General features: G+C 41.1%; 1 protein-coding gene across 7 annotated transcripts; it reads left to right on the top strand.

Moving 5' to 3' along the window:
• Window positions 1–55360: 55360 nt before the first annotated feature.
• On the top strand, window positions 55361–136694 carry IGF1 (insulin like growth factor 1). 7 transcript variants are annotated; one of them, XM_055394523.2, is made up of 5 exons: window positions 55361–55613; window positions 56084–56165; window positions 60613–60769; window positions 114948–115129; window positions 116702–119631. In XM_055394523.2, exons 2-5 carry the CDS (start codon window positions 56103–56105, stop codon window positions 116861–116863), a joined length of 564 nt encoding a protein of 187 aa, XP_055250498.1. In that variant the 5' UTR covers window positions 55361–55613; window positions 56084–56102; the 3' UTR covers window positions 116864–119631. The 7 variants fall into 7 exon arrangements, with proteins under 7 accessions (XP_055250498.1, XP_055250497.1, XP_088693280.1 ...); XM_055394522.2 differs by having other exon boundaries at window positions 55363–55613; window positions 60610–60769; XM_088837154.1 differs by lacking the exon at window positions 55361–55613 and having other exon boundaries at window positions 55831–56165.
• Window positions 136695–144179: the final 7485 nt, after the last annotated feature.

The raw sequence follows: 144179 nt of genomic DNA, 5'->3' as shown, positions 1-144179 counted from the left end.
ATGGGGTTAATAACCACACTGAGTCCACAAAGTCACTTTGAAGATTGAATGAGAGGATGGGAAACATTTAGCCTGGCACCTGGCAGATAGACTGATGACCAGGAAGAGGACAAATAGGAGAATACCAGTGTGTTTGGGGCGCTAAAGGAGCACAGAACACAAGTTCCACAGGGCTGAGGTATGTATGTGTGTTGGGGCAGAGGGGTTGGTGGTGCTGTAGTAAACTGTGTTAGCTGCCTCTCCCTAAGGAGGATTATATCTTTGCCTGCTCCATGAAGTCAGTCTTGGATATGTGACTTTTTTTTGGCCAATAGCATGTAACATGTGAACAAGTAATGTGGTACCTCTGGGCAGCAGCTTTAAAACTCTGGACTCACGGTTTGCTGGTCTCTTTTTCACTGCCTTGGCCACCATGAAGCATGTTTTGAGATGGAACCTTGATCGTTCTGGAGGACTGAACCACTGATCAGAGTCTTTTTGCTGGCTTGCAACCGACGCATGACACGCACTAGAAGTGAATTTTGCTTTAATCCACTAAAACGTGGAATTATGAGTCACATCAACCTGAAAGCATCCTGGTGTTATTGGGGTCTGAAATCAAGAAAGAGGATGTCAAGGGATGTGTCTGGTAGGTAGGCGGGAGTCAGGTCAGAGCCCTGGAGTACTCAGGTGCTGGAGCTCTGGACTGAAAATTGTTGGGAAGATGCCTCTGCCAAGTCCTCTTGTGCTTAATGGGCCCAGAGTCCTGTGACATATTCTTTGTGTGGAGCCTGATCAAGAGTCACATAACAATAACCAGCTCCAAAATCCTACGTGGCTCCATCTTTGCCAAAAGAAAGACTCACAGTCCTTCCATCTAGTATTTAAAAACCCATATACATGGCCCTGCTTTTCCCACTCCTTTAGCAAAATGAATCGCCCACTGTAACCACAACCATCTACTTAACTGTCTGTGGAACATGTTTTGGCAATCCTATATTTTAGCCTTTGTTCCCATCTTTCTGGCCCACCTGGGTTGACCCTTTTCTCTTCCCAATGTATCAAAGTCCCAGTAGGAAGTTGCAGACCTTGGAGGGACTAGAGCTCTGGTCCTGGTTCATTTCATGGCATTCTGCTCGTTCCGTTCCGTTCAGTCGCTCAGTCGTGTCCGACTCTTTGCGACCCCGTGGACTGTAGCCTACCTGGCTTCTCCGTCCATGGGATTCTCCAGGCAAGAATACTGGAGTGGGTTACCATTTCCTTCTCCAGGGGATCTTCCCAACCCAGGGATCGAACCCGGGTCTCCCGCATTGGGGGCAGACGCTTTAACCTCTGAGCCACCAGGGAAGCCCTACAAATTTATAAAAAATTCTCCTCTAACAAAAAATTTGAAAAAAAATGTTTCCCACAAAATAAATAAATAAAATGGTAATAAATAAAGCAAAAAAGTTTCTCTTAACCACTCTGGTCCTCGTCAGTAAAATGAAGATTATTGGACCAGAGGCTGTCTTGAAGGTGTTTTTCATAACACTTAGGATTTTACATCCCATTTAGCCAAAGTAACTGTTTCCCCCTTCAAACTCCTTTTCTCCTTAATTTTCACACATAAGATGTTGTCTTATGTTATCTAGTATAAATGCTTTTCCCACCTCCACCCTCTTCCTGAACCTCTCCCCGTTGACCTGCAGAATTTGCAATCTAAAATGTATTTCTCTTTCCCAGATTCAGGAGAGCCTATCTTCACTCAGTCTCATATTTCTATGTAGAGGAGCTTCCTCAGTTAACATTCTTGGTCTCTCTGGGTGCCTCTGGACATTTCTTCCCTGGGATAGACGACCAACCTGATTAGTGTTTGGAAGAAGGAACAGGATATCGGTGGCTCAGCCCCCTTGGAGCGTTCTCTTTTGGGATGTGTCTGCAGAGGATGCCTCTGTCCTTATCTCTGAGGGAGAGACCTGTCAGTTAAGTTTGAGTTTGGCTGAAAATGACAGAAAACTCCAAATGACTACAGTTTAAGTTAACTAGAAGTTGATTCTTTAAGTCAATGAAATCCAGAGGTAAACAGTTTGGGACTAGCATGGCACTTTTTGCTGTCTTTGTCAGCTCAAGCTGTTTATAACAAAATATCATAGGCTGGGTGGTTTAAACAACAGAAGTGCATTTCTCACAGTTTTGGACGCTGGAAAGTTCAAGATCAAGATACAGTTCAATTTCTGAGGAAGGCTCTCTTCCTGATTTACAGATGCTTGCCTTCCATCTATGTTCTCCCATGTCAGAGAGAGAGAGCACCTCTCTCGTGTCTCTTCTTATAAGGGTACTAATCTCATTCATGAGAGATTCCACCCTCATCACCTAATTACCTCCCCAAAACCCCATCTCCAAATACCATCGAGGTGAGAGATTAGGGCTTCAGCATGTGAATATGGAGAGGACTCAAACACTCAGTCCTTTGCCCCTTGAAATTCATGCCTTTCTCACATGCAAAATAAATTCATTCCATCCTTTCAGTTCAGTTCAGTTCAGTTGCTCAGTCATGTCTGACTGTTTGCGACCCCATAAATCGCAGCACGCCAGGCCTCCCTGTCCATCACCAACTCCCGGAGTTTGCTCAAACTCATGTCCATCGAGTCGGTGATGCCATCCAGCCATCTCATTCTCTGTCATCCCCTTCTCCTCCTGCCCCCAATCCCTCCCAGCATCAGAGTCTTTTCCAGTGAGTCAACTCTTTGTGTGAGGTGGCCAAAGTATTGGTGTTTCAGCTTCAACATCAGTCCTTCCAATGAACACCCAGGACTGATCTCCTTTAGGATGGACTGGTTGGATCTCCTTGCAGTCCAAGGGACTCTCAAGAGTTCCTTCTCCAACACCACAGTTCAAAAGCATCAATTTTTTGGTGATCAGCTTTCTTCACGGTCCAACTCTCACATCCATACATGACCCAAGAGCCCCCAAAGTCTTTACTTATTCCAGCCTCAACTCCAAAGTCTAATATCCAAAGCCTCAACTAAATATCACTCAAATCAGACATGGATGAGACTTGGGGCACATTTCATCCTCAGGCAGAATTCCTCTCTAACTGTGAACACGTGAAACCAAACAAATTATGTGCTTCCAAAATCCAGTGGCGGGACAGGCATCAGGTACACATTTCCATTCCAAGAGAAATGAGAAAGGAGGGAGGGATGATGGGTCTCAAGCAAGACCAAAGCTTAGGGGAAAATCCATGAGATCTTCAATGCTCAAGAATAATCATCTTCAACTTGATGCTCTGCCTTACAGACCCACTGGGGTAGCAGTCTTGACTTCTAGATCATTCTCGGTATCAAAATCTGTATTAGTTCAGGTTCTCCAGAGAAAAAGAGCCATAGAAGGAGAGAGAGAAAGAAAGAACCCTGGCTGAGAAGTTATCTGCGATCTGGAGATACAGGGAAGTCAACGATGTAGTCCCAGATTGAGTTCCAAGGCCTGAGAACCAAGGAAACCAATGGTGTAAATCCCAGCTGGAGTCTGAAGACAGATGTTCCAGCTCTATCAATCAGGCAGGGATATAAAATTCTCCTTTCTTCTGCCTTTTTGTTCTATTCAGGCCCTCAACAGATTCAATAATGCCCACCTATATTTGGGAGGGCAAGCTGCTTTACTAAGTCCATCAATTCAAGTGTTAATCTCATCTGGAAACACCCTCACAAACACATCCAGACATAATATTTAGCCAAATATGTGGGCACTTCATGGAATAGTAAAACTGACACATAAAACTAGCAATCAAAATAGCAGACTCTTTTTCTTGTTTCATTATTTTTCATTGTCAGCATGTAGTTAGAACCTAAGGAGGCAATATGGCTTTTTGAATTCCAGCTAGCACCTCCACTTTTCAGTCATCAGGAAGAACAAAAAGATTAAAGAAAGACTTTCCTTTAAGGACACTTCCTAACACATATCACTTAAAGGCAAACACTGTTTAAATTGCATTGAACTACACTTAGTCATATGGCCATTCTGAGCTGAAACGGAGGCTGGGAAATATGGTTTTTATTCTGGGTGACTATGTGCCCCACTAAAGTAAGGGCTTCCCTCATGGCTCAGTTGGTAGACTCATCACCTGCAATACAAGAGACTGCCTGAAATGCATGAGATGTTGGTTCAATCCCTGGGTCAGGAAGATTCCCTGGAGAAGGAAATGGCAACCCACTCCAGTATTCTTGCCTCGGAAATCCCATAGACAAAGGAGGCTGGCGGGCTACAGTCCATGTGGTCCCAAAGAGTCAGCCACAACCTAGTGACTAAACCACAGGGCTCCTAAGAGTACAAAAGTGGAAGCATCCAAGCCTTCTGAAGGTTAGTCTTAGACCTGTCAGAGCATCATTTCTAAAGTATGGGAATTCTTTTACTAAAGAAAGATGAATTTACATTAGAGCACTAGCAGTCTAGGCTACCTCATTAGTAAGATAAATTGTGACAAGCCCACGTGGACATGGTTTAGAGCTATGTTCTCGGTTTATCAGTCATGGGGGAAACATCTGGACCTTCTTGACCTGTGTCTTATGAGGTGCTCCCAGTTGTTTCAAAATTAGATGTGGAAGAAGAGATTTATTTATTGAAACCCAATACCTTCAATATACCTTAGCATATTGGTAGAGATGGCAACCTAAGTATATCTACCTCAGTGTTGTTCCAGAAGCAGGGTGCCAATACACCAAAGAAACACTTTCCATTCCCCCTCCCAATAAAAATATTAGAAACAATTACAGATAATATGAGTATTAAAATATAAACATTTTGCTGTATAACACAAGCAGCTATATATGAAACTAGCATATCACCATACTGAGAGGCTGCTTTAGAAGACAAGTGGGAAAATATGGTCTTCTTATTCCCATTCATCCAATTCTAAAGTCAAAGAAAGATGTTAACCACATATTCCCAAAGAGAAAGGGGCTGATCAATACATGCAAACTTACTTAAGAGTCTTGTAGCTTTTTTTTTCATTATTAATGTGGTGCTAGAGCCAGCTTAATACTGAATTATCATGATATTTTTACAGAAAGAATTCTATTTTATATTAGATATGTTATTTTACATTTATGACATATACTAGGTAAAGATGTATTAGATACTTATTTTATGTTGGATACAGGCAAATCCATTACTTCTGACAAAACACATAAAATAAGTTAAAATTGCTTCTCTTATTCACGATTCATTCCATGATTCACTTCATGTCACAAACACTTCATTTTTGACTCATAAAGTACGTCGCAACAGGGTTTGCAAGACTTGTAATTATTGAGGCTATTTCTGTGCTGCTATTCACTGCCTTTTCCCAGCTTCTCTGCATTAATAACCAGTTTTTTCCTCTTCATTATTCAGTATTCGACCAAAGAGAACTGGTGTCAGCCAATCAGCATGTTGGGTGATGACTCATTTGCATTCAAAAGCTTAAAAATATTGGGTCCTTATCAACAAAAACGAAGCCTGCTGTTACACACTGGGCTCTGAGCTAGGTCAGAGGATATGGTGGCAAATAAGACATGTTTCTGCCCCAGCGGCCTTCCACTGAAAACTGAAACGTTCGATTACCAGAGAGATTTGTGTGTTGATGCAAAATAATTACTGCCACTGACGTCACAGCTAACAAACTGCCTTGTTTTGCACTGAGCTCATTTGAGCTGCAAGGCAACCTCAAGAGAGAATTGTCTCTATGATTAACTTTATTTACAGACCAGGATACTGAGCCCATGGTAAAAAAAAAAAAAAAAAAAAAACTAGTCCCCACATCAGAATTGTTTTTAGAAGTCCCACACCGTATGCTCCTCAATTCTGAGAATTCTTTCAAAAAGTCTGAATAAAATAGCATGGAGCATTTTTCAAGCTATGCCTGAACTTTCAACATCTGGATTATTTAGGGCGCTTGTCTCCAGGCAGGCTCCTGGGTCCTATCCCAGGCTGATTGAGTCAGAATCCTGGGAGGGACCAGAGAAGTGGCAGCTTAACAAACACCTCCAGGTGATTCTCCAGCCCTCAGTAATTTGAGATCCACCGGAGGAGACCCTTCACAGACAGAAAAGGGACAGTAGAACATTCCAGGCAGGGAGAAGTGTGCAAGCCAAGGTGTGGGGTTATGGACATTCATGGCTAACTCAGAACCCGCAACACACCAAAATTACCCATCAATTTCTAGATGATGTCATGCACTAACCACTGAGTTGAAAATCTTAAACAAGGGGCTGAAATAATTTCTAAGTCCTTGATACCCTGAGTTTCTGTGACATCTTTAATTCCTTCAATCACACACAGGCTGAAGCAGCTGGAAGGTCAAAGTCTGCCTCTTTTGAAACCAGCAACATTTAATTTGCTCTCAGACACAATCCGCTGCTGGTTGCAAGGGTCTGCTTTCATCCTCTGGGAGACTTTTCTCGCTGAGTTACACCCAGGTTTTAAACAAACTGCATATGAGAATAATCAGAGTACAGGACTAGAAACCAGAAGACTAAGGTTCAAATCCTGCCTCAGCCACTGTACTCATTCTGTCTCTTAGTTTGTAAGTCACTGAGCTAGTTTAAGTTAATAGGGGAATTTATCAGAGAGATACGGGTGTCTCATGGGTCCCAAAGACAGATTCGGGCCTGTGGAAAGATTATTCTTTCTCTATTTTTCTCCTCTACCTTGCTAGACACATCTATTCATCTTTCTTCGCTTTGCCAGAGTAGTTTTATCTGCTGCCCTGTTTATGGGAGGGAACATAGCTACCCCTCCCAGCAACAGCCAATAGTTGCTCCAGTATTCCTGCCTGGAAAACCCCATGGACAGAGGAGCCTGGCAGGCTACAGTCCATAGGGTCACAAAAAGCTGGACATGATGGAATTGACTTAGCATGCATGCCTGCATGTGCTATTCACTTACTCGGGTCAGACACTATTCTAAGCACTTTACAAGTATTATTTTATTTAACCATTACCACGATACTTTATAGAAAGGATGCCGTAACTTCTCCCTTTATACAAATGAAGAACTGAGACATAAAGTCAAGTTAACTTTCTCCAGAACACGTAGCTAGTTCTGTTATGGACTCCAGGCAGGTTGACCTCAGAGTCAATAGATTCAAACCCTGCCTTGTAACCTTGCATTTCACTTATCAAAGTTTAATGGCCATCTCTCTATCTCATATTTCCAAGTAGAACCAGAGTGTCCCAGTGTGGCAGGGGGTCCAGGTCTCACAGTACCATCATGAATGAGAAGGCTGTGCTCACAGAAGTGAAGGCCTAAGGAATTCCCTGTGCACGCATCCCACATGCCTACTCCTCCAACCAAGAGATTTTTTACAAGTCCGTTTCCAGCTTTGGGTTTTAAGCTCTTCTATCATAAAATGAAGTTACTGGTTCTGGTCAGTGTTTTCTAGAACACTTCATGATGTACTGTGCACATAAAAATCTCTGTGGTCCAATGGAAAATGCTGTTTATTCTTCTCTTGGACACTCACAGTGAAAATGGCCCTGAAAAGTCCATTGGTGAAGATAATTGCCTGACCTTTAGATAGCATTTCCCCAACGTAGTTAACTGCAGAAAATCTCCCCCATCCTTTGTCCAGACCCTGGATTTCCCACTTTATAGTAGCTATGTGGTATACAATGTGCTCAGTCACTCAGTTGTGTCCAACTCTGCGACGCCTTGGACCATAGCCCGCCAGGTTCCTCTGTCCATGAGATTCTCCAAGAATACTAGAGTGGGTTGCCATTTCCTCCTCCAGGGGATCTTCCCACCCCAGGGACTGAACCCTTGTCTCTTGCATCTTGTGCATTGGCAGGCAGATTCTTTATCGCTAGTATCACCTGGGAAGCCCTCACAGTAACTATAAAGGATTCAAACAGGAATTCTATCAACTTCCTGCCACAGCCCCTCAAGTCCACCTACACGCATGTCGCTCCTGCTCTCCTCTGGTTACAATAGCAGAGGCGCCCCTCCTCCTTTCTGAGGCTCATGGGCCTGGCTTCTGTGCCCTCCTACTTTTTCAGGAACCTTACACTATCCATTTCTAATTTCTTTCTCTCTTTACCTCCATCTTCATCTCTCCTGTGTTTCTAAACCTCTGCTCCCTTCCTCCCATAAACCATTTAAACACACCAAAGTGTCTTTCAATCCAAACAAGAACACTCCTCGGTCCTCATTTCCCTCTTCAGTCATCTTCTCCTCCCTCCACAGCCAGAGGTCTCCAGGAGGAACAACTCTGTACCAAGTCTTCCCCCATGTTTTCCAGGCCTTTCCAATCTGTCTTCTGACCCCAAAACAAACCACGTCTAGAACAGTTCTTGCTGGGGTCCCCAGTGGCCTCCATGTTACTAAATACAAAGGGCAATCTTTAGGTCCATCTTCTCTCAATGGCATATCTCACTGCTTATCCAGCCCTCAGCCCTCTCTCTCAAAAAGTCCTGCTGGGAGCTAAGGAACAGAGCCCTCTCTTGGAATCCTTCCTACCCTGACTCAAGGATCTCTATCCTACCTGTAAGTGTCAGAGTCCCTCAAGGTGAGCCTATCATACCCATGGCCCCAGTTATTATCTCCAGCCCAGTCTTCTCCCTTAAACACCATACTTAGACCTCTTTCTGTCCACTTGACATTTCAACTTGGATAACTGACATGGGCCTCAAACATATTGGAACCTGATCTTCCCTCTACAATCTGATCCTTTTCCAGTGTTCCCCAATTCCTGAGAGGTAATGTCATCCACTGAAGCAAACAAATCAGAAACCTGAATCATCCTTGTATCTTCCTTTCCTCACCCCCATATCTACTCCAGGACTAGGTTCTATCTAGTTTAACTCCTTAAGTAATGCTCACACACATCCATTTCTATTTGCTTCTACCTCCACCACCCCAGCTGAAATGCCATAATTTATCACCTGCTCTACTGCAATAACTGGTGCCCATGTTTTTCCTCCTAGGCGTCTCCTTTTCTTTCTGCAGATTAAAGCTAAGATTAACCTCTACTTAATGCCCTTTGGTCAGAGAAGGCACTGGCGACCCACTCTAGTACTCTTGCCTGGAAACTCCCATGGACGGAAGAGCCTGGTAGGCTGCAATCCATGGGATCTCTAAGAGTCGGACACGACTGAGTGACTTCACTTTTCATTTTCATGCATTGGAGAAGAAAATGGCAACCCACTCCAGTGTTCTTGCCTGGAGAATCCCAGGGACGGAGAAGCCTGGTGGGCTGCCATCTATGGGGTCGCACAGAGTCGGACATGACTGATGTGACTTAGCAGCAGTAGCAGCAGCAATGCCCTTTGGTAGCTTCCTGGCACTTTCAGGATGTAGATTGAAATCCTTAATATGCCCTGAAAGATCCTGCCTCATCTAGTCCCTGCCCTCCTCCCAGCCTCACCTCTATCCACTCTACCCACTTGTTCCTGGCACTGTGTGGATAGAGATGAGGAATGCTGAAAACATTCTATAGTGCACAGGATAGCTACTGCAATGAAGAATTATCCTCAAATGTCAATAGAGCCAGTGTTGAAAACCCCGGTCTAACTCATCATTTCATCCCCCTTCCTTATGATTGGTTTAAAATTCCTGCAGCACACAACGTTCTCCTGGCCACTATGATAGCTCCAAGACTGTGCATGTGTATCCTGAATTGACTCAATCTGATTGCACAGGTGGACTTTTCTTTCCATGGCTGGAGGGAAGTGTCTCTCTATCCCACTTTTTTCCTTACCCCCTCCCTCGTTTCCACCATTGGCTGGAAACAAGAAAGCATGGTGCTCTACCTACCACCAACAACACCTTATGACCACATGAAGAAAACAGTCCAAAACACAACTCACACTGCAATGGTGGTATAGCAGAGAGAGAGAGAATGAACCTGAACCTGATGATTGAGCTATTGGATCAACCAAACCTGAAGCCCATCTTTACTGTTAACTTCTTACTGTGTGTGTGCTCAGTCATGTCCAACTCTTCTTATTACATGAGATAAATAAATGTCTTAGTTCTAGAAGTTCCTTTGAAATGTGTTTTCTGTTGCCTGATACTTGAGGCTTCCAGTTCATCTGCATGGTCCTTTCAGTCCTCAAGGATTCAATGACTTTATGATTCTAAAATCATAAGGTATAGCTAAGTGGAAAAGTTGGCTTGAAGCTCAACATTCAGAAAACTAAGACCATGGCATCTGTTCCCATCACTTCATGGGAAATAGATGGGAAAACAGTGGAAACAGTGTCAGACTTTATTTTTGGGGGCTCCAAAATCACTGCAGATGCTGATTGCAGCCATGAAATTAAAAGACGCTTACTCCTTGGAAGGAAAGTTATGACCAACCTTGATAGCATATTAAAAAGCAGAGACATCACTTTGCCAAACAAGGTCCATCTAATCAAGGCTATGGTTTTTCCCGTGGTCATGTATGGATGTGAGAGTTGGACTGTGAATAAAGCTGATCGCCAAAGAATTGAGGCTTTTGAACTGTGATGCTGGAGAAGACTCCTGAGAGTCCCTTGGACTGCAAGGAGATCCAACCAGTCCATTCTAAAGGAGATCAGTCCTGGGTGTTCATTGGAAGGACTGGTGCTAAAGCTGAAACTCTAATACTTTGGCCACCTCATGCGATGAGTTGACTCACTGGAAAAGACTCTGATGCTGAGAAGGATTGGGGGCGGGAGGAGAAGGGGACGACAAAGAATGAGATGGCTGGATGGCATCACCGACTTGATGGACATGAGTTTGAGTGAACTCCGGGAGTTGGTGATGGACAGGGAGGCCTGGCGTGCTGTGATTCATGGGGTCACAAAGTGTCAGACACAACTGAGTGATTGAACTGAACTGAACTGAAGATCCTTCTAGCCCTGGACATATTAAGAGGAAAGGTAAATAATTTTAAGGAGTGCTGGCATAAGATCGTGGGGAAGAGTACCTTTTCACCACGTTAAAGAATACTGTTTTTCTTGTTTACCACTTGGGCCTCTCCATAATTTCTATTCCTGTCAGATTTATCTCAGATATATTCAGGACATGGTGAAAGGCAGACAATTTATTTTACTAAGATGCTGACAGGTGTGTTTGTGATCCCTTCAACCTTGCCTTCTGCTTGTTCTTACGGCTCCAGCTGCAAACAGCTGCTTCTTCCCCCACTTCTGATGTGCTAGACATTCAGAAAACATCTATCACCCACCACCACCACTACCACCACCATCATTATCATCACTATCATCACTCATCACAGCCACAGCTGTCTTAGTCACTTGTCATGACCATTGGGTACTTTCTTTAGGACAAACTAACCCAGATTGCTGACAGAATTTAAACAATACTAATGATAGCCAAGATGACTGAGAGCTTGTGATACCCAGGGGTTAGCATTTTATACACCTTCTAGCACTGAACTCTCACAGCCACTCTGTGATGCAGACACTATTATTAAGCCTATTTTCCAGATAGGTAATGGACCACAGAAAGGCTAAATAAATTGCCAGGCTACACACCTGACTTCTCTGTTGGCTCAGATGGTAAAGAATCCACCTGCAATGCAGGAGACCTGAGTTCAATCCTTGGGTTGAGAAGATCCCCTGGAGAAGGGAATGGCAACCCACTCCAGTATTCTTGCCTGGAAAATTATTCCAGGGATAGAGGAGCCTGGAGGGCTACAGTTCATGGATTTGAACAGAGTCGGACACAACTAACACACACACGCACATCTGGTAAATGAGGCCCTTTTCCCCTGGGTCATAGTAAATAAAGGTAGGATAGACAAAGCCCCTATGGTTTAGTTTGTTTGGATTAAATAATTCTTTTCTAAAGACTTGGATTAATAAACAGTAGATACATAAGATAACCTAACCAGACAATGTAGAATGATAAAATGAAAGTCAGAAGTCTTTTCTCCCTCACCTGCTTGTCCCTTTCTAGATGTCCTGTCCAGCTCTGTAAGGTTAACAACTGCTAAAAATTTCTGGAAATTTTTTGCTTTAATTCCCTTTGCATATGAAAAAAGTAGTTTTTCCCTTAAATCATATTTTCTGACTCCTTCCCCACTTTCAGGGCAACACTCTCTTGACACAAACCATCCTTTGCCCTTTTCTGAGTCTTTCCCACCTCCCCTTCACCCCCAGGCTTTTTTGCCCCTTCCTTGAAGGCAGTAACCACTTGTTGCCAGCTTCAATACAGTCAAGTCATCTCAGGCACAATCATGAATGAGAAGATGAGAGCTTGGAGATGAGCACCTTGTGACGAGAGAAAGAAAAGAAGAAAGATCAAAAAAGAAAACATCCTAAAAAGCAGAAATGTCCTGAAGAATCTCCCTGCAGCCCTGTTGAGCAGTTTTCACTTTCTCCTCTCTGAACGGTCACCCCAAATCCACAGACTCTGCCTCACTGCCGAAATGTCAGAGTGAAACTTTAGCTGGACAGTTAAATAAACACAAGGTCACTGGCAAAGAAAGACCCTGACAAGGATCTAAGCTCTCCAAAAGATCCCTGGTGAATGCAGCCCCAGTTTGGGAGACTATCCTTTCTGCTTTCACCCTGAACTTGTTTATATTTTTGTTGGTGTTGAAGTTCAAGTGATGCTCTCCCAGAAAAACTTTAGGAAGTAACCTTTCTGACAGGGCCCTCCAAATACACTTGCTTCCAAATGCTTGCTCTGGCTAGAGATGGCACATAACCTCACCCACTGCTAATCTTAGCTCACTTTCCCTCTCTCTACAATGTTTTTCAATAGCATCAGTCTAAGTATTCATCCTTAGAAAGCCAAATGGAACTTGGGCAGTGGACAGTGGATCTCTCCAGAGCTCAATTGGTGATGTCATGTTTGAGAAAAATGCACAGCAATGGCTCAGATAGGTGGGAGAATACCTCTGAGCCCACACCTGGAACACTCCATGACTTTGTGTTGACTGGACAGTGACTTTGAGAAGTTTCTTTGGCCCACAAGTAAGAGACTCAACAAGCTGGTGCAAAACAAGCACAAATAAAGCTGCCTCATAATTACATACATAGTATGAGCCCAGAGTTTGACATGAGTTTGAGCAAGCTACAGGAGATGGCAGAGGACAGGGAAGCCTGGCCTGCTGCAGTCCATAGGGAAGCAAAGAGTCAGACACAACTGAGCAACTGAACAACAAAAATGAGCCCAGAAGCCACCCTTTGGTTTTGATTCAGGTAACTAAGGCAACTCCTTCCTTTATTCCATAGGGTGGAAAACGTTAAGGTCCAATCTTGTTTTGGACACAGCAGCTCTGTGTCTCTTTCAATGTCCATCACCTCCACTTTGGTGCCATCTACTTCCTCAGTCATACTCAACCCCCCAGCTGCCGCCAGCATCACCAGACAAGGTACCTGGTCCTGCATTTGCATCACACCTGGACTGACATCCCAACTTCCATCTTGTGTTTCTCTAGTCTCCAGACACCCTTCACTGATTGCTAGTGCCTGATTGGTGAGTCTTGTTCATATTCAAGACAAAACACTGATGTTTCTGACACAGGTACATAACCGGGGAGTTGGGGAGTTGGGTTCTATGTACCTGCAACCCTAGCAAATCTTTCTTCTGTCAAGTTAATGTGATATTAGCTCCTCTCGGGAACTGTACTAGGTTCACTTATTCGTTCATTCACTCATTCCACGCATATTTGTTGAGCCCATATTATGCACTTGACACTATTGTTGGCTTTGAGATAATTTAGTGAATGATACAAAGACCTTGGCCCTTACACAGCTGACATTCTACTGGGCTATAGCAAGGGGAAGAGTGAAGATAGATACAGAGAATAAGCAATAAACATGAAAAATAAGCTAAATCACACAGTATGAGAAGTACTGTGAAAAAATGAAAAAAGAAGAAATTGGAATAAAAGAAATCAGAAGTGATGGAGGAGGGGTCAGATTGCTATCAAAATAAAGTGTCTAGTATAGGTCTCAGTGAGAGACCAAACCGGTGGCACAAGAGTCCGTAAGACAGGTGACTCTTGAATGCTTCTGCAAGAGTGAGTGCAGCTGAAGCAGAACGAAATGGAGGCCAGCAGTGGGAGATGAGGTAATGAGATATGGGGAGGGCAGATGGTATAGGATCTTCTACTCTAAGGACAAGGAACCATTGGACAGAGATAATTATTGCTTTGTTACCTGCCCAGCATATTGTCCATCTGTCATCACACTTCAATTTTCCCACTTCTCCCCCACTCTCAGTCCACATGACTTAGGTGGTGTTGATCAAACCTAATGATCCAGGTTAGACACTCACGTCTGGCAAATCACTATCCTGGTCACAGTGATTGGCTCAGAGGTGAGCATTGCATCCATGTTAAACCTGAAATTCAATTCCAGGATTTCACTGAACTAAGGGAAAAGAGGTATGGTTTTTCTATCTGGGTTGCCAAGCTGATAGAGTAAATTCAGAGCTTTCAACAACCATTGTAGCATCATGAAGCAGCAGCTTGCCTCAGAATGATGCCAGCACAGAGCTTAGGAATGGAGAAACACAGATTCCTTTTGACATCATATGAGCACCTGGATCCAAACCTGCCTGAATCTAGTCTTTCCAGCTTTTTTAGTTATTTTAGTAATCTCCCTTTTCAGCCTGAGCTAGTTCAAGTGGGGTTTCTCTTACTTGAATGGAAAAAATAGTGACCACAAACTAGTACTGACAGAAGCAAATTAAAATTGTCATTTTATAATGGCCTCAACGTCTTGCCTCTTCAACCAAAGAAGTAATTAATGGTGGGCATGCTGGCAAGGAATACACGTGAGTCATGGATAAAATTTAAGAGAACTTCCTCTAACTTTAACTGTCCTCTAACTTTCACAGCTGAGATCATTAAATCTCCACTTTAGTGCATGAAAACTTTTGGTGGCAAACATGGAAATGTTGGAATCATGGGGTCAAATTAAAAATCAAATAATCCTTGAATCTGGATCCCTGTGACTTTTGTAGCCCAGCTCCCCAGGTTTTCGACTTTGGCTCCTCCTCCCCTTATGTCTGAGTCCTTTCTGGGTTTGAAGGTGACAGGGGCTTCATCTCTTTCTTTCAAACCTCAGTTTATCTGTGCTTGTCTATAGTAAACAGAATTGTTCACCCTGATTCTTCACACTTCCTTCACTCACAACCTTGCTATGCTTTCTTCATAGGTGTGATGTACTTCGCTATATTTTTACCTTTATTTTAGCTCTATGACTTGCTTTGCCAATAGCATGTAGGCAGAAATAGCAGTGTGCGAGTTCCAAGCTTGGGCCTTAAGAGGACTCTCAGGTTTCCATTTACTCTCTTATGGCTTTGTTATCATCAGAAGTTATCCTACTGGTCCCCTGAGATGGGTGAGACGTTTGTGTCAGTCCCCTCTCCTGTACCTGCAATAGCCTGAGGCTGAGCTAACACAATCTAACTACAGACCTTCAATTAGAGATGGAGTTGCTCACCCAAGTCCAGTCTAGGAGGATAAATCACAGCTAACCTGCAAAAACATTAGCAATTATAAATGATTATTTTAAGCCACATAATTTTGGAGTGACTTGTTATGAAGCAGTTGCTAACTAATACACTGACTTCCTGACTTCTTTAGACTGGCTTCCAATAACACCCTCCTGGCCCATATTCTTGGACATTCCTTGACTACCTGTACCTCTAAAACATCCTGGGCATCCTTAAATAAAACATTTAGATTCAGTATATCTAAGAAGACCTCTCTTTTCTTCTCTGTCAAAGTATAAGATCAAATATAGGATGCTTAGTTTAACTTGCATTTCAAATAAAAAAAACATTTAAGCATAAGCACATTCCAAGCAATAGTTGCAAACTTTTGTCTGAATTCAAATTTAATCGACATTGTGCATTTTTATTTGCTTAATCTAACAATCCTATTCCTCTGTTTACCCTGGTGGGCTTTGACAAAAGCAAAAGATGAGCCCCCCGCTCCCAAACACACACACTACATACATGCACACGAAGACGTAGGATCATTTATTCTATCATTTCGTGAATGTTACCAGCAATGAAAGTTTAGAGCAAATTTTTTGGTAAGTCTGTTTGAACAGTTTGCCCTGTAAATATTCTCTCCAAATCCCAAGATGCAGAAGTAAGGGAAGGCAAGAGCTGTTTCCACCACATTCAGTTAACTGAATCAGTGGAAGATCTCCATTTGTTTCTGCATAACTCTTTCTAGTGAAAATCTGTCCATTCTCAACCCATCAGAAGTGAAACACAGAGTTAATACCAGCAGCCATGCACTGGAATCACAAACGCTGCTTATCAGTCCTCGGTTCAATTGTTCACCCTGACCCTATCTTTAATGTCAACTTGATTAAAGGCTTCAGCTTCAAAATAAAATTTGTGTCCAAGGGGCTTTCATTTTCCCTTTGATAAATGGGCAGAATTCACTTTTCTTTAATGTTATTCCAAAGAGCATTGTGTTACAAAGAGGGTTTTGTGATGCCCCAAAAAACATTTTTGAAACTGTTCTTATCTTTCCAGGCTCTTACTAACAGCCACCACAATACTGTCTTGGGTATCAGTGCTCTTACTCTAGTAAGACAATCAAGAAATAAGTATCTAGCCTCTGGAAGCTGGATCTCCTGGGTGGGAGGGAGAAAAGTTTGTATATAAATTCTTTTCCATAAAAGGCTTTTTCAAATAACTGAAACATGTAATACCAGGTAACTAGCTCCATATTCATTTTCCATCAGCATTTTTGTGAGCACCAACTAGGTACCAGGTGGTTTATAGAGCAGGGATTCTTCACCTTGACTGCACATTAGAATCACCTAGGGAGCATTTTAAAAAACACTGCTCCCTGGAGCCCACCCTTGGAGAGTCTACCTCAATTAGTTTGGGATGGAGGCTGAGTATTAGTATTTTTAAAAGCTCCCTAATAACTCTAAGGTGGAGGCAGCAGTAAGCAACACTGATATATCTCATTGTGCTTATTCTTCCTGGCAATCTGACCAGAGTGGCAGGAATATCATGCATAACACAAGAGGGTCACTCACTTAAAAGCAGCCTCCATCACCACCTCCTCAAGCTTGGGTCTATTTCATGATCAATTTCATACCACAACAGCTTAGGATAATGGGGGTTTTTCTCTGAGTTCTTAAAATATGTATAATGCTCAGAACATCTCAGAAAATTAAACTCACCATTCCAAAACATGATAGATATATTTTAAACTTTGTATTAAATATCTAACATACAAAAAAGGAAAAGAACAGTATAATGAACCCCCATTATCCATCACCCAACTTAACAATTACACACATTTTCTCAGTCCTGTTTCCTGTTTTCCAGGGTTTCTATTAATTTTGTTTTACTCAGTTGTTTCAAAGCATATCCCAGTCATTATATTATTTATGTGTAACTACTCTAGCTTTTATCTCTAACACCTGAGGAATTACTTTGTTCTGGTAAATTAATATAACATAACATTTACTATTTTAACCATTTAAGTGTACAGTTTAGTGGCATTAAGTATATTCACTTTGTTATGCAACCATTACTACCATCCGTGTCTAGAAATTTTTTCATCTTCCCCTGTTGAAACTCTGTACCACTTAAATAACAACTTCTCAACCCCTCCTCTTCAAGTCTGTGGCAACTTCTATTCTACTTTCTGTCTCTGGGAATTTCACTTCACTAGGTACCCAGAATAAGTGGAATCATACAACGTTTGTCCTTTTGCATGCCTGGCTTCTTTCACTTAACAGAAAGTCTTCCGACTTCATCCATGTTATAGCATAAAATGCCTGAGGACTTTTGCCTGTTACTATTTTCATCCTTTACAAAATTAATATGATATTAACAGGATAAGTTTCCCTTAAAAGAGCAGTGCCCTCTCACCCAAAACCTAGCACTTTTTTGTGCCATTCATTTGTTAAAGAAAGAAACCAGGTCATTTGTCCTGTAGAATTGTCTGCATTTAATTTGTCTGGCTGTATACTTGCTTCCTGGGGAGCACCAGGGACTTCCTGGTGGCTCAGATGGTGAAGAATCTGCTTGCAATGTGGGAGACCTGGGTTCGATACTTGGGTAGGGAAGATCCACTCCAGTATTATCGCTTGGAGAATTCTATGGACAGAGGAGCCTGGAGGGTTACAGTCCATGGGGTCACAAAGAGTCAGACATGACTGAGCAATTAACAGTTTCACTTTCATACTTGTTTCCTGGGGAGCACTAAACATGTTCCTCCATTGCATTATTTCTGGAAAGCTAGTAAGTAGATGGAGAAGCTTAACTAGACTAGTGTCCAGCTTGTTGGCAAGATGACTTCATGGGGAGTATAACACAGATCTCATTGTGCCCATTCAGGAGGCCAGTAATGTCTGTTCTGCTCTTAGCGATGTTACGATTGCTCAGGTGATGTCACCCAATCCTTCTATCCAGGTTCTACGTGACAGGAATTCAACACTGAATGAAGCCACTCAGTGTATCACACCCTACCCAGCTTTTCTACTCTGTTCAAAGGAAGAAACAGAATCAAGGAAGTTTAATGATTTCTTCAACGTCATCTGTTTGTCAACAAATATTCATCAAGCTCCCACTCCTGGAATAACTCGAGTCTCTTTCCATGTGAAATTCCATCAGTCCTCCCCACATGACTCAGTTCTTTAAGAACTTGGAAACTTTGAAAGTTGCCTAGAGCAGACCACATGCCTCAGGAAGGTAGGTATCTTCTCTATTAATTCTCCACTGAACTCCCTGGATAGAGCATAGCTCCTGGCACAGAACAGACAGCTGACAAAGACTTGTTGTATGAAAGGAAGAGTGAGTGAATAAAATGAATGCTTAATTAACCTAATCAAAAGATGCATGGATTTTGGGCACTTTTCCAAACATATGTTTCTCCATCTCCTTTACATATATACATCTTCATAAAAGAGTGTCCAAATAGTTCTTATTTGATTCTGTCCATGATTCCATCCCAATATGAATCTTAGATATTTGTGAAGAGCAGTGTGATCTTTTGCCAAGTGCATTTTCTGGGATATCTCACAAGGAGTTGAGGAATGGCTTTGATTTCCCCAAAAAGCTTTGAAGTCTCTTACCTGGATGCTCTGTTGCCCCTCTACAATTTCCAGACAGCAGCCAGGCTTAAATTCGTCAAGTGAAATTCTGATCATGCCGTTCTATCACGGAAAACTTTTAAATGTTCTTCCATTGTTCTTAAAATACAGCCCAAACTCTGAACTGGGATCCTCAAATTCCTGCCCATCCCACCTCATGGACATCTCTCCAGCCTCATCTCTTAGCCTCCCTCTTCCCACAAAGGCCTCCTTTCATGCCCCTGACTCCAGAACCTGCAGCCCAGTCCCATCCGAGGCCCTTACACCTGCTAGTTCCTCTGCCTGGCCTGCTCCTTTGCAGCTCTTCCTAAGGTTTATGTATCTTCACCCTTCAGCTCTCTGATCAACTGCTCTGGGACAACCTTGTTTAAAATGGCCCTCCCCTGGTTACACTCCATTCCATCAACCTAGGTATTTGCTTTATAACACTGTCACCTTCTATCACCACTGCCCAGGGTTTAACTCCCAAGGATGTGGCTTGTTCTTGGACCTAAATATTCATATTATTTCTCAGGTCATACATGGACTCTGCTTTGTTCTCCTGCCTCTCCATCTGCTTTATTCTTATCCACTCTCCTCCCACCCTAGGAGTTAGAGTCCTGTGCCTTATCCCAGGCCCTGTGCTAGGACCATGCTGCTGCTGCAACCTGGTGAGCCTCTTCTGGATCTATCCCATGTCTCCCATTAAAGTCTTGCCCATCCCTCTCCCCTGATCCTTTGTGCAAAGCAACCAACGCGTGGATGACAGGTCGTGTAACAGGTCTTGTTACACCAAGAACAAGCAAATTTGTTCTGCTCCTCCTCCATGGAAACAGGGTAGGGTGTCCCCAAGATCTTAAAAAGGAAGAGGAAGTGGGTCTGTTGCTCACATAAACACTTCAAATGAAAAGAAATGTCAGCATTTTAGCTTTGAACTATTAAGTTAGCCACATGAAACTGCTGGTTTGCTGCTGCTGCTGCTGCTAAGTCACTTCAGTAGTGTCTGAATCTGTGTGACCCCATAGACGGAAGCCCACCAGGCTCCCCCGTCCCTGGGATTCTCCAGGCAAGAACACCGGAGTGGGTTGCCATTTCCTTCTCCAATGTGTGAAAGTGAAAAGTGAAAGTGAAGTCGCTCAGTCGTGTCCGACCGTTAGCAACCCCACGGACTGCAACCTACCAGGCTCCTCCATCCATGGGATTTTCTAGGCAAGAGTACTGGAGTGGTTTATGTCACTCAGCCCCACCTCTCTTGGCTCGCTTCTCCCACCCAGACATGGCACACGAAACTATTGTCAGCCGTCCTTAACTAATTTGGACTGAAGAAAATATGGACCATAATTAAAGGGTGAAGGCCGGGACAAAACTCAATGGAAGAGGAAGCCTTCCCAATCAATTTGCTATTGCTTAGGACACTTGAAACCAAGGATCAGAAAGAAATATTGGTCATTCATTCGCTCCCTCAGCACAAATGCATTAAAGTCCTACTGCACACCAAGTGCTGTGCTTTTAACCCCACGTTCTCTTTACACTTTCTTGTAAATCTCAGTCTTAGTCTTCCTCTCAAGGAAGGCTTTTGTGTTGTAAGAGGGACAGCAGTTGTTTAGAGTAAAAAAAAAGCAAACCATGGCTCAGCGTCCAGGGGAGTTCTTAATTAGCTGGATGACTGTGGGGAAGTTTCAGGCTTTCTCTGAGTTCTCCAGTCCCTCACTGATATGTGTGCTCAATCGCTCAGTCATGTCTGACTCTTTGCGTCCCCAAGGATGGTAGCCCGCAAGACTCCTCTGCCCGTGAAATTTTCCAGGCAAGAAGACTGGAGTGGGATGACATTTCCTACTCCAGGGGATCTTCCCAACCCAGGGATATAACCCGGGTCTTTTCCATCTCCTGCATTGACAGGCAGATTCTTTACCACTGCACCACCTGGGCGGAGAAGGCAATGGCACCCCACTCCAGTACTGTTGCCTGGAAAATCCCATGGACGGAGGAGCCTGGTAGGCTGCAGTCCATGGGGTCGCTAAGAGTCGGACACGGCTGATAGACTTCACTTTCACTTTTCACTTTCATGCATCGGAGAAGGAAATGGCAACCCACTCCAGTGTTCTTACCTGGAGAATCCCAGGGACAGGGGAGCCTGGTGGGCTGCCGTCTATGGCGTTGCACAGAGTTGGACACGACTGAATCGACTTAGCAACAGCAGCACCACCACCACCTGGGAAGCCCCTGCTCATTGATACAATGATGTCTGTTCCAACTTGAACAAACTGATGGCTTTTAAATCAGAGGCCATAGCTGCTCTGAGGAGACTTGAAAATAAATAAAGGGTTTATGAGAAAAGGAGTGAGGGGAACTTGCCCACAGTGAGTGCACTTGTCCCATGGATCAACTTATTTCATCCTGAAAGTATGATGTGGGTATTATTTTAGACCCATTTAGTCAATGAGGTCAAAAAAAAATTGATAAAATGGGTCTAAAAATATATCCACATCATACTTTCAGGATGAAATAAGTTGATCCACAGGGCAAGTGCACTCACTGTGGGCAAGTTCCCCTCACTCCTTTTCTCATAAATCCTTTATTTGTTTTCAAGTCTCCTCAGAGCAGCTATGCCCTCTGGTTTAAAGGCTATTGGTTTGTTCAAGTTGAAACCGACATTTTAAGTTGGATAAATATCTGGGGTAAGGTTCATCAACTCAGGTTAAGAGCTCCTGATGTATGTTTAGATGCTTCAATACTAGGTGGATGACTCTGACCCCAAATGATCAATGTCTCTGTTTGTTTTCTTGTTCTATTTTTGGGTGTTGTATAAACACACCAATATCAAAGAGCAGTGTCAGAGTTTTGCTGTAACACTGGACTTTGCCACTGCCCAAAGCCCTTGGCTGGTGTTATCACTGATCATGACTAATTGTTGGCAGAGCTGCAAGGAAGAGTCCCTCTCATAACCAGCCTGAGGAAGAGTAACTTGAGAACACTTTTTGGAAGACAATTTAAAAGTCCTATTAAAAACTCAGAAATGTATATAACTTGTATATTAGAAATTCACCATTGAGAATATCTGGTGAGATGGACTTAGAGAACAAACTTATGGTTGCCAGGGAGCTGGAGGGGGGAAGGGATAGTTAGGGAGTTTGGGATCGATGTGTACTCACTGCTATGTTTAAAATGGATAGCCAACAAGGACCTGCTTTACAGCACAGGGAACTCTGTTCCATGTTATGTGGCAGCCTGGATGAGAGGGGAGTTTGGGGGAGAACTGATACATAGGTTTGTCTGAGTCCATGTGCTGTCCACCTGAAACTATCACAGCATTGTTGGGCTTCATAAGCTATATTTCAATATAAAATTAAAAGTTTATATAAAGGAATATCTGGTGAGAAAGTAATTCATTAGATGTTTGTTTATAAAAACTTGGAAAGTGAAGTCGCTCAGTCGTATTCAACTCTTTGCGACCCCATAGACTATAGCCTACCAGGCTCCTCCCTTCTCCAGGAGATCTTCCCAACCCAGGGATCAAACCTGGGTCTCCCACATTGCAGGCAGACGCTTTACCTTCTGAGCCACCAGGTAAGCTCCAGTCAGAGGTTTAATTAAATCAGGTGTGATTACCTATAAAATGTAATACAATTAGGCCCTCAGAAATTTCACAATAAAATGAGAAACTGCAATCCATTGCTAAGTGAAGAAAGCTGATTATAAAATAGCATAGCACAGTGGTTTGTTTTTTGTAATACCAAATACACCAAAAGTTTACCAATCCTTATGTCCATCAGTTCAGTTCAGTTCAGTCGCTCAGTCGTGTCCTACTCTTTGCAACCCCATGAATTGCAGCACGCCAGGCCTCCCTGTCCATCACAAACTCCCGGATTTACTCAAACTCATGACCATCGAGTCGGTGATGCCATCCAACCATCTCATCCTCTGTTGTCCCCTTCTCCTCCCACCCCCAATACCTCCCAGCATCAGTCTTTTCCAATGAGTCAACTCCTCACATGAGGTGACCAAAGTATTGGAATTTCAGCTTTAGCATCAGTCCTTCCAATGAACACCCAGGATTGATCTCCTTGAGAATGGACTGGTTGGATCTCCTTGCAGTCCAAGGGACTCTCAAGAGTCTTCTCTAACACCACAGTTCAAAAGCATCAATTCTTCTGTGCTCAGCTTTCCTCACAGTCCAACTCTCACATCCATGCATGACCATGGGAAAAACCATAGCCTTGACTAGATGGACCTTTGTTGGCAAAGTATGTCTCTGCTTTTTAATATGCAATGGCAACCCACTCCAGTGTTCTTGCCTGGAGAATCCCAGGGACGGTGGAACCTGGTGGGCTTCTGTCTATGGGGTCACACAGAGTCAGACACGACTGAGGTGACTTAGCAGCAGCAGCAGCAGGTTGGTCATAACTTTCCTTCCAAGGAGTCAGCGTCTTTTAATTTCATGGCTGCAATCACCATGCCCAGTGATTTTGGAGCCCAAAAAAATAAAGTCTGACACTGTTTCCACTATTTCCCCATCTATTTCCCATGAAGTGATGGGACCAGATGCCGTGATCTTAGTTTTCTGAATGTTGAGCTTTAAGCCAACTTTTTCATTCTCCTCTTTCACTTTCATCAAGAGGCTTTTGAGTTCCTCTTCACTTTCTGCCATAAGGGTGGTGTCATCTGCATATCTGAGGTTATTGATATTTCTCCCAGAAATCTTGATTCCAGCTTGTGCTTCCTCCAGCCCAGCGTTTCTCATGATGTACTCTGCATATAAGTTAAATAAGCAGGGTGACAATATACAGCCTTGACGTACTCCTTTTCCTATTTGGAACCAGTCTGTTCTATGTCTAGTTCTAACTGTTGCTTCCTGACCTGCATATAGGTTTCTCAAGAGGCTCGAGTGGACTGGTAAAAACATCTCTTTCAGAATGTTCCACATAGGGGAGGATTATTGGTGATTTTGTCATACTTCGTGCTTTTCTCTATTTTCCAAATTTCTTGCAATCTATATAAAGTCCTTACAATACTTTTGAAGCTAGAGGGTTGGGGGAAGGATGTATCTTTTTGTTTCTAAGTTAATTCAAAAACAACTCTTTAAATAGTACTTTAGGGGGTCCACCAGCTTCCCTGGTGGCTCAGATGGTAAAGCATCTGCCTGCAATGCAGGAGACCCGGGTTCAATCCCTGAGTCAGGAAGATACTCTGGAGAAGGAAATAGCAACCCATTCCAGTATTCTTGCCTGGAAAATCCCATGGTCGGAGGAGCCTGATAGATTACAGTCCATGGGGTTGCAAAGAGTTGGACACGACTAAGCGACTTCACTTTAGGGGGTCCAGTGGTCCCGTGGTAGTACAGTTGCTAAGATTTCACCTTCCAATACAGGGCATGTACGTTCTATCCCTGGTTGAGGAGCTAAGCTCCCACATGTCTAACAGCCATAAAAATGAAAAACAGCACTTTACTATGGGGGAACAGGGCAGGGAGCAGGAACTTCTGAACTGATGGAGACAAAATGGCCAATGTTACATCATCGTTATGAAAGATTTAAGAAACAGCCTTGCTGGTATTTCCATGTTCTATATTAGTACATGTTGAAAGGATGTTGTAGTGAGATTTCCAGGCTACATGTAAAAAGGATCATAACCAGTTGTATTCAACTCAGTGAAGTGGCTCAGATGGTTAAGAATCTGCCTTCAAAGCAGGAGACCTGGGTTTGAGTCCTCGGTTGGGAAGATCCCCTGGAGAAGAAAATGGCAACCCACTCCAATATTCTTAACTGGAGACTCCCACGGACAGAGGAGCCTGGCGGACTACCATCAGACACAACTGAGTCAGACATAACTGAGTGACTAACACACACACACACACCACACACACACACACAATGAAGAGTACACTGGAATGTAAGGGCAGGAGGAATCTTAGAAATCAGTTTGTTTTACTTCATTTTCTAGGTGAGGCATCCAAGCTTACTTGACTAGGAGTCAAGTAACTTGTCTTAGGCTGAAGAGCTAGTCATGCTCTTATACATGGCACTATGTAGCAAGCACACTGCTGTTCATATGATGAAGGGAAAAGATTATCACAAATTAGAAAGACCCTTCACAAATCTATCCATTTGGAATAAGGTGAGATATAAAAAAAGAGTAACAACAGGACAAGATGAAACTGTTCACAGCATTCCACTCACACAGTGTTTGTTTCAAGGAAAGTTATGATAAGCTTACTTGGACTGGAAGCTGAAGCCTTGGGGCCATGAAATGGTTGGTGCTAAGGCTTCAAGAAAGTGGGTACAATTCTTCTCTGTGAAAAAGAGAATTGTATTTGTTCTTTATAAAGGGAAGGATGGGGAAAGAGGAAATGGATGAGAAAAGCTGGTCACAAAATGGTGAGTAGACAGCTTTCTGTGAAGTTCCTGGAACAGCTGAGTTCTGTATCCAAGTTGGGGCGACCAGTAGGCTGACTTGTCCCAGTTCAACCTAGTTTGCTTGAGACTTTCCCATTCTCTGCCAGGAACCCCTCAGTCCTGGGCAAACCAAGGTAATTAATCACCTGAGGGCAACACATGCAGTTATGGGAGCTGGAGACCTCATCTGACTTCAGGTTACAAAATACGTTTTTACAAATCCAAGAGACTGTCGAATTTTGGAAAACATTGTTGAGTTTTGTAACAGAGTAAATGAGCAAAATGAGAAAAAAAACAAAACAAAACATTTCTTCCCACATTTGAAGAATCTATAATTTCTCAAAAGCCACTTCCTAGGCTGTAACAAAGTTTTATTATTTGTGAATGTGAGAACCTTCATTAGAAAGCTTCTCTCTTCCCCAAAGAACAAGGATTAAATCCCTGCCCTGCCAATTATGTAACTCACCAGACCTATAATATATATGTGGAAATCATATCTCCTGTAAATAAAACCCAACTTCCATGTGTAAAAATGAAGATACACTTGTTATACTACTTCAAAGTAAGACGCTTAAATGAGCACTCCTTTCCCATTTTTAGATCCCTTGCAAATGCGCTAATATTAAAGTAGAAGAAAGATGCAGGTAAAAGCTCAACATCATAGTTTTTGGCTGGAAGCAGACCTTGGCTCCACGGAAGCTGCCAAGTTTTCCTCCCCCAAGTTTCCTATTTACCTGAACAGACTAAGACAAGCTTTGCATTTTTAGCAGGCACTTGTGTTCTGAACTACCCACTCAGGTAATTCTGATGTATAGCCAGAGTCAAGAATCTTCAGTTTAGAACATGTATGGTGCAATGAGTCACAGACTGGCTGATTCTGATGCAAGAAGGATGCAGTCTGCCCTTTGGGAAAGATTGCTGTCATGGTTAACAAGTCTAAAGCCCAGAAGACCTGGGTTAGAATTTCAGCTCTGCCACTATGTAATCAAACAACTTCCTTAACCTGAGTTCTCCCATTCCTTAGGCATAAATTGGGAATGAAAATAGACCCTTCCTGACAGATGAGAGGAGAGAATGTTTGTAAAAATGCTTAGAAACACAGTGAATAGTAAAAAATGATCATGACTACTGATTAGTCACTTAACGCTGTCTGAGTTTCAGCATCCTCATCCATAGAATGGAATTCACTCAAGCTCATCTCTAAGGTGCCTCTCAGTTCCAGCTCTCTATGATTGAGTAGGGTGGAAAGCAGATATTGGCAAACTTTTTCTCTAAAAGAGCAAAGAGTGAATATTTTAGTCTTTTCAGGCCATATGGTCTCTGCTGCATAAGACACTGCCTTTATAACGTGCAAGCAGCCAGAGTTAATACCTAAACAGATGAGTGTGGCTGTGGTCCAAGAAAACTTAATCAACAAAAATAGGTTGGAGGGTGGTGGGGGGTGGGGTGTGGCTAGATGGACCTTGGGCTGTAGTTTGCAAAATACTGGTATAAATGATAAAAGGAGGAACTTAGCCGGTGGTCCAGTGATTAAGATGTTGCCTTCCCCCATGCAGGGGGTGTGGGTTCAATCTCTGGTCAGGGAGCTAAGATCCCACATGCCTCGGGGCCAAAAAGCCAAAATATAAAACAGAAGCAATATGCTAACAAATTCAATTAGGACTTTAGAAATGGTACAAATCCAAAAAAAAAAATCTTTAAAAGACAAAAAAAGATAAAAGGAGCAGGTAATTCCTTCTACTCTATGCTAGTCAGAACTGTAGTAATGTGTCTTCTCCCAGGTACTAAACTTTAGAAAATACCAAGGCACAGAACAGTTATATAACATGCCTTAGTAGGTTATATTTTTCTAATTGGCCAAAACAATGTCTCTCATTATCCTCACTCTTCATACAGTGCGACTTTGACACTCTTCTCTTTAAGAGGTGGGGCCCACGCTTTCTAACTCCAGCTTTAGGTAAAATTATGACTATGGTACAGTGAGTGACATTAGATCCCCTGGAGAAGGAAATGGCAACTCACTGCAGTATTCATGCCTGGGAAATCCCATGGACAGAGGAGTCTACAGTCCTTGGGGTCACAAAGAGTCAGACACAGCTTAGCAACTGAGCATGCATGCACAGTGATATTGGATGATTTTTGAGAAACAATAAACATAAAAATAATAATAATAAAGCTTCCACCCAGTTCTCTTGGGATACTTGCCTTTGTAACCTAGACACTGTGCTCTGAGGAAGCCCAGGTCATCCCTGTGGAGAGTCCCATATGGAGAGAAACTGGAAGACTGCACCCAACTGCAAGTCATGTGAGTAAGCCATCTTGGAAGTGGGTCATCCAGAACAGTTGAGCAACCCCAACGAGGAGGAGAGATGAAATGGTCCTGCTGAGCACTGACCAGGTTGAAGATTCATGAATGAAATAAATAATTGGTTTTACTGTAAGTCATAAGTTTGTGATGGTATGTTATGGAGCAGTAGCTAAAGTTTGGTACTGAGAATCGAAAAAAATGTGTGTATACGTATGTGTATATATATGGCATTGACTTTAGGATTGGACAGTGGGCAGAAACCTAAAGGGTTTAGTGAAAGCCTAATGAGTCTCAGGTGGTATCAGAAAGAAAAATGAAGAAAATGTTTTGAAACTGGAGGAAAGAATTTCCATATTAGGTAGTGGCAGAAAATTTGACAAGTCAGTCATCTTGCTTCTTCTTAATGCCAATAATAAAATGTGAGAGGAGAGAGATAAGCTGAAGAATATATGTACAAATGAGCCAGGTTTGCCAGGTTTGAAAAATAAAATCATTTTTCATTGCTGGCCTTTCTGAGATTTTCAAATCTATAAATAGTTTTGAGGCAAAGATAGTTAAAGAAAGGGTGTGATAATTGTTTAACTTGTGACCTTTCATTAAGACTTCGGGAACAGTTAAGGTGGCGTCTCAGAGATCCTTTCAGATAAAAATCTATGAAGGATATGAAGAGGCTTCCCTGTTGGCTCAGATGGTAAGGAATCTGCCTGAAATGCAAGAGACCCAGGTTTGATCCCTGGGTTGGGAAGATCCCCTGGAAAAGGAAATGGCAACCTACTCCAGTATTCAATGCCATGAACAGAGGAGTCTGGCAGGCTATAGTCCATGGGGTCACAAAGAGTTGGACATGACTGAGTGACTAATACACACATACAAGGATAAGAGGGTCATGTATCTCAGACCCTCTCATTAAATGACAGGCCTTCCAATAATGGTAAGGGCAGTGTCCTTCAGAAGACTTAGGGGGAGCCAAAGATTAAGCACCTGTCTAAAATGGGTTTGTAGTGTAGCTTTTGTCCAGTGGGTAAACATGAATAGGGTTCATGGAAAATCCACAGTGTATTTATGATAATTTTTCTGGTGGAAGCACTGCTAAAAAGGACAATAACTATATAAAATTAAAATACATTTTTGGACTGGGATGTGGACTAAGAAAATGACTCAGCTATAAACATGGGCTACAGTTTATGGAAGATAAAGGGTAATTCAGAAGATGGAACCAAGAGTCAGAGGGTAGAACCAAGTGCTGTGGAAAATCATTCCAGGGAGAAGGATGAACCTTAATCAAGGATCTAAGAATGTGACTCTGACTGGATTCCAGAATTATTATGACCCCAAACAGTTTTATGTCTCTTATTTTTCTCTCTCTCTGAATGGAAATGTCTATGAGGTTGTTCAATGCCTGTCCCAAATTATACTTGCTTTAGTCGCAGGTCTTCAGAATGGTACTCAGATGGTTGTACCCAATGTCATAATGGGATAAGACTTGGATTCTGAGTAAGGGGTATAAGTATATTCTGCATAAAGGATGAATATGAATCATTGTGCCTAAAAGGTAGATTATGGAAGATTGTATTTTCCAAAAATAGCCATAAGAATAGCTCCAATTTCACTTTTTCTTTTACAGTGTAGCATTGCCACCCTCTATCAAAATGTGGTAATCTGTGGCTTCTGAAGATAATAAGATAAAGCTGATAGATCTTATGCTTAGTTATCTTGAAATGTTCCTCCTGGGTATCCAAGCACCATTCTATAAAGAAGCCCAAACTTTCCAGTGGAGAGTTCCATGCTGAAATTGTTAGCCATGTAAGTGAGCCATTTTGGAAATGGCACTTTCAACTTTAGATGGGCCACCCCAGCTAACACCATGTACCGCAGAAGCATGCTGTCCCCACTGACCCCTACCAACCTGGCAGATATGTGCTATAAATAAATGATGGTTGCTTTTGAAGCCATTAAGTTTGGGAATAGTTTCAGGGAACTCAAAACCGGTGCTCTGTGACAACCTGGGGAGGGGAATGGGTAGGGAAGTGGGAGGTAGGTTTAAGAGGGAGGGGACAACGTATATCTATGGCTGATTCATGTTTATTTATGGCAGAAACCATCACAATATAGTAAAGTAATTATCTTCCAATTAAAAATAAAATTAAAGAAAATTTAGAGGTGGTCTGTCATATAGCAACAGATCATTGGAACACTTAGCAAATGATGGAGCTCACATATGAACCCAGGCTCAGATGGCTAACTAATACAGGAAAAGATGTTCAACACTACTCATTATTAGAGAAATACAAATCAAAACTACAATGAGATATCACCTCACACCAGTCAGAATGGCCATCATCAAAAAGTCTACAAACAATAAATGCTGGAGAGGGTGTGGAGAAAAGGGACGCCTCTTGCACTGTTGGTGGGAATGTAAATTGATACAGTTATACCCTGCCCAGATCACCTGACAGGACTGAAAGGTATATTCACTCCAATGCTGGGAGTGTTTCGCACCAACAGCTCTCAGCTCTTAGGCCTCTAAGGGAATTGCCTTTGGCTAAAAACAGTCACCTTCCCCAAGGTCATGACTCCCTCCATGGGCAGTCTGCATGCAACATCTGGCTTATGCAGGGATATAATTCCTCCGCCTCCTTCCCCCAACTTGGGCCAACTCTAAAGGGCCACCCCAGCTTCAGGACTCCCTGTGGGGTCATCTAAGGCCCTGTTGCTGCTGCACCACAGCCCAACTTCTCTTTTTTCCCCTTCCGTTCCTTAACACTATTCTTAACAGTCATTAAAATAGTAAGAGTAGAATTCAACATCTACAGAGTTGGTAAGCTTGAAGTATTCAAGTAGAGGCTCTTGAAGGGAATAGGACAGAGAGCAGTTAGTCTATGTAAACAACTTTTATTGAATGATTACTGCATGGAGATATAAAGATAAGGGACTGTCTATATCTAGAAAAGTTTTACCATCTAATAAAGCCTATAGATAAGGAAATATGAAACTACAACATAGCACAATAAATACTCTAATAGAGTAGGATCCTAACTGGGCCACAGGAACCCAAAGGGCTGGGAAAGGTGTCTCTGGGCTTGGAAATATAGAAGAACAAGAGCAGCATGTAAAGATCCATAGGCACTGCTGAAAATACAGACACAGGTGAGAAATGGTAGGTGACGTAGGTGTGAAAGTTGGCGGGGCTGGACCATGAAAGACTGAGCATCCTGGTTGGCAGAATGTGTTTTACTTTATAGGAGTCATGAAAAGGTTTCAAGGAATGAAATGTGGGTTATATCCTCGTTCTAAAAAGATCACTATGACCACATCTTGGTAGATGATTTTAAAAGTAGCAAGACTGGAGACAGGGAGAGCATTTAGGATTTGTTGTTGCTCTGATCTTGATGAGAAATTATGATCTTTTCTATTATTATTCAATGGCTCCAACTAAGAGAAATGGGAATTCTGTACCTCTTCCCCAACTCCCTGCCAAAGACTAAGCCATTTCATCTGGGCAGTCTATTCTGAACGTGGCTGCCTGTCACTGATTAAATTGAGCAGTTAGCTGATTAATCCTCTTCTCCACCAAGAGGCTGAGAAAACAGAAGAAACACCAATGGTTCAGCAGTTTCATGAGGGAAAATTAGTTCCTTTATCCCACCCCACCCTAGTTCCTCTATCCCTCCAACACCCCACCGAAAAAGCACCAATTCCTCAAAATGAAGACCTACGTTAATTAGACATTTCTGTGACATGGCACAGCCCAGCCAAATATTGAGACATTCGAGTGCCACTAAGGACAGACTTCCATGCCCAAGATTATCATGACCACTCAAAAGATTTTCCCAAAGATGATAACATTTCTGCTGGCAGTGTATTATCAAGAATATCTAGTCTGGTTTGTGCCAGAACTTATTTGTTGTTTGTGTTTGTCTTAAAAACATTCATCAACCACCATTTCTTGGTTCCCAGGAATGCAGAGACCTGTGAAAAATGAAATAGAAAAATAACGCCTGGTTAAGTCACTTTTATGACTGTCTTGAAATGGAGTCATATCAACATAAGGACATCTAAGAACCCCAGGAAATTACTGGAATCTTTTGAGATTCAATTCCCTTGAGATTAGAAGGTGGGACTGGAGGTAGGCGAAGATGTTTCTATTTTATTAACTACTATCTACACACACATACACACACAAGTACAAGTTGCTTGAAAATTTAATTTCTTAAAATACGTTCTAGATGAACGTATTTAAAAATTAGACTGTGCATGGTACGTGTTAAGTCGCTTTAGTCATGTTTGACACTTTGCAACCCTATGGACTGTAGCCTTCCAGGTTCCTCTGTCCATGGGATTCTCCATGCAAGAATACTAGAGTGGATTGCCATGCCCTCCTCCAAGAGATCTTCCCAACCTAAGGATCAAACCCGAGTCTCTTATGTCTTCTGCATTGGCAGGTAGGTTCTTTACCACTAGTGCCACCTGGGAAGCCCAGACAATACAAAAGATTATAGTAAAAAGAAAAAAAATATATATATATAGATATATATATATACACATTTCCCTTTCACCTTGTCTGCCTTTTCTTTCATCCCAAATTTCCATGCCAGAGGAATCACTGTTCCAATTTCTTCTTCACCCTCCCAGTGGTATTTTCTGTACACCTAAGTATATATATTTCTTAGCCCCACATCTCAAATCACTTACCCTCAAATCTTTGTCTCAGGGTTGACAGCTGAGGAAATTCCATTAAAAGGTACCCTCTACAAAGGTTGTGATAGTTTTCACTTCCACCAACAATTTGGTTTCCCGTCCTCACCTCAATTCCACCCCCACTCCAACTCACCACTAGTTTTGTTGTTTACTTAATCACCTGTTCATTCATTTAGTAGACACTTGTTGATCATTTTCTGTGCCAGGCCCACCCATGGATGCAGACATACCATCTCCATCACCTGCATCCCTCCTCTTTTAAAGTGACACCTAAACATCTTTTTTAAAAGGTAAGTCCAATATTCTTCCACAACTGGAGCAAAAGCATTGAATATGCATAATCTTGACTAAAGCAATACACAAAGTGAAGGCTTCCAACAATCTGTAAAGGGCAACAAGCAGAGTGATGATCACATCCTTTCCAGGTTTGCTAGGGGATGGAGTTGAAGAGAATAGGAGATGTCAGACCCTTGAATTAGGTCAAGGGGACCTAGGACAGAAGATATTTTTCAGAGATTTCACATGTTGATCTAGACAAGGGTCTAGTCCAGGACAAAAAGAAGCTGTGTACTGAGCAATTTTGTCATAAGGCTACAAATGTTCTGCCTTTGTGATTTATGGACATGTTTTTGTTTTTCAGACTGCCTGTTTTCATAGTAAAGAGCTTTATTCCCGGAGCACAAATTAATGGAGGTATTATTGTTTTTAAAAGAACAAGAAGGAAAGTCACCCCTATCCTGGATGAATGCCACAGTCTGCCTCGTCTGCTCCTAAACCAGGGCTGCCAAGCTCTGCTGGGAAGTCCCTCTATTCTCTAATCATGGACTCCAACCACAGCTGGGCCCCTGATGCTCTGAATAAAACTTCTACTTGTCCGCAGTCAACTTTTTCTCATTTTTCTCAACTGTTCTTTTAAATCTTCTCCTTCCTCTTTAAGCCTCCCGTTCTACTTTTCTGCTTGCTCTAAGCACATTAACCTCTTTTCTATTTTAGAAGGAAAACGAGGCAATCCAAACAGGGATCCTACATCCACAAACCTCTCCACATCTGCTTCCATCCCCTTTCCTCAGTTACGAGCCTTTCCACCTGAGGCCCCCAGCTGTTTCCTCTGGTCCTCTCCAATTCATTACTCCAGGGTTCACTCCTGTATCTTCAGCTTGTCCAGGCTTCATTACAACCCTTTGTCCTCCGCAAATAAACACGCCTAAATATCTCCCGTCTTTAAATAAAGAGGCTTCCCCAGTCACTCTCTCCAGCTGCTCCCTTCTCTCATTGCTTTAATAATTTAATGCCTTGAAAAAACCGTCTACTTCACTGCCTCCATGCCTTGCAATCCTCTCTAATTCCCCGCACCTTCTAGGGCCTGCCACAACGCAGACACAGACGGTGTTCTCCCTCTCCATTATCAAACCTTGCCTTATTCAAAATCTCTATAGCACTGTTCTTCAAAGGTGGTCCCTCCACCAACAAAAAGAATTACCTGAGAACTTGTTAAAGACTTGAACTCTTGGGCCCCACACAGACTTTACTGAATTAGAAACTCGGGGGTGGTGTTCAGCAATCTGTGCTTTAACAAGCCCTCTATGTGACTCTTGTGTATATGCTGAGTTTGAGCTCAATACCGCTAACCTCTTGTCTTCCTTAAAATTCTTTATTTGGTTTCTGTGAACTGAATACTGCTCTGACATTTCTTTTTAGCCTCCTTCTTCTGTTCATCCATAAATAAGGTGTTTTCAGTGTTCTGTTCTCACCCTATCTATTCTGTCCATGTGATGTCATCTATTTACAACACTTCAGTTACAACCTGTATGCATCAGGACTCTTGGTTTTAAGTGGCAGAAAATGCAATTCAACTTAAGCAAATCTGAACAAATTAAACAAAAGATAGAATGTCTAGTCTCAGTGTAATGTGCTTGTCTTGATCCAGAATCTTCAGTAACGTCATCAGGATTTGGTCTCATTCTTTTTGTCGCTCAGCACTGCTTCCTTCTGAGTTGACTTTGTAGTCCAGGTTCTTCTGTGAAGCCCCTTGAAGCTCCAAAAGCATATGTTTACAGTTCTGGGGCCCTGGTGGTTTCTGGGTCCATTCTAAACTAATCGTTATCACCAATGAAGTAGAATATGACAATTTTTCTTAAGCTTTAATTACATCACCAGCCCTGAAGGTAGAGGTCAGGTCAACCTTGACCAAATTGGCACTGATTTATTTAACATACATGAAGCACCTACTACTTGCCAAGTGCTGCTCTTGGTTCTGGGAACGCAACAGTGGACAACAAAGTCCATAGGCTCATGGAGTTTATGTTCCATCAGAAGACAGAAGCAATAAACAAATAAAGCAAACAAACAGAGATAAGCATGGGGCGATGAGAGACACGGAGAATGATGAGGCTCTTGGGGTGGGAAAGGGGTAACTTTTCAGAGAAAATCAGGATGCTCTTAACATGTGGGTTAATGAATTCTAGGGGAGCAAAAACAATAGATACAAGACCTAAGTCTACATCTTTAATTATTATATCCAGTTGCCTATTAACTCTGTCACTTAATAGGGAAATTGAAATGTTCCAAACTGGAAGCAGCATATTCTCTAACTCCCTACTTAGTTTTATTTGAAGTGATTTTCTTTCTAAATAAATAATTTTTTAACTAATAGAGGTTAATATCTTCTCTCCACCCCTCACACCGAAGACAGTAAATAGTAAAGTGTAGAATGAACACGACAAAAATAGGAGTGGAGAGAAGCTACAAAGACCATTTTTGAGAAGTCTGAAGTAGGACGCTTATAGCAAGATGGTTAGGGAAGAAAGAAGTGAATGGCCATCTTAAGAAGTTCCCTTCAATCCCCCAGTGAAGCACTCTGAATAAAGTTCTTAAATTTAAAATGACTTCATTTGTGCATTGTTTCTAGTTTCTACCCAATGACTCATGATGTGAACACAGCTGATTACCTAATTGCCCAAGTTCAGTTTCACTCACCAAATCATGCCAGTTCTACCTCCAAAATATTTCTGGAGAGTATGCTCTGACCTCTGTGCCTGTGGCCCCCTCCTTAGCCCACAGCCCATCGTCTCTTCTGAATCTTTCATGCAAATTCTACCCAGACTTTTGCTTGTAGTCTTGTCCCTTCCCCCAGTATTCTCCACATCATTTCTGGAAATGTCATGGATTTCCAGGCAGTTCAGCTCTGAAGGTTGATTTGATGTTTGAGGTCAAAAAATCTAAGTGAGTCTATTCACCTGATTATGTGCTTTCTTTCGCCACATTCAGCAGCCCTGGGGCAGGTATGGTGCAGTTGACAGAGATTTGGAGCTAGTATTTTGCCAGGCAAGTACAATGGGAGGAGAGATGGACAAGGTATATGAACACAAGAGAATGGATTCAAGTGAGGTGTCGTGGAATTTAAGTTGCGTAAAGAGGGAAGCAAGGGCATGAGGAGACAATAGACAGGAAAACATGGTAGAATGAAAGGATTAGAGATCCCAATGGGAGAAACAGTGGTTAGAGTAAGAGTACTAAAATAAGTGAGCTGGAAAGATAGAAGATGTCTCGTAGGAAGTGAGGTACTTGGAACGAAGATTTTGGAGACAAACCTTTTTCTTCCCTGAGACCATGTTTATCCAGTGTATTCCAAAAATCAATGTAAAATTGAAGTGAACTTTGGTTTAAGGTAGAAGCAAGCACACTTCAGCATCGAGATTTTCGTGAGATAATATTTGGTAACCTAAGTAAGGGGCAAAACCACAAGTGACACCTGCCAAACCAGGACTTGAACCCTGGGCCCTCAGCTTGAAAGTCTGACATTCTATAGACTGAGTTATCCAGGCTAGAAGAAATTCAGTTAACAATGACTAAGGTATGAACGTGGAGGAACAGATGATTAGATACAAGGAAGTCAAGGACTTCAGAGGCCAAATTGTCAAACAGTCTGTGCATATGAATTATAAAGTCCTCAAGAATGGCGTCAGAACAATGGTGGAAAGGAACTCAACAATATAGAGAATAAATCTTCAGCAAATGAAAGGGAATGATCAGGAAGACAATGGATAATAGCAACAAGGTGGGAGAGAAGGTGGCATATGCTGATCGCTTGTGGTCCAGAGGAACTGCAAGTGGAATAGCTTAGGGAAGAGAGAGCAAAGATGAAGTAGCCATGTTGTGCTGTGCTAAGTCACTTCAGTCATGTCTGACTCTTTGAGATCCTATGGACTTAGCTCTTCAGTATCCTCTGTCCCTGGGATTCTCCAAGCAATAATACTGGAGTGGGTTGCCATGCCCTCCTCCAGGGGATCTTCCCAACCCTGGGATTGAACCTGAATCTAATGTCTGCTGCATTGGCAGGCAGGTTCTTCACCTCTAGTGTCACCTAGGAAGCCCAAGGGACACCCAGTCCATCGTGTCTTGTCCCTGTTGTAAATGAAAAACATGAAAAAAAGAAAATTGTCCCAAGAGAAGGCTAGGGAAAAATAAACACAAACCACTGTCCTGGAGAGGCAGGTTGGAGTCTGTTAGAACAAAAAGGGGAAGCAGAAGATGATGAAGAAATGGGGGATTTTCCTGATGACATGTCATGAGTTCCAGAGGAAACAGCAGAAGAGACATAGAAGAGTAAGTCACATTAAGAGATGTACAGAGAAGTAAAGAGACTCCCCATGGTGACACGAGACCTGGTATCAAAAGCATAAGGAAGTCAGTCCATGTGGTCTTTTAGAAAAAAGTTAGTAGCCTTCTTTCTGAAACTGGTCTCTGAAGCAGGTTTCAGTGATGACTTGGGAAGTGTTGAAAAGCAACACTTGTTCTTGCCAAAAAGTATGAGGACCTCCATTAGTCTTATTTGGAACACCAAAGCAATTCCTATTAAGCTCTGGGTAAACGGTAATATTTCCAGGGTTGTTTGTATTTTCAAGGGAAGTTGTTTTCCTCTAGCAGATGGAAAAGAGGTTTTGAGCCTCTGCACCTTGACTCCTCTGACCAACCTTTATGCAGGCTCCCCACTTCACCTTAGCTAATTGACTAGAGAGGTACTATGGCAGAGCAAAGATTATAGCTGCAACTCTCCCATCATTAAATCACTAAAATCAGATAAATACTCATATTTGATGTCATGTCTCTTGAAATCACAGCTGGTAGATATGACAGAAAGATCAATGTAATTACTTGTAGTTTGAATACAATTTCAGAATCAGAAGTTCTTCTGGGTAGCTATTTAGGTTGAGTTTTTAGATTTGGTTTCCACTATGGCTTGATGAAAGAGGTGGTAAATTTCATAGTAGGTGATACTTCCTAAGAACTTTGCATTATTCATGTTAGCTGGATTATCCCTCAAGTCTTAAATAAATTTGGGACGACCCAAAGCAGTTTGAAACAGGTCACCTTGACCTTGACCCAATTTTTCTTCCAAGGAGAAGTCATTAGACAAATTCTGTATGCAGATAGCACAAAATATTTTCCAAGCTGGACAATTTTACAAGACAATTGTTAATACTAAATATGTACAAACATCCTCGCACTGATAACATCTAGTCTATTGGCACTTTTTGTGTACTCAATCTGGGAAGTAGGTATTCATATCCCAATTTTATAAGTAAGTAGTATGCCAGAGAATGAATAATTTGCCCAAGGTCACACACACAGTCAGTGATGCTTCTAGGATTCGCATCCCAATCTGTCTCATCCTAGAAAGGGATGCTCGGGGAGAATGAATAACTTGCCAAGGCCATAGAATTATTCAGTGATATTCCTATGATTTAAACCCAGGTCTTGTCTTAACTTTGGGAGACATTTATTTACTCTTTCTCACATGATGCTTCTACTCCCCATCTAGACCATCTTTAAGCTTGGCCTATCCATCCAAAAATATGTTTCTAAACTTCCCTTTCTTTTAGTGTTGCCTTTCTTTTCTGAGGCACACAAATCCAGAAGAAATGCTTTTTCCAAGCAGGTGCCCATCAATCTGTCCCAGAAGCCTTTCTGTTTATCCTTTGACTTTTCTACAAAGTGCCATATTAGTGAACATGTTTGCTGTTGTTCAGTCACTCAGTCACGTCTGACTCTGTGACCCCACGGACTGCAGCACACCAGGCTTCCGTGTCCGTCTCCAACTTCTGGAGCTTGCTCAAACTCAGGTCCATTGAGTGGGTGATGCCATCCAACCACCTTGTCCTCTGTCATCCCCTTCTCCTCCTGCCTTCAACCTTTAGAAAAGACTGATGCCAGCACAAGGGTCTTTTCTAATGAGTCAGCTGTTCACATCAGGTGGCCAACATATTGGAGCTTCAGCTTCAGCATCAGTTCTTCAATGAATTATTCAGGGTTGATCTCCTTTAGGATGGACTAGTTTGATCTTCTTGCAGTCCAGGGGATTCCCAACAGTCTTCTCCAACACCACTGTTCAAAAGCATCACTTCTTCAGTGGTCACCTTCTTTACTGTCCAACTCTCACACCCATACATGGTTTCCTCACATGTATGGGTGTGAGAGTTGGACATACTATTGAACATATGTAGAAAAATACTTATTTTTTTCATTCTTGTTCTTTTGCCCAGTTGGGATCACTGTACCTCATCATTCTGTACACTATCCATCCTCAGATCTTCCTTTCATTTCAATGAGATATTAAATGAATAAGCAGTTGGACCTGAGACGGTCTCTAAGGTCCCTCCCAATTCTAAAGTTCCATGAGTCTATCAATACCATACTCCTGATTCTTGTCTTGAAACATGGAACATAAAACTCTAATGTTCTTGTTGCTCCTCTCCTATCCCTCCCAGCAAAAATATGCATAGTGATTATTTTAAATGTTGGATTTTCATTTCTGTAGTTTCTTCTGTTATGTCAAGTAACAAAGTTTGATCTTGAAGGGAGAAGATAGTCATGGTTTTCTATCGCTGGCCCTTCAAAGTTCCAAATACTCACTAGTAAGATGAAAAGATGACATTGGTTGCCTTTGTCTTTGAGGCCAATGATAGATATATATTTATCAAATAGTTCATGTTCATTTAGATGTTTACAGATCAACTGTTTTAAAAATCGTCTTGACAGTTACCGGCTGACCTTTGTCTATTACAGCTCCTGACTTTCCATGAGTTTGCTCGAATAGCTATCTACCTACATCTACCATAATTTTGGTTCAGTTCTACAGTATAAATTATTCCTTACCAATAGACTAAAATTATTGTTATAAATCAGTTTTACAAGCACAGTACCTAATTCACCAATAATTTGTGTTCTCAATGTTCATCCACTCCATGAAATCAGAGCTGAATTAAGAAATTGAGGCTTAGGGACACCAATCTATTTGCTAGACTATTGGCTGTGATGTCTCATTGTGGTACACAAGGCATTGATTTTATCTCAATTTTCCTTTTACCATACCTAACTTTAAGAGCTGTCTTCTTTTTCCTTAAATGTTTTCTTTCTATCCAGTTGGAACCAGACCTTTAGGAATCCTGAGTGCTAATAAACTGTGATTTCCCCTGCTCTCCATGACAAAAATTTTTAAAAAATTAAGTGGGAAAATGTTCAACAAAATAATGCTTGTGGTAAAAAGAAGGAGAGAAATGAGGTGGCAACTAGATGGGGAAGTAGAATCAAGATGGGAGAATGGCCAGAATATTTATGTGCTGATGAGAAGGATGCAGGAGAGAGAGAGAGCAGAAATACAGGAGGGGGCAGGGATTTCTAGAGTGAGGGCCTTGCATAGGCAAGAGGGGATGTATGGGGTGGTTGGCCTCAACTAAAAGCATGGAACTTTATGTCTACTAACAGGAAAGAAAAGAGTATATGGCAAAAAAAAAAAAAAAAAGAATAGGTATTATGGGATGAGCTTGCCAAAAGTCTCTTATAATTGCTACCATGTCTTTAATAAAACATGAAGTAAGGTCTTCAACTAAGAGTGAGGAGGTTGTAGAGAATTAGGATAAGAAGAGAAGATCTGAAACAGTTATCTACAAAAGGAGGTGGGTGAACAGACAAGAGAAATGGAGTAAGCTCACCAGGGGAGGTCAAGGGTCCATTTTCCGCTCTCTGCCCACCACAGTAATACACATGTAACAATAATCACATAATTTAGAAATTGTTCATGTGTTTAACACTTCGTGGCTATATCATCTTTGATTCATGTGTGTGTGTGTGTTTACTGTCTCTAAAGTAAGATAGCAAGTTCCTCAAAGTCATTGATCATGTCAGGTATTTGTGTCTTTATAGTGACTCCCAAGGGAGCTGGCACATAGCAGAGGTTTCATGAATACTCACCACATTCAATTAGAACCACATCTGCTACCTATATAGGATCAGAAACTGACATGGTACTGTAAAGCTTACAATCCTGATGCCAACACAGAAAGGGAATGTGTTTTAGGATGCTTGATTTTGAGCTCCTTGACCTTTATAACATAAGAAATTTTGACTTGGGGTGGTCATTAACTAGGAAGGCATCAACTGGGACACAAATATCCACACTGGAGAGTCGTCTGCTCCACGTGGACTTCAGACCACAGAGGTCGCTTTGGAAGACTTAGTTGTGTTTATTATAATGTTGCTAGGCAGGCATGATGAAACCTTATCTGGCTAAAGGGAAATATAGTAAAATCTTTATCTGTAGCATTTAGATGAGTTAACTGAGGTTTCGGAGAAGGCAATGGCAAGCCACTCCAGTACTATTGCCTAGAAAATCCCATGGATGGAGGAGCCTGGTAGGCTGCAGTCCATGGGGTCGCTAAGGGTCGGACACGACTGAGCGACTTCACTTTCACTTTTCACTTTCCACTTTCACACATTGGAGAAGGAAATGGCAACCCACTCCAGTGTTCTTGCCTGGAGTATCCCAGGGACAGGGGAGCCTGGTGGGCTTCCGTCTATGGGGTCACACAGAGTCGGACACGACTGAAGTGACTTAGCAGCAGCAGCAGCAGCAACTGAGGTTTATTCTTAATCCATTTGCTTGCTCATTTTTCAAGAACATTTGGATATTTGTTTCCTACCTCTGTGCTTTCAATTTACAGAAACTACAGTTTCAGATGAGGAGAACATTTGATTCGGCTTATAACACTAAGCTTATTCTGCCAGCTAAGAGATTTGAAGCAACTTGAGATGCTAGTTTTTATTATTGCTGCTTTAAACCATGATTGCTGTAACAGGTAATTTTTGCATGCTCTTTTTTTTTTTTAAGAACAGCTTCTAGATTCTTATATTTCTAGTCTTATTTCAACATTAAATTAACTATCATCTCTCAAGTCACCCTTCATTAAAAAAAATTATTTTGGGCTCATGTTGTTTAGTTGAAGCCCACAATTAGCGCCCACAATACACTCACTCTTTGTGTTTCTATGAGGCCTTTTTTTCAAAGTGGGTCAAGGTCACAAACAATTAATCCAGGTGCTGGGTAGAAGAATACATGTAGAAAAACATAGGTTGTATTTCTAGTTCTTAGCCCGTTGCGTATTATTATGCTCGGTAACTATTTCATGAATGAAGGAGTAAATATATGAATAAAAGTCTTCATATGACATAAGTGCATATAAGAGAAAAAAAGATATGGAAGTTGATGGAATGAATCATTACCTCTAGCTGGTGCAGGAGTGGAGGTGCGAAGAGATGGCAGAAAGATTGAGAAAGACGAACGTGCTGAAATTTTCAACTTAAAGAGCTGGCATTGAGGTGAGGGTGAAGATACTTCATCAGGAACTAAAGGGTCAATTGGGGCAAAGCATGTGTAGTAAGTAGGTCCCAATTTGGCCAGAGGGGCAGACGAAGTTAAGTGATGAGGTACATTTGTTCACATAGATCAGTTCAAGCTGGATTGTAAAGGACTTGGGAATTCTACTGACTCCATAATAACTTCAACCAAAAAGTTAGTGTGATTCAATACACTACCCTCCAGGATAAAGGACACTGTGAGGCAGATAGCTCTGGTCTAAAAGTCTGAACACTTTTTAAGAAGACTCAGTAGAGGTTGCTTAGAACTAATTCCTTCTGGAGGAGATTTTGAAATGTAAGCAACTCAACAAATAAAAGCATCTTTTTCAGACCATGCAGGACATTGAGCGGTCTGATTCTACAAAGGTCAGTTACTCAGTGATCCATTCAAGCTGATCTACATCTGCATTCACTTTCCGTACCTCTGCACCTTTCCAGGGAAGGCTGTTTGACAGTAGAAATGAGCATAGCCCTGTGAGGCTAAACGAGAAAAGACAGACCTCAGATGGAAAGGTCTTATAGAATTGCCTTGGCTTGCTCTTTTTCTTTTTCTCGCCACTCTTTTTTTACGTGTTTGTTTTGTTTTGCACACATCCATCTACCCAACTGGAACTTGGGATTTAGCCTTATAATTCCAAATGTATCAGATTTCCAGTGTGTCTCTGTCTCAATTACTAAAATCAGACTTCCTGAGCAAGGAGAAAGCCTCTACTTTGCTCCTAGCGAATGATTAGGACATAATGAACATCTGGAATGTATACTTAGCTTCTTTACATGATTACTGATAGACCCAATCCTGTCGCATTCTTCCAGGACTATAAAAACGTGTTAACACGGTTACATCACACACTTCAGCTGGTTTGTATAAGGCAAAATTTTGCCACATGATATGCATTTAAGAAAGTAAATAATAGACCCATTTAAGGTCATGCTTTAGCTCAGGGCACCCATGTTAGCCCAGCCCTGGCATTTCCTGCCTATTTTCTAGACTTAACCAAATTGCTTGACACTGAGCTGTGTAAACTTACTCCCCAGGCAGCGATTCAGTAGTTCTAAGAGAATGATGTTTCCTCTAGTGGAGAGTGACCCCAGGTTTAGCATGGGTAGTTGGACTGCCCCTACTCATGAATTATATATTTCAGTCATGTGTTTCAGCAATGGTTTCCCTTCACAAAGAAAATTCCTTCTTATGTAGGATCACAGAGCCCTGGGTTTGGCCTGTTTGGGACATGGTTGCCACTGAAATTTTTCAAAGGACTCAGTAAAGATCCTGTGGAATTGTTATTTATAAAGCATAAAAATTCCGATTTATCAGCACTGGTGCTAACTGCTGATGACTGCTATTGTCTGGTTATTCCTGACTGCACTTAGCGTCTGTTCTTGGTTCTTCTCTCCCACTGAACAGATTCTTTTCATTCTGCCAGGAGTTTGGGGGTTTATGTTTTGTCTGTTTTGTGTCTGGGTCTTGAGAGTCACTTGGGTTTGGATCACAAGAGTCCCCTGCCCCAACAAGGCTGTCCATAGGGGCAACACCTGGCAAACTGTCTGCAGTTTGAAAACCTTTGTTTTATCTGCAAAATCCATAAAAGATAGTAGGTCAGAGAAGTCCAGATAATGGAAGACTTGACCTCTACAGGCCCTTGGGAACAACAGATATCCTCACTTAACAATCCCAGTCTCTCTCCAAACTTTGCAGATGCTACAATTGCCTCTGGATTATCTCTTGCTCTCCAAAGCAGTGGAGTGAGCTTAACAATCTTGGCACCTTGCAGAGAAGCTAGCCAGTCCAGAATGTGGGATTGCTACCTTGATGGGAACCCAAGCTGAAAAGGAGCCTGCCAGTTGAGTTGGCAGTGCTCTAGCCCCAGCAAGGTCCAAATCTGAAGTCACCATTTTCCTTGCGAAGAATCTTGGATGTAAAGCCAGCGAGCAGTTGATTAAAAGGAATTCAGCAAGTATCCAATAGCCAGGGAAAGAAGGGAGCAGTAAAACAAAACAAATGCAAAGGATGACTGAGAGCAGAGGGCTAAAATACTAGTCAGTGAGAATATAATCTGGTCAAACCATCCTATCTTGAATTGGAGCAAAGTCAATAAGACTTTAGGAACTGTCCCCAGTCTATCATAGTTCCATTTGGGAACAGCCAGACAGGCAAAGCAATAGCTTTTGAGAACCCCCAAGCTGTACCAGTTCTAAGGCAAATTGAGAGTGGATTAGCTATGTCATTTCTTCCACAACAACCTGTAGATTCTTCCCTAACCTAAAGAAGTATAGACACCAAAGACTGAGCTTGCCCTAGCCTCTCAGCTCTAAGAAGTAGAGCATAAATTGTCACAGAGTGGAAAAGGTCGAAGTCTTTATGTCTCATCAGAACAAAGTTTATCTAAATCAGAGTGGGGTTCAGTTGATTGATGTTTGAAAAGTGTGAACTGATTTTACTGCCGTTGCCCATATTGCAAACTCTAGGAACACTACATCCCAGAAAATCTGTCCTTTGTTCTTACTGTGATTGAAGAGCACAAGTGGCTTTCAGCTTACGAAGCAGGCTCTGCCTGCTTCTGGCTTAGATTCTTGTATATCTTGTTTCTGGAGAGTAACTGTCTCTTTCTGCAGCTTTGGTTGCTTACTTTGCTTTATTAAAAGCATCTCTGTACCTTGCAGGGACTTGATTTCCTCTCTATGTATTCTGAGGCAGTAGTTTAGGCTAGAAGCAGTAGGAATGAGGACCAGTAAGTATAGTCTGTCATTGATAGTTTCCCCTAAAATGCTCCTAACATAGCTGCAGCCCTAAAATGCTCCAAACATGGCTGTAACTAGACTACATCCTAAGTGCTCACCTCTGAAATTTTCAGGTTGCCTGTTTTAAAAGTGAACTTCACAATTATTCTAAGCTCAAGTTTAGAATTAATCATCCCCTTAGTGAATACCGGTAAAAGTCCAACATTGTACTGTGGGGAATGTTGGAGGGAGTACAACAAAATATTGAAAGAGATTACCCATCTACCATGCAGTGATGTGTATTAAACCAAACTGAATTTGAATCCTGGCTCTGTATTTTACTAACCACCAGACATCATTTAACTTTTCCCAGCTCAATTTTCTCTTCATTCACCCAACAAATATTTTTGAGAATCTGACTTGCTTCCAAAACAGCACCAGGCACTTTCAAACAAAAATGGAAATTGAGGTATGTGAGAATTAAGTGAGGTCATTAAATAATATAAAATAAAGAATTGAATATAATATATACTCAATAATTTGTTGTTGTTGTTCAGTTTCTCAGAGGGGTCTGACTTTTGGGACCCCATAGACTACAGAATGCCAGGCTTCCCTGTCCTTCATCATCTCCTAGAGTTTGTTCAAGCTCATGTCCATTGAGTCTGTGATGCCATCCAACCATCTCATTCTCTGTTGCCCCCTTCTCTTCCTGCCCTCAATCTTTCCCAGGATCAGGGTCTTTTCAAATGAGTCTGCTCTTCGCATCAGGTAGCCAAAGTATTGGAGCTTCAGCATCAGTGCTTCCAATGAATATTCAGGACTGATTTCCTTTAGGATTGATTGGTTCGATCTCCTTGCTGTCCAAGGTACTCTCAGGTCTTCTTTAGGACCACAATTCAAAAGCATCAATTCTTCAGCACTCAGCCTTCTTTATGGTCCAACTCTCACATCTATACATGACTACTGGAAAAATCATAGCTTTAGCTAGATAGATCTTTGTCAGCAAAGTGATGTCTTTCTTTTTAATATGCTGTCTAGGTTTGTCATAGCTTTTCTTCCAAGTAGCAAGTGTCTTTTAATTTCATGGCTGCAGTCAATGTCTGCAGCAATTTTGGAGCTCAAGAAAATACAGCCTGTCACTGTTTCCATTTATCATTATTAATTAACAAATATTTAGTAAGAACCAGTTAAAGATCAAACACTAAGCTGGGGCAAGGGAGGTACAGGTGAACAATCACAGGGTTGTGAAGAAGCCATGATGGGTGTTAGCAAGAGAGAAGACTGCTGAGTAAGAATGGCTGAGTTTTGAATGGCAGGAGGGGACTTAGATGTAACCAAGGGACTCTCAGGAGGTGTAACATGAATGTGGTGTTTGAAGGAGATGATTCTAACTAACTGAATTGGCTAGATTTCATCGGTGGCTCAGACGGTAAAGAATCTGCCTACAATGCAGGAGACCAGGGTTCAATCCCTGGGTTGGGAAAATCCCCTGGAGAAGTGAATGGCAACCCACTCCAGTATTCTTGCTTGGAGAATCCTACAGACAGAGGAGCCTTTCCACGGGGTCGCAAAGAGTAAGAGGTGACTGAGTGATTATCACTTTCACTTTCTTTCTTTCGATGAGGGAAGGCTGGTTAGAAGCCCATGCAATAATCCAGGGATTCATCAATCCAATCTAGAACAATGCTGGGTAAATTGAGAGGAAGAGCTGAACTTCAAAGACAAAGATATGACAAAGGAAAGTGGGGGAAATGAGGGTGAGGTTTGATGAGCAAGTAAGTGCATGTGGATGCCACATAAACTAGCCAAGTCAGAGACGTTAAGCATCCAAAGAAGACATATAGATGGCTAACAAACACATGAAAAGATGCTCAACATCATTCATAATCAGAGAAATGCAAATCAAAACCACAATGAGGTGCCATTTCATGCCAGTCAGAATGGCTGCTATCCAAAAGTCTACAAGCAATAAATTCTGGAGAGGGTGTGAAGAAAAGGGAATCCTCTTACACTGTTGGTGGGAATGCAAACTAGTACAACCACTATGGAGAACAGTGTGGAGATTCCTTAAAAAACTGGAAATAGAACTGGCATACGACCCAGCAATCCCACTCCTGGGCATACACACCGAGGAAACCAGAATTGAAAGAAACACATGTACTCCAATGTTCATCGCAGCACTGTTTATAACAGCCAGGACATGGAAGCAACCTAGATGTCCATCTGCAGACGAATGGATAAGAAAGCTTTGGTACATATACACAATGGAGTATTACTCAGCCATTAAAAAGAACACATTTGAATCAGTTCTAATGAGGTGGATGAAACTGGAGCCTATTATACAGAGTGAAGTACGCCAGAAAGAAAAATACCAATACAGTATACTAATGCATATATATGGAATTTAGAAAGATGGAAATGACAACCCTGTATACGAGACAGCAAAAGAGACACAGGTGTATAGAACAGTCTTTGGGACTCTGTGGGAGAGGGCGAGGGTGGGATGATTTGGGAGAATGACATTGAAACATGTATATTATCATATGTGAAACGAATCGCCAGTCCAGGTTCGATGCATGATACAGGATGCTCAGGGCTGGTGCACTGGGATGACCCAGAGGGATGGGATGGGGAGGGAGGTGGGAGAGGCATTCCAGATGGGGAACACATGAACACCCATGGCAGATTCATGTCAATGTATGGAAAAACCAATACAATAATGTAATTAGCCTCCAATTAAAATAAATAAGTTAAAAAAAAGAAGAAGAAGAAAGAGGTAAACTAAGTCACTAAACCTACATTCACATAAACATACATGTATAAGCTACATTTTCAGTTGATACTAAGGACAGATAGCACTATTCAATGATGTTTTTAACAACTGTTGACTATAAAAGTAATACCTACTAAATAGAAATAATAACTAGAAAATGCAGAAAAGTATGAAATAAAAAGTTAAAATCACTTGTCATCCTGCTACTCAAAGGTCATGGGACCCCCATTAGACGAAGCATAGAGTGGGTCTCTCAGGACAAAAGAATGTGGGAAAGAAATATCTCCCTCCATTTGCCAAAAAGAAGGACATCACCCTACTTCAAACACCACCTTATGCCTGAAACTCCTTTCCGTTGATCAAAACTGCAGTTTTTCAAGTGAGGGAATGAACACACTTCTTGTTATCTAGAGAAGTTACACACAGATATTTGCAGGTGTGACTGTGCGCATGTGTTTGAGTGGAATGAGTGTGGATGTGCACACTTGTTCCCTTAGCGGTAGGAAAAACAAAACTTGTCACCAATGACCAGAACCCTCATAAAATAGTAATGATATAGTCAAGGCAAGTTTGCTGTGATTTCTTTTTGGCAACAACCAAGGAACAAAAAGCTCAAGATCTGAAATGTAATGTATGGGAGGAACACTGAGGATTGGGAGATGTAATTAATTGAGATTTCTTTTCTGCAACTATCCTTATTGCTCAGTTTTTGTGAGGGAGGACCAGTGAGTGTACATTTTGTGAACCACTTATGTGATGGTTAACTATATGGTTCTATTTGGGGAAACAGTGGAAAAAGTGTCAGACTTTATTTTTGGGGGCTCCAAAATCACTGCAGATGCTGATTGCAGCCATGAAATTAAAAGACGCTTACTCCTTGGAAGGAAAGTTATGACCAACCTAGATAGAATATTAAAAAGCAGAGACATTACTTTGCCAACAAAGGTCCAACTAGTCAAGGCTATGGTTTTTCCTGTGGTCATGTATGGATGTGAGAGTTGGACTGTGAAGAAAGCTGATCGCCGAAAAATTGATGCTTTTGAACCATGGTGCTGGAGAAGACTCTTGAGAATCCCTTGGACTGCAAGCAGATCCAACCAGTCCATTCTAAAGGAGATCAATCCTGGGTGTTCATTGGAAGGACTGGTGCTAAAGCTGAAACTCCAATACTTTGGCCACCTCATGCGAAGAGTTGACTCCCTGGAAAAGACTCTGATGCTAGGAGGGATTGGGGGTGGGAGGAGACAGGGACGACAGAGAATGAGATAGCTGGATGGCATCACCGACTCGATGGACATGAGTTTGAGTGAAGTCCGGGAGTTGGTGATAGACAGGGAGGCCTGGCGTGCTGTGATTCATGGGGTCGCAAAGAGTCGGACATGACTGAGCGACTGAACTGAACTGAACTGATTTGGCCAGGCCACAGTACCCAGATGTGTGATCAAACATTCTGGATGTTTCTGTGAAGGTGTTTTTAGATAAGATTAACATTTAAATCAGTAGACTTTGAGTAAAGCAACTTTTCTTCCATAAAGAAGGTGGGCCTAATCTAGTTAGTTACTTTATTAATAGAAAAAGACCAATCACACTGAAAGAAGAGGGAATTCTGCCAGAAGACCACCTTAGGACTCAAACTGGAATTCTTTTCCTGAGTCTCAAGCCTTCTGGCCTATCCTGATGACTTTGGACTTGCTAAACCTCCTCAATCACATGAGCCAATTCCTTAAAATATATTGATCAAGAGAGGGATTAATAAATACACACTATTATATATAGAACATAATCAACAAGGACCTACTCTATAGCAGAGGAAACTCTATTCAGTATTCCATAATAACCTAAATGGGAAAATAATCTGAAAAATAATGGATATATCTATAACTGAGTCACTTTGCTGTACACCTGGAACTAACACAACCTTGTAAATCAACTACGTATTGTGCTGTGCCAAGTTGCTTCAGTCATGTCTCTTTGCGACCCTATGGACTGTATCCCGTGCCAGGCTCCTTTTGTCCCTTGGGATTCTCCAGGTAAGAATACTGGAGTGGGTTGCCATACCCTTCTCCAGGGGATCTTCCCAACCCAGGGATCAAACCTGTGTCTCTTATGTCTCCTGCATGGGCAGGCAGATTCTTTACCATTAAAATCAATAAAAATTTTAAAAAAAGAGAGGAGACAGATAGATAGATACGTCGATAGATCCTATTTATTCTGTTGTTCTGGAGAACTCCGACTAATGTAACTGGGTTTAAAGATTTATTCTGAGCTCTGGAAGAAGCTGAGGAATTACCAAGGTATTATAAAAAGGAGTAAAGTGTGTGTTTCTATGGCACTGAACCCTCAAGGGTCTGTGCTGGGGAGAGGATGAGGTACAGTCTCCAAGGATATATGCTCCCTGGATGGGTCATTTCCAAGGGTTCCCCTGGATTCTGTGTCTCCTTCTCAATTGATTACCCACTCTTCTGTCTACTCAGGAACACTCACAGGAAGCAATCTGAAACATTTCTCAGCAGCCACTTCAAGTAAAGAATCCAGGCTGGAGGTTGTGTGGCCTGCTCTCAAAGGGGATGATAAAACTGCCTTAACTGACCCAGAGAAAGAGTGGGATGCTCTAACAAACCAGCTTTTCCAGGAAGTTCAGGGTTCACCAGAAATAAGATCTTTTTGCCTCAACCTTTATTGTGGAGAATCTTTATCAAGTGTAATCATTTCATTTTTTCCATTAAAATCTGCTTATCAAAGATAAACACCACAGTTAAATCATTCAGAATGGAATCTCTGGCAAGACTATTGGGTGATCAATCTCCACCTTCGTTCCCCTTTACCCAGCACTACTCAGACTGACCTGGGTTATAATGTAACCCGGGTCTGCTGGTGCCTATTTACTTTGAGGCACTGTGCCATTCCCAGAATTAATCACAGATTCAGTTACATGCAGATCTTTCTTTACAAGGGAATCATGAGGGAATTAGATTGTTTTCTAGTCTTGCAGGTCTGTGAAAGCTACTGATGGGGAAAGGAGAGACCAAAAAGGCCTGAACAATGTAGGAGTCTGAGAGCAAGCCCTCAGCCTTAGTTCCCACATCACAACACTAGGAGGGTTTCGCTCATGGTACAGTGGCTAAGATTTTGCATTCCCAATGCAGGGGGCCCGGGTTCAATCCCTGGTCAGGGAGCTAGAGCCCACATACTGCAACTAAGAGTTCTCATGCTGCAACCCAGACCAGTCAAATAAACAAGTGAATATTTACAACACTGAGAATCTTCTCTTTTCCATATAACATGTTTCCTCTGCCTGAAAGAGACTTTATTGTTTTTATTACCTTGGACATGAAATCATACCTCAGGAAACATAATTAATACATTTAGAGGGTGGCATGATTTATATACAGGGTCTTTGTTCCCTGCTTTTTTCATTGTGGCTATGTTGCTTAATTTTTTTCCTAACACATGGCATGTTACACAACAATGATGCCCAAACATCAGAATTCAAACACCAAGTATACCATTTTTTGTCATAACTGTCTGCCATTTGTAACATAATTTACTTACTTTAAAAATATCTTTTCTTAACTTGATTTTTTAAGACTTAGAAACATATATTTTAAAACTAAGCTTTAAAATATCTACTTCAAAAACAGCATCACTAGTCCTAAATAGAAAGTATTATTAAAAAGGAACAACATAAAACAAAACGGCATTATTAAATTCTGGATAAAACCACTGCATGCAAAGACTTGAGACTTAAGATTCATTTTTGTTTTGTTTTTGTTTTGTCTGTTAGTTGTTGTTTAGTCCCCCAAAAAAGTGATTAGCAACTGTCAGGCACTGAAGGCAGATATGTAGCAAACTGAGACTTTTCCCTCAGTAAATTAAGGCTAGAAAGAGAATAAAAATGGAACCACTTCCACTCTTACATGATTCTTTAATGCCATGTCTTTGACCATCAGTGTTAAACCCACATTTTGAACACTGCTGTGGAAGAAACAGTGGAGAACAGACTAAGGAGCTGGATTTGAGCTCAGCGTGCGATCTAAATTTGTTACAAGACACTTTTCTATTCGCCACTCCCCCACCCTTCATTTTTCTTATTTATAAAACGGAGAAATTGGTTATTTCGCTCTCAAAGAGTTTATTGCCTTTTTATGTGAAATAGTTTACCTTCATTATCATCATTTTCCAGACTTGGATTCAACCAACAAATCTTATGTGGAGCCCAAGAGTAAGCACTGGGAATAGAGTCAAGGAGATGGCATCCGTGCTCTCATAAAGTTTATCGTCTTTTCTTCTCCTCTTAGCAACCTTATCTTTTAAAAAACTAGAGTGAATTAAATACCTAGTTTATTTGTTTCAAAAGATTAGTGCAATTTAAAGTATATTTGAACCCAGAACTTTTCAAAACGCCCCACGCCTACCAAACTCCACGCATCAAAGGTTAAGATTGCGGTGGCAGTTTCCCCACAGTCCACTAGAGGGCGCGCACATTTTTCGATTCCCAAAGAAAGCGCTCTTTGGGTACTTGCCCCAGAAATTTGGAACTGGTGTCTCCTTTCCTTACTTTCTTTTCAACTTGGGGCAGTTGTGGTGAGCCCTTGGTTCTCTCCCTCCACCAAGCCATCCTCGCCCCATGCAGTGACTCCTCGTCTGCCATTACGGAGAATTCTTTTGCTCCCCAAACCACAGAAGTTTTGCTTCTGACTGTTCTCAGCATTTGCCCTTTTGACATTTTAGAAGAAATAAGATCCAAGTTTGATGTTGAAAAGAAAGCATTGATTTCTCTAGTGGGAGGATTTCTTCTCCCTATTACTGTTTTCCCTAGCTGTGGGGAAAAAGCGCCTCTAAGGATTTAAAGCAGTTCTTTTGAGCTGAAGATTTTTCTGCGGGTTCACAGAGCTGCTTCTGAGCAATTCTGGTGCTGACATTAGTTCCCTTGTTCAGCAGCATGTTGTATTTTTGAGGCCCAGCCTTTTCCTTGGAGTTTTACGTTCTGAATTGACAAGATCTTGATCTCAGAAACTGGACCATACACTCCCAGACCAACCCACCACACAAACCGTGAGCCAAGAGACAGGTCCAGTAGTTTACCCCAAGTTCTCAGCCTGCTGGATGGCCCCAGAACCTTACACCTCACCCTTTATTTGGTTCCAAAGTCCTCTTACCTCCAGATACCCTTCCTGAGCTTTTCTCAGGAGTCAGCACAGACATTCATGAAAAAAGCTGTAAGTCTTCCCCATCGCACGTTGATAGATTACTTTTTGAATGGGCAGCTCTGAAGTTGACACAGGGAAGACTGGAAACGTGGCTCAAGCAAAAAGCGTGGAGGGTCCAGCACTTCCCATTTCTGTGAATCTCAGTCAGCCTGTGCTTTAAGGAGATGAACAACTTTTTTTAAAAAAAAAAGAAAGGTGTCAGAAGTCTTCTGAGATTGCAGCTTTATGCAAATACACTACTCAAGAAGAAGGCTTTAGGGGAGAGTTATTTATATCCCCACAGGATTGCACATGCAAAAGGTGAAGCTGTGAATCTCCGCGTTTCCAGGAGTGGAGGTTCTCATGATGAGCACGTCCTTGCTATTTTGGTGGCACGCCATTCCCATATCTAACTGTCAGGTTGTTCCAGGCAGGCGACAACATAATCATTCAGTAATTTTAGAACAACCCTGTATGTTTCTCTCCAGTAGGGCCTCTTCCTAAGGATTAGATTTACTACCACTTTGGACCCTCTGGTAATAGGTGCCTTCATCTCTTTTTCTCCTGAACAGGTGCAGACTCAGTTGTTAAAGAGTCATCACATGGCACATTTATTGCCCTTTGGCTTTCAGGTTGACTCCTGGAATTAGCCAAGAAAATGGTCATTTCCTTAGGAATGATTGCTCTGTTGCTGGCTCACCCTACCCAGAAATCTAGACCATTCTCCGCACTGAAGTGTACAATAATCACTTCAGGAAATTGCTTTCCCTATTGGAAACTGAGAGCTCACATCGGAATGTTTCCACAGTACAGCTGATGATAATTACGACGCACTGAAATTTCAGTTTTCTTTTGATTGTGACATAAAAACTAGGACATAAATTAAAACCCAATTATCCTTTAAGGGTAATTGGGGTTATAAAACCAAGAGACTGTGAGTCAGTGTGTCGGTAGCACAGGAGACCTGTGTCAGATGGAACGGCATGCGTTATGTCTCCCGAAGCAGCCTTTCCCACGAAATGGTTAGGGATAAGGTGATCCGTGCACACGGCTTTCCAGGATAGCACATCAGACCAGGGGGAAGCCTTGGAGAGGGCAGTGAGCTCCCAGGACACCTTGGAATGATTCAAACAAGTGAAAACTAAAATGGGAACGCCATGGCCTTCTACTGGTGAAGATGCCCAACGGTGGAGTGAGGCACTCATCGCCAAGACTCTGCAGGCATGGAAATTGGAGATCTTTCAACCCGTGAGACAATCTGCATCTTCAAAGTCCATGAGAGGAGGCTGGGCTTTTTTCACGAAAGGTGTGATGTGCTGAAGCTGAAGGAAAAAAAACCCAAACCCCAGATTTGTAATGAACAATTCCTAAGTTAAATACATGAAGTGGGGCTCATAAAAGGAGGTCTTGGATTCTTCTCAAAGTACAGGACTTGACCCCACACCTGAAGATGCCCCCCAGCCTACCTCTTGATGATGCATATCTCTAGACTCTTCAGGTCAAATCTCATCCCCTGAAACCTCCCAACTTTGCATTTCAAAGCCTCTCATGACACACCCCTCCTCCCCCATCCTGTATTCTGAGTAGTTTCACTTCCCTGTCTTTCCAGAGAAAGTGTGCACTTTTCACATTTTTAAAAGGGTGCATCCCACCACATGACAGTGTTGAAAGCCCCTGTGATGTGTGTAACGGGGCACACAGTAGGCACGCACTCACTGAATACTGAAGATAGTGTACTATTGAAATGGCCTCGCTCCTCATGTCTAACTTGTCTTTCTCGAGGGTAAACACTGCCCCAAGTGTAATCACAGAGAAGGCTTGAGCAAACTCAACCCTCTTTCAAAACCAATCAGGTTTTCCTTTGAGGGCATCCACCTCTGCAAACAACTTCCTGTCCATGGCTATAAAGACCCAGACAGGAGTTTCAAGCAAACCTTTGTTTTCAGTCAAAGCGTCAGGATCACTGTGTCCCCTGAGAATCAAGAGGGAGAAATACAAGGTCCAGGCTATTCCCACCATTCCAGAAAACCATGCCCCAATAGACCCCAGGGAAAGTGAGATGTCTAACCTGGGCTTTTGCAATCTTATTTCATAATCCACTTTCTTATCTCCTCCTTCACAAAACTGATGAGAAATTGGTACAAACTCTATCGACAAAAGATCACAACTTGATCCTCAATGGCAAAGGCAAGTATACATTATAAATAGCAAAACAGCTGGCTTGGACCATGTTGCTGGCCACTCATCCAGCTGAGAGATTTGAATGACATCATAACCCTTGAGAGGGTATTGCTAGCCAGCTGGTGTTATTTAGAATACACAAAAATGGGGGAAAGAAAATGCACTCACGTGCACACACACACACACAAATACACACACACACACACAGGTTCAAGTTATGCAGAAAAATATGAACAATGGGAAAATCATTTGCCCCTCAGATGCCCTTCCCCTGGGGTGGGGTGGGGGTCGGGGTGGGGGCCAAGCAGCAGAGCAGAGGAAGGAAGAAAAATATTCGATTTTATTTTTTCAGTTGGCTTTACAGCTCAGCAAAATCTTTGCCCTGTCGTGGGCAAAAAGCATGAGACAGTGTCCTGAGGGGAGCCAATTACAAAGCTGCCTGCCCCTTTCCAGGTTCTAGGAAATGAGATCATTCTCCTCACTTGGCAACTAGGACGAGGGGTCATCCCAGCGCTGTCTTCCAGTCTAGTTTACCCTGGTCGTTTGAGGGTTAAAATCATAGAGTATGCTTGAGATGGTCTTTTTTTCATTTCTTGTTTTTTAAATTTTGTGTTGGCTCTGGAATATAAGATTGCTCGCCCATCCTCCACGAATAGTCCTTTCATTCTGGTAAGGTGTATCAGCAGATGTGCGTGTCTTCGTGCCCGGGAGAAAGTTAATCAGAGGACAGCATCAGTATTTTAACGTCTGCTCCTCTTGTCACTAACACACATTCTTTTAAGGGAAAAAAATGCTTCTGTGCTCTAGTTTTAAAATGCAAAGGTATGATGTTATTTGTCACCATGCCCAAAAAAGTCCTTACTCGATAACTTTGCCAGAAGAGGGAGAGAGAGAGAAGGCAAGCGTTCCCCCAGCTGTTTCCTGTCTACAGTGTCTGTGTTTTGTAGATAAATGTGAGGATTTTCTCTAAATCCCTCTTCTGTTTGCTAAATCTCACTGTCACTGCTAAATTCAGAGCAGATAGAGCCTGCGCAATGGAATAAAGTCCTCAAAATTGAAATGTGACATTGCTCTCAACATCTCCCATCTCCCTGGATTTCTTTTTGCCTCATTATTCCTGCTAACCAATTCATTTCCAGACTTTGCACTTCAGAAGCAATGGGAAAAATCAGCAGTCTTCCAACCCAATTATTTAAGTGCTGCTTTTGTGATTTCTTGAAGGTAAATATTTCTTACTCTTTGAAGTCATTGGGGAATTTTCTTTAAATTGTGTACTGTTTGCTTCTGCTTAGAAATGTTCTTCACTTTAGAATTTTCATTGTTTCGGCACTGGGAGTTATTTATAAATTGCTGAATATGCAATTCTGTGGGATCTGAAAAAATAGCTCCGGGAGATAAATGCCTTTGCACAGATATCTGTATGAGTAAAAACTATTGCAAGGTACTTATGCTAAATCCTCCACTTCTTCAGGGCTTGAGTGGTGTCATTATAGAAGATTCCTTTAAATCCTATCTATGGTTAAGGGCTATAGGGCATGGATATGAACTTTTGGATTTTTTTGCAGGTGCAGATGTTTTATTTTTAAGACCATGTTCATGTGTATGTAGGACTGTGTGTGTGTGTGGTGTGTGTGTGTGTAACTTGCCAGGACTTTTGATTACACGGCATGGCACATACAAAGTTACATTTTAAATGATATTAAAGCTTTTAAATATGATCTTTGGAGCTAAGGTCCCGGAACTCTCTGCACTTATGCCCAGAGAGTCAAAGTTAGAGTGAAGTTTCATTTGCTCTTCTGAAAAAGAACTCCTTAAGAACTCCTGCTGACCTTGCATATTCGGATAATTTAAACAAATGCACACTGTATATGGAAAGCGGAAACTTTCTAGCAACTGCTATTCCAAGTTTTTTCTTTTGAAGAGGACTCTCAGGGGCGAAGTTTGGACTTGGGGTTTTGTGTTGTAAAACGCGGATTTTGTATTTGGGATTGTAAAGTCTCTTTAGGTAAATTTGGCTAGCGTTGTCAATACACTGACTTCTCCTTTCCAATAACTGGCCCTAGTTCAAGTTTCCATTCTAAGCAAAATTATATCTTTCAAGACTTGTATTTTTCCAATTTGCAAGCATTTTTAAGCTGCTGTCACTGGCTCCCCGATGCAATTGCCTGTGGGCTCAATTCATGATACTTCCCTACCGCTTAGTCCAGCACTCGTTTGCTGCTTTCAAGTACTCCACCACTAGGACTTTTCTTAGTCAAGCCAGTGGCTTAGGAGTTAAGAATACATCCTTGTCGGGCACCTGATCCTGCTGCCCTTGAGATGCCAAGATGCGCACTGGCTACCTTGCTTTTAAAAGAAATGAAGTCAGGATACACATATGCTATGTGGTCTGATAGCTGGGGATTTTGTCTCCCTACTTAGATGTTCCTAAAAGGGGCTGTGTAGTGTTATCTCTGCATTAATTACAAGTTTGGAAAACTCCAAATGAACTTTCCATGCTGTGTACGCTGAACTTTTCAGAAGTAGAGCTAGCTAGCCGTAAGTTGTTGCCTTTTCCTGTACTTGGAGCAGGAAGTGGTTTCAGGGAGCTACGTGGTTCTTTCAAATGTAATTCAATGAGTAAAGGTGTCTGCCAGGCAGAGCTCACAAGCTGATTGTACTGTGAGTCTCAAGATATTTCCAAGTGTTTGAGTCAGAGGGAAGAGGGCACAGGGGAGGACTGGAGCTTCGGTCCCTGTCCAGGATGGCTACAATAGGCACACGATGGAAATCGGTGGCTTGATTGGGAGGAAAAGATTGACTCAGATCCCAGCCGTGGAATTTGTTTATTGTCTGAATGGACAAAAGGCAGTTTACCCAGGCTCATAGCATACCTGCCTGGGTGTCCAAATGTAACTAGATGCTTTCACAAACCCCACCCACAAAGCAGCACATGTTTTTAAGTCCTCAGTTTTCTATTCACATCAGTCTCATAATACCCACCCTGACCTGCTGTAAAAGATCTGGAACAAACAAAAATGGTTACACCTACAGTGAGTATTTTCTTATGACTATTGCCCTCAAATTTTGCTGGGCATTTTTATTGTAACCCAGACATCTGGAACCAATTGATATTACATTTATTTAAGATAAAAAGAAAGGTCTTTAAAATTTTGAATTTGTGAATGATTTTTGAGAAAGAGTGCTCTGGAATTTTTTTTTCTTCTCTTTCTAGTTCTTCTTTTATTTCTTTCTTTCAGATCTCTCCTTTCTCTCTCTTCATTTCCTTTGTGTTTGGAAAAATAAAAGGCCAAGGAAATGATGAACATATGGGGCCACTCATTTCAAACTTTTAACTCCTAAGCAAATTCTTTATTGTTTTCTTTTGGGGGAACATAATGTGATAAATTCTCTGGTTCTCTGTGGGTGTGATGGACTGTTTCCTGAACTAAAAGAAAATGCACTAGAGGTTCTATCTTGTCCTAGAACTATAAGTGCTGATATTTATCTGAGAACATAACTCAGCAAAAAGGGGGAAAAAGGAAGAAAGGAAAGGGGGAAATCTGTAAAAAATAATCTTAAATTCTTAAATGCTAGAGACTGATAGGTATTGCTGAGTTTAAATGTGTTATACAAAAGAAATAGCTATTAAAAGTATAATGTTGACATCTAATGAAGTTCTCAATTCCCTGAGGTTTTGAGTTCCTTTTTCCCTGGATTTCATAACTGAAGAACCTGAAGGCATCTACAGTTGCAGGTGCTTTGCCTTAAGCTTCACCATTAACTCAACAAAGAAGGGAGCAATGGAGAAATAGGACTGGCAAAATAGCATACGTTCTAGAACTGGCTGGTTGCCAGAGTGTGGGGTATGTTCTGTAAGATCAATTATGAGTGTTCTCTTTTGAAAAGGGCAAGGAAGTCCAATTGGCTTGGACTTGTTGAGATTTCCACTGGAAATACTGAAAGGGAAAACTCCCACCGATTATTTTATAACTAAGAAAGATGAGGATTGGATGACAACTTGTTTCTAGCAGTCCCTGTGGCTTTGGCTATGTGGGGGTGGAGGGTTTCCATGAACAGGTCCTATGGAGAAAATGGAAGAAATTCTCCATCAAGCTTTCACCTCCTCTTCTATTTTATGTCTATTATTTATGATGATTTGCAAATAGAGGACGCTTTTCATCTTCAAATGTTTTACAAGTATTAACTAAATATTTACGTTGTGTTAACGAGAATCAGGGGTTTACGGGTATTTTTCCCCAGTTGCTGAACTGAAAGTCTGGCCACAAAAATGGAAATCTTAATTACAGTGATGGAGCAAACTTTGCCACTGATGTAGAGAGCCATTAAGAGACCAGGGAGGGCAAGGAAGGTGGTCGGAAAATAAATGACTGAGCCTGTTTCTTTGAAAGTGATGGAGTCGAATGGACCTGCCACCAGTGGGAGGTTCAGAAAAGCCTCTTTTCATAATGATAGTTTCCAGTTTAACTCTATGACCTTTTGATAGGGTCCCTGGTTTAACATCCTGTCACTGACTCTGCTGATGCTGCTGAAAGTAAATGCATCTGAGAGGGATAAAGCTACTCACCTTGGGAGGCTTCCTAGAAGAAACCACATCTTTGTGCCACAAGTAGCAATGTGGAAAAATTTAATGATCACCTTTGCATTGTTTCACTGCTGAGAGCAAGGATGGAGACTTGAGCCACAGGAATCCTGCCTCTGGCAGGGCTGACAGTTGGCTGTCTGTCACTGGCTAAGTCAAGCCAACCAGGGGTCTCTGCTATAAAAAAGATACAGTGACACTTAAGTACCTCCAAATGATGAAGTCAGAATTCCTGAGACTTAAAAAAAAGAAAGACTTCTGCAGGTTTTGAGCCCCGTTCCCTGTTCGTGGAAGGCACTGTATACACGTGTGTTGATCTGATATTGAGCTTGACACAAGGGGCTTTAGAATGCAAAAGGAGTCGGGTTTACTTACCATAAACCAGTTTCATTCTGAAATTCTCAGATGTTTCCTGTTCCTGGTTTTTAACTTTTACTTGTAGTTGTTAACTGCTGATGTTCTACAGGTAAGAAATCGCTCAGTTTCTCTCCCTCTGTTTCTGTCTCTGCCCCTCTTAAGTGGAAAAAAAAAGCTATAATGATATATAGTATGTTCACAAGTTCTTTTTCAGCTGCAGTAAATTCTCTTTAATCAGTAGCTGGGGAATGACGTTCTGGTTAATTTAATATTCTGGTCAGTAATGAATGCACATGCCATCTGTGGATGGCCAATTTGAGAGAATTTAAATTAATAAAACATATCTGGTCCCAAGTCTGGACTGAGCACAAATTAACCTTTGACGATTCCAAAGGTTTACCAGGATCTCTGAGTGGCGTGCAATAAGAGCATCTTTCACCTTCACACATTAAATGTTTCAGGACATTTATCTCATTGAATTGTAATAGGAACCCATAAAGAAAGGGTTCAAGAAGGACTTCCCCAAGGTTTCACAGTAGCAAGAGGATTAAACTCAGCATGATGCCAAGACCTGCTCAGAGGTCACCCACACACCTTGTTGCACTCCTGAGGGGATAGTTTTGATTAATAACAGGAATGCAGAGCTGGGGTAAAGGCACCCTTGCCTTGCCCCTACTCCCCTGGCAAAGACCCAGGAGGAAGATGACCCTCCTTCTGCTCTTTCAGCAGGTGAAGATGCCCGTCACATCCTCCTCGCATCTCTTCTATCTGGCCCTGTGCTTGCTCGCCTTCACCAGCTCTGCCACAGCAGGACCCGAGACCCTCTGCGGGGCTGAGTTGGTGGACGCTCTCCAGTTCGTGTGCGGAGACAGGGGCTTTTATTTCAGTAAGTAGCCTCCCTCTCGCTGCTCTGTGGATTTACAACTGCGGGGAGTGTGCGAAGAACTGAATGACTGCCTGTGGCTGGCAGCCGTCCTCGGCCTCCGAGATTCCTCACCTTAACGCAAGCCTAGCGTTTCAGCGGGGCCGTGGCACGTTTTGCAGATTTTGGATGGAATTTTTCTCCTTAGCAGTTTGTCTTTTAACTATTTCCCGCTAGGCTTTCCCGCAACTATTCTGCTCTGCCCTCACTATTCCATTCCTTCCGGGGAAAAGACAGGACAAAATGGCCCTGGGGGATTGAGGTTTTGGTTTTCCAGATCTGTGGGTGCATGTACCGACATATGTGAATATGTAGGGATGTTTTAAGTGCTAGGTCACTTGGAGGAAACTAGGAAGTTGGACTTGGCAAAGGGGCACATCCCAGATGTCTCCATGTGATATGAAATCACCCCGAACAGACAGAAGGTGATGTCGCTGAAAGGCACATTTGCAAAGACACAGGCTCTCGCTCAATGCAAACTGAAATGCTGAGTTCATTTGCCCTCAGTTCACACTGACCTTGAGTCTTTGTTGTTGCCTTCCTTTGATGTCACCCTTCTCTGGGGCTCTCCAGTGATGTCTCCATCTGGAAAAGGGTTTCTGACAAGTGCAAGGTCACTTATCCCATAAGTAGGTCTCAGGTGGTTAAAAAGTCAACAGTCAATAAAAAGCAGACAGCCAAGTCCACACTTGCAGATAAATAATAAACACAAACAGGAGTCCCTGCTGCCTGAGGGAATGGATCCCTTAGAGAACACACCTCAGAGGCATCTGGCTCATATATGTTACAGGACACTGAGTGATGGAAAGCCAGATGCTCATTCTGTTTAATTCTTTGCAAGTTTAGAGAGTTTCAGGAAACTGACACTCAGGTCTTCAGGACTGTGAATCATTCTTAGAGGTTCATGTGGCTTAAGTGTAGACAGCTTACCTCAGTCACCCACGAGGCTTTGAATAGCTCCTGTGATGACTCACACACTTCCAGTCTCTCTCTTCTTCCCAGGAAGGTGTGTGTGAGAGAGAGAGAGGCTGGAAGGAGGGGTCTGTGAATGTAGCAGTCTGGGATGGGTAGGGAGAAAGGGAAGGAAGAGGTTGATAGGCACGTTGATGGTCTGTACTCATTGTAGATTCAGTGACAAATAGTTTTTCAACAACTGGTGACAGAGAGTGAGAAGTACTTTCTACTCTTTGAATGGGCAAATTCCCACCCTCTGCTTCCAGCCAACGCTTTGAGTGAGTTCATTTATTTTTCTGGCAATAAAGCGATTCTGTCCCATTCTCTGTTTCTGCGCAGACGAATGAGTTCATTTGGTGAGTGTTTTTCGAATAGCAGACCTGTTTTACCTTCAGAATATCTGGCAGAAGGCAAATGTGTCACATCGACATCACCCAGCGATGGCTTGTCACTATTCTTTACTTTGCTACAACTGATCCACATTTTAAAAAATGGATAAGTGGGTCTCAGTTATTATGCCCAAGAGGACTTTCTTTTTGCTTTGATAATCCATTTGTGCCATTCCCTTTTATCCAGTTCACTAGGTGATGGCTGAGCCCCCAAGTGTCTTGGGTTATGTGCCAGGTTGAATTGCCACGTTTGAGGTGACATGCTCCAGGATTTCCATGCACAGTGCATGGAAACTGGATCTTTCTATGACTGTGATGCTTACATGACAAATTAAATGACAAAAAATGAGAAAGAAAAAATAATAATTTGATCCCAAGTTACCCTTTGATACTTATATATGTTCACACAAAGAATTAAGAGTATCAGACAACTATGATGGAAACTGATTTCAACTCACTGGAAGGCATTCTATTACTCAAATGATCAAATTTTACAAATGTGTTTTAATTCTATCTTAATCATTTGAAAGGAGAAGTTTCTACATGGCAACTACTTATGTATAGACTATAACTTTGGATAGAAAGTGGTTTTATAAACTGTGTTTTATTATTGAGAACCTAGGTTTCATAAGTTCTGGTTTATAGAACTCTGTGACAATGTAAATTATTTGTCTGACATAAACTTTCATGCACAAAAGTATTCTTGTTAATTTTCTAGTCAACTGGACTAGCCTTTTTGCCCAAGAGAAGTTAACCCCTTTAAATTGTTTAATTCAGAACAGTGATTGATCCTCTGCTATGTGTAAGATACTGTATAGCCATGAGTGAGATACCTCAAAATGAATGAGAGATTAACTTTGCCTTCAAGAAACTCACAGTCTAGTTAGGATGTTAAAAAAAAGTATTATCAAGTATCATAGAGGAAAATAATTATGGAAGAAAAATGCAATCCTTTATGCTTTTCCTAAATACTTTTCCCATTTTTAAAATCAGCTGACCAAGATCTACCCTTTCAACAGGCTCCTTGATATCAAAGGCCAGATTGTTTACCATTGAATCCCAGTATCTAGCTCAATGCCTGGCTGATATAGCTGCAGTTCAAGTTTGACTGTTGAACTGGCAGGACTGAATTGAATTGAATCCCATTGAATGTAATGGCATGACTTGTTTGGGATCTTAGTCTTCAGAATCATCAAGAATTAGGTTTGTCAGGTACTTTGGACAATTCTTCTTGTCTCATATTTACCCAGCTATTCGATAAAACTTTATCTTTTCAACTGAATACAACGTATACCAGCAATGACTTAGAGGCGGCATTTAGATCCTCCCTAAGCTACATTGATGCTCTGTTTCGTGTCTGAGCCAATTATTCTTAAAGGCATTAACTGTTGTCAACAAATTTTATTGAGTTTCCTTTTTGTCCCTTGAGATTTACTGTGTGTGAAGAAGTCAGCTCTAAGCACTTACAGCCTTTGAAATACTTTTTAGAGGAAAGCAGTCTTCCCTACCTCTATCCCCTGTCAATTGACTCTTATTATTATTTTTACCCCTTTCAAAGTTTTATTGTGGCTGCAAGCTTCATTTTAAGCTGCTTCAAATCCATTTTGAATGTATGGATTTTGTCTAACTGTGGAAGGGGGTTTGAAATGCAAACATCTAAATAAATGTTACCTCCACATCTATCTTTTTTACTGGGCCAGAATATTTAACAAGGGGAATTTTAAACCCTATTAAGAGACAGAACTGTCCTGAATAACTTTTTTGGGGGTAACAATTATTTTGTATCTATCAACCCAATGTTCTAAACGAGTTCCTATTTCTCTACAAACCTGTGTCACTAGAGCACAGAGCATGCCACCTTCTCAATTATCTGTTTTGTAAACATCTTCCCAGCATAAGTGCAAAAGTTCCTCTATAATTAACACAGCTTCAACAGACATTGCATGCAATGAAAGTTGCAAAGAAGAGCTAAGTATTGATTTCTCCCTATGTATCCTAGTAAGAGAGCATGTCAACCAGTCGTGTACTTTCACAGTCTTGGGAGAAAAATGGTGGCCTAATGGAGTTGGCACATTGGGAAAGAGCTAGCTATTATCTTTCCGGATTGATGCAGGAGGCTCATAGAGAGCAGTTTGTCACAACCTTGCTGTGCATGGAACAGAGCAAGAGGAAAAGAGCTTCAAGTGAAATAGGAGAAGTTCAGCTTGCCATAGATACTATTTTTGACAGTCATGGTGATTAACCATTTTAACATATGCTTTAGAGGCTTGTGGAATTTCTCTCCTTGAAGATACTTTAAAAATTGACAGACAACCAACCACCTTGAATGGTTTCAATTAAGAGCAACCAAAAGAAAGCGAGTTTCTGGGGTCCTTTTTAGTTTTAAGAGTCTATAAACAGTCCCTTAAATAAACTGTATATGCTTTATCTCTGCGGTCTGGGAAAAAGGAGAAGTAAATCAATTAGAAAGGAAAGTTGGATACCCTTTTGGTTAGTCCAGATTTATAGCTTTTGTAAAATATACTTCCAATGCATACTGATTAAGAACAGGTCTGAATAAATGAATGGCATTCTTCATGTGTTAAAACATACTGTTTTATAAAGAGTTTAAGTAAAACTTTGCTATGAATTTCATTGTTATTGATTGCAACAACCTTCCTAGATTGAGGTTATTATTATTAACTCAAGCTTCTTTCATTTGAAATATAGTGCTCAGAAAACTGCTCCCAGACCTGTCATTCATTAGCTGTATGACTTTGGCAGGCATTTAAACTTCCTGGGCCAAAATGTCCTTGTCTATAAAACAAGGGGATTTTGTTCAAGTAAATGACCTCTTCTAACTTTTAACAGACTCATAGTCTAGGTTGTAATTAACAAGGATTTGGTACTATTCAAGAAAAGGAGAATCTTGGATTTAAATAGTGACCAAAGAACATTTTAGACTCCTTTATCTTCTTCACATAATTTCTGTTCATCCCCAGATAGGGGACCCCGCCTACTTAAAGCAAGAGAAGCCAGTGCCTTTGTTTTATTTTGTTTTAAGCTGAGTTCCAACCCCTCAGGAATGGAATAGAAGCTCAGACATGACCAAATACATGCAAGTCATCTGGCCAAAGAAGCACACACCTCATGAAAACAGATTGCCACTTTTCTTTGCTAGGAAGGACTAACTGACATTACAAAGGACTAACTTTACATTTTTTCAGTCTCCTGAAAGTGAGGACAGTTAAGTAGGTCAGTTTTTAGCTGCTCTTTATAAATTAGAGGGGCAGATTGAATCTATAGTCTTCTAAACCTTGACTAAAAGCCTTTCCCAGGCTTTTGAGACTGCCTATCCAATTAAAGAAGAGAGTACAGCACTGGGACCATCCAAAGACACACTCAGCCACCATTAGCATTGCTTTGAGTGGGGCTGGATTTGAGCTACACCATTTGCATTCCTTGGCTTGGCACCCCTTAGACCTCCAGCTATGCATCTGTATGACAGCTGGTCAAAGTTAGAGGTGCAGTCACTGGCTGTGATTTTCTCTTTGAAGCTAATTGGAACATGTGGGATTTGACCTTGGCCCTGGCCTCATTAGCACCACTAAGCTAACAGGCCACAAATATTCTTAAAGAGAAACAGTGAGTTTTTATATTGACCTTCACTAGTGGCGACTACTCTTTAAATATGCCCAAGAGGACTAGTCTGGGCAACCAAGGGACTTCTAAGAACGTGATGATTTCTGTGCAAATTTAGAAAATATTGCAATATTGCAAATGAAATAATTTGCATTTTTCTGATATGGTCAAGCGCCTCAAGACCATCTTCTCCCTGATGAACAGTTACAAGAAGCAAGAGAAGGAAGGAGTCAAGGCCAAGTGTGGTCTCTACTGCCAAGAATCCAAGATGTAAATTCTAGCTCTGTAACTTACTTGGTGGGTGGCATCGAGCAAGTCACTTAACCTCTTTGTTCTTTAATTTCCTCATCTCCAAAACAAGGACTACCTCACAGAACTGGTTAATCTATTAGAACATATTAAATTAGAATGCTGCCTGGCACATGGTAAGCATCATAAACACATTAGCAATTATACTTATTTATTCTCTTCTGGGATCAGTCACAAAGTCTACTGCAAAGGTCTGGGCAGCCTGATTCATTACATACTCATTTCCCTCGATGTGTGCTAAGTTGCTTCAGTCATGTCCAACTCTGTGCAATCCTATAGACTGTAGCCTGCCAGACTCCTCTGTCCGTGGGATTCTCCAGACAAGAATACTGGGATGCATTGTCATTTCCTCCTCCAGGGGATCTTCCCAACCCAGGGATCAAACCCAGGTCTCCTGCATTGCAGGCAGATTCTTTACCATCTGAGCCACTAGGGAAACCTATTTCTCTCTATAGGGGCAGCTGATAAAACCTGTTGCTAATAGTAACACTTACAGTAGTATCAGTAGCACAAAGGATGTCTTATGCTTGACTAGCATTTTCATTTTTTCAAAATCCTGTTGTAGCAGCTCTCTTACTTTGTCTTTCCCCCAGGCTTAGAAGGTAAAAATCATTGCTTCACTGGACAAGTGAGAAAAGTGAGACACAGAGAGTCTGTGCTTTACCTTACTGGATGGATCCAGAGCCAAAGTCAAGGTCTCTTGTGTCCAGGAAACACGTCCATCTGCCCATTCACATTGTTTAAAGGTCCAAAGTGTTGCAGCGTAGAGATATGCTTCCAGAAAGCCTTGGCATCTTCTGGGAGAGCAGGAACAGAAACCCCTGGGGGTGCAGTTGATTCTGAACTTTTTTGAAAGGAGACTCAAGGGAGACACCCATGGAATGACCCTACAGTTTACCTTCTAGAAAAACTTAGGAAATACTTAAAGAATTTCTTTAGGCTGTACAAGAAAAGTTTTTTTGATTAGAGGCTGCTGCCATTTGAGTCCCCTGCCTTCACAGACTGGACTCCACTCAGACGGCACACCGCAGCTCCCCAATGAGCACAAAGGTATGCCTTATGATCCGGGGGATTCCTTCCTCTGGGCAACTTCAACTTTTCTTCTTTCTTGGCCACCAAACCTCCAGTGCTTCTCTCCTAGTGGCTATGAGTTCTGCTGTTTTTTCTCAAAGCCCTACTGAAGAAGAACTGTTTGTTGGACCAGGCGTCTCTCTCTCTGGGTTTTATAAGATAGGCAGTAAAGGAGAAGTGCTCATAAGGCAACATAAGCCTGAGAGTGTGAGCCAGGCAGAAAGTGTCTTTCCCACCTTGACCATGAAAGGAGCTGCAGAAGGTTTGGATGGGAGGCTTCCACCAGTGCAGGTGCCTCTCAACCAGTTGCTTGAAGACCATGAGTATTGGAAGGTCTCAGATGTTCATGGCTGGTAGGCTCATAGCTCCATTTTGGATCCAGAAGAGTGTTGGTGTTTTCCATACAGCTGGGTCTTTGTATACTTAGTCCAGACATCATGAACCATGCCAGTATTTCTCAAGGTCTCTGTAAAGAGCCAACCTCAAACCTCTAGCTGACTTTCTTCTGATTTCAGAGCCTACACCAAAGAATCACTCTGCAAACAGGCAGGCAATTTCTCCCAAGGAGATTGCTCATTGTTCTTCATAATGGGCTACGAAGCCTTTGCCCTTTTATGCAGCCAGAGTCTTTGACAACCATGGTGGCAAAAAATCATTCCTGTACTGAGCTGCTGCCCTGGCAGAGCACCATCCTACACCTCTCCATGGAACATCAGCAAGCTCTTACATCACAAAGAATTACTTTTGGTTGCCTGGAAAGTTCAAGTCCCCAGGCCTTATTAGCTGTTAGACTAAGGAGATGACAACAGAACATTTCACTTGTCTTTATCTATATGTGAGATCATGTTTAAAACATAACAAAGAGCTGTTATTTGACATGTGATTCTTTAAGTGCAGTAAGTTGTATGCCTATTTAATGCATTGTTTAGTCTCACATTGGCTAAAGCCCCTTAAAGAAGCACTTGGCAAGCTCTGGCTTTTCATTCTTGGCATAGCTGCCCCTCTTACTTTTTCACTGAACCTTAAATACCAAGAAAAACCCTTCACTTACTTTACATCTGGCATATTACTTTATGCAATTGGCCAGAACTTTTGCACATGGCCCTCTGCATTTGTCCGAAGGTAATTAATGGCTTTGCAATATTTGATCAGCAGCAGTGTGGACACAAAGAGAAGTTGTGCAATCAGCAGAGACCACACAGTCTTTTAAATGAAAACCTTTTTTGCATTAAATGCTCAGGCATTGTGCAGGGATAAGGGTTTCCATGCCAAAAAAAAAAAGAGAGAGAGAGAGAATGGGCATGATGAAGTCCCTGGGAAGATACCCAAGAACCTGATTCTTGATTAAGTATATATCTCTGTAATAAAACTACCTAATTGTTCACAGAAAGTAAAATTGAAGATTGCTGTAAGCTTGGAAGGCCTTGAAAAATAATCTAGTCAAACATGAGAAGTTAAACTCAGAGAGAAGGGACATGTCCAAGGTCATGCCCCTGCTAATTAGTGCAGAAATAAGAAGGAGGAGATACTCTTGATTCTGTTTCCTGATTTCATGCTGTATTCCACCTTTATCTGTGATGGACCATGCTTATGTCTAAGTTACCTGATAAATTTCAATGACCAGGAGATGCCTTCAATCAGTCTCACCCAAATGAATATAGATCTTGGTGATGTTCTCATTCCAGTAAATTTCCTGAGATTGAAATTAGAGAGTTCAGAGAGTGAGAGACTGTTACTCCCTTGCTGTAGATATTTGTACCAACCAAAGGTATTCCCTGCCTTTTTCCTATATCATGCACTTGGCCTTTCAATGTGCCTAGGGAATTCCAAATCCACTTCAGGTCATGATTTAGATTATTATTATATATTATATTATTCTGACTCTTTGGTCACTCTCTCCAATGTCAACTTGGGTAGAACTGCTTTGGAATGACTTAGCAAAGCTGTGCTCCTGGAAAATCTGAAACAGCCTGACGAGTCATTGGATCAGCTTCTTTTCTGGAGATTTCTCTGACGGCCCTAAGCCAAAAGAAATTTACACCTGATTTTTTTTGCACATTTCCAAGCAAATACTCTATGAATCTCTTCAGATTTTTCTTCTTTCACCTGTGATCTATCTGAGGTACTAGAAAGGCTGTTAGAAGGGTCTTTTAAGCTTTCAGAATGGGTTAGTCATAGAGTCAATTCTGTGAGTGTTCTGAGAAGATGGTCCTACCTCTGTGCCATTTACCCTGATGAAATGGGTCTTTCATCAGAGGCAAGTGATGAAGAAAGTCTGTGCTGAGCCAACCTACATGCAACCAACTCCTGATAATCTGTGAAACTGGGGAAAGGAGCACAAAGGGTGGGAATTCTGGATTCAGCTGACTTGGGGACACTGTATACATTTCAGCCTCCTTACTCCTCCTTCCTTCCTGCCTCCAGCCCCAGCCCTTTTGTAAGACCAAGTGGCATGTCTTAAAATTCTACTTTATTCTCCCGCTCCCTACTCACCTCCCCCAGCAATGCCATCCACAACAGGATTTCTCAACCTCAGCACTATTGACATTTTAGGCCAGATAATTTTTTGCTGGGGGAGAGGGACTGTGCTGTGCATTGTAAAATGTTTAGTGCCATATTTGATTGACTTCTACCTTCTAGATGCCAGAAGTCCCATCCTCCAAGTTGTGACAATCAAAAATGTGTCCAGATGTTGCCAAAATCCCCTGGGGAGGGGGATGGTGCAAAATTACACCTTGTTGAGGACTAGTGGACTAGAACTGGTTCCAGAAGAAAAGCAGTCAGAGAGATGGGAAAGCCATGAGTGCAAGAGACACACAAACTAGTCATTAGTCACTGGCTAATGGGGTCTATGTTTCATTGCCCAGGGTAAAGCAATGAGAAGAATTACTAGAGTTTTGAAAGCTTCTCTCTGAAAATAAAGCTCTCTTCCTATAGGCTACCAAAAAAAAAAAAAAAAGGTGTTTGCAAGCCCTCCTTTTCGTCTGATAGCTATGGAACTCATTTATTTTAGTAACAGCAGTATGGGAAGGCAGAAATGAGCAACATTGTGTACTTAGATGTTTGAGTATGACCACTTGGAGTAAATGAAAAAAAAAAAAGTGTTTTTTCTTTGACTTCAGTATTTGTGGCTGTTCCCTTCGTGGTCATAGGCTTTCAGTTCAGAGTGAAAAAGCCTGGTTCATTTTTCCTGCTTGTATCTTTCCTATTTGAGTATAGTTATAGTCATTTTATTACCTATAAACAGCCCCACCAGAAAGCAGAAACAGATCAATAAAGTATTACTTTGGAAATCAGAGGTTCCACATTTGGGGCTCATTCAGCCCCCTTACTTGACAGCTGTATGCCCTTGGAGAAGCCACTTAATTTCCTTGGGTCTTATATTCCTCACTTTTAAAATAAGAATAAAAATACTATACCACAGAATTCTTTTAGGGGCTTTGGATACTGAAAGAGAATCCAAATATGTCACTATTAGTGGACTGAATTGAGTAGTGGTTTGACTTTAGCCTTTAGTGACTTTGAACCATTAGTTCAATAGTTCTGCAATAATTACAGTCTAGAAAAGTTAATTTGGTGGTGTATCTTCTCAACCTAATTAATTAAAAATAAAAGCATGCTGGTATCTTCTATTCACCTATCACTTTGAATTTAGACCACCCAAAAGTCTACTAATGGATCTTCACAATGCTTACTCAGTATTACTGTTTATATCCTTATTGGAGAAAGTATAAAAAAAAAAAATGGGACCTATCACTTTACCACACTGAGCTTGCTCCAAGAGTTAGTTTCCAGATAGTGGTAGGTAATCACTGAGGTACCACACGTAAGCAAAAAGATTTCCATTCTCCCAAGTCAGCTACTGGTGATTTTTGCTTACCCTCAAAAAAGCAATGCTCAGCAGAGGGAATACACTCAGTAATCAGAAAAGTATCTTTGTCCTCTCAGTATCTTTGTCCACCTCAACTGCTTCCTTATCACAGTCTGACTTAGAAGAATTGAATTTTTTGTTTGAGCATGGCTTTGGTGAAGATGGACCTGTGAACATGTGGTTTTTCTATCCCAGAGGCTTTATATACAACCACTCCTAGAGACAAAACATTTGATGTAAAAACCCACAGTCAAATACTGGTTACTGCCTCCATGAATTATCCTCTCTCTTGTCAGTTCTTTAAAAAAGAAAAAACAGAGACTAAGTTTTAAAAGTTTTTTTTCTGTCCTCTGCAGCATGTAGGGCACTTAATAAAACTCCTTGACTTGATGTTTAAAAAGGCATTCCAAAAGCTATTTCCTTCTACCGGTCCCCAGGGTATACCCCATGACTTTGCATTTGCTGCTGCCGCCATTGTGGATCTGAGATTGAAGGTGTAGAAGGAAAAATCTACCTGAGGTGTCACCCCTTGGGACTCCTTAACTGTGGCCCCAGTGAAAACTTCTAGATCAACAGTAAACTAATTCTAGTCAATAGGAATTTTCAAGAGCTATCATAGGATTCTCATAGGATTCCGCACAAATAGATTTCACCTATGAGAATGGTTTTGAGAACAGAACCTCCATTCAATTCCTCTTTCTTACTTCAACTGAGGCAAGCATACTAAAAGGAGACGTGGCAGGCAAGGGAAGATATGTAACAAGTGGTACGTTCCTGGCAAATAAGTCCCAAGGTAGGTGTAACAAGAGCACCAGCCTTCAGAGAACACAAGTGCTTTCTCCTTAAAGAATAACTGAAGAACTGGAGAGCTAAAAAGAATCATATAGAGCAATATGGTTCAGTGTTCTCACTTCCCGGATGAGGGAAGCAAAAATCCAGAAAAAACATACATTGATGTGCATGAGGTTGCAAGGCATGCTGATGGGAAAGCCAGGACTGTAATTCAGTCGCCTCACCCTTCTGTTTAGGGCTTTTTGCATAGCTGGATGTTTTAAACTTAACCTTGATAAACCCATATGAAGGTAGCACTGGTAACCACAGTTCATAAACTCAAAGTGAACAGCTATGTCATATTCTTCTGGTGTCATGCATCAGAATAGTCTTTGAAAAGTTAAGCCCTTAATCACTCATAAGAACTTTCCCCCAATTTCTTTCACCCATTGGGATAATATTATCAAGTCTTTTTATCCCAAATCTGATCAATCTGACTGTAGGACTATGGATCTTCATAGACTCTAGTAGTTTGATGGTTTGGAGGCTTAAAGCAAACAAAAAGGGAAAGAATGAATTTCCATTTTAGAGGCCATTTAAAGTCACATTAGCAAGTTGATTGGTTGATGCATTTTGTATTGCTTGTTAACTCAGAAGCTACCCAAAACAAAAGGTATTCTTGATGCATTATTTCTGTCTCTAAACATTCCTGACTTGCTAGTCTTCCATGAAGGCCTTCCATGAAGAAGCTTAAATTTTCCTACGTATTTTGAGTTTTATGTTTCTTTCCATTAAAGTTTCCAGCCGTTCATAGACATATTTAGTTTGGCAGAAGGTAGTGGTGACTCATGGAATGAAGAAATTTGAAAGCAAAGCTACTGAAATGGATCTAATTTCTTTTTTGGGGTAATTTGGGAGCGAGCAATTGATAATTTGTCTAATTTTTCCTGGTTTCATCAGCTGCCATACTGCCAAATATTTGTTCCATATGGATGCTTTGTTATTCCTGAAACATGTAACAAATTTCAGCTGCAACTATATCTAATATGGTCAAAGGGTAAGACTATTGTTGGCTCATTTTCTCATTGTTTTTGGCTGGACACCCTCAATCAATGGCTATTGAGTGAAAAAGCAGGATCATATTGAAACCATTTTCAGCATGTTCCTTCCTATGGATCCAACCATTTCACTCTGAGTTTGTCAAGCACAGCAAATGTTCTCTATTAAAGGGATGCTTATGTTTTAGGCATAGATGCCACTGCCAGCTAATTTCATTCACCTTATAATTCTACTCTCTCCATTTGGTATAGAGATGTTTTTGGCTCTCCAAAGTATCCTTCTTCTCTGATTCTTGCCTCTCACTATAGAACAGATATTTGGGGATAGATTTTGAGAAGATCAATGACCAACTCCCGCTGTATGCATTATTTCAGGGTTACTTTAAGAGAGACATCCTGAGGGCCCTAAAACATATGAATCATAAGACTTGTAAAAGTATTAGTGCCACAAATCTGGCTGGCATTTCTGTAGATTACCAGTACTTTGCATGCAATTATGGAGATCTCCCTTGAAATCAGACAAGAATTCAGTAACATTGCTCTCAACCACCATCAAAAAATGGCTAAAGATACATAAGGACTTATTTCTGGCTGGTTCTGAAGTAGGCACTGATCACTTCGTGTCTTAGAGTCATTCCATGGGTAATTGGTTTCAATCAATAAAAATGATTTCAATGCTGCCCTGCAAAAATAGCGAAAAAAATTAACGAACAAAACAGTCTATTTCTTAGAAGAAACCAGACTTCACTGAAGGCCAGGGAAAGTGTTTTGTGACAAGAAATAATCTCTTATTAATGATGGGAAAATTGGGTTTAATTAACAAATGTTACAGTGTCACATAGTAAAACTACAGGTTAGTGTAGATGGATCTAGAGTCTTGCTACTGAAAGCCAACTGAGAGCTAGTTAGAAATTCAGAACCAGGGGCCCTGCTGCTGCTGCTGCTAAGTCACTTCAGTTGTGTCCAACTCTGTGCGACCCCATAGACTACTCTCAACTAATTAAAAGAAAACCTGCATTTTAGCAGATGCCCAGGAGATTTTATGCACATGAGGGTTTGAGGAGCCCTGATCTACCGAATCACGGGAAATAGCAAATGCCTGCTGACTGATATATCTCTCTCTCATCTAAGAGAACACAAAATATTCAGATCTGGACTTTCACTAAGGAGTTGAAAAATGGTGTTGGGGCCAAACTTGCTTGTGATGGTTAACAATGTATACGCTGATTCGACATTATCAAGTCCTAATCCTCTGAAGTTGGTGGAGCCTTTCCTCAGAGGAAATATAGAACTGTTCCACACATAACCCCACGGCCTGACCTTCTGTGAACTGGAAATTGGAACTCCTAATTGCTGTGGCTGCAGTTTCCAAACCCATCACTGGGGCCAGGAACTGAGATCCAGGCCTTAAGATCTTGCCAGTTTCTTTTTCAATAGTTACATTTTTAAGAACAGCCAAGCAAGAGTCCTTCAAAAAAATATTTCTAATTGCATTGAGGGGAGAAATGTGTGTTTTACTCATATCAAATTGCTGCCTTTGTCATCCTCAGCCAGGTTCTAGTATTATTTCTTCTAACTCCAAGTTGATTAGTTCCATTAGGGCTCCCATTGGAATGTAAGAGAAATAGTTTTAAACTAAGAAAAAGTGGATTTCTATCACTTACTGAGAGGTGAGGGGTAAACTTTAAATCTGCTTTTCAAAGGGACAGCTGGTTTCCCAGTTGATAGCCTTCACTAGACCCATTCTGGAGCTGGGCTGTTTCCCCAGGATGAGCCCGTTAGTGAAGGTCTGGTTATTTGAAAGACATGGCTTCCTCAGAAAGACATGATGCCTCAGCTGGGTAACTAGAAGTGAGAGAAGGCCAATTTGTAGCTTCTCTTCCTTGAATGACACTAAAAGAAAGGGAGGATTTGCACTGAGGAGTCAAGGAATCTTAGATTTACTCAGAGCTCTTCCAGGAAATAGCTTGATAAATTTGGTGATTAGTCCCATGGGTCTTCAAACCTGTTTCCGCTGGAACAATGGTATTAGGATGAACCAAGGCAGTGTGCTTCTGAAATGGGATTATTGGGATCTCTTTTCGCAATTTTCCAGGGGTGGGGGAGGGGAATAAGCCATGGATAGAATGTTCATAATTTTTCACAAACATTTTTCTTAAAATATAAGTACCTGCCACGTCTTCACTGTATTCAACTCTAGGATAAGGTGGTATTGGACTTAGCTCACACATATATATTGAATTTGTTTAGACTTAAACCCATAGCATTTTAACACAACAATATCCCTGACTCTTTGGCACTCTACCCATTGAAAGAATGTTGACAAGATAATTTCTAAGACCTTTCCAGAACTGACATTTATTGTTATTCCGTGGAAATCTGTAAAAATCTTTAAGGGATCTAACTGGATGTGGATCATGTATATTGCCTTATGAGCATTCTTCTTTCATGGCTCTTGTTCAGTGCTTTAGTAAAATGTATGGATGTAAAATTATAGCACTAACTAATCAATTCCTTTATAGCATCATTGGCTAGTCATTCACTCTGTCCTAAGCAATACCCAAGGGAGAATGTAGCCATGCCTTCAGAGAGGTTTCATAATAGCAAATAAGGACTCATTATATGGAGAATGAGATGGCTGGATGGCATCACCGACTCTGTGGACATGAGTTTGAGTGTACTCCAGGAGTTGGTGATGGACAGGGAGGCCTGGCGTGCTGTGATTCATGGGGTCGCGGAGAGTCGGACATGACTGAGCGACTGAACTGAACTGAACTGAACTGATATATCAAGTAAAAAATATGTACTGGCATCCATTTATAATCACATCCCTCAATGTGGTTCTGCAAAGACTTGCACTGTAATAGTTTTGCTATCATATTCATTGTGCTATCAAATTGGCATCACAATGGATTCTCTCTGGACTTGGACCCTTATGCATTTTCTCATTCTAATCTCTCATTATTATGGCATCATAACTGGGTCCCTGCAGAATTTCATTGAACTTATGAGATACTTAATATCGTGGCAACTCCAGATTAAATTGCACAGAAAATCAGCATTGTAAAAGGATCTAAATAAAGTCCTAGTAAGCAATTTAAAAAATTATATCAATCAGACAACCCCAAGCTTGACTCAAACAGGAATAATTCTCCCCTATTTTATTCCAGTCCACATGACTCATTGAGTGGCTTCTAGTTAGCAAAACATTAAATGATGAAAGGAATGAGTAAGCACTGCCCCTACCCTTGTAGAGTTAATGCTCTAGAATAGACGTCACCAAATGGTCCCAGACCCTACTCCCACCCTACCTGAACCTAGTCAACAAACACGTTCTCTTTGATCTACTTGATAAGGTTTTCAAATTTTGAAATTTTAAAAATCAAGAGATTTTAAATAGAGATGAAGATTAACAGCTTCCCTTGAAAAACTGGGTGATCTAACTTTGCTGGCTGGTCTTCCTGAGTGGTAGCTATAGACTAGAGCCTTCTAAGTGGAGTATGTGCCCCTCCAGCTGATCACAGTACCTTAGGGCAGGAATCCCCAACCTCTGGGATCTAATGCCTGATGATAAGGGTGAAGCCGATTTAATAATAATAGAAATAAAGTGCACAATAAAGGTGATACACTTGAATCATCTCGAAACCATCCGCACCCGCTGGCCCATGGAAAAATGGTCTTCCAGGAAACCAGTCCCTGGTGCCAAAAAGGTGGGGGACCACTGCCTTACAGGCTTGCTTTATTCATCTATGTACCCATATGGCCTCAGCATACATCGATCCCTGACACTCATGTTCCAGATATGCAAGATTTCTTTGGATACCAATCATTTATCTTTCTTTTTGTTCAACTCAACACTCAATTCTTGCTTGTGTAGTGTCACCCAGGCACTAAGATAGCCACTGTCAATGCATATGAATCAGATACACATCTTATTTTTAACAAACTCTGCAGCTCTCCTCAAACATAGCAAGAGTACAGTTCAGGTAGCATTGAAAAGACAAGAAAATCCCCATGGTGAAGAAAAAAACCTAAATCTGAAAAACTGGACATTCAATAATTTAGAGATCATCAAAGAGATATTTCTTCAAGAGCAAGTGGAGTTTTTGGCCAGTGACCTTGTAAAGCAGAAAAGGCCAGGTTCCCAGCCAGAGCGATGGACAAGTTGCACAATCACTCGGAGTGTTTAGGACAGTGGAGACCATCAAACCCAACTCTTCAGACAAAGCAAGTTGTAGCACTGTAGTTTGTTTTGCACCAAGATCCAGAACAGCTGTTACCAATTCGCTGGAAGATTACACATGTGTGCCTCCTTCCATTCCCATCACTGTTGAGGTCCCCCTCATCACTCACCGAAACTATTGCAACAGCTTCCTCAGTGATGGCTCTGTGTCCAATAGTGCTTGACACCAGCCATCCCACCCAAGAGATTAATCTTCCTAAAGCACAGTCCTAATCACTTTATCCCCCTTCTAAACAACTTCCAGTGACCATTCGTGGCTAAGTAAATTGAATCCAAACTCCCCAGCTTGATGGTAACACATTTTATACAAGGCCTCTATCTAACTTCCCAAATGTATTTTTGTTTGCAATGTTTTGTTTCTAATGTCTAACAAGTGTTTCCCTACAGCAGTGTTCACAAACTGGCAGTCTGTAAGTGATATCTAGTCTTCAAAAGTATTTTGTTTGGCAAATACAGTGTTTTCATGAAACTGAATTATCTGTCAATATTTACTAGATGACTCTTTCCTCTAGACTGGCACAGATTTTCTGCTTTACCAAAATCCTCACCATTCTCTATTACCTTATTCTGGTCCACTTCACTCCTTTATATGACTTGCATGGCTCTGATAGGCATCTGAGTTTACATATGCCCCCTGCATATTCCAACATCCGACCTAGATGATTTACTACCACACATTTTATTTTCCTGAGTTTTCCTTCTGTTCCTCTCTTAAATGTCACCTCCTCTGCAAAATTTTCTACCAGCTGTTAACTCCCTTTTCTCTGAATAGCAATAATATTCCTCTAACAACACATAATCTATATTCCTATAATCTTATATTGTGTGTGTGTTTTTAATTGAGTATTCATGCTTTATGCCATCTAGTTAACTAAAAGCACCTCAAAGGTGAAGGCTATTGAGTCCCACCTACTCCCTTGTACCCAGACGGTACAGACTGTGTTTGCATGAAATTAATTAAGTTATCCATTTTCCTTTGGCCTTTCAAGCCCGTAGTAGTTGTGTGTACCCATAAGAAGGCAGTAACTCAGTTGACAGGCAGGCATGGCTGAGTTGGAAGACTCCTGTGGACTTTTAGGCATTTTCAAGTAGGGAGTGAGAAACTCTGTATCTAAAGGAAACTACTGAGGGAATGTAGGTAAACAGAACACGATCCTTTTTGTTGGAAGATGCTATGATCTTCAAATTAAATCACTATCACATGTCTCACAAGAAACTTCAGCAAACCCTTTGTATGCTCATCTTGTGTCAGAATTACAGGAGTCCATCCATTCCTGGGGGCCCGGCTGTGAATTGAGCCAGTACCAGGTAGAGCACAAATGCCCCAGAAAAAAAAAAAAAAAGAAAGAGCTCTGCATACTACACACAGAAATGTCTATTTCTAAAGTTACTGAATGCCTAGAAAGGTGCTCTCAGTCCTTCTTGCCCTGGCAGAAGAGCTGTCAACAAGTTACAAGATTATGAAGTCAAAACTCAGTGACTTCAGAGATGGATCCAACCATTTTGATCAAAATGATCAGTTGTAAACTGTGGACTAAAAATTAAGAAAGCCACTCTTCTTAAGTGTAATTTAATTCAGCAGTGTCTTATGGACAACTGTGTACCCAGGACAGTGTTAGAAATCAGGAAAACTGAAACAAGGAAACCAGTAGAGACAACTAATATTAATGGGCACTTATGAAACTCTCAAAGTATGACATCAAACCAGTCTTAAGGTTTATCTTCAACCTGCTTAAGAATGTAGCACTTACCCATGTGTAAGAGTCATCATCAAACAAATCTGATAGCAATAAAATAAATAATAAATACAAACATGGCATTTTTTTTTCCTATTCCTCCAGAACATGGCCGATTTCAAATCATGTCTACAAATGAAGACCAAGGATTTTCATTTTCCTCTCCCTTTCTACCATCTTATGAGGTTTTCCACTGATGTTAAAAGTAAGGTGGAATTTTTCACTTTTATGTACCTTCTATCTGCCTGGGTTCTTGACTAGGTAGAGGTATGGATGAGTTATATTGCCAAAGAAAGGCCAGAAATAAGGGCAAACAAAGTGCTTTGACTTTGAATTGATGGAAAGCTCATGAAAGAACCCTTCCTTTTGTGGAGTTGCTGAACCAGTCTTTCCAACTGATGTCCAGTGACAACCCAATGACAGTTCCATGACAAGTTCAATGCAAATTCTACCTGGAATCATGAGTTTGCCCCTCCCACCTGATCCTCTGTATCCCCTAGTCCAGATAGGATCTGGCACAAAGAACATGGGCATCACTGGTTCCTTTCCTTTCAGCCCAAGAAATCCTCAAAACAGAGATTTTTTTCTGAATTAAACAGAAATCCAACTATGAATGCCTGGGTATACTTGAATAATATTTCTTCTGTTACCAAAGAGATATTAGGTATCAGAAGCTCTGAATTCGAGGTGACGAGACCCTGAAGAGACTTGGCTTTGTTGATTATAACCTGGGTACCTTTGGGCAGTTCTCTTGATTGTAAAATGGTACAGTCAGCCCTTTCCTGCCTCCCAAAAGGGTTTTTTGTGAGTATCAGTTTAGATAATACCCATGGAGTCATTACAAAATGCTCAGGGAATCAAGGCCAGCTACAAGCTTCCAGAGATAATTTGAAGGAAGTATTGTTTGAATGGCTTTCCTGGTGGCCTGCAATGTGGAAGACCTGGGTTCGATCCTGAAGATCCCCTGGAGAAGGAATTGCAACCCACTCCAGTATTCTTGTTTGGAAAATTCCATGGACAGAGAAGCCTGGCAGGCTACAGTCCATAAGGCCACAAAGAGCTGGACACAGCTGAGTGAAATGCCTACCTGATCTAGACTGGAGTACATACTAAGGTTGCAGGTGGGTTAGCCAGGATGGCATTCAATTCCTGCATCCTCCTCAAGAGCTTCCACTGCAGCCGTTCCTTTTGGGGGTTTGTGTGCTTTCTGTGGACTGGAATTACAAGGGCAGAAGCAGGAATAGCTGTATTATTGGTCAGCGCTTCTCATAATCCACCATCCCGTGAGTAAGGATAAGAGGTTAATTAAATATATCTCTCGGGCAACAGAAATGATCAAGGCTGTCCCTGGAACACAGTTGCTTCAGAAAGTAGGCTTTTGTTTCAGAGAAAATCTCCCACAGAGAAACATAGAACGCCAAAGAGAACTATAAATAGGACTATCATTTATGTCAATTATAAATAGATTTGCTCCCTTTTGATTAGAAGATTAATGCTAGATGAAAGTCGGTAGTTGAACAGAAATGAGGGAAAAACTCCTGACAAAATATTATGACACGCTAACAGTTAGATTTGATACATTTTCCTCCCTGTGGTATTTTCTCTGATTTTCCCTAAATGAAGACTCTTTTCATTTGAGTTTAAAATTTAGTTCTTAGTCTTTGAAGTATATTTGTTCATACTTTATCAGCTCCTCAGGATCTCTCCTTACTGTCCCGATTAGAACACACATACACACACACACATACCTTTTTTAAAAAATGGAAAAATTAACTATCAAAGTTAGGAATTCAAAAAGGGCAAAACTCTTCCCTCAGACACCTCTCAAGAAGGTCACCACGTTCTTTTACCAAAGTTCTCCTTTTCACAAAGGAGACTCTTTCCCAAATTACTGTGTACATGTGGATCCTCAGCTATTAACATATTAGCAGTGAGGGTAATGACTAAAGGAATAAAGTAAAAGATCAGTCTGTGAAGGGTCCCAAACCACAGGTTGCAGTTACTGAGCACGTGGTCAGATATGCGGTCATTTTCTCTCATTCTGGAGGGAAGAATATGCAGAGGGATCCCAGCTCTGCAGGCCTAATTAGCCAGCTCCTTGTCCTCTGCTTATGTCTGTGACTCATCTCTTCCCAGGGCCAGGGAGAGAAGTGGCAGCTTCCCATCCAAGCTGTCTGCGAGGTTCATCCTGGGACGAGAGTTTGTGGATGGAGCAGCAGGGTACCTCCGTCCTGTACCAGGCGCAATGGAATGCAATACACTGCATGTCTCCCGCCTGCTAGGGTGAGGCAATGGAAAAAGTCTTACCTGAGTCCACCCACCTTGCCTCATGCAAGGTCTTGATGCCAGCTACTGCAGACTCAGCATTAAAGAGGCTGTAGGGAACTCTACTCAATGCTGTGTGGTAACTTAAATGGGAAGGAAATCCAAGAAAGAGGGGATTATGAATAAGCCTGGCTGATTCACTTTGCTGTACAGTGAAAACTAGCACAACATTGTAAAGCAGTTATACCCTGATAAAAAGAAAGAGGCTATAGGTCGAGATAACTGGGAGGAAAGGGCAGATGTAATAAACAGGGACCAGTCTGGGAGATTCCTCCTCTATTTCAAATGCCCAATTCCGGTTTCACTGTGGCGTGTTTTAAAGAGAACTTAGCTCCCCAACTGGAAATTCTTTGCCTGACCCAAGATTCAGGGGGAGATTTCTGGAAAAACACTAATCAGGGATTTTGAAAGCCTGGCTTCCAACACATAAAGACATCTATTGAATATTTTTAAAGATATAAAATTCTTAGAACCGTTGGACAGGTTTCTGTGTGTGACCACTCTCTTCCAAGTGGCATTGCTCAACAGCCCAGATCCCATCAGAAGGCTGACATCATGTAGTTGTGCAACTCCCAGGCATCACAATGTCACTTTGCTCACGGCGCTTGCTGTGTGTTCACCACTGAGAAGCCAAGCGGCTTTAGGTTTTAAGTCAGAATTTCTGAGTGGGATCATTCTCGTGAAACTTGAGCCCTTAGTTCTTCTAAAAAGTCAAAATACATTTGGATCTTGCAACTCAAGAGTGTCAGAGCCAATCATTTCTTCTTTCATCAAAACCCAGGAATCGCACGGTGGGTGGCTGGGGATATGTTCTCCCTTCCTCTAGTTCCCTTCCCCTACCCCTTCAGGCAAGATTGTCCAGGCTGGAGAGAAAGGACTAGAAAAGAAGCTCTCAGGCCTGAACCTCTCTGCTGAGCACTGCATTGTGCTGGACTCTCTGACACAGTGGGATGTGGAAACATGAGACTGAACATCAATTTGTTCCCAGACTGCTAGGTAAACAGAAAATAGGAAAGGCTTCTTCCCATGTATCCTGGCATTCCCCATCGAATATTTGGGGTTCTGTCCAACAGCCCAACTCAATGGCTAATGTTCACCTCTGACTTGGTTGACCCCTTGATGAGAAATGTTTTAACCAGTTGGGTGATTTCTCAGATTCAACTATGGAACAAATTTCAAAATTGAGAAGGCAAGACTCTTTCCCATTCTAAAATAGGCTGGCCTAGAATGTTCTCAGGAGCTTCATGAAGAGCTCTAAGTCTTGGCTTATTTACAAAGGTGGCAGTGGCCTTCAGGTTGGGTTAAGTGAAACATTGGCACGTGCAGGTGGCCAGCTTTACCTTGTTCCTTCTGTGTGGCTGTCACCTTTCAGGGAAATCTAGGACTAGCAGAAGAACAAACTGGCCCTTCCCCGGGTACATGCACTCCTCTCTAGGGAGACAGGAGGGAAAACCTTGACATTCCCCAGACCTCAGGAATCACTCTAGAGGGTCAGTAGGAGCTTTGGTTAATGGTGAGTTTCAGAAAGGGAGCTTCCAAAAATTGGCCACAGTGCCTATAAAGTGTAATGAGTTTACTCCCTTTTGTCTGGACGTCATATCTGGTATTTCACATAGACCTTGAATGGATAGGGTTTTGATAGATGGGGAAACACTAGGTAGAGAAACCAAGTCAGTGGAAAAACACATAAACAGAATGTAGAGGATTCTTGCAGGAGCAGACACTATCCAGGCAGTTGTTGGGGGTCACATGCTAGGGGACAGTCGCTCAGGATAAGCCCCAAAAGATAGCTTAGAGCAACATTTGTATTAAAGAATAATCATAGCACTTTCTGAGCTCTTACTGTGTGCACCATCCTATTCTAAGCACTGATAGGTATTAACTCTTTTCATCCTCACAGAAACCTGTGAAGTGAATTCTCTCATACTCCTCACTTTACAAGTGAGGCCACTGAGGCACCCAGAAGTATATAATGTATTTAAGGGCACATAGCTTTTTTTTAAGATTTTTTTAATGTGGACCATTTTTAAAGTCTTTATTGAATTTGTTACAATATTGCTTCTGTTTTATGTTTTGTATTTTAGTTTTTTGGTTTGTTTTTTTATTTTTGGCTGCAAGGTATGTAAGATCCTAATCCCTTACCAGGGATCGAACCCCCAGCCCCTGAATTAAAAGGTGAAGTCTTAACCATTGGACCACCAGGGAAGTTCCCACATAGCTTTTGAGTAAGACAAACTGAAGTTTTTTCTGGCAGCTAATTCCAGCACCCATGGTCTGTGGCTGCCTTTTCAGCTGCCTACCTACAGCATGCCTTTATTCTTTGCTTTTCCCCCTCATTCCTTCTTCCCTAGCTGTGGAGATACTGGCTAACCTCTAAGGCCAAGTTCGTATATTCCTTCCTTAGTGAGACCTCTTCTAACTTTGTCAGCAAGAATTTATCTTTCCCTGTTCCTGGCTTCTCTCTTTTACCTACAATGATTTTTTCCAATCTTTTCTACATTAGAGTTCAGGATGTGCTCATTTGTGAACTTCTTCAGGCCAGATTGGACATCTTATTCCCCTTAGAATCCTCAGAACCTGAGACAGTGCTTTGCGTGTATCAAGTGCTCAATTCACATTGCCTGAATTGAACTGAGTATCAGAGTCCACTGGCTGAGGCCCCAAATGTCCCCTAATCCCACCACACCTCCTTAAAATCATCTTTCCAAATTCAAAATAATTTTTTTAAAAATCCTAAGAAATCTTAGGCCTCACAGGGAACTCTCTCACTCCTGAAAACCTACAACTCATTAAAAAACCATTTGGAAAAGCACAGTGTGGACTATCTCAGGCTACAGACCAAGAACACAATTCCAGGTTCAGTCCTGCTTGGCTGCAAAAGAAGGCTAATGGTAACAGAGCTTCTAAAGACAAAAACGCAGCCACACATGGATGAAGTCTCTCACCAAGGGCTGAGGGGTTCCAGGGTTTCTGAGAAGGCTCCCTCTATCCTAATAAAGTTCTCAGCTTCTCAACCCCCCAATCCCAGCTCCCTGCAGGAGACTTAAAAACATCCAATTTAATTAAAACCTCTTTTTTTTTCACATTGAAGTCACAAGTTTTCACAGGGTGCAACGTGTTGCTAACCTAGCAATTTCCAGACTAGACTGTTCAGCAAGGCAGGTGCTGTTTTCTTTTTTAGGGCCCATGTCCTTAAATTGCTTTGCTGCTTAGATATACCTGAGGGCCAAACTGCTCTGGCAGATTCCAGCCTATGCTCTTCCTCCTTCACCCAACTCTTTTCTGAGCTACAAGATATTGTTCTCCCACAGCCAATAGGAAGAGAAGGTCTTATCGTCTTTTAAAATTATACTTTTAATGTGTGCCCTTAATTACCTTGAAACTCAGATAGTCAATGAGAACAGATACTGAAAGACAGGGAAGCAGTCCATGGGGTCACAAAGAGTCAGATACAACTGAGTGACTGAACAGCAACAAGCACAGCACTCAGCTTTCTGGAAGGATGTCAAACAAACAAGCACACAGAATGATCTACAATTTTCTAATTGGCAAGAGCATTATGCATATTGAGAGTTATATATCTGCAGAGTTGAGTGCTAAAATAAAATGTGCTCAGTGCAGAGATATTTCTTGAGCAACTATTACACACCAGACTCTGTAGCAGGTTCTAGGAATATAGTGTTGAACTAGACTGACAGGGCTTCTGCCTTTGGTGCTTAGAGTTTTGCCAGAAAGATACAGGATGCTAGTGCTAAGGGAGAATGAGGCTTGGTGAGATCCTTGTGCCCTGGGTTTGTCTGGAGGAGACTCTACAGTACCAAGTTTTCTTTCCTTACCAACTGTGGGACTGTCTTTCTACTCAAGCTCCCATCTTCTCCTTTCCCCCTTTTCTTCTTATTTCTCTTGACAGCATGCATTGCCACTGATATAGTTCCTGGTTTTAGATTTCTTCTGTCAAGAAAATCTCACTGTTAGGTTCAGTTTGAGCTCTTAATCTTTCCTCTTTACCCAGCCAACAAGGGAGGCAACTTGAATTGTGTGACATGTTGGTTTCCATCTGGAGTCAGACTCATCAGTCCTCTCTGTTTTCCTACACGTATTGAGAAATTCCAGGTACACTGCAGTCTCTTGTCCTGGGATGGTATTAAGGAAAGGACACCATAAAATCTCCATGGGACTATAACTTGGTATCTTGCTCTCAAACTTCTGGAAGCACTAGCTTCCTAGAAATTTATTACCAACTCTACAAACAAACAAAATAGAAAATTTTTTTTTTAAAAAGGCAGTATTCCAGTTATTTGCTTGAGAAAATACAATTGATCATGTAGAAGGGGAAGCAATGGTCCCTCTGGTCCCAGAAGCTCGAGTTTGTAAGTAGCTGGTTTTGATCAAACTTCGTTCATGAACCCAATCCCCTATCTAGGAGCTAACTGGTCTCCCTGAAAGAGTTCTCAGAATATAGCAGCTAGACTATGTGTGGGGAACCACTGATCAAATTCCAGATATGAAACTGTGACTTGATATGGCATTAGGATGTATATTTTGACATTAGCTCATTTTCTTGCCAGTAACATTTCTTATTTTAGAAAATCCTTTTCTTTGCTCTCCTCTAGCACTAGTAGCGGAGAAGGCAATGGCAAGCCACTCCAGTACTCTTGCCTAGAAAATCCCATGGACAGAGGAGCCTGGTGGGCTGCAGTCCATGGGGTCGCTACTAGTCAGACACGACTGAGCGACTTCAATTTCACTTTTCACTTTTACACATTGGAGAAGGAAATGGCAACCCACTCTAGTGTTCTTGCCTGGAGAATCCCAGGGACGGCGGAGCCTGGTCAGCTGCCGTCTATGGGGTTGCACAGAGTCGGACACGACTGAAGCGACTTAGCAGCAGCAGCACTAGTAGACTAACTTTGTACAACAAGATGATAGGAAGATTCTTTTAAGACTAACCCTCTGCAATTTTGCATCCCTAGATCCCAAAGCCTGAAATAAATAGGAGTTTAGGAGTATTGACTCAAGACCTTTCTTCTGCAAATCTACCCAATTTATTATTACAGCCTTACTCAAATTGGAAATAATGAGTCAAAACTACATCCACAGATAGAATAACATAATATTGACAAGCAGCATGTAGATACTGATAAAATGAAATTTAAAATATCAATAGAATTTAAGGGCACCAAAATGAGTTTAAGAGAAAGAAAATGTGTCCTTTATCTGTATTTGCCAATGTATGGTAATAATCATAGTCTCCAAATTAGATGGTACATTCCCTTGACCTTCAAATGAGGGGTGAAAATAGATTGAGGAGTCAAAAAAAAAAAGACAGTATTTTATCAGATCTAATTTAGTCCTAGAGCTATCAGGAGTCCGTTTGTCTCCAAGTGGAGCATTGCCTGGTGGCTGTGTTTCCATTCATGGTGAAAAGCTGCTGGGGCCATCAGAGCAAGAGAGACTTCACAAAGAAAGCCAGAAAGCGGGGCCAAAAGGCAAATAAGGTTCCTGTCACAACCAAAATGTTTCACTTAGTTTTTTGTGCTACTCCTTTACTGTTTGTAATGGAGCAATTTCTATGAGAATTGTGTAAAATAAGGACATTTTTCAGCTTTGAGCGACAAATGAGTGAAATGGGTAAGAAAAGCATGAAATTTAGTGAGGGAAAGAAACAGTGATAGGAGAATAATGCAAAAGCCCTGGAAAAAGTGCCTCCTCTTTAAAGAATCTACTGTAAAAACTCAGCTGTAACACAGATATACTCTGGATGGATTTTCTTAGTTCTGAAGAATCCATCACTTTACCAAAATGCTTAAGTTTTCATCTCACAACCCCCATTCAGTGCTGTTGAACATTTTCTTTGGGGCATCTCTATCTATTCTACTGGAAGAGATGAAAAAGAGAGTTCATGAGGTAGCATCTCTTGGAGGTCTCTGTACTACCTATGTTCGTATTTTCCTTCTGCCAAGTACATATAATATGACAAAACCTAGAAACTTTAGGTAGTCCAGATGGTAAGAGTTTCTGTTAAGAATGGAGATACAAGAACCATGGAATTGTAGGGTTGGAAAAGACCTTTCAACTCATAAAATCTTTCTTCTGAGAAAACAATCCCATCGTCAGTGTCCTGACAGAAAGCCTCTGCTGAAATCCCGTGATGGTGCGGACATCAGCAGTAGAACAACTCCACTGCCTCCTCTATTCTGCAAGCAGAAAACCATAGCAATGGAGTACTAAAGGAATCCGTGAGACAGTCGTCTCTCTCACGAGTAGAGATTCAGCAGTGTTTCTTCTCTGACCTTCACTGTATCTGTACCTGCTGTGTCTCTTACCCTCATTCTGCTTTATATGATGGGCTATCCTATCCCCCTGCAGAATCAGAAACTCTGTGAAGGCCAGGGCTTTGCCTTACCCTGCTGTTGTCACATACTCCACAACACTTAGGATGGTGCCTTAAATATGGTAGGTTATTAACAGTTTTGTTTGCTTTTTAAAGTGATTTGCATTTAAACTGGATTTTAACTTTGCAGAAGACTATTTAGATTAGAAATTATTTTGTCACCATAGAATTGAATTTCCTTAATATTTTCTAATATTTAATCTATCGAAAGTATGCTCACCAAATAGTATTCAGTAAATACATTTGGTGCATGAATTTCAGAGTGAATACACCCATGAATAACTGCTCACAGAGGTTGCTCTCTTTTTTCCCTGTGAAACTGAGGCAGTGTTGGGAGAACACTTTATTTGTATGACCATAACTCTCCTATTTCAGTCTAGTATCACTGATACAAAGGTGTCATCATCACCACTTATCCAATTCTTATATAACCTGAACTTTTGCTCTGTGTAATCACAGATCTGGGTGAATTTCCTAAAAGAGACCAGCCCCTGAACTAAACTGTTAAGTAGACAAAGCACAAATTAGGCCTTTTCCATACTGTCAAGAGCAAGGAAGACCCTAACTCTGCTCTGTCCCCTCCACCGTGGCCCCTCACGCCCACCACCACAGAGGCACCTCCCAAGGCCCTCCATAAAATTACAAACATCTTAAGCTTGAAAGGTTGTTGCTGAATGAAAAGATGCCGGGATTCTTGGCCTCTGGAGGAGAAGTATTCAATCCGGGGCCAGAGATGAGGTGTGATCACTCAGAGTTTTTGTGTAATAAAGTTTTATTAAAGTATAAAGGAGATAAAGAAAACTTCTGACATAGGCATCAGAAGGGGGCAGAAAGAGTACTCCCCTGCTAGTCTTCAGCAGGATGTTATATAGTCACTGCTGCTGTTGCTAAGTCACTTCAGTTGTGTCCGACTCTGTGTGACCCCATAGACAGCAGCCCACCAGGCTCCCCCGTCCCTGGGATTCTCCTGGCAAGAACACTGGAGTGGGTTGCCATTTCCTTCTCCAATGTGTGAAAGTGAAGTCGCTCAGTAGTGTCTGACTCTTAGTGACCCCGTGGACTACAGCCTACGAGGCTCCTCTGTCCGTGGGATTTTCCAGGCAAGAGTACCAGAGTGGGTTTATATAGTCACTCCAGTTCAGTTCAGTTCAGTTCAGTCGCTCAGTCGTGTCCGACTCTCCGCGACCCCACAAATCACAGCACGCCAGGCCTCCCTGTCCATCACCAACCCCCGGAGTTCACTCAAACTCATGTCCATCGAGTCGGTGATGCCATCCAGCCATCTGTTAATGAAAGAAGGAATGTCTTAAATGGCACCAGGCCCCTCATCCATAAGATGTATTTTGGGATAATCTTGGCACCAGACAATTCATCCCGGGCCATAAAACGATTGACTTGAATTTTGTAGAAGGGCAGATTACCATACAAATAGTTTTGTTTACATAGATTAGGGGAACAATATCTGAGTATAACATACTGGTTTGTTAAATAGGTTCTGAGCCATTAGGTGGAACCACTTGAAGACGGAGTTTGGGGTAAATGCATAGTACGTTAACATAGCTTAAGACAAACATTTCCATAAGAAAAATGCATTGGTTAACTCAAGGTTTGAGAATAGTCAACTTCAGGTGAAACCAGGTGTCATTATGGCAACATAGTATTTTAAGAGAAACCTCCTTTTAAATTTGTATAGAGAAGAAAAAAATATCGCTAGTTTGTTTCCTCCTGCCGCTTAAGAGAGATAAAAATGTCTGACACTTGCAGCCTATTTCCTCCCTTTGGAGACCCCTGGCCTTCCTGCCTGTTACCCTCTCAAGCTTACCTATTTTTTGCCTCCTCATGCTATATCCATGCACCCTGTGTGGTATGTTACTTTCCTTCCCAGAAGCCCAGTATAAGTATACCCTAGCAACTGAACTGAACTGAACTGAACTGAATCCAAATGAACAAAGCTATAATACAGATATTCGAGGCAGCAGAAGTCATTCGTGACCAGCAAATCTTGTTCATTCAAGAAGTGGTTATCATTAAGATACTCTGCAAGTAACAGTGTTCTAGGATTATATTGGCTTAAACAACATGGAAGTTTATTTCTCTCTCACATAGACATCCCAAGATACATAGATCAGGGCTGTTGAACATAAGCTCTGTTCCACAAAGTCCTAAGGGATCCAGTCTCCTTCTATTAATAGCTTTCTATGTCATCACCCTTACATTTTGGCCCCATCTGTATGGCCCACACTAGCTCCTGGAGCATCTAGCAACAGCATTCCTGTCAGCAAGATTTTCAAAAAGTAAAAAAAAAATATTTCGTTGTCTTTTAAGAAAGGATTACAGAAGCTGTCACATAGCACTTTCACTTATGTGCCATTGTCTAGAATTTCAGCAAATGGCCATACATAGCTGCAAGGGAGTCTGAGAAACATGGTTAGCTGAAAATTAGGATTTCTGTTATTATGGAAAGAGGGAAAATGGGTATTGAGCAATGAGTAGGAGTCCCTCCCAGAAGGACCACCCCAAAATATAAGTCATACCACTAGGTGCTCACATACGCACCACAGAATCAAAGGTTGATCTAGTATCAGCCAGATCCAGATGCCAGTCCTGGCAGCATTACTTGATGAGCTCTGTGATCTCTGGACTATTTTCCATGTTATCAAGCATGGGTATAGGGATACTCTCTTTGATCCTATAAGATGCTATGAGGTGACCAGTGGTGCTTAGACTAGCACCTGGCACATAGTAGATGCTCAGTTCAGTTCAGTTCAGTCGCTCAGTCGTGTCTGACTCATTGCGACCCCATGAATCACAGCACGCCAGGCCTCCCTGTCCATCACCAACTCCCAGAGTTCACTCAAACTCATGTCCATCGAGTCGGTGATGCCATCCAACCATCTCATTCTCTGTCGTCCCCGTCTCCTCCCACCCCCAATCCCTCCCAGTATCAGTCTTTTCCAATGAGTCAACTCATCACATGAGGTGGCCAAAGTATTGGAGTTTCAGCTTTAGCACCAGTCCTTCCAATGAACACCCAGGATTGATCTCCCCCAGAATGGACTAGTTGGATCTCCTTGCAGTCCAAGGGATTCTCAAGAGTCTTCTCCAGCACCACAGTTCAAAAGCATCAATTCTTTGGCGATCAGCTTTCCTCACAGTCCAACTCTCACATCCATACATGACCATGGGAAAAACCATAGCCTTGACTAGACGGACCTTTGTTGGCAAAGTAATGTCTCTGCTTTTTAATATGCTATCTAGGTTGGTCATAACTTTCCTTCCAAGGAGTAAGCGTCTTTTAATTTCATGGCTGCAATCAGCATCTGCAGTGATTTTGGAGCCCAAAAAAATAAAGTCTGACACTGTTTCCACTGTTTCCCCATCTATTTCCCATGAAGTGATGGGACCAGATGCCGTGATCTTCATTTTCTGAATGTTGAGCTTCAAGCCAACCTTTTCACTCTCCTCTTTCACTTTCCTCAAGAGACTTTTTAGTTCCTCTTCACTTTCTGCCATAAGGGTGGTGTCATCTGCATATCTGAGGTTATCGATATTTCTCCCGGCAATCTTGATTCTAGCTTGTGCTTCTTCCAGCCCAGCATTCCTCATGATGTACTCTGCATATAAGTTAGATAAGCAGGGTGACAATATACAACATTTTTGTACTCCTTTTCCTATTTGGAACCAATCTGTTGTTCCATGTACAGTTCTGAATGTTGCTTCCTGACCTGCATACAGGTTCCTCAAGAGGCAGGTCAGGTGGACTGGTATTCCCATCTCTTCCAGAATTTTCCACAGTTTATTGTGATCCACACAGTCAAAGGCTTTGGCACAGTCAATAAAGCAAAAGTAGATGTTTCTCTGGAACTCTCTTGCTTTCTCCACGATCCAGTGGATGTTGGCAATTTGATCTCTGGTTCCTCTGCTGTTTCTAAAACCAGCTTGAACATCTGGGAGTTCACGGTTCACAATTTGCTGAAGCTTGGCTTGTAGAATTTTGAGCATGACTTTACTAGTATGTGAGATGAGTGCAATTGTGTGGTAGTTTGAGCATTCTTTGGCATTCCCTTTCTTTGGGATTGGAATGAAGACTGACCTTTTCCAGTCCTGTGGCCACTGCTGAGTTTTCCAAATTTGCTGGCATATTGAGTGCAGCACTTTCACAGCATCATCTTTCAAGATTTCAGATGAAATCAGATTGATTATATTCTTTGCAGCCAAAGATGGAGAAGCTCTATATAGTTAGCAAAAACAAGACCAGGAGCTGACTGTGGCTCAGATCATGAACTCCTTATTGCCAAATTCAGACTTAAATTGAAGAAAGTAGGGAAAACCACTAGACCATTCAGATATGACCTATATCAAATCCCTTATGATTATACAGTGGAAGTGAGAAATAGATTTAAGGGACTAGATCTGATAGATAGAGTACCTGATGAACTCTGGATGCAGGTTCATGACATTGTACAGGAGACAGGGACCAAGACCAAACCCATGGAAAAGAAATGCAAAAAAGCAAAATGGCTGTCTGAAGAGCTTTACAAATAGCTGTGAAAAGAAGAGAGGCGAAAAGCAAAGGAGAACAGGAAAGACATAAGCATCTGAATGCAGAGTTCCAAAAAATAGCAAGGAGAAATAAAAAAGCCTTCCTCAGTGATCAATGCAAAGAAATAGAGGAAAACAACAGAATAGGAAAAACAAAAGATCTCTTCAAGAAAATTAGAGATTCCAAGGGAACATTTCATGCAAAGATGGGCTCGATAAAGGACAGAAATGGTATGGACCTAACAGAAGCAGAAGATATTAAGAAGAGGTGGCAAGAATACACAGAAGAACTGTACAAAAAAGATCTTCATGACCAAGATAATCACAATAACGTGATCACTGACCTAGAGCCAGACATCTTGGAATGTGAAGTCAAGTGGGCCTTAGAAAGCATCACTATGAACAAAGCTAGTGGAGGTGATGGAATTCCAGTTGAGCTATTTCAAGTCTTGAAAGATGATGCTGTGAAAGTGCTGCACTCAATATGCCAGTAGATGCTCAGCTAATATTTATTATTATTTTTATCAGTCTGCTTGCATATGAGGCTGGCTTCGCTCCAGATTTTAAACTATTTAAACTTGGATATAGAAAATATTAACAAAACTCCTGGTGGCCATGTTTCTTGAGCAATTTCATGCCCTATCCATTAACCAGTTGTATTAGAGCAAAGGAATGACTACCCAAGAGAATGACTTTTTCCTCAATTGTCCTTTCCTTTCTGCCTTTGTTAGATGATGTTGAACAAGACAAAAGCAATTAACAAGCTTCTCAGCACCTTAAGAGATGATAATTAGGATCAGCAGAACCTAAAATGGAGCCTAAAATGATGGAGGGAGGGAGTATATTTTTCATAATGCAAAGATCATTTGCTTTCACATAGCTTTATTTATTAGGCCAAGCAAAATAATGTTAGAAGTCACTCTGGAAAAGGGTAAATAAAAATATATCTCTTTTGGTACTATCCACGCTGCTGTATGAAGTAAATGGATTAAGTGGTATACTAGGCTTTATTTTCTAGTGTTTCATATTCAGTGCCTCTTTGAGAATGCTCTAAGTTGCTCTAGGCAGGATTACTGTGGTAGAATGATTTAGTGCTTGGACAGACCTGAGTTTGAATTCTGGCTTGGCCACTTAGTAGGTAAACGGTCTTGAGACAAATCAATAAACTTTTCTAATGCTCAGTATTTTCACTGGTAAGATGGGAAAAATAGAATTACTACAGAATTATTATCTTATAGAATTGTTTCAAGAATTAAATGATACACCAGATGTCCCCAAGTTTTCCAGTCTACTTGGGTTACAGTTTTATCTAGTATCTATGTAAAATGTCTTATGAACTCCTTTCCACATTCTGTGGGAAATATATATACTGCCCAACCTCTGAGGATTTGTGGTGCCAAGCTTCTCCCAAGTTAGTTCAAGCCATAGTCTGTTTTCCAACTATTTCCCATTCCCAGTTATTGCTCTTAACTTCTGAAAGTGCAATCCTCTGTCACCTGCCTCATTTGCTCTACCTCATCTGAAAGATAAACAAGGACAGAAAAAAGCTGGAAACAGAACAGTCATGAGTGCCTGGAATTTTCCAGGAATAATGGGAATGGGCAGAAATTGGGAAATCTGTCAGCTATGATAAAGGAAGACTTGACACAAAATGTTGCCTCTCTGGACAAAAGGAAAAAGGGGGAGAAAGCAGTCAAAGGTGATTTTAAGATTTCGGGTCTGGATGAGCAAGAGGGTGATGGAGCAGATATGGGCACGTCCAGAGGAATACTTGACTTTGGTTGACTTTTGTTAATGGCAAGGACTTTCACTTTAGTTCTGGAGATACTGAATAATAATGGGGCATTCAGAAGATAATCCCCAGGCTCATGAGTGGTGGTGGTCCAAAGCTCAGAAAGGATAGTCCAGAGGAACAGGTTTGGAAATTTCATTGCACAGGGGACAGCTGAAGTTTGACCATTCCCCACCCCGATATAAAAATTTTAAGTTATTTTTTAAATAAAAAGAAAGAAAACTGCCATTTTGGAGTCTCAAATAAACTGAGCAGCTATCTGATTACATCACAAATAATCTCCCCCCGCAAACTCATTTTTTTAGCCCAGCAACTGAGTTTCTGTTCACTATTATTTTGTAACAAAAATTTAAAATCACAGAATCATAACTTATTGCAGTGGAATAAGCCTTAAAATATTCCTGGTCCACTGACCACACTGACAGGAGATGGTGACCTACTAGAGTGTAAGGGTGGCCTGTATATACTCATTCCAATTGAATGAGACTCGCAGGTATCCATAACCTGCCAGAGGAGTTTCTGCTCTTCCCTTCCTATCTTTCCACCTATAGTTAAGCTACTGCAGATATGGTTTTAGACTTTCTATCTGCACTTAAAACATTCCTTCCAACTAACGTACAAACAGAGAGGAGCCACTGCGGAATAAGGAAAAACAAGGTGTATATTTTAGTCCCAAGCAGAGAGAACTGGCTGCATGACCTAAAGACAGTCACTGCAGCTTTTGAGATCTCCTCATTTGAGCAGCAGGTGATTGGACTGGATTAGCTTTGAAATGTCTTGTGGCTCTGATGTTCCTTAATTCTTGGAGGTATCAACTGTCTCCAACTGGATGCACATCTTCCAGTCCCACACAAGATGGAGAGCAGACCCATCCCAGTATTTGGGGAGGCCCATCAGGACAAGAGCTGGCCTCTCTCTGTGGGGGCTGGAGAAGGGAAGCAGCTGAAGCAACACTATCAGTTTCCTTCCTATTCAGAAGAGAACAATTGAGCTCCTCCCCGGGGGGAAGCCTTTTGGATTTTGACAGTGTGGGGTCTGTCTTATGACGGGAATGGAGGATTAGTGTAGAATGGGGTGCTTAGTGGCTGGGATTCTGAACACAGAATCAAAGATGGAAGGAAAGCCAAGAGGTCTTTAGGTCCAGTCCCCTGCTTCTGTCTAAGCCTTCCAAGGCAGATGGTTGTCATCCTACATTTAAAGATCTCCAGGGCTGCTTCCCACAGCACACTGGGTCAGCATGTTTCCCCCCTACAATCAAGAAATTCTTCCTGATGCTAAAGTGGAAACACTTTCAAAGCAGCACAAGTCTGTTTACCCTTGTCTAGTCCTCAGTGGAGATGAGAAGGAATACTCTGTGTAATAATAACCCTTATTATACCTGGTGGTGAAGATTAAGTCACCTCTTAGTCTTTCCTTTTTTGGGCTGAATTTTCATTCTATTTTCCACCTAGTTAATCTTTTTTTTTTTACTTCTATCTGGAACCTTTCCAGATTCTCCAAATGAGTCTTAAAATAGGAGAATGAAATCTGAGTTCCCACTCTAATTAAAACCTCAGCAATGCCAAGTTTTGTGGAAAGATTACTCTCCAGGCTTTCATTTCATAATTCTCAACATACGTCTGCATTATATTATAGTTTTGTTGCTGAACTTTCTCACTCAGAGTCCGCAGGTATCTTGCCATAGTACTTGTCTATGCCAGTTGGAGCCCATTTTTGTTCACTTTAAACATCTTCCTGTTTTTAATGACCATCCCCTTCTAAACTTTAAATTGGTCACTTTAAATTGTAGTCCTACATCCTAATGCTTGAGAATCTTTCCCTGCCTTTGTGCAATCTGAAAAACATTCTAAGTATATTATTTCAGTCACTGAGAAAGGAATCTCAATTTATATCAATCCTATATGAATCTGAATGTCACTCACTTCTCCTAAAACCCACAAGCATGGTTTGAGCATGATAAGCAATGCAAACCGCTTCTCTCCATCCATTTGATTCAACATCTTTTTGAGCCTTAATGAAAGACTCTGGGGATACAGCAGTGAACAAATCACAATTTCTCTATTCATTCAGTAGCATGTCCATATAGTGTACGCCACCAAAATGTATTCATTAAGCTCGTACTCTTTACTGGCCTGCAGTGGGTGTTGAGGCTACAGCAGTGAACGGAATCTTATGGATCTTGCATTCCAGTGGGGGTGGGGAGGAAGGAGACAAGGTACAAGTCAAGCAATAAATAAACAGAACCCAATCAAATCTTGATAAATGTTTTGAAAGAAACAATGGAATGATAGATGTCCAGATGGTGGTTATCTTCAGTGTGGTAGATTCCCCAAGGAGAAAGCTCCCCAAGGGATGGGGGTGGCTCTGAACATCTTACAATTTAGCAGGGGTCTGCTATTCTGAACCAATCCACCTTAGCAAACCAACCCTCTTTATAATCTATTCTCCTAGACCTAGACTTCACTTTTGCTGGGATGTCAATGGCTGATAAAGTATTGAAGTAAAGTGGAAGTCGCTCAGTCATGTTCTACTCTTTGTGACCCCATGGGTATAGTCCATGGAATTCTCTAAGACAGAATACTGGAGTGGGTAGCCTTTCCCTTCTCCAGGGGATCTTCTCAACTCAGGGATCGAACCCAGGTCTCCCGCATTGCAGGCGGATTCTTTACCAACTGAGCCACAAAGGAAGCCTGATAATGCATTTATTCCTTAGTAAATTATTGACATTTCCAAAGGACTCTTTCATGTGCTTTAATCAAAATAAGTGATAAATGGAAGGAATTTCAGGATACAGTTGCCTTAGTTCCCTAGGAATTTGATAGACATTTCTGGAAAACAGGAGTCCAATGGTCCATTAAATATAGGGAGAATGGACTTCAGTACCATCAGATAGATTTCTTCACTATCGAATCTCTCCCAAGCTTGAACAGGCTGGTGAACTTTCAGACTCTCTAAAATGGGATAACACATATAGCTGTTTCCTAAGCTTTTTGCGTGGCTTTTTGGTGAACTGGGCTGAAGCAGGGTCTTAGATCCTCTGGTGTCTTTTGACATTGCCTGCAGCACTTGGTATACGCTGTGCAGGCCAGCTGGATGTTCGTGAAAGGTAAAATAGGAACACGACTGGCTTCTCTGCAAGCCTGGGCCTGTATTTCCCTACTTTCCTTGGATCATGGGACCTTTTGAGTGTCCGAATTTCCACTTTCCAGGAAAATCCACCAACACACATAATTACATACCATGCGGAGGATTCACAGGCCTCTTACCAAAACTCATCTCTGGACTAGAGAATTTCTAAGGGCCTGTTTGGTACTAAAGTTCTACTAAGTTTCTGCTCTCATGGTGACCTGTTGGTTCATGTTTCTTGTTAACTTCTGAGTTTCTTGGGGCTAGACCAAGTGTTCTACCTCTTCCCAAGCTCCTTCAGCCTTGATGGAACGCTCAGTACACAAAGGATGCTAATAAGTAACAGCCAGGGAGGGTGGGGAGACCCCTCAACACAGAAGTACCAGCCAACCCTGGGGATACCCAATTGGCTTCCCAATTAGTGAATGAGGTCATTTTCCCTCTGATGTTTTCCAGAAATAGATCTGTGAAGAAGGCGTGCACTGAAATGACCTCGCAAGGCAACGGGAAGGAAGTGACTAGAAAGGGAATCATTAAAAACCCAACTTCTTCTTTAAAGGGAAATGGAAACAGGGACCTGGAGGAAGGTTATAATTGCCAAGCCAGCAGTGGCCCCTGCTTTCCTCCCCCTGCTCCCAATATGGATTTCCTGCCTGCAGGGCACCATTTGATTTAAAGCTATGGGAGCCTCACAGCCGCTCTCATGAGAAGGGCTCTGCAAAGAAATAGAGCAGCGTTTGTCCTCTTCCTGCCACTTCTGCATGGAAGCAGTTGGATTAATTAACCCTGTTTCCTCAGCAGGGTTGCTCCTGACACTTGCTCAAGAAATGCTGATGTGTATGTGTAGCCTGACTGACAAATAACAAATTATGATTTTTCCTTTTTTGCAAAATTGGATGCCCTCTGGTAGATATAACCACCTGGTTCTGTATTTCCCTTGCACACTCTTTTGCCATGAGTTTTGAATGACCCGTGAAAAGAGATTTTGATGATGTGGTCCTGAGAGTGTGCCAAAAATCCACCCCCCTGTTTGGCTTCTCTGCATTAGCCTGGGAGGTTATAAAGGGTGAGGACATAGAAACGATAGATGTGGATCCTTGGGAAGTCTGTCATCTAGAAATAAGTTTTACAGTTGAGCAGACTGGCTTGAATACCCACCTGACAATTTGGAAGTGTAAAAATAAATTGAACCTGGTCCTTAGAAAAGGCAGCTTTCCACGTCAGAGGACGTCCCTGTGTTTCCAGCTTTCCACATGGCCAGGGAATTTGTTAAGGCTCTAACTTCCCTCCCTGCAACCTGGTTTCTTGTCTTCAGGTGCTAGCTATAGTCAGAATGACACAGACTGTGCAAATAAAAAAGGCAGGGAAGGGAAAAAGGTCAACATGTGTTTTTTGTTTCAGTGTAGTTTCTTACTTTGGAGGGTTATGATTTTTTTTTCCCTTCTTGCAATAAAACTAGATCTGCTACTAGACCAACATATGGTTACCTTTATTAGCCAATTATCAAAAGAGATAGGAAGTCTTTATGGAGTCTTGAAAGAGTAAGGGGTCCTTCTTTGGATGTCAGTCCTCATTGGCCCTTTCCTCCTAACCAGCGCTCCACCACTTAGTCATATATTACATCCTTATGTTAGATGCCTGTATCCCATGGAGACCAGAAACACAAGGGCATTGTCGTCTTGGAAATGCAGGTTTTCAGGCACCAGCTCATACTTCCTGATACACAAACTGAGGGTGGACCCCAACAGTGTTGTTTTAACCAGAATTCTGGATGATACTGATAGATGCACAACCTGAGCAGCACTGATACGCATCCCTGTGTAACCACCCACCGCGTGACGTCTGAGTCACCTTGGGCCCTGGCGGCTTCAAGAGTCCCCACAGGCATATGAACCTGAAGTTGGCCTTTTCATGGGGATTAGGAGGCAGTTATGTGGGTGGAGAATGTTTACCATTTGAAATAAAACAGAAAATAAAGACTAATATATAGATTAAGTGCTAGTTTGTATAGATTAAGTGCTAGATTAAGTCTTTTTGCACTTTCAAAGAGGTTAGTGGGAATGAAACCCTCAGACAGGAGTTCTCTCAGGGGCTGGAAGGAAACTCCCTTGCTAGACTCAGACTCCAGCCACTCTGGGTAGTGGTCTTTGAACTGTTGAGGTCAGCATCTCTGCACTATAGCTTCCTTTCAGATTGTCATAGGAACTGAGGTCTTGGAGGGCATGGTGACCTGTGATCCCATTTTCGTCTGTTTTGTTCATGTCTTATCCTCAGGACTGAGAGCAGTGTCTAGAATATATACAGTAGGTGTTCAATGAACGTTTGTGATGGAATGATTATAAGCAAAAGAGGAATAATGCAGTAAAAGGAGGACAGATGTGGTCAAATCTGGAGTTAGATGGGCTGTCAGGTGTACTATTACTCCCTGAAAGCAGGTTGAGAGACTCCAGGCTGGACAGGACAAGGTATTCCAGAGAGGACCTGAGTTCAGAAGGATCATGAGAGCAGAGCCTTTGCTATTTAGACCACAAACTCCTCCGCTCCCTATGGGGGTGTGATGCTGTCAGCGGCTATGCTCCTGGGGATCCCCTCATCCCACCCCAGAGAAGAAAACTCATAGGTACTTGGTAATTTTGAAAACTGAGAACCAGGGTCTCTTGTCATCAATTTCATTTTTCCCGGTATTTCTTCTACTTGGCAAGCTTTTGGACACACTAGGAAACTGCAATTCAATTACTGCACTAGTAATTGAAAACAGAAATTGGTTCTTTTATTCTAATTCACGGGATGCAGGTAAGATTCCTGTTTATGATCCACCTTGAAGGTCTCTTTTCTAATCCTGGGGGAAAATCTGGATATAATTCTCTGTTTTGGTCCTTATGAGAAACTGTGGGCTTTCATCAAATTAGGATTGTCTGATAATATTATTTGGGAATTTATTCTTACAAATGATCTAGAAGTAGAAAGTTATGTGCACAGAGACACTTATTGTTGCATTAGTTAAAATAATGATAAAGCTGGACATAGCCTAAATGTCTAACAACAGGAAAATGGTTTAAAAAATAAATGGTGGCAAATCTACTCAAGAAAATATTCTTTGGCTTTAAAATTATAATTGTAAAGATTATATAACAGTATGAAAAATGCCTACAATATAATGTTAAGTGAAAAAACACAAAAATACTACCTTGAATTTAGGCTGTGACTGTACCTGTGTCAAACTGATACATGCATCTGAGTGAGAACTAAAAAATATTTTTAAATTATGATATTTGATTTGTTGGGATAGCAAGAGCCTGGTTAACATTTCTCTTTTCAATTTCTGCTAAAGTTGTTATGACTTTGTGCAATTTAAGGGGATTGGAAATAAGATGGTCTGGCTGCATGACAGAGCTGACTGCCCCTTTTGAAAGTGGAAAGAATCGCAGTGTACTGGGTGAGATGTGAACACCCAGCCATGCCTTAAACCGCAGGGCTGCCCAGGCTTTTTTCTCGAGGGCAAAAGCCATGCATGACATTCCTTCTGGCACTCTCTGGAATACCTAGGCTAAACCTCTGTCTGCCGCATAAGCTCTAACCCTGGAGTTGGTGGGCTAATTTAGATACCCTTCCCCATATCCATCATGGATTTTAGCATTATGTGCCTTTGAGGATCCCAGGAATGGTATCAGCTTCAGAAATTTTCCTCACCTGAGAATTTTCCCACTTTCAAGTTATCTCCAGTTGAGGTGAACTGGCTCGGTAATTTACTAGCTATGTAATTTGGGTCAAGTTACTTATCCTTGCTAAATCTCAGTTTCCTCCTCTGTAAAATGGATATAGTAATAATGCCTCCTCCATGCAGATGCTGTAAATGAAATAAGACAAGAAAAGTAATATTTACTATACAATTTTAATAGAAAGCATTCAACAAAGGGAAACTGTTGGTAATATATTATTGCAAAGGCATCCATCTGTTCTAAATGTGAAAGAAATAAGTTTAAACATAAAATGGACAGGAGAATGAAATGCCCCTTTCAGTCTCCAGAGAAACTTGCATTTAATGGAAAAGGTTCAAACCTCATTTTATTGTAGCTTTAGGTCTTAATATAGCTCCTTCTTTCTCACCAGCTAATCAATAGCCTGTAGGTTTTAGTGTTCCCAAGTGTCCTTGCACATGAAGATGTTGTCTGCACCACTGTGTTTAAATCAAGGGAAGGAAGCTTAACTAAGCATCAAACCAGGTAGTATGGTCTGCGTAATAACCGACACTTGAAGAAATGCATCATTTCAGGCCAGATAGAAGGCTAGGAGAAAAGAACCACAGGTGGTGATGCTGCAGATGACTAACCCAGATGGGGGAGATGAGAAGGCTGGAAAGCCAAGAGCCACAGCCAAGGACAAGAGAGGAATTTGGTTTGAAAGGAGTGTTAAGACATCAACAGCCTGGAAGAAGAAGTCCAGGGTGATTTGTGGCCTGTTGAGTACCAGGCCTGTTGAGATGTGGCAAAAGAAGGCACAGATGTTCTGAAGAATGCAAGGAATTTATGATGGCTCATAGTCTGACCGCGGGAAATGCCTGCAGAGGGCAGATCGCAGTGGGCCGCGGTAGCACTGGTTCGTTGAGAAGATACAAGAAGACTGGGACTTCACAAGCACCTTCCTCAGAGCATCATCCTGAACCAGGAGCAAAGGAGGAGGAAGAGGAAGATAAGAAGTTGCTTGAGAAGAAAAATTAATACATTCAGCAAGTCTTTAGAAGTAGATTAAAATATTTCTAAAGCAACAGCCCTCTTTTTCCTGTCACTCTTTCTTGTGAAAATCATTGTCAAAGACTTGAACTGACATCTCAACAATGAGGATGTTTGTAACTCTCTCTACATTCTCTTGTCAGAATTCCTGCTACTCAGAATCAAAACGCTTCACTTCTCCTCCCATCCCTATTACACAGAAGGTGCTTCAAGACCTTGACAATCATTTCTTCTCATCAGCCTAAAGGTTTATACATGCAGTTATGCAAATATTATACAAATAATGTTATACAAATAGGTATTTAATTGACATTGTGGTGATTATGGAGACCATACCCATTAAGAGGTCACTGGATTTTATATTTTCCTTTCTCAGACATATGAGAGGCTAGTTGTAAGGTTATAAGGAAGCATATACTTTCTTGAAGGCTGGAAAGAGAGCATAGAGGCTGCTCTGTTCGGCAACTATGCATTTTGCTCCTGAACTTGGGCCCTGACTTTCTAATAGAGTTAGGTCAGAGCTAATCATGGTGGCTCAGTGGTAAAGAATCTGCCTGCCAATGTAGGAGACACAGGTTCAATCCTTGGGTTGAAAAGATCCCTTGGAGAAGGAAATGGCACCCCACTCTAGTATTCTTTCCTGGGAGATCCCATGGCCAGAGGAGCCTGGCAGACTACAGTCCATGGAGTTGCAAAAAAGTCAGACATGACTTAGCGACTAAACAACAATAATCATGCCAAATATTAGCATCAGCAGTGCCTTCCTGCAGGCTTCCCAAACCCAGACCTGAGCCAAAGCGAGCAGACAGAAGGCAAGTGTTGAGGGAAATAAAATATCCCACAAGCAGTTATCCTGGCCCAGTGTCCCTGCACAAAGGAGCCTCTGCAGCTGTAGGACACATCAGGCCTCACGTTGCTTGCTTCCATTGAGGCCAACTAATTCTGCAACCGTGGACAGGTTTTGTGATAAGTTGGAAAATGATTTCTGGGGCAATTGTCTCCAGTTCTCAGAAAGAAAATTCACAGAAGTGAGTGACTGGCTCAAAGGCCAAGAGGCCATTGCCTCTGAGTGGGGTCCCAGAGTAGAGTAATGTGGTCATTCACAAGTGTGTTTGAGTATGTGAGAAAAAATAAAAATGAAAAAGTTTGGTTTCTCCAGCCAAAATTACAAGCTAAAAATGTTTTCCATTAGTAAAATAAATAAGAGAAGCAGAGATTTTTCTTGATTGATAATAATATTTGCTAAAAGCATTGAAAGCGGTTTGGAGATAACAGACATGATATTGATCCCAGAAGAAGTAAAGATGAAAACAGGATTTAGCTTGGAGATGAGCTGCAACCTAGTCACACCTTTCTTTTTATTCATACTTCACTTGTTCAATTCAGAAAAATAATATTTGGGGGTAGGGAAGGAGATTGGGAGGAATGGGGTGGCTAAACCTGAGTTCTTTGATTGTCAGATGACTAAGATACTTCTTAGTTGACCTTGAAGTCAACATCAAGGACAGCTATCATATCCAAAGATATATGAACTTCTAAAATACAATAATTTGAGGAAAACTGTTGAAGTCTTAGTCATGTTTAAGCAAGTAAACATTACGGAGGAGGGAAGAAAATTATAATAGCAAAATTCTATAGAAAAAAAAAGAAAGAAAGAACGGTAGGATGAGTCCAGATTTTAGCTGAAAGTTTCTGAGATAATATAGAAAGAAAGAAAGTGAAAGTGAAAATCACTCAGTCATGTCCAACTCTTTGTGATCCCATGGAGTGTACAATCCATGGAGTTCTCCAGGACAGAATACTGGAGTGGGTAGCCTTTCCCTTCTCCAGGGGATCTTCCCAATTCAGGGATCTAACCCAGGTCTCCCTCATTGCACACAGATTCATTACCGACTGAGCCATCAGGGGAGCCCAAGAATACTGGAGCGGGTAGTCTATCCTTTCTCTAGCGGATCTTCCTGACCCAGGAATCAAACCCAGGTTTCCTGCATTGAAGGCAGATTCTTTACCAGCTGAGCTACTAGGGAAGCCTCTAGATAATATAATCACTCTCCAAAGGAAACATTCAGCCTCAGTCTGCGTACTTGCTTGATATTCTGATGAATCATATTAATATTATCACTTGTTTGAGAACTCCCTGTACAGGTTTCAAAATTTTAACAACCTCAGCATTAGTTTATTTTGTCAAAAAAAAGTGTAGCATTTGTAAAACCATGTTTATAATGGTCCTGTTTCTATTTTGTCCTCTGGGAAGATGTTGGATACCAATGACACAGATGATGACCTGTCTGGATGCCCATTTATGTTATCAGATAAAATAACATGCAATTGTTGATGGAATTTTCTGGGGACTCTGCACCTGTCCCCCAGGGAAGGAATTGAATATCACACAGAGGATTCATATACTATAGACAGACACTTAGGAAGTCAGTGAAATAAAGTGTTACCCATACTGAATACTAGGAAGTTCAGTGCTCTGGTCAACAATATTAACAACCCTTCTAGTACTTATCACTTACCTTTAGAAGATACAGCTTTGTGAAATGTTAAAAGACCATGTCCAGTGATTTCTAGAAAGACTTTTCTCATACTCATTCTGATTTCCAAGTGCCCACACAAGCGAGGCCACTTCCTCATGCCTCAAAACCTTTCAGTTCAGTTCAGTTCAGTCGTTCAGTCGTATCCGACTCTTTGCGACCCCATGAACCACAGCATGCCAGGCCTCCCTGTCCATCACCAACTCCTGGAGTTCACTCAAACTCATGTCCATCGAGTCGGTGATGCCATCCAGCCATCTCATTCTCTGTCGTCCCCGTCTCCTCCTACCCCCAATCCCTCCTAGCATCAGACTATTTTCCAGTGAGTCAACTCGTCGCATGAGGTGGCTCAGTTTTTGAGATGGAAACTTTCTGTTTCAACAACTCCAACAGATGACTCTCTTACCATTCTTAGCGTCCTAATTCACACCTGTATCATGCCTTTGATCTGGCTTCTGAGTCCCCCTACATGATCTTGTCCCCTTTCCTTACTCAAACCCACCTCTTTATTGAACATTTCCTCTGTTTTCCTCCATCATACTCAATGCTGATCCCTACTTTTCTTAAATTAATCTGAAATATCAATCTTGTTTTTGTCTGAAATTAAACCTGACAAAGAGGAAAGTCCTAGTTCTTTCATCAAACTTTTCTTCAGTAGATTCTTCTCTGCTGCTGCTGCTGCTGCTGAGTCACTTCAGTCGTGTCCGACTCTGTGTGACCCCATAGTCAGAAGCCCACCAGGCTTCCCCATCCCTGGGATTCTCCAGGCAAGAACACTGGAGTGGGTTGCCATTTCCTTCTCCAATGTGTGAAAGTGAAGTCGCTCAGTCGTGTCCGACCCTTAGCGACCCCACGGACTGCAGCCTACCAGGCTCCTCCATCCATGGGATTTTCTAGGCAATAGTACTGGAGTGGCTTGCCATTGCCTTCTCTGGATTCTTCTCTATTATTAAGGAAAAGCAGGCTTCCCTCATAGCTCAGTTGGTAAAGAATCTGCCTGCAATACAGGTGACCCCAATTCGATTCCCTGGGTTGGGAAGATCCGCTGGAAAAGGGATAGGCTACCCACTCCAGTCTTCTTGGACTTCCCTTGTGGCTCAGCTGGTAAAAGAATCTACCTGCAATGTGGGAGATCTGTGTCCGATCCCAGGGTTGGGAAGATCCCCTGGAGAAAGGAAAGGCTACCCACTCCAGTATTCTGGCCTGGAGAATTCCATGGACTGTATAGTCCATGGGGTCGTAAAGAGTTGGACAAAACTGAGCGACTTTCACTTTCAGGGAATAACACTTATTTGCCATATATGCATTGTTGATTAAAAAGTGGGCCCCAGGGCCATCTAGATAATCCTTAGAGTCACGTTGTTAGGAGGAGTGCTTGATGTTACCCAGTACTTTGTCTACATGAGAAAACTGAATCTCAGAGAATCTGTGCGACTTGTGAGTTTGCACAAAAAATCCGTGGCTGTAAGCCAATGTTGTTTTCACTATACCATATTGCCTGCTTTCTTATTTCCTCTCTGCATATGGCACAGTGCTAGGTGCTATAGAAACAATCCCCAGGACTTTTCAATTCAGGAACAACGCTGTTGACACACCAGCATGAAAGGGACATCACATACAACCCAACTGGCACTGAAGTGCACACACTGCAGTTATTTATATCCTGTAATGCTCTAAGCACCTCTCCCTCCCTCTCCCTCCCTGCTTCTCTCCTGTGTTCAACCTGTCGCTGACTCTGGCTGTTGCTTCTCTGCAGTGATGCCAAGGGCTGTCTCTGCTGCTGTGGAGGCTGTTTTCCAACAGCTCACTCCCTGATGCAAGCCCGGATGCCTCTCCCTACAGGGCCTCCACCTCCCGACACTCTTCCTTCAGACACGCCAGACTGCCCTGGCAGCCGTCACCCCTTCCACCTGCCATGCTGACCGTGTCTCACCCACCCCTGGGAAAATCTCCAGATGTACCCTGAGCAAAACACAGAGGCCTGAGCAAGGAGACGGATGGGGAGTAGGGCCCCTGAGAACACAGGGCAGGTGCCAAATTGAAAAGAAAAGAGAAATGATAGACTTTAGAGTGAAACTAAAAATAAAGAGAATGTGTTTTAATACCCCTTTGGCTGATTCATCTTCCTGTGGCACCAAAAAGAGGGGCGTTGCCCTCTATTCACGAATGCCTTATGTTTTGCCTATGAGGCCTCTCTTCCCACATCTGAAAGGGTAAACTGACAATAACAGTGTAAGCATAGGAGATAATGCTGGTGGTGGCATGGCTACAATCTCTACGTTGGAGCCGGATTCATCTTACAATTTCCGTCACAGTCTTTCTCAAAAAAGTGAGATAACTCAGGTCCATATATGTGATTCCTCAACACTCCTTCTTATTCTTTCTCTTGTTTTGTCTGTTTTCATCTCATTCAGGCATGGGTCCAAGGTGGAGTGGTGATTAAGTGGGACTGGTGATATTGTATACTTGGTGGCTGCTTAATTCCAAAGCATGGTTGGCAGGAAAGGGAGCCTTAGATTTCAGTCATTTCAGAGAGGGAACTCAACTCTAATTCTTACCCTACTATGAACTCTGCACAATATGAGCTTTGGCCCTAAAGTGCACCAGTGAGAAAAAGAATGTCAGTGATTGTTGATAGCAGAAGATGAGAAGATATAGAGGAAGAAGAGAAAAGAAAGAAGGGAGGAATACATTCACTGGTTGAAAGTGATTAGGGGGACTTCCCTGGTGGTCCAGTAGCTAAGACTCCCCAATGCAGGAAAGCCTGGATTCAATCTCTGGTCAGGGAATTAGATCCCACATGCCACAACTAAGACCCAGCCCAGCCAAATGAGTCAATTTGTAAAGGTTAGAAGAAAAAAAATGAAAGTGATTGGGGAACTACTTCTGACCGTGTATTTTGTCCACACCTATCCCATGCCTTGCAGCATTGTTTTGAAATAAGTAAATAGATTACTAATGCTGAAAAACCAATTATTTTAGTGAGTGGATTATTTGGGAGAAATTAAAGGTAACAAGAGTTCAAGATCAACCCATATAACTTGTTTGACTCAGTTGGAGGATCTACTCTTATAAAGTGCCTATTCCAGATTAAAACTATTCACTTTAATGGAGAACAGTCTTGTTTTATCTAGAAAAGCCATCTCTTAAAACTTTGGAAAGACACATTTTTAAGAGGAAGAAAGGAGGAGCATACCTGCCCAGCTAGCCCTGTTGACCAACTCAACTCCATAACAATAGTAATTATAACAGCTAACATTTATAAGAATTCCCTGGTGGTCCAGTGGTTAAGATTCTGCACTTCCAGTGCAAGGCGTACAAGTTCAATCCCTGATTTCACATGCTGTGTCGTGTGGTCATAAATAAACAAACACAAATTTAAAAAACAATTGCTCTGGCTCAGTTCATCATTTAGAAAAAAAAAAAGAAACTAACGGAGTTTATTGCATACCAGACATTGTACAAAACACTTTACATACATTCTCATTTAACCTTCACCACAGCCTTTTTTACATAACAGGATCTGAGTCTTAGAAGATTTGGTGCCTTGCCCAAGGTGAATGATGAATAAGTGGCAGATTCCAGATTTGTCTGACTCCAAAACCTGTGCTTTTAGCCACATGTTGCCTCGTTCGTTGGTATGACAGATGTCACGGGCAGATCATACTCAAATCCTGCAGTATGTCCTAAATAATGAAAACTACGTAACTGGAAAATGGTAGCTAACTTATATAGCAGGCCCAACTGAAATAATTCAAACATAAAAATGACCTCCTGGCATTTGATTATCTTTTACCTTAGACATTGATAAACCAAACCATTCCCTTAGGGCAATATTTCTGTCCAGCAAAGCATTTCTCTTGCCAAAGTATAATTTTGTTGGCTACATCTGTCTCCTCCAAGCCCTGGAATCAAACCTAAACTAGTAAATTCTGCTGACCTGGCAAGACGCTCGCCCTCCAGGGCATTGTCTCAGGCTAAAGTAATACATCATGTTGCTTCCCTCTGTCGACCCATTTCTCCAAAGAGCCCTAAAACAGTAATGTTTCTTCTTTGAATCTCTAGTTTTCTTGCCCGTAGGCCTTGTGCTTTAGCTCCCTGGCCTTTGGGACACAGACAGACTGAACAGCACCAGTTTCACACCTGCCCTTGAGTTGGGGCTTCCAAAAGAAAAGCAGATTTGGAGAAAGAAGCAGCCTCACTAAGCTCTGCTTCATTCCTTTCCTGCCCAGAGATACACAAACATTGACTTGATTGGGTAACGGGAAAACTTTGGTCTTTGGGGTTATGGGGATTTAGTAGCTGGGAATGAGTTGCTGAGTTGTGGGGGTGGTGGCAGGTCGAATAGGGCCACAGTTCCTAGAAAAGACGACCTCGTCTAATTGAGAAGTAGTGGGACCAGCAAACACTGGCAATTAAAAATTAACACAGGCCAAAGTGAAATCAATGACGAAATTTGATAGGTTTTCAAGAAAAGTTTATGACATGCCGTTCATAGAAAAGAGGACATTTTCTCAGTGTTCACTTTTATAAATGCCAAAGGCCAGTCCTACTTGGAAAGACCTACAGAAAAGGCAGAAATATGCAGAGTCTACAAGCAAAATATGAGGCAGGCAATAGGTATATCTTTTTGAAAAATTTCTTCAAAAACAATCCTAATTTTAAAATATTTTGACAATAGTCTTGATACTGACAGGTACTTAATTCCCCAATATGTGTTTGAGTATGTGTGTGTATAGACCCTTGCTATTCTAAATGCATTATGATGTGGATAGTCTTAACAGCAGTGAAGGCATCTTTCCATATCTTTACTAAGTACATGACCACATATATCTCAATATTTGTTTCAATTCAAGTGTAATTTCTTTAGAATTTTTAAAGCAAATATTGACTCATCAAAAAGCTTTTATTTAAATGAAAATCCTATGAACTCAGGAAATACTGATCATTCAATGTATTTCAATTGGGATCTAGGTAATGGCCCTATCACAATTTTCCTTATATTAGGAATTCATGAAAGGAGTTGTTTTCCCACATAAAGCCATAAAACAGGAAAGACTGAGAAGTGAATCTCATGTTTCCACACATGCAAATAGCAGTTAAAATGCTAACATGGAGATAAATTTAAGATTACTCATATTTTACCCAACTTTCCTACTAGCACCCCACGCAGAATTATGTCAACTGGATGAATTTTTATTAGATAAGGTGGTTCCATGGAGCATTGTTGCCTAAGAAACTAATCATTCTCTGTTATTCTAAATTGTGTAAATTTATAATTTTTAAGTTTTAAAAACATCTAGAGGTTTTGGATAGATAGTTGGTGTAGGAAACCTCACTGTCTGACTTCTATACATATTAACTGTAGGTGTTTGATGGTGTGATCAAAGTTAAATACAGATTTGTTTTTTATTAGTTAATAATCCATGTGTGTTTTCTACCAGACATATAAAGGTGAATTTTCTAGAAATAGCCCTGAAAGTACAACTTGAACCGTCTTACTTCTTTCTTTAAAAAAATTTTTGGAGTATAGTCGGTATACAATGTTGTGTTAGTTTCTGCTATACAGCAAAGTGAATCAGCTACATGTTATACATAAATCCCCTCTTTTTTGGATTTCCTTCCCATTTAGGTCACCACAGAGCACTGAGCAGAGTTCCCTGTGCTATAGAGTAGGTTCTCATTAGTTCTCTGTTTTATACACAGTGTCGACCATGTATACATCTTAATTCCAGTCTCCTGACTCATCCCACCCCCGCTTTCTCCCTTGGTATCCACAGGCTTGTCCTCTCTGTCTGTGTCTATTCCTGCCTTCTATGCCAATTTTTTTCAGATTCCACATATATGCATTAATATGCAATATTTGATTTTCTGATTTGCCTCACTCTGTATGTGAACTGTCTTACTTTTTTCCTGATTTCAAAACGCAATCAACTTTTCGACTTCCCTCTTTTAGCAATTTCTAGAGAACAGGTTTAGTCCTTGGAACTCAAAGAGTAACAAGTGTATGCCTTCAGAACTGAATATCTCCCTATTTGGAAATGCTTGCTTTTTTCATGATTTAAATACTGATTCTTCAAATCAATGTCTCTTCTTTCTAATGACATAGTTAAAATAATTAAAGGAAAGCTTTCTCAACAACCAAGAGGGGAAGTTTTAAAGGAAGTTAAAAGTTGAGTACAATGTCCCAACTGCATTCTCAGAAAGCTATAAGAAACACGAGTTTATGCACCAATAAAGGCAGTACTGTAGTGATGACCCCAGTTTAATCTCAGTATTACCCCTTCTCCTTCAGAGATGGAGGGAAGCATCTTGCATCCATGACAAAATGTGACACTCAGCTAATTGGGATGGTTTTGATGATGCCACAATTCTGCCCCAAACCCTTATAACTAGCAAGTTTGCCCTGAAGATTATTGAATTACTCCACTGACCATGCATTATTTAAAAGGAAATGCTATAATTATAGGAGCCAGCTGTTTGATCATTGGAATTCTGTCTGTTGGCCAACTTTCAAGATAGAGTAGAGCACTGTGCTGGTACTTTGTGTCAGCTTATGGAGGACTTAGGCCTAGTTAGGTGGTAGCCAACTTGTCTGCTAAGCAGCCTTTGGTCTGCACACTCTGAAACAAATCTACTAAAAAATAAATACATAAATATATAGATTTCCAAAATCAGTACTTCATCAGCAAGGAAAATTCTGTGAAATTCTATACATACTTGTTCACTCTAACAGTTGAGGAATTATATGGACCTTTCATAATGTTGGCATAACAGAACTCTGGGAGTATACTTAGTTGTATAAAATATCTATTATCCCAGTCACTTGTCTTTTGTTATAGTATTGAGTACAGAAAAATGGTGTGAGCATCTTCAGGAACTCAAGTGACAAATAGAAAACAAATTTTAACCTTATAATTTAGGAAATATTTGGACCTCTTTCTTGAAGACAATGTAAGTGGCTTCCAATCACACCGAATGTTTAGTTGGCCTCGATGAGTTTTCTCCATTTCTTTACATATTGCAGAATGTTTGGAATAGAAACCATAGCAGTCAGACACTGTTCAATACAGGAATATGCTCCTAGGATCTCTAACAGGTGTTCATACAGCCTTTACATAACTGATTCCAGCAATGGGACATCCATTACCTTTAAAAGAAGTCAGTCCCATTTTTGAACACTTTTGAGTTCAAATTGTTAAACATTTTTTTCTTATATCAATCCAACATTTGTTTCCTGTTCACCTAACAATTCTGCCCACTGGAGCACAATTATTGATAACAAGTGCTTAATGAGGAGTTTTTAAAGGTAAGGATTCCTTAAAAACAGTTCATTCTATCTCATTTAAAAATTGCCCATAATGACAATAGGTGCAATTTTGAGATCATTAAAAGTTTCTATTTTTCTCAAAATTGATATTGTTGCAAATTATTTTACTGCTTTCCTGGAAAACCACATTGCATCAGATTCCCAGTTTTAGCCCATAGCAACAAATATCTTTATTTTGGTTCTGGAAAAATAAGAACTATGAGGCATTTGAAGATAAAGAGAAAAACTTTGATCCTCTAACTCTGGCCTCTCAGTTGGTGAGCAATTTTTTTGTTGTTGTTATTAAATATCTTGATGTAGAACCAGAAATCAAGTCTATAAGATACTTCAAAGGATCAATTAAACTTTAAAAGGCAAGGTAAACACTTGTTATATTCATATATTTGCAATGAGGTACAATTAGTCCATTGTAGACTTTATGAATAGACAAAGCATCTTTCTAGGATCGCGGTGGCTAGAGATAACTGGTAGTTACATTTATGTCAAAATCCAAGTCTGTAATATTTCAACAATATTAAAAAAACAGATATAAACGTAAGGTAAACTTTCTTTTTAGAGCATTACAGAAGAGTCCTAAATTTCTCTGCTCCTAAATTCACTGATCTATGGACTAAAAAGCACAGCTATTTTATGGACTGAGCCATGTCGAACTCTGAGCTCATCTAAGAGGTGACAAACCAGATGCCTGGTGTGTGCTATTATTTTTTGCTGTGCTGATGATTACCTTCTGTCTCACAAGAGGAAATAGACCTGTGGTGAGTTTCATGCCTGTCGACAGTAACAAAGAAGGGAATATGCAATATACACAACGTTTAATGCTGTTCTCAGATGAAGGTTAGAGTCTTCCTCCAGTGGCACACAAGGAGCTCCAGAACCTATGGAGTGTCAGGAGGAAACAGAAGGGATGCTTAAAACAGAGGTGCTAAGTAGGTCCTGGGATCACAGAGATTATCCTTCCCCATCTTCAACCCATAAGGATGAATTTTGAAATTAGTCGTTTCTAAGTTAGCCAAGTTTGAAGGTTTCTGAAACCACTCCTGCCACTCTACCGCTAAATCTCAAATTACCATTCCAAATTCAACAAGTGAATCTCAGTTATATCCCATGAAGAAATGTATTGTTTCAGCAAAAAGCAACTGTTACCTGTGGTGGATGATGGGGACAGTTACCTCAGAGTAGGCTGAGTCACCTTCCCCTCTCTCCCACCCCAAGAGAAAACCAAAGTTTACCAGCTACTCTCCACTGGCTGACCCCTTCAGCTTCTTGAAATGGCCACTGAGCTAAAAGTATGTAGAAGTCCTTTGTGGATCACAAAGAACCATGTAAGCCCATTTGTGTCTTTAATTTATAGTTCCAGGAAAATATTATATAAACAAACAAACAAAACAACAACAGCAAAAAAGCATTGTTTACATTGCTCAAGGGACCATATGAGTCCTGGTTTACTCCGGCTGGCGAGCAGAGGCAGAGAGCCTTCTGCACTGGGCAATCCTCCAATGGCAAGTGACAGCACCACTGAGGTTCCAACTGGGCACAGCTGCCCTGTCCCTTCCAAATCCCTCAACCATGACGAGTCCACAGGGTTTGCCCTGAGGAAAAGCAGCACACCCCACCCAGAGAGACCACAATTGAACCCTCACTGAGTTTCTATCCCCAGCTGCCCTAAGAATGACAATAAACCTGCCTTAAAGGGAGGAGGTATCCTCACATTCCAGTGCCAAGCATCAGGAACACATTTGGATTCTTAGAAGATTCAACAAATGGCTGGCCCCTCGGGCTGCAAGGCGGCCAAACAAGTTTGGTAGCAGGCCATGACCATGGGTCTGATCTCCTTCAACTAGGGAGTTCCAAAATATATATAGGGATTTTGACTCTCAAAACTTCATCCTGAAGTACAACATCATTATTACATGAATGTAAGAATTTCTGTTTAAAATACAATGCTGTTTTCTGTGTCAGGAATTGAGACTGAACATACATCACATTGACTAATTGGATCCTTCTGGGTCAATGGTTCACAAATTTTCTTCCCTGAAGCCTGGACATCAGTGTCGAAGACTGAGGCCCTCCACCTCCCAAGGGAGGAAAAGTAGGCAGAGAAAGTCAAGATCCATGGCTTTCTTGCATAAGCCATGGCAGTTTCACTTTTGTCTATTTTGCATCCTGATGTATAAGTAAGATTTGGTGTAACAAAAGTCCTACTATGACAAAAAGTTTACAAAGAATTCAAGTACGTTTTTAGTTTCATATAAACTTGTTTTGCCCTCTTTTTAATTCTAGAGCCAGGGAAAGTGTGTCCAAGACAAAACAAAACAAAATAGAATCAAACTAAAACCTACTTGCCAAGTAAAGAGGCTTAATTGATTTGCAAATATCAAAAGAAATTTGATTCATGGGGTTCCCTCTGGGCAATCAGAATCAAATGGAAGGTAGACATTTAGTTCATTCTTAGTCTAGTGATTATTCTATAAGAAAACAGAGCTGATGGTTCTGGTCCCTCTAAGGTGATAGAAGTCCTATCACACTGGCATTGTTATCAGTTCAAGTTCCAAAGCTTCTGGATGCAGTCAGTAGCAATGCTGTCTCTTCACAGACCCTATTATGATCCTAGAAAGCAATGCTCAAAGCAAACTAACATATATTTAGGATCCACTAGGTGTCAAGTGATGCACTTAGTACTTTTCATACAGTATGCCATGTAATCCTCAAGCGATCATTAGAAAGAACATATTAACTCTCCTTTACCAATGGGTAAACTGACGCCCAGGAAACTTAAATGACTTGTCATTTGAGTATGTCATTCCCAACTTTGAGTCTAGGTTTCCACATCAGTTAAGTGATGAGACCCTCCCAGACTTAAAACCTCTTTATTTTCAGTCTGATGTTATAATGGAAGCAGATAAGACAAAGAGCAAACATTGGAGCCATCCTGTGCACAACAACCATGCAGATTTGCTAAAAAGATTAAGAAAATGGAAAACATGATCTTTTAATTAACTTTCCTAGCAGCCTCCCAATTAAGCCAATATATAAGGAGAGGTGAGGATTGGGCTTAGACAAGATCCTTGACTGCAGGTGGCTAAGAATTTGAGGACAATTAATACAAATAAATGAATGATGAATGAGCTATTGCCAATGAGAGTGGCACTGACTGCTGGAGACATACTGGAATCTGGAAAAATCTGGGAGGGTCGGGAGTTGTTGGAGGAGCTTCAAAAGAAGACTAACTTATAAAGGTGTGGGTTGACATGGTGTGGGGAGAGGAGTTTTCAGGGGCTGGGTGTAGCAGTGAACACAGCGTATTATCCCACTCTAAAGCAAGGCCTCTGTTTGATCTGAACAGACAAGCCCACGGGGTATGGCTCCAGCAGTCGGAGGGCGCCCCAGACAGGAATCGTGGATGAGTGCTGCTTCCGGAGCTGTGATCTGAGGAGGCTGGAGATGTACTGCGCACCTCTCAAGCCCGCCAAGTCGGCCCGTTCAGTCCGTGCCCAGCGCCACACCGACATGCCCAAGGCTCAGAAGGTAAGCCCGCCAGGGGTGGCAGTGAGGGTTGGCCGTCTTTGGGAGATCCGAGTTATGCGGCTGAGCCTGTAGCAACTTAGCAGCAGCAGCATCCCAATAGTAATTCATGCCCTCATAGACTTCTGGCTCATAGCGTCAAAAGAGCTCCATTCTCCCCTGAGAGGTTCATCTTTTCTGTCACTTCACATTGTAAATTCTCACTTCCACTGCTGTGGCCCATCTGATCACCAGAAGATGGTGGAGAAGAGTGACTAAACCTGGGCTTTGGCATCAGACAAAACTGATATCCTAGCTTCTCAAATCACCAGCTGAGAGCCCATGGTCAAATAATGTAGCCTCCCAAGCCTTTGCTGAGGAAACTATCAGTAAAGATGGGATAGCAGTACCATTTACCTCATCAGGTCATTAATGTGCCTGCAATGCTTTCCATACTCCTGCACAAAGTAACTGTCAGACAAGTGTTAAGTTCTGTCATAACTGTATGAACAAAGCATGTGACCTTTCAAGTCCTGGTATTCTGTAAACATGCAGAGAAAAACAACACTCTAAAACTGGAGCTAATAGAAATTCACATTTAGTGGCAAGCACAAAGAAAAAAATAGAAATTTCAGTTTGGCTCTAAGAACAGCAAGAAAATTCTAATGATCACAATCTTCAGGTGTCTGTTACTAGGAGTGAGACTTTAAACAAGCCTTAGGGGTACTGTCTATGCCATCAAAAATATGTAAATCATCTGATCTGATGCACATTGATCACTTGATAAACCTTTGTTGAGTGAGTGAATGAACGGGTGAACAAATGTATGTAAGTGATTACATTTTCATCACTAAGTAGAAAGAATGAGAACTAAAGAGAAGGTGAAGAAAATGAGGAAGAATGAATAAGGAAAGTTAAATGCTGTCAGATTTCCCTGGGGACTCTTTAGAAAAAAACCAACTAGTGGTTTTATTTATTTATTTTTAATTTTTTTAAATTTATTTATTTTAATTGGAGGCTAATTACTTTACAATATTGTATTGGTTTTGCCACAACTAGTGGTTTTAATCTTTAGAGTCAAAACTAGCATGTGAAGAGGGTACATGATAAAAGATCAAGAAGCTCATAATGACACCTTTGCTGCTTCCTGGTCCCCATTTGCAGCTGAGGCTGGAACAGGGGCCTTAGCAGAGATGTGACCCCAGGGAGCCACCCTGAGTGATGGAAAGGGACTGGGCACAATCTGATTCAGAGAGAACACAGAAGCCAGTCGATGTGTCAGGGAGCAAGCCTCACATACCTTTTAGGTGAATGTGACTGGGAAGTGTGCTCAAGGTAAGCAGAGGCAGGTTAAATCTTTCTTTTTCCAGGTGACCCAAGGCCTTTCAATTTCTACTTTGGGAGGGGGTGGGTGGTGTCAGAGATGAGTCCCTAAGCTCTGGAATGGCCGGTTTAATAGTGACTGAGGTCCAGACACCTCTCCAGCACCAGTGCTGTCTTCTGCATCTATGGAGCCAAGGCATTCCAAGGCTCTGTCTTCCGGGACACCAAGGGGACCACCTGTTCTCAATGCAATTATTTTTGTGATGTTTACAGTATCAGCCCCCATCTACCAACAAGAAAATGAAGTCTCAGAGGAGAAGGAAAGGTGGGCCAAAGAAACACCCAGGAGGGGAACAGAAGGAGGGGACGGAAGCAAGTCAGCAGATGAAAGGGAAGATGAAAGAGCAGAGGAGAGAGACTGGAGCTAGAAACTGAACACAGGCAAGAAAGGAACACGGAGGAAAGAAAGACTAAGACAGCGGTGAGGAGGATGAGAGAGAAGCAGACAGCAAGAGAGAAAAGTGGGAGATGCTATAAAGGAAATGAAGAAAAGTAGGCCAGCTGGAGCTAGAGAATGCACGGGACAGAAGGAGGAGAAGAAACCTGTTGTAGGAAGTGGCTGATAAACATGGAGAAATGGAAAAGTAACATATAATGCCTGAGGAAATCCAAACAAAGACAGTGGCAAGAATGAAAACATGAACAAAAATTACAAAAGAGGGAAATAAAGCAATATTCCCTTCCCCACAGAAAAAACAGAATTAAAATAAAAATCAAGGTTTTCATATGTATTTTAATTTTTTGTGTGAATTTTACAAGAATTTCCATGTCAATAAATGTCCAGAGTTAAATATTAGCCCCAAATTTTCAGCAAGACTGAATTGTGTCATGAACATTCCCAGATTTCCTTCCCTACAGTGTGACTGGAAGCTGCATTTCTTAGTCAGGCTTGGGCCAAAGGGCACCCAGTATTTGCCTAAAGGCCCGTGAGGCCTGAGAGCTTACCTATGAAAGGAGGTCACTGAACTTTTTGTGTGTGCACTTTGGAATCAGCTATAAAAGATGTATTAATGTGCTAGGGCTGCCAGAATAAAGTACCACACCACAGACTAGGTGGCTTACATGACAGAAATTCATTTTCACACATTCCCAGAGGCTGGAAGTCCAAAGTTGGAGTATTGGCAGCTCCTTCTGGGAGCTGTGAGCAAAGGATCTGTTTCAGGTCTCTTTCCTCCACTTGGAATTGGCCTTCTTTTCCCTGTGTTTTCACATCATCTTCCCTCTGTACAAATCTCTGTGCCCAGATTTCCTCTTCTTACAAGGACACTAGTTATATTGGATTAAAATATGATCATCATGATCTTATTTTCACTTAACTGTGTAAAGACCCCATTTCCAAATACAGTAACATTCTGAGATACTAGGGGTTAGGACTTCAACTTGTGAATTTGGGGCAGGGGCGTGGCGGGGGGGGGCACAAGTCAGCCCCAAACCAAAGACTCCTGATGTCTGACTACTGCCCTATGATTCCATCACCTAAACTTCTCTCTCTCATGCACACACCTCCTCCCCCCTCAGACACCCCCCTCCTAGGATATTTAGACCTGAAATCCTATGAGTTTATGTTCCATGAAATACCAGGGCCATGTTATGTTAGGGCTGCAAAAAGACTCAAATAATTTGCTTCAATCCCTTCATTTTAAAGATAAGGATACTGAGATCTAGAAATGGCTGAAGGATGGCCGAAATGGCTGAAAATGTCTTGGTTTCTAAGCCACACCCTCTTTCTGGCCAGCAGAGAACAGCACAAAATCAACATGGACTAAGAAAGAATTCCAAAAGGAAAAGATGGGAGTGAATGAGAACAAAAGCACTCAATTTTCTTGAGGGTAAAGAAACGCCAGATAGAATCACAGAATCTGAGTCTTAGAGATTTTCCTCCCTCAGTTTCCTTGATTTAAGCAGTAGGTTTAGTATCTTCATAGATAATAAAGCAAAAAGTCTCAAAGTCATTCAAATTGTGAATTATAAGAGCTAAGGGAGGGTGCAAGAGAGAAGTGCTCAGCTAAGCAAATGACGACACAGGGTAAGAAGATGATAAGCCAAGAAGTGAAGTATTTCATCCAAATAGCCCACTTTGAAGATATCAAGGTATAAAGGAACATCCTTTCTACTTGTCCTTTATGTACCAGCCATGCTTTCCACTTCAGGATCATCCTTTGTCCATGGTTCACTGAAAACCCAGTATGTATGATATATAGATATGCCCAAGTCTCAAGCCAGGAGGAAAAAGTTTGATCACGAGCTTGTCAGAGTATTGTATGGGAGCCAAGACACTGCTGTTGTGGTTGCAAAGTGGGTCCTGGCTTATCAGAACAGATAAAAGCCAGGTTGGAGCCTGAGCCCATCTGGCCAGCCACCTTCTTCAGGAGACTCCCAGTTCTCCTGCTAATGCATCTATGGTTTGGAGCCAGCCTCAGGTATAAGCCTCAAGCATAAGCCAACACCTCCTGTTTCTACCACCTGAGAGTAACCTGCAGACTGAGATGGCTTTTCAAGGGACCACAGTTTGGCAGAAAAGTAACAGTCGGTGTCCTGTGGGATTTCTTAGAGGATTATCCCTTCCCTTTTTCATTGATGATTGGAGCAATGCCATTATAACACAGGTATAAATGACAATGATACCCAATAATAACTTCATTCAAGAAAAAAGGCAAAGACTTTAAAAGGAAAAGAAAGCAGTAGAACTTTCCAGTTAAAGAATGCTTCACTATCAGACTATTAGTTAAAACCCTGCTTCCCTGGTGGCTCAGACGGTAAAACATCTGCCTGCATTGCGGGAGACTGGGTTTGATCCCTGGATCAGGGAGATCCCCTGGACGAGGAAATGGCAACCCACTCCAGTACTCTTGCCTGGAAAATTCCATGGATGGAGGAGGAGTCTGGTGGGCTACAGTCCATGAGGCTACAAAGAGTCGGACACAACTGAGCGACTTCACTTTCTTTCTTTCTTTTTGCAGTGGGTTATATTAACTCTAAAGCAGTCATCTTGAATGCCTACATGTGATTTCTAAATAACATAAATTAAGTAAACAGAAAGAATCTATTGCTGTCTTTCATCTCCTCCCTTCTACTATTAAAATAAGCACTAGTGATACATGGCACATAATGATGAATGAAAGGATGAACGGACAAATGAGATAGGGAGGGGAAGGACGGTAGGGAAATAAACCATAGAAGTTAAGTAGCACTGTGTATGTGCTAAATGCTCAGTCATGTCCGACTCAGCGAACCCCTGGACTGTAGCCCACCAGGCTCCTCTGTCCATGGACTTCTCCAGGCAAGAGTACTGGAGTGGGTAGCCTTTCCCTTCTCCAGGGCATCTTCCCAAACCAGGGATGAAACCTAGAGTTCTTGCATTGCAGGTGGATTCTTTACTGTCTGAGCCACCAGGGAAGCACTGCTGAGATGAAATAATTCCTCTTGTCCTTGCCTAAGACAGTGATGCAAGTGCAGAGTAAAAGAGGGAAGGCAGAGGAGTTGTGCTTGCACAAGTTTTGCACGTTTGGAATTTCCTATACTCGAGCCAAACTTGAATTCATTCAAGGACTTATTGCTAAGGGTGGGAAACCAGCTGAGTACTTTATAGTGAATGTTATTTTCCCTATTCATCCCCTCAATGCTTTCTTGAAGTAGGCAGAGTATTCATAATTTAAAAGCCTTCTGTTTCAACTGTTTCTTTTAGGGCAAATTGATGATTGTGTGTAAAACTAACAGGAATATGTAAGGACTCATGATCCTTAAATTGTTGGAAAATATTTTTACTGAGTACCCACGATATGTAAACCTCTGTACAAGACATGAAGGAGACTGATAAAGATAGGAGAGGCAATAAAACAGTGGTTAAGAGTACAGAATCTAGAATCAGACTGCCTGGTTTCAGACCCTGGCTATCTCACTTAACAGCTCTATGTCCTTGGGAAAATAATGTAATTTACCTGTACCTCAGATTCCTCATCTGCCAAATGGGAGTAATAATTGAATCTACCTCATAAGAGTTGTGAGGATTTATTGAGATTGTGTGTGTGTGTACAAATATATAGTGTTTAAAATGGTACCTGGCACATAGTAAGCACTACTAAAGTTTTAGTTGATATTATTTTCCTTAGTTCTTAAAATTAGAGCCATCTGAAAAAGAAATAGGTCTCATCAAGTAGAAGTGAGTCCCCTATCACCAAAAACTTCAAGCTTAAGCTTACCAACATTTTCCAGTGATGTGGTAGTGTCTTTCAAGCACATGATAAGAGAAAGAGAATTCAGTGACCTAAGACCCCTTCCAACCCAGAGAACCCCAGTTCTATGAATTACTCCAACTTCAATGGAAGCTCGACTGTCCTGTATGAGGAACTGTTAACTTTATTTTGAGGTTGTAGAAAAGAACTTGCAGAAAACCACCATTTTTCTCAACCAGTTAAAATCAAATGTAGTATGTGTTTTCATTTCACAGTGCCTGAGGAAAATTTAATTGTAGCATGAACTCCAGCCCTTACTAGTTTAAAGTAAAATTGCCAAAATAAATAAAAATGTGGGATATTTCCGGGCTCACACAGCTTCCGGGACATTTCGGTTTCTAGGGCTGCCGATTCAGTGCCTCTCACAAGCATTTGATCTTCTTTCAAACATCTCTTGAAAACAAACAAAACCTCATACAGCTTCTCATGTGCGTGCTGTTAGGATGTAAGGGTGGAAAAGGAAGCAGAGAAAGAAGCTCCGGGAGAGCCCCTCCTCCCTCTCCCCTCCAACTCCTGACCCTCTCCCTCCCACCACTCACCAACAGGAAACAATGTTTTCCTAACTAATAAGGCTTGCCATTTCTCAAGTCCACTTACACACCATGGAGGAAGATGAGTCTGTTCTCTTTGCTTGCCTGTATGAAGGGAATAGGGCTTTGAGCAATGTTTATTAGACAACAGAGAGCTGACTTTTAATCCAGGACAAAACTGATAGTCTAGAGGTAAAGAGGAAGCCTTTTGCTGACAATGAAAAGATAAATAATTTACAGTGATCTGTGGTGACCTAAATGGGACGGAAATCTAAAAGAGAGGGGATATATGCATACATATATGGCTGATTCACTTGGCTGTACAGTAGAAACTAACACAACATTATAAAGCAACTATACTCCAATAAAAAATAAAAATAAAGATAAATTGTTTTAAAAAAAGCAGAGTGCCTTTACGAGTTTTTAAATATCCACTATAGAATTCTCCAGTGATTAAAAGCCCGACTCCTGAATCCTTTGAAAATCAGTGATAATATGTATTGGCCTAGGCAAGATAAGTCCATTTTTAAAGAAGGACAAGGCAAGGTTAGGAAAAGTTTTTCAGTGGCCATTAAATTTCCAGATCTGCAAGGTCAAAATCAATTTTTTCATCCTCAGAGCTCAAACTGAAATCTGAGTACCGTTCCCTGATACTCATCTATTTAGGACTCCGTCTTTAATGGGACTGCTTTAATACCCTTAAGGGGAGCTTCCCTGGTGGCTCAGATGGTAAAGAATCTGCCTACAATACGGGAGACCTAGGTTTGATCCCTTGGTCAGGAAGATCCCCTGAAGGGGGGCATGACAACCCACTCCAGTATTCTTGCCTGGAGAATTCCATGGACAGAGGAGCTGGTGGGCTACAGTCCATGAGGTCACAAAGAGTCAGACACAATTGAGTGACTAACACTTTAATACTCTTAGGGCTACCTTGCTTTTATCTTGGAACCAAAAGAGATGGTTTAGAAATATAGACTTACCACTTAAACTCAAGTAGAGAGAAATGGAAATTGAGAACAGCAAGGAAATTATGAGAGATGTGGGACAATGGGCATATGAGCTCATGTCTGGTACTAATAGAGAGCAGCAAAGAAACTTGTCACCATACTAGGAACTCAATCATAGCTCAGTGGGCTACTGCTCCATCAGTAATAAGAGCTAGAAAACATTTCCAAATATTCCCATCTATTTTATTCACTGATGAGATTATAGTTTTAAGATCCATTTGGTCAGAAAACTAAGTCTTTTGAAAAAGTGGAGGTTTGATAGAAATAAGAATGCTGAAGATCCATCCAACTTTAATTCCAAATATCCTTGGTGGTAACTTACAATCTGTAGTTAACTACAGCAAATAGTTTTGGGAGAAAGAAGATGATTTTCTCTTCTAAAGAAGAGAAATGTGTGTGTGTGTGTGTGTGTGTGTGTGTGCGCACACAGTGGGATTCACGTGCCAGAATTTCTTACAAAATTCTCTGTAAACTATATAAACATTCACATGGAGCTTTCTGTCTGGCCAGCTCCAAGAGGTCATGTAATCAAAGACCAGCCAGCTCTGCCATCCATGAAAATATGATGTGGTATTTTCACAGCTGTAGACGACAATTATGGCAAGACAAAAATTCTAAATGACTAGGAGTAAGACCATGGCAGGTTGAGGGTTAGATAAGGAATCCTATTGTAGACTTGAGAATATATAGTATTTTTGTCACAGTCTGAGTATGGCAGACTTGAATCATTCATGAGGCATTGGAGGACTAGAAAAAAATGAAAAATATAAAAGGAATCAATAAATACATAGCATTATTTTGTCAGTATTGATTGACCAAGGTCACTATTGGATGCTCTGGTTTGCCTCTGTCAATAAAGATACTTGTTTCCTTCTTCAAAGAACACTAGGATGGAAGTAAAAGTACTTTGGGCACAATTCTCTTTTTTTTTTAAACTGTATACACACATAAATTGTTCTTGCGCCATTTTCTGTCTTGGAAAAGCACCGGCTGGCACCATGCATGTTTACTTTCATATGCTGAAGACTCACGTCAACCTCAAACAGATGCAAATCACTTTAACTTGTCGTAGTGTTATTTTGTTCATCCTAAAAGTTCAGGAGAGCCTTCCAAACTTGCAAAATTTCTCTCAATTCAGAGGAGGAAAATTCAGAACACAGTATTTGAATGTTCTGCCCAGATTTGTCACACACACAAAGCATGAGTGAAAAAGGGTAACACCCTTTCCTACTAATCTCTGAACTCATCACTATTGCACTGAAATGATACAGAAGGTAACAACCTTGAGCCCCACATCTCCCCAGAATATTAGAATATAAATTACTGCATACATGAGTTTAAGGACTCCAACGTATGTTTTATGTCAGATGAAACAATGCTATTTTGGAGGCTAAAGAGAAAAAAATAATCAAATCCAGTTTTTAGGTAAAAATATGCTGAATCTTTAGCACATATCAGTGAAATTGCTAGAATCTGGTGTTTCACTTTTTAAAATACCACAACCGTTGAACCTTTCAGCAATTCCAAAATCAACTCCCTCTGGGAAAGATAGTGTGCTTAAAGTGTTGTTGTTGTTTTTTTTTTTTAATTGAAAAATGTAACACAAACAGCTAACAAAACAGGCTGCCCATAAAATCAACAGCCTAAGCAGCCCTGGAGTATTTTACAACATCCTTCAAGACTATTAAAGGCAACATAAATAACTCTTGCCAGCAAGGGAAAATACCCTTCAGCTTTTTTTTCCCTTTCCTTTTTCTTTTTTCAGGCTTTTAAACCATTTTGGTAGTGATTTGTTACATCACAGACAAAAATACTTCAAACAGAGTCAGGTGGTATCCTTTGAAAAGTAAGGAATTGCCAAGACAGGATAATCTGTGAATAATTATAGGATAAACACGTTCCCTAAACTGGGGGATTCCTAGGGATGTACCTGTCACTAGAAACAAGAGCTATGCATCTGCTAGTGCATCAGTCAAGGGTGCCCTGGGCACCCAGTAAGTAACTATTACCCCCCTCCAATCAGAGAAAGGGCAGTACTCAAGCATGGGGTGTGCTTTCCCCACAGGAACTATTTCTAAAAAGGCAATAATAATAGCTGTTATTAGGCACATTCCCTAAGGTAAAGGCTGTCACAGATCACCTCCTTAATCTTCACCATTAGCCTGAAGGGTAAATGTTATAATTATGCCCCCTCCCCCACTGTACAATTAGAAAACCTGAACTAAGGGGGCTAAATGTCTTGCCAGGGTCTTGCCCTGACAAGTGGTCAGACCAGAATCCAAACTCAAGATGGACTCCAGCATGTTAACTATGCACGGTGCTCTCCCTTCTCCATTTCTTCACTGATATTCACTGTACCGCAATCTGCCAGCTGTAAGTTCCAAGACAGGACAGGGGCTCTGTGCACAGCAAGAAGTAGGAAGCCATGGACGGCTTGCTGCTAACCTGAACTCTATTCCACCGCTCCTGCAGGAAATGCAAATCAATTTAACAAGCATTTCCTGGTTCGCCACTTTGCTCACGCATCCAAGGAGGAGATAGAGGTGAAGGGACCATGCTACCTGCCCTCAAGGAGATTACGTTTTAGTGGGAAAGCAAACACTTAGATAATTTATTCCACAACACGTCAGTGCTCTCACAAAGGCTGACCCAGAGTGGATTCTGACAATACAGAAGCCAGAACAGATGGCTGTTGCCATCAAGTTCACAAACGAGAGCCAAACCAAGGGCCCTTGAAACAGCTGGCTCTCTTGCACACAACTACGGTAGATAAATGTGTAAGGGTGATCACATGTAATCATAACAACATTATGAGGTGGGTGCTCTTACTCCACCCTTTCACTTTACAGAACAGGAAACTGAGAAGGAAAGGACAACGTAGCAATTGTCAAAGGTCACACAATTCTGTGTTGGAAGCTGGGATCCAAGCTAGGTATATAAATCCAGGTTCTCTGAGAAATATATATGAGACTGGGTTAAAGGAGCAAGGGTTTGATGAGAAGAAATACTCATGTGAAAAGCAATAGGAGATGATCAGCGAAGCCTGAGCAAGCCAGCAGAATGCAAGTCCAAGTCTGACTTCAGTGAAGCCAAGGAGAAGAGATGACTGGGGAGAAGCATCCTAGATGGCTGTACTGTCTGAAGAAAAGTCAGCAAAGCCACTGAGGAGTCCTTGAGCCAAAGATGGCCAATAAAGAAATCTTGGGTTTCCCAGAAATTGGGTCTGCCCTGGTGTCCCCATTACACTCTTGAGCCATGGGAGAGGGGTGTGGGGCCCATCTACCATGCATGTTCAGAGGAGACGATCATGTTGGAAAAAATGTCCTTTCTCACTCTAACCACATAAAAGATAAGGTGAGGTCATTTCCAGAAAAACATAAATAGAAAGGGGGCTGAGTAGACCAATACTGTGCCCAGACTCTTACACCTATCTCTTTGCTGAAGAGGCAGTTACTCTACCAGGAACATACATCTCTTGAAAAGAACACCTTGTCCTTCGGTTTTAAAAGTCACATCCCAGAGCACTGAGTTGATCTCATGACACTCACTCTACTTGGCTCCCAGAGATGAAAGACTGACCTCACTCTCCTGGAATTCGGACTTGTAATCCCCCGAAATAATGAGATATCAAAGTTGATACTGAGATATCTAAATCATCATCCAAAATTTCACATTTCTCCAGGCTAAGCCAGCAAAATAGCCAGGGCACATCCTTTTCAACAGGTTGACATCTGGGCCATCTCTTCAATCATCCATTGCCTTTTTTTTTTTTTTTTTCTATTTTGCCCTTTCTAGGAGAAAGTCAATGCTGAGTTAGAACTTTAGGCTGTACAACAGGCTATTAACATTCCATGATGGGCAGTATTTTCCCAGCATTTTTTATAGGGTGCCAGGCTTTTCTTAGAGTTTATGTCATACAATACTTAACTTGTTTGTAGTGGGTGGAGATGGAAACATAGTCTATTGAAAACATCACTGCTTCCTCCCTAAAATTTAAAGGGGCTATTATCATCCTTTTACATTCTGCCTCTCAGGCAATGTCTCACAAAGATAGGCAGGGAGAAAATAAGGGCTTGTCATATTCACAGGGTTAGCTTTTACTAAATGAATGTTGTGCTACTAGGCCTCCATTAATAGCATACAAATGGGACTCAGCTCACACTGGGATAAGGGAGGGTACCCACTTCCCTAGTTTAGAGTCTTGCCTTACCCTCTAAACCAGCGTCTGCCACCATCTGGGATCATGGGCAACTCATGACATTATCAATTACTGTTACTGGAAAGAGACTTGGGTTTTGCAAAACCAGATACTGGTCTACCTCTTTGGGAGGCACCGTGGTCGAGTATCTATCTGGTGAGCTCCAGGATCAGAAGCGACTGATACAAATCCCAAACATGGTCACATCTTCACTGTAAGAAATCAGGCACGTTGTTTTTTATTCATATTTCATGAAGGTAAAATGGGTAAGAGACACTAGTACCCATCTTTGAGAGAACTATGAGAATTAAATAAGAAAATGTCTACAATTAGCATTTATAAGACAGTGACCAGCACATACACGTGTTCAACTGGTGGAACTGTTATTCTTTTATGAAAATAATAGGTGGTTTTAGTATTAGTTCTAGGTCTATCAGTTTGTTCCTATGTGACCTCAAGCAAGTCACTAAATCTTCAGGAGCCTCAGATTGTGAATGATACCAATGCAAACAACGTCATCTCCTGAGGTTGTTGGGAGGATTCACGGAGATTACTGTGTAAACTGTAAAATGTGTGCCAATTTTAATCAAGACAACTATTATTGTCATTGTCGTTAGCTCTCAGAGAATTTAAAAAGTTTGTGGACAGTTTTCCATTAGAAAACTAAGAGCTAGGATCGCCAAGAGATAGATAATGGGAGAATGTGAATGATCCCTTCATGGCATTTTCCAGCTTCCTAGATATCTGTGTATGGCATACACTGTGTAATAATATATATCACATATTAACCCCTATCAAACCTATTCCCTCATGAGTCAGTTAACCCTTCCTTCAGAGGGTATGTTTCCTCAGCCAAGCCCAGTGAGCTTGAGGACCAACTTTTTTTTTTTTCTGTAACTAATCTTACCTTCTCTGGTGTCAATAGGAAACAGTATTTACTCACTACTGTTTTCCTTTCAAAAATCTGTCTAGTTGCATACTAGAAACAGTTTTAGCTGGTTTGTTTGTCTTGGACAGGCTGTTGAAGTGAAAAGTTTTTGCTTGGCTGAATGTGGGACAGTTTCATAACCCCTTCAAGAAGTGCACTGAAGGAGGGTGCCAGCTCCGACGGCTGCTTCTAGCAGGCCTCCACTTGCCACCCATTGTCAAGGGTGGCCTGCGTCATTAAATTAAAACAATGAGCAAAGCAACAGATGCAACTGAGACTAAATCCCTGAGTGCTTTTGTTTTGTCACTGTCATTGTCTGCAACAAAGAAGTCACATGTGAGAGCCTGGGAAGAGAGCCAAATGCAAACCAGACGACATCCCAGCTGGTTCTGAATGGCCTCCATCATACGCCTGTGTGCATGGGAACCATGCTACTTGGAGCAGTGTCAGCTTTATCAAGTGAGTTTCTGCCCAGGACTTTGTTGTGATGCCGAGAGAGACCCAGAAGAAAGAGTCCAGAAGATCCCTCCACTCAGACTTTACACCTTACACTTCTGCTTTGAGAGAAAAGAATTGGGGAAAAGGATAAGATCTGTATGGTTGGCCAAACTAACCTCAATCCTTTTTGGTACAGCGATCATGAATGTGAAGAGAGGGTATAGATACCTGAACTTTTTCATCTGGAAACCTGTGATTAATTTGGCTTGAGAAGAAGCCTGGAGATTAAATACCTTACATGCTTTCTTTTTACTTGTAACCATTTCATTCTGGAGTATTTCCTTAGAATGGGCTTTATTCAGATTCTTTAAAATCCTTTTTCTAAGCTGTCATACCTTGTAAACAGAAAAAGAGGTTAAAACCCAAATTAGGGTATTTTTAGTCCTGTTAATTAATTTGGTTACTAGTTGGTAGAGCAATAGTGTCCTTAATAATAGTAATTATGGGGGGTTGATGAGCCATATACCATCAGCAGGGTCTATTGAGAACTGAACAGAAATGTTTCAAGGAGTTTGGGACAATAGTATGTCTACTCTGTAGCTGCATATGTCTTTCTTCCATTTTCCAGAGAACTCGTTTAAGGAAGCAGAATCAGGTGTAAGGTTAGAAATAAAAACTTTACCGGTAGCTTAACAGTAGATGCTTTGTAGAGCAACAAATGCATGTCAAGTGAACCTGGTCAAAGTTGTATGATCTTAGAAGGGAAAGTGCCAGGATTGTAAACAGCATCTCCAGCTCTCCTACATGAATGCCCATTTTCTTCCCACAAAGATTTTTTTTTCAGTGGCCGCTGAGCTAGATATTTTAATAAATATTTTTACACAATGATGTTATCCTCCTTCTATTCAGGAGGTATAAGATATTTTCACCATCAACGTACAAAGTACTAACTTGCTTTTATAAAGGACTTGTTGATAACTCTAATGTTCCAGGTAGAGCTGAAAATATGTGTAAGAAAAATGATCAAATCCCTATGGGTCTGAGTCAATAGGTATCATTTCCAGTAATAGTAGTTGACTTTGCCCCAGCTTCTCACCTTCTCCTGTTCTCAGGTCTGAGTGATCTCTAAGGTCCCTCACAATGATCTTTAAACCTCTAACAATGATTGGGAGAGTGATCATTTCCTTAGCCAGAAGGAAGGATTTGGAGATTCCAGTGCCCATGATGAGAACCCTTGGTTTTGGTCTGGATGGAAAATGTCCCTGGGAAAAAGGAATCTTTAAACCTCATTTTGTACCAATAATTATCCATTACATCCTTCTCTAAGGGCCTCCTGACTAGAAGGAAAATCAAGAGAAGCGTACCTGATGTTTATGCATGTAAATGTCATTTCCTTCTGGATTTTATTTTACAGCTTATTTGTCTAAGTATGTTCAAGGATAAAATAATAATTACAGAAGAAGTATAATGACTTGATCCTGCACAGTATCAGAGGGTTCATTATATTCATTCAATAGGTATTTATTGAGCAACTGAAATGTTTTGGGCACTGCTGTAGACATGGAGCTGTAACAGTGAGCAGAGACATGTCCCTATTATCATAGGGCTTCTATTCTAAGCAAAACTCAGTATTCCTTGGATAACAGAATTGGTTGTTGATAGGTGAATGGTAGCACCAAAACAAGGAACCCAGAATGTTTAATCCCAGAATAGTTCCTTTCCAATAAAGACTGAATAATAATAATAATAATAGTAAATAACAATTGGTAATACTTATGTAGTATTCACAGTGTTCCAGGCCTATTATAAGTGATTTTATGTTCTAATTTTTTAATACTAAAAGGTAGAAACTATTATTATCCCAGTTTGTGGATGAAATTGAGACACAGGAGATTGTCACTTACACAAGTTCACATAGCTAGAAAATAGAAGAACCAGGATTTGAGCACAGCTCAGAATGTCTGTGATTTTGTAGATTCCAAATCAGCTACAAAACTTCCCAATTTTCTACTTCAAAACCTCTGCCTCTCTCCAGAGGAGAAAAAGAAAAAAATGAAAAGTTACCTCCTTTTTACAGAAACTAAAACAGAACAAAAAGCAATAATACAATGGAGGATGATCCCAGGATGTGATTTTTTTTTTTTCCACTAGGAAAAGATGTTCCAAGCCAGAAGACTGGATTTTAAAGGAGCCCCTTCCTATCAAGGAACCTGTGATAGTGGCAGATGAATAAACACATATTTTTGTGTGATTATAAAGCAGCTTGTGGTCCCCATGCCATCAAGGGTAAATAGAAGTAGCTTTAGTGAGGTTTGTCTAAATTAAAAACCCAAGGCCATCCACTTGTTTATGTCTTTCTCAGAAAACCCTGGCCCAAGTTGTCTATTAAACTGACTGGTGAGACATAAGGTATGAAGGTTGAGACCCAGTGTTAGAAATAGATGAGTTGGATACATGAAAATTCATCAAATTAATGTCACTTTTTCTCCCTTATTTTTAGGAAGTACATTTGAAGAACACAAGTAGAGGGAGTGCAGGAAACAAGAACTACAGAATGTAGGAAGACCTTCCTAAAGAGTGAAGAATGACATGCCACCGGCAGGATCCTTCGCTCTGCACGAGTTACCTGTTAAACACCAGAAGACCTACCAAAAATAAGTTTGATAACATTTCAAAAGATGGGCATTTCCCCCAATGAAATAAGTAAACATTCCAACATTGTCTTTAGGAGTGATTGTTCAAAACTTTGCACCTTGCAAAAATGACCCTGGAGTTGGTAGATTGCTGTTGATCCTTTATCAATAATGTTCTATAGAGAAAATATATATATAGATCTTAGTCCCTGCCTCTCAAGAGCCACAAATGCATGGGTGTTGTATAGATCCAGTTGCACTAAATTTATCTCTGAATCTTGGCTGCTAGAGACATTCATTCAGCAGGCTTGTCTAAGTGGTTTATTAATTTTTTTATTTGCACTTCTTTCTACGCAACACAGGCTGTTTGTTTTACAGTGTCTGATAATCTTATTCCTCTATCCCGCTCCCTTCTCCATCACCTTTATATTTGCTGAATTTGGCCTCCTAAACAGCAGCAGCAAGCAGTTAAGTAGCATACCAGTTTTTAACCCACAAGATTCCATCTGTGGCATTTGTACCAAATATAAGTTGGATGCATTTATTTTAGACACAAAGCTTTATTTTTTCCACATCTTGCTAAAAGATGCAAGTAGTTACAACTTTGAGGCCAATCATTTTAGGCGTATGTTTTAAGCATAGAAAGTCTCAAACTCTGAATGGTTCCTTCAAGAGATGAGTTAGTGTGTGACCTGATCAGTACTTCTCTCTTTTTATTTCTTCCATATAGAGCACTATGTAAATTTAGCATATCAATAATACAGGATATATCAAACAGTATGTAAAACTCTGTTTTTTAGTACAATGGTGCTATTTTGTAGTTTGTTATATGAAAGAGTCTGGCCAAAACGGTAAAAGGTGAAAGCAAAACTAAAGAGGAAGCCTGGAGCCAAAGGTGACACAGAGGGGAAGGGTACTCAAAACTCAAACATTTGGGAAAGAAAAGCTCCCCAATTATGCCTTCCAAGAAAAATAAGACACAAAGTCCACTGATACAAATTTGATTGGCGAGTCCAGAGAGGAGTAGATAAAGCAGAAGGCTAGGAATTTAATAATCCTGGTTTCTTATTCTCGCTGAAGAAACAAACATCTGACGACTCTGCCATGGACTCACCACTGTGTGACCTTGGGCAAGTCACTTCACCTCTCCGTGCCTCAGTTTCCTCATCTGCAAAATGGGGGCAATATGTAATCTACCTACCTCACAGGGGTGGTATGAGGATTAAAAAGATAAAGCTCCAGATTTTTATCCTGAGTTGCTATGAGGGCATCAAGATCAGAGCCCTTGAGTTGCTAGGATGCAAAGAATTCTATAAACAACCCATTCACAGCATAGCTAGAAAATTGACAAGCTGAATGCTCTTGACATGCCAGTTCTTGTCAGTGAGGCTATCCAACTAACTATCTGTTAAAAGCTAACAGTTCAATCTCTTTTAAAACACTTTTCAAAATAACTTAGAAACATTTGAATCTACAATTTGATTTTGAATTCTGCATTTGGACTTATAAAGTGAAAACGGAGAAAGGAAAAGAAAGGAGAAAAACAAAGATTTCTATAAGTGAAAGGATGGTTACTTCTTTTGTTAGCATGTACTGACTCTTCCAGGCATTTACTAATAATCGAGTAATTTGTTGTTGTTTAGTCACTCAGTCATGTCCTACTCTTTTGTGACCCCATGGACCATAGCCCACCAGGCTTCTCTGTCCATGGGATTTCCCAGGCAAGAATACTGGAGTGGGTTGCCACTACCTCCTCCAGGGGATCTTCCCAACCCAGGGATCGAACCCACATCTTCTGCTTGGCAGGCAGATTCTCTACCACAGAGCCCCTTGGGAAACCTAATCTAATAATACTTATTTTAATATCATAAATAAGACTATTCATTTTGAAAGCCACAGTTATTTCCTCTCTTTAAGCCCAAGATTTCAAATACTGAAATAATAACTAATAAAAAGTCACAAATTTACTTTCCTGAATGTATTTTGTTCTTATCCTTGGAAGTATATACATAAACAGATATTAAAAAAATTTTTTGACAAAAATATGCTTAACTAGAGTTGCAAGTTGAGAGACAAAAGTTTCTTTCACAGTTAGAAATTTTCTAGCTCAAAACTCATGTCTGCTTAGAAGAGTGGCTTCTAGTTCTCTGTGGATGTATCTTATCCATTCAATTGAAAATTGGTATCAAGAAAACCCAATGATAAGAACAAGTCCATGCTGACCTAGAAAAATATTTCCTGTCTACATATCAAGGTTTTCTTACTAAAACAACAAATCATTAATCATTTATATCTTTTTATCTGCCTTAGAATTTTTTGGTAAAAAGCAACCAGACTTGATTATTTCATGTAAATTATATCCCTTTTATTCTTGGAGAGTGTACATGCAAAACAAAAATAGTATCTTTAGTTTTCACCCCACTGGTTCACTTCAAGGTTCACAGGCCAGAAAAAAAGAGATTTCTTGTATCTCCAAACTTATGCAAAAAGAGGCCTCTTTAATGGATGTCCCTTTCAGTGTTTGAATTCAGCACCTCCAGCATGCTGAGCTATGTTCTGATCACTGTGGACAATGTAAAAGAAACCATAGGTGGTTTTGCTCTTCATCTGTTTTCTAGACATATGGGTTCTGTGGATTGAGATACTGGATCCATTTTCCCAAAATGGCACTTTTGATTTTTATTTCTTATTCCTAGTGTATACCTTTTAAAATTATTGACTACCAATAACATGTTACATGCAACCTTCTACAGACTTATATGTTTCCAGACATAGGTGAATATGTTAATTCTAAGAGTGTCTATGACTTATTTGATTCACTAATAATTCTATTCATAACCAAAAATACCCCAGTGAGAAAAGCTTAAATATGGAAAGCTGTATTACTTTTCTTAATTTTTTCTAACACATAGTCCTATTCAAGTGTATCATCAATCAGCTAATTAAAAATTAGCTAATTATGCTAAACCACTATCTTATTTTCAAATGATTTAAAACTAGAAGTCAAATTGCTGTCAACTCCAAAAGCCAGCTGATCACTATACAGTACAGCATAATGACCCAGTATTGACAGAAGGAAGCACATAAAATCTTACAACTCAATTTATAAGCTTTACTTTAGAATTTTAAGATGAGATGATATCAAGATATTTACAAAAGAATATGTGTAAAGTATGTGTAAGAGTGAGCTTTCAATTTATGGGTTGATTTCCAGTTTAATTAACAACACTGAATACCTAGGTCAAATGTCCATTCCCAGTTCCCCAAAGAGTATAATTGTATTATTAGAACATTTTAAAATGAGGAAGACCCACTAAAAAAGTGAAAGCATCTTTCCATCAGAATCCACTCTTCTAGAGATAAGGAAAAACTCTCCCAATACCCACCCTACACACACACACACTCATCCTAAGAATCCAATGGAATATTGAGAAGAAATCACTTCCTTGAAAAATTTTTTGAAAAAAAAAAAAAGCATGGTGTCCCTTGAGAATCCTTCCCCTCCTTGGAATGTCAATGTTTATGTAGATGAAACCATCTCATGCACTGTGGCTTCAGGGTTTCTGTTACTAGTTTATGCACTTGGGAGAATGCTTTAAAATGGAAGATGTAGCACATTTTGCTTTCCCATTTATTGTTTGGCCAGCTATGCCAATGTGGTGCTAATGTTTCTTTAAGAAAGTACTTGACTTAAAAAAAAAGAAAAAAAGAAAAAAAAGAAAGCATAGACATATTTTTTTAAAGTATGAAAACAACAATTCTATAGCTAGATGGCATAAGAAAATAGCATTAGGTCTAGTCACCACCACCTTTCAACTTTTTATCACTTGCAAGTAGTGTACTGTTCACCAAATTGTGAGTTTGGGGGTGCAAAGGCAGAAGATGAAAATTGTTTTAAGTTAGAAGGCTCCATTGTTTTGTTGGCTCTCAAACTCAACAAAATTAGCAATATATTATCCAATCTGAACACTTTGATTCAGGAGCATGGAGTATAAAAGAAAAAAAGACCTTATAGGCAAATGGCAGAATTGAAAAGATGATTGATTTACTCATTGCTTTGTGTGTGTGTGTATGTGTGTGTGTGTTTGCTCTCTGCTCTAAAACATACTCAGCAAGTGGAGAAAATAAAAACAAAGAGAAAAATGCATAGATTCACCTGCTAAAAATAGCTTCTGCCACATCCCCCTTGAGTAGTTCTTTGGCGTCGACTGGTTTAATAGAAGATATTCTCCCTTCACCTAAACATCTCAAAGAGCAGTAGCTCTCATAAAAGCAATCACTGATCTCATTGGGAAGTGTTGGAAAGTATTTCCTTCTGAGATGGGGGTTATCTACTGATAAGGACAGAAAAGAATTTATGAGAAATCGTTGAAAGAGATGGCTAACAATCTGTGAAGATTTTTTTGTTTTTGTTTTTTACTTTATACAGTCTTTATGAATATCTTAATGTTCAAAAATGACTTTTTTTTTCTTCTTTTTTTATATTGGAATAAGGGATGATAAGTTAAACCCACATAGACTGACTCTTTATAGGCTAGATAGAAATGTATGTTTGACTTGTTGAAGCTATAATCAGACTATTTAAAAATGTGTTTGCTATTTTTAATCTTAAAAGATTGTACTAATTTATTAGAGACAGATCCTATTTGGCTCTCTTCATAAGAAAGAGCATTTCCCTTCAAATCACCTGGGCTTTCCCATCGATGTTTTCGAAAGAAAAATCTGATTTATGCATCATTATGGCATCATTTATTTTAAAATTTTAAAATAAAATAAGTGTGATTCTTCATGCCCCTCTCCTGCAATGCTCGTAAAGTCCAAAATCTGAAAGGGGCACAAAACAAGAGAAAATTTTGTTGGTTCTTTGTTTTGGGTATGTTTGTTTGTTTTTGATGCTAGTGTTTAATCCTATAGTACATATTTGCTTATTGCTATGTTAATATTTTAAAAGACTTTTCTGTTAGGTATTAGAAACTGATACATAGATATCTTTTTTGTGTGATTTCTATTTAAAAAAAAAAGGGAGATGAGATGACTGTCTGAGCTTTAAGTGCGTGTGGTACAGGATAAAGACACAAATTTAAACAATCAAGTCCTATCTGGAGCAGTACTTTTGGTAGAGAACCTCTCGTAGACGAGACAGAGCCCCAGGGAAGTTTTGAAACTTTTTTTCCTCTTCGCCCTTACTCATTTAGTATCTGTCTCCAAATTTTGTAGCGGACTGACCAAACTGAAACCCTGAAATGAAAGGGACCTCTTTTAAAACATACATTTCACCCGTTTTCTTAATTTATGAAGCCACACTGATCTTAAACATGGTCCCCATTTCTCCCCATTCTTCAACTGTCATTGATAAGGTCTTTCAAGAAAAAAAAGCCACTTAAAAAGAGAACACAAAAGTTCGAATGTCACTGCCCAATTGAAATGTAAATTAAGAGGTAGTTTCTCCTATTTAACCCCTGCTGAATCTCACCTGTCACCTTCAAATGGCCTTCACTCTCCTTAGGATATGCCTTTTTAATTGTCCAGGCCTAAATGCACTGATGTAAAAGTAGGAAAAATGAAAGAAGAACTCAAAAATCCCTTCCAAACCACCCACTGGCCCCACTCACCCATAGCAAAATCACTACTGTTAATCCCTTAATCTGATTTTTTTTTTTGGATATTTATCTTGTACCTGCTGCTAAACACACTGCAGGAGGGACTCTGAAACCTCAAGCCACCTACTCACATCTCTTATCTGTGTCTGTGTACTATTAAAATGTCTATTCAAATATCAAAAACTTTCAAACATCATGCAGCTTATATTCAGTTTATACAAAGGCCCCAAGTACTATGTCAGATCTCTTTTTGCTGAAAGAGCTAATGAAGTTGAAACCTGGGATTACATCATGTGTTTTGCTTCATTTGTTTTTATCACATTTATAGGCCAAGTGTGATAAGTAAACTTATAGACACTGAATTAAGCTTCCCTGCTACTCTGAAACCAGAAAATAATGATTGGTCATTCATGATATCTGTCTTAGTTCAAAACGTATTTTTTATTAAATTAAATCTGTATTTGAAATTATTATTCAATTCATTTATGGCAGAGGAATATCAATCCTAATGACTTCTAAAAATGTAACTAACTGAATCATTATCTGACATTTACTGTTTAATAAGCATATTTTGAAAATGTATGGCTAGAGCGTCATAATAAAATGATATATCTTTCTTTAGTAATTACATTAAAATTAATCATGTTTGATTAATTAGTTCTTTTGGACAATATTGGTGTAGTGTGTCATTCCTTAAGAATTCTATTGTAATGTAGCATTTTTATTAAGATCATTGCAGCAAATAAAACATGAAAACTTACCCAGAAAATAAAACTAATCATACACCAGAATGGAGATATCTTACAAAATGTACAGGTTATATTGAAAAATAAATGTTTCAAAGAACTTGTACAAACTATGTAAGAGATGTATGAATTGTACGATAGATGCATTGACAATAAAGCAGTAAGCCATCCCACAAACTACTCCAACAGTGAGTCATAACCCCTGACACAAAGCATTTGGGAAAAACTTTCTATCATGCAGGATATGTAATATACAAGCACCATTTAATACACTCCCATATGGAGAGATGTTATAAGAATGTGATCTCTCAATATGGAGTTTTTGTTTCAATAAATCTCATTCTTTACTGAATAGACACTGAATATCAAACTCACAGCAGCATTTGCGGAAGCACTAGATGGAAACTAGTGCTGATCATTTCCCTCTTGTTGTTTGAAAGCATCTCATTCTGTTTCCCTTTACTCAAATCCTCCATAAATTATTGGGAAATTTACCTAAATGGAAAAAAGGCTCACAAGTTTTGCACTTGATTTTAAGGAACTAATACTATTACTAAAGTTTCCTGCATCATTTTCCCACATGGGGCTCACCATTACATCCAATTTCATTCACTCAGAGTCTCCATGGTTCTTCCTAGGACCAGCGAGAGGACTAAATTTCCTCATTCTGCTTGTGCTCAGCATCGTGCCTCCTGTGACCATAAGCTTCTAAGTGCATTGTGTACAGCATGTGACATGTGTGTGGCTAATCTGGGTACAGCCTTTCCATTAGAAGTTTTGTGGATGGTGAAGTAAGAGGGCAGAAAGACGTCAAACGTAACTGTCATCTTAGTAAGTTCCCTTCCTCTCTTCTGCAAACTCTCCCAGAAATTACTTCCTATCCAACCCTTCATCTTCTCCCCTTGAAAGAACTTGCAGGAAAATTCTACTATAGTTCTCCACCACAGCTTTGCCCATAGTGGAAACTGGGGCAGGCCAGCTCACCTTTTATCATTGCATATGCCCAAAAGTTGTTTCTTTCCTAAACAAAAGAGCAATTCTGTCCCCAAAGAATTGTCTTCTTTCAAGATCATCAAGGTCAAATTATAGTCTCTTTTTAAAAAATATATTTTACCTTCCTATAAGATCTGTGTGAGTGATAAATTATCACTACCCCAACAATGGGTAATATTTGCTGAGCACTCACTATGGATCAGTCACTACACTAAGTGGTTCACCTATATTTTATCATTCAGTTCAGTTCAGTTCAGTTCAGTCACTCAGTCGTGTCCAATTCTTTGCGACTCCATGAGTCACAGCACACCAGGCCTCCCTGTCCATCACCAACCTGTATCATTAGTCTTTATAAAAACCCTGTGAGTATGGCACTATTATAAGCCCTATTATACACATGAGGAAATGGAGGTTCAAAGACATTATTTAACTTGCTGAAGATCAGAGACAGGCAGAACAGCCTTGAAACTGGGTTTGAAGACATCAAAACCTGTGCTTTCACTACTTCATCATTCATGCCCCAATCCAGATGCAAAGACAATTCCACACACTGATACATTCTTGTTCATATTTGGTTGTACGAGGTAAAAACAGAGCTAATTGGACGTTTGAGTGATAAACTGTTTTTGAATATGAACTTAAGATGAATCTGCATGTCTGCTCAATAATCAGTATACCTAACCGGGATTTTAACCTTACCCACGGCCATTCCTCTACAGTCCGCATCCCAGTCTTGTTTTATGATGGCCCTGCCCATCATGCGTGTAATACCCAAGGGTAAATCAGTCTCAGCCAGGAAGGGTAAGTCTTGAGTCCTTACACAGTTCAGAAATAAGCTCTTTCTAAACAAGTAAAACTAGAAACTGATCACAAAGAATCTTGCCAAGAGCTCTGGCAACAATACACCTATTGCTCTTGTGACATTTTGCCAAAGTCAGTGAGGTCTCAAGAAACATGGTTGAAGCAAGGCTTCCACAGACAAAAATATGGACTCCCAGAGTCCATGTTCCTAGTTTCTATATCCCTGTCCTTCAAAAAGGCCTTAGCTATCCCACTCTAGGGATTCCCAGTGAGTATAGTTCTAGCCCTAGATGGCCTTTGGGAAATGTGCAGAGACATTTGGGGTTGTCAATCACAAAGATTAGGGGGTATTATGAATATTTATTGGGCAGAGGTTAGAGTTCCAGACACTTCATGCAGCTAACAAACCTATTTATAATTACCTGCTAGGAGGGATTGGGGGTGGGAGGAGATGGGGACGACAGAGAATGAGATGGCTGGATGGCATCACCGACTCGATGGACATGAGTCTGAGTGAACTCTGGGAGTTGGTGATGGACAGGGAGGCTTGGCGTGCTATGATTCATGGGGTCGCAAAGAGTTGGACACGACTGAGTGACTGAACTGAACTGAACTGAAGCATGATTTTTTTAGTTCCTCTTCACTTTCTGCCATAGAGTGGTGTCATCTGCATATCTAAGGTTATTGATATTTCTCCCAGCAATCTTGATTCCAGCTTGTGCTTCTTCCAGCCCAGCGTTCCTCATGATGTACTCTGCATAGAAGTTAAATAAGGAGGGTGACAATATACAACCTTGACGTACTCCTTTTCCTATTTGGAACCAGTCTGTTTTTCCATGTCCAGTTCTGACTGTTGCTTCCTGACCTGCATACATGTTCCTCAAGAGGCAGGTCAGGTGGTCTGGTATTCCCATCTCTTTCAGAATTTTCCACAGTTTATTGTGATCCACACAGTCAAAGGCTTTGGACTGCAAGGAGATCCAACCAGTCCATTCTAAAGGAGATCAATCCTGGGTGTTCATTGGAAGGACTGATGCTAAAGCTGAAACTCCAATACTTTGGCCACCTCATGCGACAAGTTGACTCACTGGAAAAGACTCTGATGCTGGGAAGGATTGGGGGCGGGAGAAGAAGGGGACAACAGAGAATGAGATGGCTGGATGGCATCACCGACTCGATGGACATGAGTTTGAGTGAACTCCGGGAGTTGGTGATGGACAGGGAGGCCTGGTGTGCTGTGATTCATGGGGTCGTGAAGAGTCGGACATGACTGAGCGACTGAACTGACTGAACTGAACTGAACTGAAGCATGATTTTAACATAAATTGAACTTTCCAGGAATGCTACCATTGTAAACTAAGTGGAAGGTGGTTGTTTCATTTGGAACTTTATCAAGCATTGTCCACTGTTCCAGAAAAAGCGTCACTGATGGCAATGCTAACTGTGCTATTTGAATCTCTTCATTCTCTACCTGTATCAGTCCTCTTACAGCTGTCATGTTCATAACTTTCCACATGGGGTGAATATCTGACCACTTCACTATGTTTTCTAATAGAGTTGCGCCTTAGCATTTCTATCTTGCAGTGCATGTTATTTTGCTACAAACTGTTTTCATTCTACTTTATATTACAGTTCAGGCATCACTTCTATTTTTGTTGAATGTGTGTATGTATTATCTATGAATTTCACTTTGGGATATTAAAGAGTATATCATAAAATGTTTGCTATAAAAAGGGGAGCTTTGGGTATGATAGGGCTGAATACAACAATTATGATCCTACCTGAGTCATGATGACAGATGGATGGCAGAGCCTTTGCCCTCTTCCCAGTGAGGCATTTAAAGGGCAGAGCTGAGCTGAAAGCTTGTATCTCCCTCACCTGTTTATGGATAGAGATAAACCTCTTTGGGATCCAATAAAGGATAATGGTTATGGTTACTACAACATCTGTTTTCTAAATGTTCTTTCCTTCACCCTGTGATGGGATGAGATGATTTGGAAAAGAATAAAGCAATCAGTGAAAACAGAAACATATGTAAATTGGATTTGAGACAATAGCAGCAATACATCAGAAGTAAAATTTGACCTTGGATTTCAAGCAAGATCGGAAATGTGGACTAGAAGGGAGCTTTCTCTTTATAATGGTTACTACCAGGCAAGTTAAGAGTAGGTAACTGTCCTACTGCATTTATTGAAGTCAGTGGCTCCCACTAGTCCCCAAACTCCTCCACTTGAGGGAACACTGGGGAGAGGCTCTCCAAATGAAATTTGGGGAATTCATAGTCTGTATTCACAGCACCTTCTCTACCTAAGTGCTGTGGCTGAATCCTCCATTCCATCCTACAAACACAGAGCTTAAGTGTAAGCGTCTAAAAGACATGATAGACAAACAGAGATGGAGAAAGTGCCCCCCTAGAGAGGAAAGGAGACAGCAGTAAGAGAGGCAGAAATCATACTCAGAATTGTACTCTCACACTTTATTTGGCCCAGATCTAATTCAGCCACTCTTCTAGAATCTAAAATATTCAGATAGGGTTACTCCAGGACCATTATTCTCTCCCTATTTTTTTGTTTTTTCTGTCTCTCTCTCCTTTAAAGATCTTTTGGAAATGGAAACATTTCCATTCCTTTCCTGAAGTGAAAGTGAAAGTGTTAGTTTCTGAGTCAGGTCTGACTCTTTGCGACCCCTTGGATGGTAGCCTGCCAGGCTCCTCTGTCCATGGAATTCTCCAGGCAAGAATACTGAAGTGGGTAACCATTCCCTTCTCCAGAGAATCTTCCTGACCCAGAGACTGAACTTGGGTCTCTTGCATTGCAGGCAGATTCTTTACCATCTGAGCCATTCGCTTAGTTAATATTGAAAAGTTTCTTCTGGTGGTATCTCTAGTCTTCACTGCAGTAGTAAAAGATACAGTGAAATAATTTAATTTATATTTATGCTAGAATGTACTGGATGTTCATCTATTTGCTCTCATTTCCATTTCCCAACTTTCTATTTATCTGCTCTGTTTCACAAGGAGCCACATTTTCTAGCTCCTGTTTCTCTGATTTTCGGGTAGGTTTGGCTAACAGGAGGCACTAACAGCAATAGAGATCAGGAAGAAGGAAGAGCCAGGGTGTTCCCTCCCTTTTTTCTCTGCTTCAAGTAGCATCTTCAGCAGTAATTGCGGTCTCTGCCTCCCACTGGGAGCAGCATACTGTCCCCCAAGTGGACCTAGATACATACACATGGTTTTTCTCAGATGGGAACATGACTTCCTCTCTGTGTCTCCCTAGTTCTAAAGATGGTAGTGACTTCCTGATGTTATTGATCTCTGGATTGACTCCTTCTCTTATTTGACTACTTATTTCTCTCATCACCTGTATTAAATATCCTCTGATTAAAATACCTAGAATCATTTCTGCTCACCTCTCTGGACCTTAACTAATCAGTTCAGTTCAGATCATTCACTCAGTCGTGTCCGACTCCAACCCCATGAACCGCAGCACACCAGGCCTCCCTGTTCATCATCAACTCCCGGAGTTCACCCAAACCCATGTTCATTTAGTCGGTGATGCCATCCAAGCATCTCATCCTCTGTCGTCCCCTTCTCCTCCTGCCCTCAATCTTTCCCAGCATCAGGGTCTTTTCCAATGAGTCAGCTCATCGCATGAGGTGGCCAAAGTATCGGAGTTTCAGCTTCAACATCAGTCCTACCAATGAACACCCAAGACTGATCTCCTTTAGAATGGACTGGTTGGATCTCCTTGCAGTCCAAGGGACTCTCAAGAGTCTTCTCCAGCACCACAGTTCAAAAGCATCAATTCTTTGGCACTCAGCTTTCTTTATACTCCACTCTCACATCTATACATGACCACTGGAAAAACCATAGCCTTGACTAGACGGACCTTTGTGGATAAAGTAATGTCTCCGCTTTTTAATATGCTATCTAGGTTGGTCATAACTTTCCTTCCAAGGAGCAAGCGTCTTTTAATTTCATGGCTGCAGTCACCATCTGCAGCGATTTTGGGACCCAGAAAAATAAAGTCTGACACTGTTTCCACTGTTTCACCATCTATTTGCCATGAAGTGATGGGACCAGATGCCATGATCTTAGTTTTCTGAATGTTGAGCTTTAAGCCAACTTTTTCACTCTCCTCTTTCACTTTCTTCAAGAGGCTGTTTAGTTCTTCACTTTCTGCCATAAGGGTGGTGTCATCTGCATATCTGAGGTTATCGATATTTCTCCTGGCAATCTTGATTCCAGCTTGTGCTTCATCCAGCCCAGCGTTTCTCATGATGTACTCTGCATAGAAGTTAAATAAGCAGGGTGACAATATACAGCCTTGACGTACTCCTTTCCCGATTTGGAACCAGTCTGTTGTTCCATGTCCAGTTCTAACTGTTGCTTCCTGACCTGCATACAGATTCCTCAAGAGGCAGGTCAGGTGGTCTGGTATTCCCATCTCTTCCAGAATTTTCCACAGTTTATTGTGATCCACACAGTCAAAGGCTTTGGCACGGTCAATAAAGCAGAAATAGATGTTTTCCTAGAACTCTCTTGCTTTTTTGATGATCCATCGGATGTTGGCAATTTGATCTCTGGTTCCTCTGCCTTCTCTAAAACCAGCTTGAATATCTGGAAGCTCATGGTTCACGTATTGCTGAAGCCTGGCTTGGAGAATTTTGAGCATTACTTTACTAGTGTGTGAGATGAGTGCAATTGTGTGGCAGTTTGAGCATTCTTTGGCATTGCCTTTTTTTGGGATTGGAATGAAAAGTGTCCTTTTCCAGTCCTGCTGAGTTTTCCAAATTTGCTGGCATATTGAGTGCAGCACTTTCACAGCATAATCTTTTAGGATTTGAAATAGCTCAACTGGAATTCTATCACCTCCACTAGCTTTGTTTGTAGTGATGCTTCCTAAGGCCCACTTGACTTCACATTCCAGGATGTCTGGCTCTAGGTGAGTGATCACACCATTGTGGTTATCTGGGTCGTGAAGATCTTTTTTGTACAGTTCTTCTGTGTATTCTTGCCACCTCTTCTTTTCTTTTTTTAAAAAATTTATTTATTTTAATTGGAGGCTAATTTCCACCTCTTCTTAATATCTTCTGCTTCTGTTAGGTCCCTTTCATTTCTGTCCTTTATTGAACCCATCTTTGCATGAAATGTTCCCTTGGTATCTCTAATTATCTTGAAGAGATCTCTAGTCTTTCTTATTCTATTGCTTTCCTCTATTTCTTTGCATTGATCGCTGAGGAAGGCTTTCTTTTCTCTCCTTGCTATTCTTTGGAACTCTGCATTCAAATGGGTATGTCTTTCCTTTTCTCCTTTGCTTTTAGCTTCCCTTCTTTTCACAGCTATTTGTGAGGCCTCCTCACAGCCATTTTGCTTTTTTGCATTTCTTTGTCTTGGGGGTGGTCTTGATTCCTGTCTCTTGTACAATGTCACAAACCTCCGTCCATAGTTCATCGGGCACTCTGTGTCAGATCTAGTCCCTTAAACCTATTTCTCACTTCCACTGTATAGTCATAAGGGATTTGATTTAGGTCATACCTGAATGGTGTAGTGGTTTTCTCCACTTTCCTCAATTTAAGTCTGAATT

This window comes from Moschus berezovskii, chromosome 6, assembly GCF_049115385.1.
Source record: "Moschus berezovskii isolate FMDL1 chromosome 6, NW_MosBer_1.0, whole genome shotgun sequence".
NCBI classification, from domain to species: domain Eukaryota; kingdom Metazoa; phylum Chordata; class Mammalia; order Artiodactyla; family Moschidae; genus Moschus; species Moschus berezovskii.
Note: the sequence above shows the minus strand (reverse complement) of the source record. Positions and strands in the feature narration are given on the sequence as shown.

Excerpts from the sequence above, each read along its gene's own strand:
- IGF1 (XM_055394522.2), top strand. The coding sequence starts at position 56,103 with ATGGGAAAAATCAGCAGTCTTCCAACCCAATTATTTAAGTGCTGCTTT. Across the intron at positions 56,166-60,609 it reads GCTTTTGTGATTTCTTGAAG|CAGGTGAAGATGCCCGTCAC; the intron begins GTAAATATTTCT and ends CTGCTCTTTCAG. Across the intron at positions 115,130-116,701 it reads ACATGCCCAAGGCTCAGAAG|TATCAGCCCCCATCTACCAA; the intron begins GTAAGCCCGCCA and ends TGATGTTTACAG.